Here is a 124,236-nt window from a genome sequence, read left to right as displayed (position 1 = left end):
ACATCTGACCTGTAGAACTGTGATAATAAATGGGCGTTAAGTTGCTGACTCTGTGGTAATGTGTTACACAGCAAGACAAATAATATAAGGGGATTACATAAAAGCATGATTACCAGGAGGAGGGGATCGTGGGGACCACCATCTACAGGAGCTCAGTCAAGATCCGCAGAACCACCCAGTTAACTCATAAAATCATGGGCCATAAGAATAAATGGTGATTGTCTAAGTTTAAGAGTGGTTTGTTATATAGCTAAAGCTAATTGTTAAACTTCTGAGGTGAGAGAATTATGGAACAAGTCCTCTGAAATGAAAAGCCCCATCCTAGTTCCAAAGATAGGGAAGAATAGAGAAAGAGCATGAGATCTGAAGTTGAGCCCACCACTTTATAATAACGAGTTACCATTTACTGAGTAGCTATCAGTACTGTGCGAGGAGCCCTATATTCAGTATGTCATTTAATCCATACAACTCTGAGAGGTTCGTATTTCTAAGACTCAGTGATTCTATGCTATATTTTCATTTTGTGGAGTCAGGTAACCTTGATTACATTCACCATTCTATTCTCAATCTTCTAGTCTATAAAATGAGTTTGATTATACTACTTAATTCACAAGATGATACTACTCTATAAGCATCATGCTGCTTTACTTACATCAGCTGATTATGATTGAATCTGTTTGGATCAGAACATGCCTAGTTTCTAAAGGGTCTCAGGTGAGTCTACTGTGTATGCATGATTGAGAACTAGGGACATATAAAACCCCATTAATTCTTGCAGAAATTCTCTAAGATAGGTTTTGTGTCCATTTTATAGTAAAGAAACATATGCCCGCAGATATTAACTAGCTTTCCCTGGTTAACACATCTTGTAAATGACACATTTCTCAAGCAGAAGAGACAACCACTCTCACCAAATCAAGGGAGATGCTGAACCTAAAAGACAGAAGATTCCTACTTAACAATCGAGCCTCTTTCATTGACTCTGTATCCTCCAACCCTCTGTGGCCACCTCAGTTCTTTTTGATCTCTTCACCAATTCTGAACTACATAAATAACTGGTGGTAGTAACACTCAGCCTTACCGTGTATTTGTACATATGTTTATCAAGGCTTCCCCATACATTTCCTAGTTCTCAAACCTGGTGACATGCAGGCAAATCATGGTAAGAGCCCTGGCTTGGGAGCCACATCCAGCTGAGTTGGCCTCCTGCATATACTTATCTCTGTGGCCTTGACTAGTTTTTATTTATTTATTTATTCCTTCCTTCCTTCCTTCATTCATTCATGCGGTACGCGAGCCTCTTACTGTTGTGGCCTCTCCCGTTGCGGAGCACAGGTTCCGGACACGCAGGCTCAGCAGCCATGGCTCACGGGCCCAGCCGCTCCGCGGCATGTGGGATCTTCGCGGACCGGGTCTCGAACCCGTGTCCCCTGCATCGGCAGGCGGACTCTCAACCACTGCGCCACCAGGGAAGCCCCCATTTTATTTTTTGAATCTCAGTTTTGTGAGCATGAAATAGGGGAAAAAAATAAAACCTGTACTTTAGAAACGTTATACTCAGTAAACATTATATTCAATAAATCTTACCTATTAGTACACCCACCCTAACCAAATGAAAACAGGTGGAAAGTAGAAGGTTGAATTAGACCTTTGAATTAGACACAAATACCCTAATATTTAGAGAATAGAAAAAATGAGTCAAAATCTAGCTAAGGCTGACACTTCCATCCCTCAGAACGTGTTTCCGGAAAGTTATTTACACATGAAACTCCAGCTTAACCACAGGAAATGTTGTACAGATCTTCTTCCACTTAGGGTTACCTCCTGATAAACCCACCGTTAGGTGAAACTATCATAAGGGGAAAACTCATTTAATACACCTAACCTAGCAAACACTGTAGCTCAGCTTAGCTTACCTGTAAGAGTACTTACTTTACCCTGCAGTTGGGCCAATTCATCTAACACAAAGCCTATTTTATACTAAAGTGTTGAATGTCTCATGCAATTTATTGAATACTGAAAGTGAAAAACAGAATGGTTGTATGGATACAGAGTGGTTCCACGTGTATTGGTTGTTTACCCTCCTGATCAAGTGGCTGACTGGGAGCTGGGGCTGGGTTTGCTGTCACAGCTCAGCATCTCCAGTGTACAGAATACCTACTGCATATTGCTAGCCCAGGAAAAGATCAAAAATCAAAATTAGAAGTATGGCTTCTACTGAATGCTTATTGCTTTCGCACCATCATAAAGCGGAAAAATCCTAAGTTGGAACCTTCCCAAGTCTTCTAAGTCCGGCTGTCCCTACTCTATTTTTCCCACTCTGCCTCAGGTCCTTGCCCTGTGACCCGGTCCCTACCCCAAGCTCTGCTCTTCCACTTATGGGAGGAGTTCCGGATTTCATTTTACAGCGGATGGGTTTACGAGGGGAGGGTAAATCAGAGAGGCTCCACCCATCACACTGGAGGCCTAGGGGTGGGCGCTCCCCGTTCCCCTCCCTCTCGGACCTGCAAGGAGGTGGGCTGGCCGCGAAGGGAGGGCCCTGTCCCCTGTCCCTTTAAGGAGGAGGGACGAGCACCGCTGAGAGAGCCTGCATTGCCCCGACCCGTCAGCGGCCTCACCACACAGCAGCTGCAGCCACAGCTCCGGTCGCCCCTCGCTTAGCAGAGTCCGCTCGGGCCCCAGGAAGCTAGTCGCCACCATGGTGAAGATCGTGACCGTTAAGACCAAGGCGTACCAAGACCAGAAGCCGGGCACGAGCGGGCTGCGGAAGCGGGTGAAGGTGTTTCAGAGCAGCGCCAACTATGCCGAGAATTTCATCCAGAGTATCATCTCCACCGTGGAGACGGCAAAGCGGCAGGAGGCCACCCTGGTGGTGGGCGGTGACGGCAGGTTCTACATGAAGGAGGCCATCCAGCTCATCGTCCGCATCGCCGCCGCCAACGGGGTAAGGGACGCGCCCGCTCCTCGGTCGCCCCCGTCGCCCGCCCGCCTTCTGCCTCACTCTTGCGGGGCCACTTCCGCGCGCGCCGCTTCAGTCTCCACCCCCACAATTCTCTGCGCTCGCTCTTCCTGGCCTAGCGGGCCGGGCAGAGGTGGCCCAGGGCCGGACAGTGGCCAAGGGCCGGACAGTGGCCACGGGGCACCGCAGAGCTGCTCTTCTGCCAGCTCCTCCCATCCCTCGTCTCCCCCCCGCCCCCGCGGGCGGGGAGGCACGAGGCGAAGGGCAGGGCTTGACCTTGGGAGGCCCGCCCCTCCGCCTCCAGCGCCTCCCTTCTCTCTCCTCCTCCCTCCCTCCCCTCCCCCCCGCCGCCGTCCAGGCCTCTGACCTTTACGTTAACCTTTTCTGCCGGTGAAGATGCAGTTACCGAGCAGAGTGCAGTCGCCTTAACCGGGAAAGGTTAGAGGTCGCCGCCTTGCTCAGAACCCCTTTGCATCCCGCCGGGTTGCCTGCTATTCTCGTCCGGGACTGGCGCTTCCCGCTGGCTGCGAGCTCAAGGCTTTGGGCACCCGCCCCGCTGGTGGTCAAGCGCTCAGTTCTGAGTAGGCGGTCGCAAAGTCCCTTTCCCCGTCCCCTAAGTTTGCTGGGACGGAGCTTCTGCCTTTGCCCTGGAGCGGCCTGGTTGCTGGGGGGGCAGGCTTTTGAAAACGGTAGTCTTTGCTCGGTGTTGCTACTGGATCTGTTCCACCGAGGGGGCTGGAGCTGAATTTCCATTAGAACAGAAACCACCTACCCAAGGGCGCTCTTGTGTAAGCAGTCGTGGCAGGCCAGGAAATTAACGCAATACCTTGGTTCTGCCACCACAGCTAAGGAACGTTAAATGAGTTAATGGGGCAGGTCCGCTTAGGTGAAACCTTGAAGTAGACTTTTCAGTCAACCTGGTACGTTTGCGAAAATGCGGCTTTATAAAATAGGTAAATTGGGGTAATTGTTTACTCTTATAAAAAAGTTTTCTAACGAGTTTTTTTTTAAGTTTTCTTTTTTCTTTCTATATTTAACATAAGATTTGACTTACACTCACCTCTTCTGGAACTCAGTAATATTTAGTAATATTTTTATCCATTTTAGCAGTACTTTATTTCTCTTATTAACATATTGAGTGCCATTTTGCCAAGCCCTGTGAAAAATGCTTCCCTGCAGTATCTCATTTATCCTTCTGTAGCCTTATGAGGTAGATGCTATTATGGGCATCTTCAAGATGCCAATTAGAAAACTGAAGCTTAGGCAGGTTCAACAGGAACTCTAATGGCAGCACTGAGAGTCTAGTACACACCTGCTAGTTCAAAGGACTTGAACAGTTTCTGGGAATGAAGAGACCCTGAGTCTAAAGATATATTTTCCAGCTGTCTCTCAAATCTAAACTGGGAACAATCTACATCTGCCTCTCTGGGTCAAACATTTATAAGCATCAGTGAGAGAAGATTGTCTGGATTTGTTTTCTTTATAATCCTGAGTTTTCAGACAACCTCACATTCCCTTGAAAGAAGAACAAAGAATGAACAAGACCTGTATCCCAGTACAGCTCTTGTTCATTTCCCTGTTATCACCTGTGTTGAATTTGCATTTCTTCAGCAAATACTGAGCCTATACTATGTCAGAGAAATGGGTGGAATAAAAAGATGATTTAGAAGCAAGATTTGTCCTTAAGGGGCCTACAGCATAGTGGGAATTTAAGGGGTCCAACTGGAAAACTGTCCATTTGAGAGTAGCGTGGGGTGAAAGAAAAGAATTGGTTAAGACTAAAAATATATGTTCTTAAAACCTCTTCACCCTTTTGCTTCTACCCTGTTGCTTTCCCCGCCTCCTTTTAGCCAATCTTTGTAAAGGTTGTGTGCATTCACCATCACAGATTTCTTAACTCCCGTTCACTCACCGCCTTACTGCAGTCTGGCTTCTGTTTATTCCACCACTCCACTGACGTTGCTCTTGCCAAGGTTACTGATGACTTTCTGGTTGCTAAATCCATTGCACACTGTTTAGGCCTTATCTTATCTGACCTGCCTGTTGCATTTGGCACTGCTGACTTCGTACTCATTAAAAATTCTCATTCCCTTGCCTTGGTCACTGTCTCCCGATTCTACTCACACTTTTTGAGAGTTCCTTCATGGACTGCTTACTCTACCCACATCCTAGCTATTCCCTAGGTTTCCATCCTCAGCTCTCTGATTTGATTCTCTCTCTCTCTCATCCCTCACCAGGGATTCAAATATGCTGCTCTCTCTCTTCTGGTGCAATCCAGATAGCATCTTCAGAAAGCGTTTCCCAGCAGCCCCTGTCTGCCACTCTTCTCCCTTAACTGACCTTTCCCCATAGATACCGCTAGAATAGATGAAATTGTCAGTTTACATGTGACACTCCCTCGTACCTAAGGCAATGCAGCATTCAATGAATCCTTGTTCTGTTGCCCTGAATTATGAAGTATATGGAAAATACTTCAAGTATATTCCAGCACTTAAAGCCAGCATATAGTTTATGACCCATACATTTATTCTCATTAAACATTTATTATGTGCTTACTTCTTATCAGTCATTGTACTTAGTACTTGGGATATAATACATTCCTGCCCTCAGTAAGTACATAGCCTAGAAGGGGAGGTAGACAGGAATAAGCAGACAGCACAGTGTGTTAGGTGTTGTGAGGGAGTTATGTGCCAGATGCTGAAGGGACAAGAGCATGGCAGGCTGTGCTTGGGCGCGGAAGGGGAAGCGAAAAAGTTTTCACAGAGGGGTGGTAGCAGGATTGAGGCTTACAGGATGAGTTGGAGTTTCTAAGATGGATTTGTTGGGGGAGGAGTTCTAGGCAGAAAGAATAAAAATCATAGGAGTTGGGGACAGTTCTCTTGGGCAAGTTATTCAATTTCTGATCCTTTTTCCCCCTTGTCTGTGAAGACAGGAAATGATAATATGTACGCAGTGAGGCTCTTGTGAGGATTAAATGAAACAACATATTTAAAAGTGCCTGGCAGCCCCTTTTCACCTGGAAACTGTTTGAATGACACTTGTAGGGAAACCTCAGGATGAGCCTGAGGGCAGGACTTTCTGTTATCAATGTTCTGCTAATATAGGGACACTAAGTTAATCATACCCAGCCTGAGGCACATATTAATGCCCACACCCCATAGATCTCAGCGTTGTCTCCTACCTTCCTCTTACCCTCAATGGCCCCAACCAAAATAGAGGGATACCTTGTGAGTCAGAACCCAATTGGGTACAAGTGACAAAAATTTAGATTAGCCCAAGCGAAAAAGGAGGGAATTTGGGATACCTTCCAAATGCTCATTTACTGCTTAAAGCTTTACCCAGACTGGAGAGGGGGAAGGGTAAGCTGGGACGAAGTGAGAGAATGGCATTGACATATATACACTACCAAATGTAAAACAGATAGCTAGTGGGAAGCAGCCGCATAGCACAGGGAGATCAGCTTTGTGACCACCTAGAGGGGTGGGATAGGGAGGGTGGGAGGGAGACACAAGAGGGAGGGGATATGGGGATATATGTATACATATAGCTGATTCACTTTGTTATAAAGCAGAAACTAACACAACAATGTAAAGCAATTATACTCCAATAAAGATGTTAAAAAAAAAAACCTTTACCCAGACTGAGAGTGTCCTCAGCCACTCCCTGCGGGAATCTAGTATTTGGAACACAGTCCTGGCATATCTGTGTTTGCTACTGTGTAACATCTCTTGCATTCCAGGAACAGAGGGGGCAATTCCCAGTCTCTTTTCCTGACTCTGTGAGTGTGGGCCAGGGACGCCTGAAATGTTTGCTGTAGTGAGAAAATAAAGCAGTATGTGTGGAAGTATCTTGTAAAATATAAAACATGAGGGGTTTTTAGTGTGGTTGCTTCCTGTAGAGCGTGAAACAATAGAGTTGGAGGATGGGGCTCTCTCCAACCAGCCTCTTCAACCTACTTCTTCAACATGCTCTACTCTCTCACATCTGGTTCCACCTGGAGCGTTCTTCTCGCCCCTTCACCTTCAGGTCTGGGTTTAGTTGGCACTTCTCTGCTCCCAATCCCTGAATCAGGTGCACCACTCTTCTGCTCTCGTAGCCTGTCTTGCTCACCTCCATAACAGCGCTGACTGCATCTTATAGTGGTTGTTGGGTTGCTTGTCTGTAACCCACCTGGCCTCCAACACAAACCTTCTTGACTGTAGGTCTCAAGTGGATGAAGCCTGGGCTTGTCTGTTCTCTGCTTTATCCCAGGAGACCATTCAGATGAACTGCGAGTTCATCTTGAGCTCCCGCCAGTGTTTGTGGTCCTCACGCTGGTTGGTTTGGCCCCAGAATGGCTACTCACCCTGCTGATTAAGCCCATGGGACTCACACAATGTAGTGACCATTTCAGCTCACTCTTTAGCAACACAGGTGTTTGTAAGCATATTAGAGCTCAGTATAAGAGACTAATATTTGGGCTTCCCTGGTGGCGCAGTGGATGAGAGTCCGCCTGTCGATTCAGGGGACACGGGTTCGTGCCCCGGTCCGGGAAGATCCCACGTGCCATGGAGCGGCTGGGCCCGTGAGCCATGGCCGCTGAGCCTGCGCATCCGGAGCCTGTGCTCCGCAACGGGAGAGGCCACAACAGTGAGAGGCCCGCGTACTGCAAAAAAAAAAAAAAAAAAAAAGACTAATATTTATTCAGAATCAAATCCTTACCCCCAGATCCTACCATGTGGTGACTCAGGAGGAAAGTTACCCCAAATCCTACCAGGTAGTGTGACCTGGAAGGAAAGTACTCCTTGGGCAGAATCATTCACACTCAACAGCAAGCAAAAACAGATTGATGTATCAGTTGCCAAAATGAGCCATATGGTATAATCTGTAGGAAAACAGGATCTCACCCTCCCTGTATGCCACTAACAGCAGTTTAAAAGGAAGAGGCCAAACTTAACCCTGGGAAGATTTTTATAATGTATGGATAGTCATATCAACCCTGGGGTGGTGGAAATTGATATTTCCCAATATCATTCTGGGGCCCTCTTGCAATCTCACATGACTCTTTTGTATATTAAAAGCTCTGAAAGTCCTACTTAACATTGCCCAATCCAGTTTTCCCAAGCTTTTAAGTAAGATATAACAATCCCTGAAACTTGCTTTGGGATATACTTATTTATGGAAACGATCAACTGGATGAAATATCAGAAGACCAGAGTCCTGATTCCAGCTCCACCATTTCTAGCAGGTTGGACAAGTCAACCAAGTCTTTCTGTACCACCACCTACCTGTCACGTTTCTTCTTTTCAGAAACACTCTGGGGCACTCATGAAGAGGAAAAAGGGAAGAAATTGTTTCCAGTACGAAAACGTAGTGTTCAAAGTGTTTCAGCCTCATTGGCCTGAGCTGATTGACATTCCTCACTGTATTTATTCAGGGCTTCATTCACCTTTTCTATCTTGTGCCTCAGGGACTCATCTGAGTGGTGACTGGGATAAGCATTGGGAAGGGAGACTTCCAACAGTTGAAGTTAAAAAAGCAACAAAACCCTGAGGCAAAGGCAGCCCCTTTTCACCCTTTCCAAACATCCCCCCCCACCCCTAGGGCTACCCCGTTTGTGGTCCATCCCGTTTGAGGACACCAGGTAAGAAAACTCTTCTCCAAATTCTCCCAACTGAAGGTAAGCCCTAGATTACTTGGCACACTCAGGAGCCATTTAAAATTTTTTTTTTATTTTTTAATTTGTGTGTGTGTGTGTGTGTGTGTGTGTGTGTTTTCACATCTTTATTGGAGTATAAATGCTTTACAATGTCGTGTTAGTTTCTGCTGTATAACAGAGTGAATCAGCTATATGCATACGTATATCCCCATATCTCCTCCCTCTCGCATCTCCCTCCCACCTTCCCTATCCCATCCCTTTAGGGGGTCACAAAGCACCGAGCTGATCTCCCTGTGTTATCCCTGTGCTATGCGGCTGCTTCCCACTAGCCATCCACTTTACATTTGGTAGTGTATATACGTCAGTGCTTCAGTAGCCATTTTTAAAAGGTGATTCCCCACTTTAACCACAGGTCCAATGGCCACAGAATGACTGGGTATGTCTGTGTCAAGTTCAAGGAAATTTAAGGGAGAATGAATGGATCATAGAAACTTGCCTGCTTAACTTTCTTAGAGGTGTAGCCCACTCAAATCATTCTTCTGAAAGCTTTTCTGAAGTCTGAAGGGGTCCAGAATACATCACTGTGGCATAAAAACTATTTCGAGCTGCAGGCCTTTGAGAATAGGCATTTTTCTGAACCCCTTTCTCTGCCTAAAAGCAGAGCCTCCTCAGTTGTCATAAATCCCGTCCCTGGGAGAGAGTTTCTGGAAACCAAGGAAAATTGACTCAGCACCACACCGAAACAGACATTATCACAAAATTATAATATCCCCTACCCATTCCTTTAAGGCCCCATTTATCTTCCCTAAAAGTCCTTTGTTTCTCCAACACTGATAACCACAGTGAAAGTTCTCACCTAGATGTAGTTTAGAAGCCTGAAAACATTAGCTTTTATTTTTTGGCCTCTATGCTTTGTCCCTCCCCTGATTTCTCTGTCACTGATGGTCACTTTAAGACAGTAGGAAAAGCTAGGCTGGGTAAGAAGACAGTATCCTTAATGGGTTATTTGCTGGTAGGCTAGTTCCCACTGTGTGGCAGAGAATCCCAGGAAAGATTTAAGCCTTTTCTGCTACACCTGCTGCTTCATGGGTAGCTGCTTTAGCGTAGGTATACAAATGATCTTCATCTCAACTCTGCAGTGTACAAATTACTGGACTTGGGCAACATGGTGTACAAGCCACAAAGAAAACTTTCCTTAGCAGAACCATCACCTCCATTTCTGCTTGCAGGATGCCTAGTCCTTGCCTGAGCTCCTCTCTGTATTGTGGCAAGAAGCAGCCAACAAACACTCCTGTTCTGAATTCTCCTAACCATTTGCCTAGAGCTACAGGTTTGGTTGGCCCGTGGTCTGCCTTCCAGGGTAGTGGTGGTAAAAATTTTGCCATGGCCATAAAAAGTATGCCAACGCTGCATACTTTAGATTCTGTTTTGGTACAGAACACCAAATTTTATCATTAGTTAAAACGTAGGTTTTGGCTGCTATAGCAGAGTTCTAAAATAAGTTACTTAAAATAAAAGTTCATAGTAATAGGTTCAAGAGTATTACCCTTTCTGTAATAGACTGGGTGTGGGCAGTCCAGGCCTAGGGTCGGGGCTCCACTGTGTCAGAGGATGCATGTTTTTCTTTTGTTGCTCAGCCTTCCCCAGTGAATTGCCCTTATCTGCATAGTCCAACGTGGCTGCCTACCACCATATGGTCATTCCAGCCAACAGGAAGGGGAGAAAGAGGGAGGAAGGCACACCTTTCTCAGAGGCTGCATGTAATCGATTTCACTCCTGTTCCATTGGCTGAAACTTAGGCTAAGGCCTCCTCAAGCAGCAAGGGAGGCTGGGAAATACAGGTATGCCTCATTTTATTGCACTTTGCTTTTTTGCACTTCACGGATACTGTATTTTTTGCAAATTGAAGATTTGTGGCAACTCTGTGACGAGTTTTTTTCCAGCAACATTTGCTCATTTCATGTCTTTGTGTCAAATTTTGGTAATTCTCGCAATATTTCCAACTTTTTCATCATTATTATATTTGTTATGTGATCAATGATCTTTGAAGTTGCTAGTGCAAAAAGATGATAACTCACTGAAGGCTCAGATGATGCTTAACATTTTATTTTACCAATAAAATATTTTAAAATTAAGGTATATACAAGTTTTTTAGACATGATGCTATTGTACACTAAACAGACTGCAGAATAATGTAAACATAACTTTTATATGCACTGAGAAGCCAAAAAATTCGTATGACTTGCTTTATTGTGATATTCACTTTATTGCAGTTGTCTGGAACTGCAATATCTCTGAGGTATGCCTATATCGATGTTATTCTGGGTACTATGTGTTAGGCTAAATATTGGGGGTGTCAGTCTAAATGAAGGGGAGTATTAATCTTGGGGAATACCCCACAGTCCTCATTATCATAAACATGCTTTCCAAATTTAGTGAAAACCACTCAGTCATTTTCAAGTGATAGATTTACAGAGGGAACATAAAGACCTAATTTTATATCGGTACCTAGATTTTTTTAAAAGACCTTGACTATCATTTATTCCAACTACAAGCTTAGAAAGGAACCTAGGCAACAATCATTCTCATTGTGGAGGACTTTTAAAATAAAACTATTTTATTGAGATATAATTCACACACCACACAATTTATCCATTTAAAGTGTACAACTCAGTATTTTTTAGTGTATTTACAGAGTTATGCAACCATCACCACAATCTGATTTTAAAATATTTCCATCACCCTAAAAGAAGCCCTGTGCATTAACAGTCAATCCTTCTTGCTCCCCTACACCTTCAGCCCTAAGCAGCCACTAACTCTACCTTAGGCCTCTATAAATTTGTATGGGTGCATTTTACACAGACTGAATGTCCAGTTTTGCTTGCCAGGCAGAAGAAATTATATTTGGCAGGCGAAGCCCTGGGAACGTGAGAAGCAAAGGCAAAGGGTCCGCCTCCAGAACAGGGATTAGTGTCCTGTGCTTCTGTGCACATTGTCCGAGCATTGGAGATACAGGATCAAAATAATGTCCTCATTCTCAAGGAGCCTCTAGTTGAAGGAGGTAGATTGACACAAAAACAGACAATCACCACTAAGTTTTATAAGTGCTAATACCTGAGGGAAAAGAGATGGCTGTGGACGCTCAGAGCCGGGATGCCTGCCCCAGCTTGTGGCGGGGGTTATGTGTGGGAGGGGGTAGTGTGTCCAACGAAGCCTTTCTGCAGGAGATGAGTCTATTTTTCTCAGCACACTCCTTGTCCAAAGCCAACCAGGCTGTCAAAAAAAGGAGGAGAAATTTCTCCAGGAGAATAGCTTCTTCATTTTCATGAGTGTAAGCAATCAGATTTCTTTTTTTTACAAACATATTTGAACTTATATATCCAAATTAGTATTGTACCCTGCCAAATCACCACTCTGGGAACCATACACTTATTCCAGTGATGCATCTAGTGCTCAAAGCATTTTGAAACTCCTCTACGGGAATTATTTTTCAGCTAGTCGGTTTATGGGTCACCTAGGGGAACCAGTCGCATTATTTTATAGTCATGCCTCGTTTTTCACCTAAAATGATGTAACAAGATTTGATTACCCACTTTATTCATTAGACATGGCTCCAACCAATTTTCTTCTCTTTCCAAAGTTCACATCTATTCTCAAAGGATGAAATTTGTTAAGACTGAAGACTTTCAAAGAAAGTACCACAGACGGTAAAAACAGCTGCCTGAAAAAGAGTTCCAGAAATGTTAGTGCAATGTCAGCATTGTTTGAATACATACGTTGCTACCCAGGGTGCTTGTTTTGAAGGAGATAATATTAATTTAGATGAAAATACTCTGGTATAACTGTTGAAAATGAGTTACATTTTATACTGTTCAAGCACACTGCCCTGTCGAGAAGGTCTTAGAAGACAGTTCATGCTGAGGGAGATTGTGGCATTCCGCTTTCCTTCTGCAGTTTACCGCAGTGGGCTGGGGATCCAGTTCTCGTCCATCCTGGTAAGCATCTCAACATGCTTTGGTGCGTTTAGAAATTGTACACAGTAGAAAGTTTTGTGAAAGCCCAAGTAGACAAAATGACCCTGACCTTGGAAGGCAGTACTATCAGCTCAAAGCCACAAAAACCAGAAACCTAGGTGTTAAGCCTGTGTCCACCTCAACTCTGAGAGATCATCCCATGATTGCAAAGAGGCCAGAAAATGGAGCTGCGTTGGCATAACTGGGTGGGGATGGGGAAAGATCTTTTGCTTTGGTAATAAAACTATTATGTTACGCTGCCCCATGGGGACTTTGAAAGAAATGCGTTCTGTGGAGCCAAATGAAATCCATTTAAAAATGAAGCAAAAGGGAAATAAGTGTAGGAAACTCAGATGGAATTGGGAGTGAGGTTGCCTCCTGTCACAAAAGACAGCTGCCTCTCTGGGTTGGGCCATGCAGTTGGCGCCAAGCCCTCTGAGGTCAAATTCACTAGAAACATGCTTATCACACAGTTCACCATAGCCTTTCACCGTGTAAGTAGATTTGGTGTAAAGAGAGTAAAAATATCTGCCTTAACGATTCATGTGAGAACAAAGTAAAATTTGTGAAGCACTCACCATAGTGCCTGACATTGGAAGTATGTAGCTAGCAAACAGAAGATTCTGATGATTCTAATGATTATTCCAAACTCTGAAGCCAGTGGAGGGGCAGAGGGGAAGGTCTTCTATGTCTGTCACCTCCACTGCCTACATGTCCTATCCTGTCTCTGTCCATACGTTGTCCCTTGAATTTGATCTGTGAGGCAGAGGTTCACAGTTGCTCTAAGTGTCAGTCACAAGGCCATTGATTTGAGGCCTTCACCTTACTGGAGTCATGAGCTAGCAGTGCATAGTTGAAGATGGGTATTTTGGGATGGATCTGTGGCATGGTTACCTGGCCCAGGCCACTGTCATGCTACAGATGGGAAGCTGCACGAAATGCGTGCAGGCATTACTGTGCACCTCCTGGACCACATGTATTTTCTCATTCAACAAGCATTGCTGAGCACTCTTTAAGTGCCAGGCACTGTGTGAGATAGTTGCAGGTACAAAGATAAATAAGACAAAATCTTCATTCTCATACCAGGATTCATGCTGGTAGAGGAGAATCCATAAGTAGTTACAAAAATATGGTGTGAATACTAGTGTATTAGTTTCCTGTTGCTGCTGTGATAAATGACTCCAAACTGGGTGGCTTAAAACTACAGAAATTTATTTTCTTACTGTTCTGGAGACGAGAAGTCTGAAATCAAGGTGTTGGCAGGGTTGCACTCCCTCTGAATCTCCAGGGGAGAAGTTCAGGGAATCAAAGGATCACAGAGTCCCTCAACCCCACCTTGAAGGGGAAGGGAAGAATGAGGATGTTTTCTCTGCCCAGACAAGGTGATTTTTGAGGCAAGTGCAGGATGATGAAGAGGAATCAGGGAGACCTTAGCTGAGAGTGAAGTGAGGGTGGAGGCAGGGCACAGTCGCTGCTTTAATGCATATACCTAATACCGTGGTTGTCCTATTTAAAACTATACTAATGGTAATAATTGACGAGAAGATTCCAGTGCTCCATAATCCACACTGCTTCTGTAGACTTCTGACATAATGTCAAACGGAAGACAGGCCACTTGGTGGCTCCTTGCATCTTACCAGATAACTTTAGTTCATAGTGATGGGTTGGAATTGAAGATTTTGGTTCAAATCTCAGTTGTACCATTTACTGTGCCATATCATGTATTCTGCTTAACTGATATAAATCTCAGTTTTCACACTTGTAAAATGGAATCGATTCTAGTATCTGCCCTATTGGAGAGTTTTATGAGAATTAATTTAAATAATGGGCATACAACGGTTTGGAGGACTCTAAGGTGCAGTCATTGGTGCAGAGAACTCCAGTCTTCGTCTCTGTCTTCACTGGCTTTCTTCCCTTGTGTCTGTCTCTGAATCTCCCTCTCTTTATAAAGACACCAGTGATTGGATTTATGGCCCATTCTAATCCAGTATGACCTCGTCTTAATTTGATCGCATCTGCAAAGACCCTTTTTCCAAATAAGGTCACATTCACAGGTATCTGGGGTTCAGAATTTAACATATCTTTTTTTTTTTTGGTGGGATGCTCAGTTCAACACACAACACCTGTGCTCTGTCTACCAAGTGCAGTGGGTTGTACAGGCATCAAAACTCATATACTTTGCACTTGCCCAATATCCCAATGAGAGTCACCTGGAATCTATTTCCTCTTAATTTTTTCCAAGTTCAAATGCACTTGATCATCCAAAGGAGCCATACAGCCTAAGCACCAGCTTTGGCGTTAAAACTGGCGTCGAAGCCTGCCTTCCAGTTTATTAGTTGTGAGGCTTTGAGCGAGTCATTTATTCCCTAAGCCTCAGTTTCCTCATCTGTAAAATGGGGATTGTGAGGATACCTATATCGCAGGGTTGTTATTAAATAAACCTGCCTGAGAACCTACATGTAATCCTGTGTACCATGATAAGCCCTTTACATGATCTCCTTTTATCCTGTCAACAACTCTTAAGAAGTTGGTATTTAGACCTCTGTTTTACTGATGAGGAAATAGAGGGTAAGTGATTTGCCCAAGATCACCAAGATACTAAAAATTATCAAGAGTAAGGATGCAAACCTAGATTTCCACTATGCTGAATTCCTCAAGGTAGACATTTTTAATAGAGTTATCTAGAGCTGTAGTCTAGGGGGTTCCCGAATCTTTTATGTTGTGGTGCAACTTTTGATTTTCCTAAAGCCTTGTTCTCACTTAAATCTTAAAACCCAGTGAGAGTGTCCTGCCTCTGCCCACTTGGGCTACTGTTTATCCCAGGAATTCCCATAAATGGTGTAGAGTGGGAAAATGACCACATCTCTTTAGATCGCTGTTTTAAAAGCTATTGCATATTGTGTATTTGCCACATAGTATACAATAAGAGGCAACACGGCATGATGGTTAAGAGGGTGGGCTCTGGAGCCAGATTCCCTGGGTTCAAAACCCATCTCCATAATTTCCCAGCTATTTGACCTCGGGCAGATGACATAACCAGTGTTCTTATACCTAAGATAGGGGCTGAGAATAATAGTATTGATCTCATAGGGTTGTTATAAAGATTAAGTGGGTTAATGCTTGTAAAGCTCTTGGAACACTGCCCAGCACATCGTCACCTACTGCAATTATCTCCTACTGTACAACAGCCTTTAAAGCAGTGTCGTTGTCCCTGTTTTACAAATAAGAAAAATGAGACCAGAAAGGCCATACACAGCCAGAAGCTGGCAAAGGCAGGATTCGGACCCAGGCCTGTCTGAAGTCCTCTGGTTAGAGCAGGGACTGTAGATTCCCCTTCCTCCACCTTTACCCTGGCCCATCGTAGGTGTTTAATCTATCCCACAGGCCGACCCAGAGCATTGATTCTCTCCTGCCTGGGCCACGTGCTTTAGAGATCAGGGGTTGTGTTAGAAGGATGGGATCAGTCCTTCTCAGTATCTCTATTTTGGTAGTTTATATAACATTTACTGAGTGGCTACTCTGCAGGCCGGCATTGTGATAAGCACTTTACACGCCTTTCCTCATTTGCTGTCAGAACCCTTAACGGAAGTTTTACTATCCCCATTTTACAGAAACTCAGACTCACAAAGACCCCATAGAAAAAGATGTCCCCTCTCTGTGGCCACCTTCATTCAGTTTCTTTACAGTTGGACATCCTAGTTTGGCCAGACCGTGCAATTGGAAAAATCCTTAGTGAGGAGACAGAATAATGTAACGTCTCTTCTTCTTAAAAGTCAAGAAAGCTGGCACGTTTTAATTATTTGACAGAGGGCCAATCACTGTCTGCCACAGAATTCCAAGGGACTTGATTCTCATTGTATTCCAGGTGAATGGTACCCCCGAGCGTTGTGTAATGCTGCTCCAGGCAGGTAGCCCACCCATTCTGAGGCTGTAGGAAATCTTGCTTGTGATTCCATTTTCTAACACAAGAGGGAAGCATACAGCTATGAATGATTTGAAATAAAGCAATTCTTTATAGATAGACCTCTTTTTACCAAAGGATTTTAATACATAGTTCCTGGTAATAGCCAGAATATGGGACAATATTCTGCTAACTCCAAATGAATGTTCTTCATGGATTTAAACAAAAAAAAAATTTAAGGATGCTCCAAAAAGGAAATAAGATAAAAATACATATAAAAATTTTATATGAACCATATTCATTGTTTTTTTAGGTCAGAATGATTGAATATTGGTGATTTCTTATTAAACAGGAGTCTTCTTGACGTGTGCATTTTGTATGAAAGTAATTCCTAAGCCTTGAGCATCTTCAAGTTGGAGAGACTGTTTTTAGATTTAACCACACAAGTTAAGAATGGTATTTGTGGAGTGGGGAATGCCTTCCAAAAATTTTCTCTCTCCTCTGAACACTCAGAGCACCCTTGCAAGCTCCCAGATTTTACTCCTTTAAAAATGATTTATTGACTTATTAATCTCTCCTTTTAGATCAGGAGTTTGACAACTTGAGTCTGTCATCTTCCCGTGGTGCACAGTGCCTGATGATCTGAATGGAAAAAGTCAGTTTACATAGTAACTGTTGGACATATGGGTGTAAGCAGAGGGCCAACAGACTGGCAGATGCTAAAGGATGTACACGCTCCCAGGCAGCGGTTTTGTTTGTTTTTAACTTCAAAATATGCTTCAGGAGTATTTTTTGAGCCTGGGATTCTGTACAACTCTAAGCAAACCATTTGGTCCTTGTAATTCTTCTGGCCTTGTACCTTTATAGCTTAATGTAGTTTCTCCTTTTCTTTAAAGGACACTTCCTAACTCTATTAAAACATATGTACTCATAGATAGCTATTAAACGCAGCTACATATTTTCAGATTGGTTCAGGGTAGTCATAAAAGCTAACTCTTATGTAGGACTCACAGGGCACTAGAACCAGCCAGTGCTAAGCTCTTTATACTTATTAACTCATTGTACCTTTATACAACAAACCTGTGCTGTAGGTACTATATCTTTCTTTTTTTAACTCTCTTTAAGAGATGCATTTTTTTAAAAATTGAGGTATAATCAACATATAACATTGTGTTAGTTTCAGGTGTACAAGCTAATGATTCTAGATTGCAATACTATGAAATGATCGCCGCAGTAAGTCTAAGGAGGTGCTATTATCAGTCCCCGTTTCAAAGATGAGAAAATGGGGGCGCCGAGAGGTTAAATACTTTGCCCAAGGTCTCCTTGCTGTTGGCTGAGGTTGCTCAAAGTGTGAAGGCAGGAGGTTTCTTTTCTTCCTCTTCTTGCCTGGATGGGACAGCAGGTGGAGCCTGCCTCAGAGCTGGCAAATGGGGGCCATGCACTGCAGAGCCCTGCTCAACACACTGAAGCGTGCAGGTGTGGCAAGTAATAGAAACCCAGTCTGACACACTGAGCCTCTAAGAGGACTGTATCGTAAGGCCAGCGGGTCTTCTGAAAGCCAAGGGCAGGGTGGGCACTTGGGCCTCACAAGAGCCTGAGGCAAGAGGAGCCCAGGCAGCTAGCCTCTGTCTCTCCTCTCTGTTTATCTCAGCACATCTGCTTCATCTTCCTCTCTCTGCTGACTCCATTGTCAGTGTAAGTTGGTGCGGGGTGTGTGTGTGTGTGTGTGTGTGTGGGTGTGTGTGTGTGTGAGAGAGAGAGAGAGAGAGAGAGAGATCTTAGCTATATACTCAAACTCCTATGAATATTTCAAGTTTATAAATCAAATGTTTATTTACTTTTTACAGCCTTTGTCTAACAAGCAAAACTTTGAAAATATTCCCATTGTTCTCATATAATCTAATAATGATGATAGCAGATACTTGTGTAGGGTACCTTATACCAGCAATGGTTTTAGAATTTTCTGTATATTACTTCATTCAGTCATGACTGCAACAATAAGTGAGATAGGGGGACTGTTGTTCTCCCCATTTTTACAGATGGGGCAATGGAAGCCCAAAGAGGTTAAGTAACTTGTCTGAGGTCACACAGCCAGTGACTGGCAGAACTGGGTTCCAACTCTTGTCAGTCTGGCCTTAGAATCCATTCCCTGAAATATTGCAGTAAACTCTCTGCATCTGATGATTTAAACATATAAGTATGGTACATTCAAAGTTTTCTTGAATGATCCAATAATGTTTATAACTTTTATAAAATTCTCTTACTTGAAATCATAAGTCAAAATAAGTTACTCACCTATATCTTATAAATTGGAATCACAGGACCGATCTATTAGATAAACCAATATCCCAGAGTCTCTTAATATACTTAAATATAGATTTTTCTCCCAAGCTTATTGCAAAAATATTAATACTATGATTTATTATCTCTCTACTACGAGTTTGATTTACTTCATGTCTACACTTAATTCTAAATCTTTTTATGTTAAGAAGTGCCCAATCCCCGACTTTAAACTATATCACAAAACTACAGTAATCAAGACAGTATGGTACTGGTACAAAAACAGAAATATAGATCAATGGTACAGGATAGAATACCCAGAGATAAACCCACACACATATGGTCACCTAATTTATGACAAGGGAGGCAAGAACATACAGTGGAGAAAGGACAGCCTCTTCAGTAAGTGGTGCTGGGAAAACTGGACAGCTACGTGTAAAAGAATGAAATTAGAATGGTACCTAACAACATACACAAAAATAAACTCCAAATGGATTAAAGAGCTAAATGTAAGACCAGACACTATAAAACTCTTAGAGGAAAACATAGGAAAAACACTCTGACATAAACTACAGCAATATCTTTTTTGACCCACCTCCTAGACAAAGGGAAATAAAAACAAAAATAAACAAATGGGACCTAATGAAACGTAAAAGCTTTTGCACAGCACAGGAAACCATAAACAAGAGAAAATGACAACCCTCAGAATGGGAGAAAATATTTGCAAATGAAACAACAGACAAAGGATTAATCTCCAAAATACACAAACAGCTCATGGAGCTCAATATCAAAAATACAAACAATCCAGTTAAAAAATGGGCAGAAGACCTAAATAGACATTTCACCAAGGAAGACATACAGGTAGCCAAGAGGCACCTGAAAATATGCTCACCATCACTAATTATTAGAGAAATGCAAATGAAAGCTACAATGAGGTATCACCTCCTGCCAGTCAGAATGGCTATTATCAAAAAATCTAGAAACAAAAAATGCTGGAAAGGGTGTGGTGAAAAGGGAACCCTCCTGCACTGTTGGTGGGAATGTAAATAGATACAACCACTATGGAAAACAGTATGGAGGTTCCTTAAAAAACTAAAAATAGAACTACCATATGACCCAGCAATCCCACTACTGGGCATATACCCTGAGAAAACCATAATTCAAAAAGAGACATGTACCACAACGTTCACTGAAGCTCTGTTTACAATAGCCAGGACATGGAACCAACCTAAATGTCCATCGACAGATGAATGGATAAAGATGTGGCACATATATACAATGGAATATTACTCAGCCATAAAAAGAAAGAAAATTGAGTTATTTGTAGTGAGGTGGGTGGACCTAGAGTCTGTCATACAGAGTGAAGTAAGTCAGAAAGAGAAAAACAAATGCCATATGCTAACACATATATGGAATCTAAAAAAAAAAATTGATACCGATGAACCTAGTTGCAGGGCAGGAATAAAGATGTAGACATAGAGAATGGACTTGAGGACCCGGGGTGGGAGGGGGAGGCTGGGGTGAAGTGAGAGTAGCATCGACATATGTACACTACCGATGTAAAATAGTTAGCTAGTGGGAAGCAGCCGCATAGCACAAGGAGATCAGCTTGATGCTTTGCCATGACCTAGAGGGGTGGGATAGGGAGGGTGGGAGGGAGGCTCTAGAGGGAGGGGATATGGGGACATATGTATGCATATGGCTGATTCACCTTGGTGTACAACAGAAACTAACACAGTATTGTGAAACAATTATACTCCAGTAAAGATCTGTTTTTTAAAAAAAATTCTTTTATCCCAAGCAATTAGGAGTTACCTTTCCAATGGAATTGGGGGTGACACTGACTGGGAATCTGGCTATGGAAGCACCCCAGTCCAGAATGCCAGTGCCACCAGGGGAGTCTCAAGTGGCTTGTGTTCAAAGACCACAATCCCCAGCTCTCATGTCTCACGAGTCTGCAACCCTTGCCCACTTGAGAAGATTCATCTAACCTATATTCTGCCTGAATCTCCTCTGAATTCTTTTCCAGTTCTTCCTATACATCAGGCCCCCAGCTCTTAGGGATGCCTGAGTGGTCCAGAGTTGGATCCTGCGTAATATTGTCTCATGTTCTCATGAATCATCTGGCTGCCAGTTACAAGTCTATAGATATTCTCATGACACGACATCCCTGCCCCACAGCGCCTGAGTTTACCTGTATTCCCAGTTCAAGAACTAACTGCATCTGACTGGCACACTTTTGAATCCTAATTCTAGATTCCTTGGAGAAAAAATATGAGTGATCCAGCTTTGGTCAGGTGTCCGCCGTTGGTGATCATGGCCTGCCATCAGGGTCCTGCAGTAGAAACTTGGCCCTAGGTATCCACTGTTGTGGGGTGGGGTAGGCGACAGTTCTCAGAGTGGAGAGAGAGTGAACTGAAGGGGTCAGAGGAAAGAGCTTGTTCGGGTAGTGTCTTCATATTGGAGGAAAATAACTTAAAAGGGCCCAAACTGGCCAAGACTCAAAGTTGAAGTCCTTTGTAAGAGGAGCAGCTTTTGACAGGATCACAGAGACCAGGATCCTCAGAGCCACCTCAACTGCAGAGGCAATCCTTTTTTGCAAGCCTTGATTCATCTTTTTCCAGTCTCTCCTCCAAGCTATTTGATGCACCACTGGCAGCCATTCAACTTTCCAAAAAATAGCAGTTTGTATTCCTCTGGCTTAAAAATTTCCATAGCTTTTGGTGTCTGCAGAATAAACTTTATTGTGATTCATGAGACTCTATAATCTTGCCCCAACTACTTTTCAGCCTTACGCCATCACTGCAACCTCTTGCGAGCCATGGCTCTGTCCATGCACCTCCAGGACGGCACCAAGGCCACCAGGCTGTGATGGCTCCTCCAAAAAGAACTTCTTAAGAACAAAAGTCCGTTCGCCTGTTTTTCCTATCCCTATCACCCCTCAGAATGTGAAAAAAATTCATATCTTTACATCATTTTCTAGTTCACAAAGGCTTTCACAGACATTCGGGGAAGTCATCGTCCCCCAAACCTTGTGAGGCAGGTATCATTATCCCATTTTAGAGATGAGGACATTAAGGATGGAAGGATGAGGGGCTGACATTTACTGATAATCTGCTGTATGCCAGACACAGGTACTAAGTGTTTTCACACCTGTTGCCTGATTCAGTTCTCAGAACAACCTTGACAGCTATCCCCATCTTACAGGCTCAAGTCAGTTAACTTGCTCGAGATTATACCTCCTCATACATTTTAGAGTGCAAGATATGAGCCCTGGGGCTTCCCTGGTGGCGCAGTGGTTGAGAGTCCGCCTGCCGATGCAGCGGACACGGGTTCGTGCCCCGGTCCGGGAGGATCCCACATGCCGTGGAGCGGCTGGGCCTGTGAGCCATGGCCGCTGGGCCTGCGTGTCCGGAGCCTGTGCTCCGCCACGGGAGAAGCCACAGCAGTGAGAGGCCCGCGTACCGCAAAAAAAAAAAAAAAAGATATGAGCCCTGGTTGTGTCTGGCTCCTGAACCTGTGGTTTCTGCATTATCCTGCAGTGCCTCTCCTGGGGCTGGCATTCACTACATGCCTACTTACTGTTGGTTGGAGTAATGAATGACTTTCCCAACTTTTGTTTCCTGTCACTGGGGTCAAACACGCCAAGCACTCAGGCAGGCACCTGCAGCTGTCACAAGCGCAGGGCTTTGGGCTGGGGGTCTAATGAGCCCTGCTGCTTTCAGCCCAGTTAGTAGCTTTCTTTCTAGTGCTTGTGCTGAGAGAAAGCGTTACCAGTTCTATCCACTATGCCCACACCTGTGGCATTTTCTAAAGAATAATTCTTGGTGTGAAGAGGCGAACCTTTTCAGGCCCTGGGTCCAGCCCTCCCACTGGCCCTGGGGCACAGCAGTTAGTAACCCAGTAAATATTTGTCAATGGCAAAAAACAAAGAAAGGTAGAATGAATAAAGGATTGGCAAGTCTTCAGTTTCTGCTGTGTTCTACTAGGAAGGCATCATTGCTGATCAGAGTGGGAGCTGGAGTCTTTGCGAGGCTGGGAGCGAAGGGGTTCATAACTCTGCCATTGTGAAATTGATTGGACCCAAGACCAGTATGAAAGTTCCTTGTCTGAAGGGAATAATCCTTAAATCCCCTGCATGGTTTAAATGTAATTTGTGTCATTGTGAAGGAGTACTGGCAAGGCAGGCGAATTCATTAGGCTAAATTGGGTTCGCTATGCTCGACAGTAACGTTTCCGAAGATGAAGTTCAACCTTTGCTGGAGAGCTCAGACAAATGAGTTTCTTAATAGCCAGCCCACTTAGTCTGAGCGTCTTCGGAAGCTTAATGTTTTTAATGCTTCTTCTTTTTTACCACACTTCACAGTCCATCTAACATTGCTGCTTCTGGTAATATTTTTATGTGGGGTTGAATTCTATAGTGTCCATAAAATTACGACCCAGGCCCATCTTTAGAACAGAAGCTTTTCTAGGGCAAGGATTATATCTTTTTGGTTTAGTTTTGCATGTTGACAAACACCATGCTGACACGTGTAGTTGGTGAAAACATTGCTCTTCATTTTGGGGAACAGAACGCTCTCCTTTGGAGCCTTAGATTTGATGTGCACTTAAATTGCTGGATATTCATTGGCACGTGCAGGGGCCATGAGAGATGAGGTCTTTTCCAGTCCATGCCTCGCCGTAAAGCTGGCTCACAGACAGTGAAGTAAAAAAGTGTATGTGCCCACACGGACATTCCCATCCAGGAAGGGGGCGCTGGGTTCACCTAGTGACCTGATTCCCCAGGTTTCACAGGTAGGACTTCCCGATGCTCAAACACTGCTGTCTATTTCCATTTGTGTTCAATAATGTTTTAAATATGAAGATGTTCCACTGGGGAGCTATATTGAAAAACCTTGGAAGTGAGAGGCCATCAAATAATGAACCCCAAGTGGCATATCAGCTATTTGGAGAGTGAGGAGTAGAAGACCACCAGCATTATTGTTTGCAATGATTCTTCTAAACTACTTTAGAATATATATTTTTTAACCTTTAAGAATCAGAATACTTACGTTTGGAATACTTTCTGTATCAGTCAGTTTTTAGGTGGTTAGAAACTGGTACTAGGCCTAGGAACAGGCCTAATCCTGGAGAAGTGTAGCTCTTACGACACTTTCAATGTGAAAAATATTTTTAGAAACAAATTTTAGTCCATATGAAAACACACTGCTAAGCTGAGGTGTTCTAGTATATGATGTGGCCACTGTCTTTAAAAAAAACAAACAAGCATTTGCCATCCTTTGAAATAACACCTGTTGGATCTTATGCTGCAAACAAACCCATTTTGATGCTTGTGGGGTTTTTTTGTGTTGAACATCTATCGATTTTGAATTTTCATAGTTATGCCTTGATTCTTCATCATTTCTCATTTTACGAAATTGATTTGCATTGACCATAAACTGTAAATAAAATAAGTGAATGTGTGGGAAAAGCCCCCAACAAAACATTACTCTTCTAGTTCTGGCTTCAGAAAGAGCTTCGAGAGAGAGTGGTCGATCACCAGCAGAGAACATGCTGGAAAGTGTGGGCAGAGAAGCTTTAGTGGGGATATTGGAGCCCCTTTTCAACGAAGTGTCCCTGAATCTATGCTGGGCTTTCAAGACCTTGTTAAGGACACTACCAATTACATGGTTGGTTGCTCTGTTATTCCCAATGAAAAGACTGTTGAGTTGATATTTCATGAATGCGGATCTATTATTAAATATGTCAAGACACATAGACTGGCATAATTTGCAAGCCTATCTAAAACCAGAGAAAAATGGCCACGGAACTTAATAAATATGAATTAAAAAAATGCATTTGTAGTAAGTTGAAAAACATTGGGTGTGTAAACTACTGTTCATAAAGGAAGCTTACTTCCTAAGAGTTTTGGTTTTAAACTTGAAATAAGAGGGAGAAATAAGCTATAAAAAGCAATTGTCTTTTGGCTGACTGGTTTTCAGCTTAATAGACGTGTCTTGTGAATTGTTATAATGTTATGTCTCGAGGTCCTCTTTTCAGGTGGGCCAGCCCTGTTTGCCATTTGAAGGAGACTAGGCTTCCTTGGTAGCGGCCTGCTTTCTGCTCATGAGCCCGTTAGCTCTCCTGGTCCAGTATGTGTAGCCCCTGGAGCACAGAGACATTCTTGCCTCACAGAGGGCAGTCTGCTGCTCTCAGGGCCTGTCTGCTTTTGGAACTGGCTTGACAAATCATTAGAAAAATACTCAGATTTTGTTTCTCAAGAGATTACTACTTTTCCCTTGAAAACCTGACTTTTATGTGCACATCAAACTCCCCAGACACGTGGCCTCACTAGTCTTGATTTACTTTTTAAGCCTTGTTAACAAGTTTACCAAAACCTTGACAGTGGAGCTTCGTAATTGACACCTTTTGCTGAGCCAGATAAAGAACGCAACATGTATGTACCGAAATAGATTATTAATAAAATCTCAGGGATCAAATGGGATGAGGTAGAACGTTTTTAAACATCTTAGGTTCTTCAAATGCAAAGGACTTAAACTGCTTCACTAAAAATGTTTTCTTAAAAGTCAAGTCTACTTAAAACTGAGAATATGAATATACACATTTTAATCTTATGTTCATATTATTTTTCCAAATAATAACTTGATCAAGCCTCATGCATTCAGAAAAACTTACTTCCCTCTCCCCCTACCACACACACACTATTCTGCTTATGTTTTCAAGGATGTGGTGCATCTTCATCCCTACTTTTCTATAAGTTCAAGGGAATGACCAAGCTGTTGGTCATTCAGGCCATATTTGTGAATCTATTCTTCTAGAACTGAATACTTTTTTGTTAAATCTTTGGTGGCCAGTGAATAAATCTGTTCTGTTAGATGCTTTTTTTCCTTCTAACTGGGATTGCATGTGGGAAGTAAAAAGAAATCACTTGAGTATCAAATACTTAAGTATCAAAAATGACAGTGATGAAAGGAAACCAGAGGTAACTGAGATCCTTCACTTCCATTTTAAGATTGACCTTTAACTTGTGAGATGGCCTGGAACAACTTTAGCTGCAGATGGCCTTCTCAGTGATGACTGCCCAGAGAGGCTCTGTTTTAAGGGGTGTCGGTAGCAGAGAGCCTGGTGGGAGCCACACCAGGGTGTCTTGTTAATGATCCTGCCTCTTAGGACTGCACTTGCTCCGTCTTTGTCTGGCTCCGAGAGTGGAGTCTGGAGGCCACCTGGTGTTTGTAACTGAAGTCTGCTGCATGCAACACCCTCTGGACCCATCTCCACCCTAACAGGGAAACGAGGCAAAAATAATTGAAGGGTATTTGGCTTGGTTATGTGGGCAGACTGTCCTCATCAAAACAACTTTGAAGATCTGTGGATGTGGGTGGGTGTTTGGTCCGTAACTTTTTCACACGGGGTGACGACAACAGGAATTAACTCTGCTTCGTCATTGAGAGTGATCTTCCAGGCAAGACCTCTATTTTAGTTACTCGGCCAACACTGTTGCAGCTTCAGTTTGGACAGACTATTTGGGGGACCCTTGGCTGCTTTCTGGGCACCCTCGCTGAGCCAACTGGTGGAAGTGAAAGATGAGTGATCCTGATGAATGGATTTCCGGGAAATACAGAAAAATGGAAGAAGGTCCTCTCCCTCTGTTGACTTTTGCTACAGCTCCCTACTACGACCAGAAACCAGGAACTAGTGGATTACGGAAGAAAACCTATTATTTCGAGGCAAAGCCATGCTATCTGGAGAATTTCATCCAGAGTGTATTCTTTTCCATAGACCTAAAAGATCGCCAGGGATCCTCACTGGTGGTTGGTGGAGATGGGCGGTATTTTAATAAATCAGCAATAGAGACAATAGTGCAGATGGCAGCTGCCAATGGGGTTGGTATACGATAAGTATTGCTATGCTTCTGGCTCTCCACATAACCTCTTAATTTTGCAGAAATATACACAAGTACAAAGATTTGTATATTGCAAACACCTCAATGCTACTAGCATCCAATTAAGTTTCATTGTGACTTCAGAGATTGTATATTGTGATATTACCCCTGAAATTACATGAGTCACATTGGGATATGGGAATGTAAGCTTAATTTCTTATGTTGTGCTCTGTGCCTGTTGCTTGAAAAAGTACCTGTTGCTTTTAGACATTCAAAGCGTACCCCAGGCTTAAGCTGTCTTATCTACATTCAACTAGTTTTGAGGGACACTCTGTCCTGTGTATGAGGCTCTAATGAGCAGCGGAGAGAAGAAGATTTTGTTTTCTTTCAATGGCTTCCTTGTTGAAGTTCAGTCACTTGTCAAACAGGAAAACAAAAGCCAGGGCACGCTGTTATTTGTGGATCCCGGTAGTTGTGCAGAAATGCTAGGAGGGAATTGGAAAATGTTAGGTGTGAGCTTTCCAAGAGGACCTGTTACAGGGGAACCCACTTATAATGACCTTGAACACAAAGAAGCCCTGTGTGTGGTGAATTTGTGCAGCAGGGTAGAGATAATAACTCCTGTAAGACTATAATATATGGAGGCTCTGCTAAAGCTCTGCATCGTGAAAAACTGTGTTGCCTGAATTAACCAAATCAGAAGGAATCTTGCACCAGGAAGCATTGATCTTGATAATCTAACAATTTGCACAGCCTTACTGATTTACAGGAAGGCAGGCATCAGGACATCGGTGTTTTTGCTCTGCAAATTCCTCTGTGGGACCAAAAATATATTTTTAGATTTTAGATTACACTTAGCAATAATTTGGAGCACACAGTCCTTCAGTACTTATAAATTTTAAAAATCTGTTTTATTTCCTTTCTGGAAGCAATTCTGATTCTGAGAACATAAAAATTTAGCATTGTAGCCAAATGTGTTGGGCATTCATTTTCAGTCTGTTTTAACAACACACTAAGAAGGTGTGATTACAAAAGCCAAATTAAAAAAAAAGCATACGTTGTCAAATTTAGAAGAGTTTGTAGATCCTACTGTTTATGTGAGGTTTCCTTTATACCCAGTTTCAGAATGTGAATGCCTCTCATGTAAAATTTGCTGATAAAGTACTCAAATATGAAATTATGACACATACACATTTTTAAGATAAAATGTGACATGCTGTCAATTTGAGGAGAGCTGCAAAGGGAACGAACGGCATTAAGATGCTTTTAATCTCTTGGGGGAGAACGAATGGAACATTATTTCTCCGAATATATCTAGATTGTTGAGTGGATCTGGTACACTGTCCCCTTTGCTGTGATATATTGGGCTTCATTTCATTTTTGTGCAAAGCAGAAGGATGTGGAAGATGTGGTAGGAATGTGTAATTCAGGCAGACGCTATAGACTTTCTCAGATTTACCATCTGAAGGTTTGCTAAATAATGCAATTAAGTGATAATACTTGACTAAATATGGTAACTGCCTATTTGGTAGAGCTGTGACAGCCCCAGCAATATTTTCAAGTCTTTCCAAGGACATTCCTCATTAAAAATAATGTTGCATTTAAACGTCACACTACCCAGCTGACTTACATAAAACGTTTAGTGGACCCATAAAGCACTTTCATCTGATAAAACCTATCAAATCCTATATAGTTTGATTTCTTTTTCTAGCGTATCCTAAATTCTGACTATTTTAACATCCCTTTGATTGTGGGCAGAACTTGAGGGAGGCAATCTAAAGGAAAGAAAATTTATTGCCACAGATTTTGGTAGAAGTCAATGTTCCTTCCTCAGCTTTGTCAATACCCACTCCACCCATGAGCCGATTCTAGGAGAGCTTCTCAGCCTAGTGAGCTACATGGAAATCATTTCATTTCTCCCCTTTAGTACAGTTTTATCTGGTACATTTACAGATAATGGAATACACTCTGCCTTTGTTTTTATTTGCACAGAGCTGTCTGCATTTACAGGCAATTTTAATGTACAAAATAAAACATTGGTGGGGCCCCGTTTATAGTACGGGTATGTCATTCAGTACCCCGAGCTTTAAACCTAGAGATAATTTTAGAAATGAGAATAGAACCTGTGTGTATGACTAGCAGAGCAAAGAAAATGGAACTTGTTTTTTTGTTTGTTTTTGTGTGAAACATAAAACACCAGGCCCTATTTTCAATTAAAAGGAATATTTTAAAGTTTGCTCCCTGTCATGGTTAACTGTCAAATGTGGGGTTGGGGGGAGAGTGAGGTATCCAGCTTGGCAGCAGGACATGAGTCTTACGGAAGGGAGTAGAGGGCCAGGAGGAAGGGCAGGAAAGGCTGCTTGGTGAAGGACTCTCAGTGTGGCATGAAGGGGTATCTCTAAGTTGGTAGACACTTGGGACCCAGGGAAGGGTTTTTTTTTTTAATTTTCTTTTTTGTGGTAGAGTATACCTAACAAAATTTGCTGTTTTAACCATTTTTAAGTGTACAATTCATTGGTATTCCTTACCTTCACAATGTTCTGCAACCATCACCACTATCTAGTTCCAGAACCTTTTCATCATCTCATCCAAAACTCTGTACCCACGAAACAAGAAGTCCCCATTCTCTTCTCCCCCCAGCCCCTGGCAACTTTGGTTTTACTTTCTGTGAATTTGCCTGTTCTGTGTCCTTCATATAAGTGGAACCATACAATACTTGTCCTTTTGTGTCTGGCTTATTTTACTTAGTATGTTTTCAAGGTACATCCATATTGTAGCATGTATCAGATTTCCTTCCTTTCTGAGGCTGAATAGTATTCCATTGTATGTGTATGCCACATTTTGTTTATCCATTCATCTTTTAATGGACATTTGGGTTGTTTCCACTTTTGGCTATTGTGTATAATGCTGCTGTGAACATGGGTGTGCAAATATCTGTTTGAGTCCCTGCTTTCTTTTTGTGTCTGTACCTAGAAGTGGAATTTCTGGATTGTATGGTACAGGGAAGGTTTTTGAGTAGGGGAGGGACACAGTTAGAACTATGGTTTAGAAAGATGAACTAAGTGGGCCTGAGTAGGTCAGATAGATTCAGCCAGGGTAGGGCAAGGGAGGTACAGGTGGGAGAGAGGCAGGGGAGGTTGAGTCAGGAGCTGTTACAATGCTCCAGACATCCTTAAGGGGAGGAAGATAATAGAGTAATTTCTCCCCAATATCAGGTTGAGGATTAATATTGCTGAGGATAATTCGTGGAAAAGAGTCTGCTCTGGAAGGGAATATTTTGGCCAGCTGTACCTATTCTTGGGCTCAGGAGAAGGAACCTACCGTGGACTTCCCTTGCTTCTCTTGACTTTCTCTCTTACTCTTACCTTCTGGTATAGTCCTCTCAGTCTTGGACCATTCCTGACAGCAGATTTCACCGTAAGGAATGGTAGAATTAAGGGGTGACTTGGGTGGCATAGCTTAATATTCATTTATCAGTTTCCCCTTCCACATTAAGAACATACAGAATCCAAGTAAAAGTCAGCGTGCTTGACGGGGAAACACTGTTTCCAGATAACTCCACCAGCCACTCTGGCTAATTAAACTGCCATCTGTAAGCTCCTCTCATTGAAATTATGGAACTGCTCAGCCATAGGCTTTTATTTTCATCAGAACCACACCCGGAAACTGCTGGAAGGGTGAGATGTTACCATTACCACTGTATTGAGTCAGGGAGCTACCACTTCCTGAGGGAGGCAGAACGTAAGAAATATATTAGGATAACAGAAATTGCTCAGAGAGAGACACATGAGAGCCAAGTTGTGCCTGCAATGAAGTGTCTGCCTCCTGAGAGGTGGGTGGTAGTGGAGAGGGTTAATTAGGCAGTCGAGCCGTTAGTGACCTGCGGGAAGGTGGCAAAGCTAACAGTCCCAGAAAAACTTCCCCAGGGAATCCAGGTATCTCATTGGCATTTTCAACATTAGAAATGCATCTTCCACCATCAAGTCATTTCTTCAACCATGTTTATCTTGGGTGGGGCAAGAAGAAATAACAACTGGACAACTTAAAAACATCCTCGTCCCTTCCTTCTTTCAGAGGGGAGAATGGAGGAAGGGCACAAACTCCTTGTTTTTTAAATCTTTTCATGTAGCAGTCACATCTTCTCTAGTCAGAGGAACGGACAGAACTTCTTCCTTCTTTTCCAACTTGCGTCGTGTTGAAACAGATATAAATTACTCTCATTTTAGCAAAGGAGCTGTGCTGATGCCATCTGTGAGAGATATGGGAAGGTGAGTTAAGAACGCAACAGAAGTACCACCTGTAGCTCTTTCATGTAGGTGTTCTGGCTGGTTTACCCAGTAACACTCCCAGCATTCCCTGCCTTAGGCCCAGGAGGTAGCTCAGGTACACCCTAACATGGGTAGGTGTGTCCTGCTTTGAGGAACCCCCAAGTCCAAGCTTGACTGGAAACATAAATTTATGAGATACATTTTGTAACATTTCTTCATGTAAAGTTTGCCCCTTTTACTTTGTCAGATATTTTAGTTTACAGAAGCCTTGTGTTTGGGTTAGAATTCCTTTAACTAGTTAAATTTATATTCTTTTTCCCAATGTGGATTGAAAGTTTGATTATAGTGGATAAAAATGTGGGTTTTCTCACAAATTTTTAATGTATCCAAATTATGAACCTAGTCTGGAAAGGCTGTGTTTTGTTTTCTTGCCAAAGCCTTACAGCGTCCCTGGATCATACACTACAAAGTCCCAAAAAGCTATCTGAAGGAATGGCTTTGTTCAGCAATGCTGATTCTACTTCAGTATTAATATTACTCAACAACAGCAATAAAATACTCTACTTCGATATAATAATACTATTAATCCAAGCTGTTAGATGTTCATTAAAGGACATCTTTTCTTGTCCAGTAGAATACTTCTCTGTCCATCTGGCTGTTCTGGCATTTCTGTGCAGTAGCTCTGGATTTATTAACGTTAAAGTGTGTGTTCTGGATTTCTTCTCCTAGATTGGTCGCCTGGTTATTGGACAGAATGGAATCCTCTCCACCCCTGCTGTATCCTGCATCATTAGAAAGATCAAAGCCATTGGTGGGATCATTCTGACAGCCAGCCACAACCCAGGAGGACCCAATGGAGATTTTGGAATCAAATTCAATATTTCCAACGGAGGTGAGTTTGCTGCCATTTTGAGTATAGCCAATTTTATGTTCTGTAGGATACACTGATAACCAAGGCCTTGGGAGGTCAGGGTTCCCGTTCTGATCCTTAGCAAGGGAGCTTTTTGTTTCCTTTTGGTGAAAATGAGATGCTTCTCATTTTGCTGTACCTGAGTATGAGGAGCCGTGCATGAATGATCATTAACATAATATTTCCTTTTAGAAAATTCCGACACTTTGCTGCTTGAATGGTGGCATGGCAGATGTGCTAGTAAGGAGGAGTTGATGAGCTTTGTGTCCTTTGTATTTCCATGTCAACTGTACAAAATGACCCACTGTTTGCTGTTTGATTTCCAGGTCCTGCCCCGGAAGCAATAACTGATAAAATTTTCCAAATCAGCAAGACAATCGAAGACTATGCAATTTGTCCTGACCTGCATGTAGACCTTGGGGTTCTGGGAAAGCAGCAGTTTGACCTGGAAAACAAGTTCAAACCCTTCACAGGCATGTTTACTCTTCTCCTCTGTTGCCCACTCCTAGTTCCAACTTGAGGGATTTGCCTTTCAAGGTTTTAATAACATGGGTCTTTATCTTTGGAAAGATTGTGGTCACCAAGCTTTGCATGCATGAATTAGCAGGTCTGGAAGTCTAGAGACCTGGGCTCTTTGGGCCCTGCTGGGGATCAGCTGTGTGACCTTGGGTGAGTTGTTTCCAAATCTCTCGGCTTCAGTTTCCATACCTATAAAACGAACAGCCTTGAGGAGAAGACCTGTAAGATCATGTTCATAGCTATCTTTTATTGAGCTTTTATTATGTGCCAGGCTCTTTACATGCATTATCTCATTTTATTCTTACAGTAGTCCTGTGAGGGCAGCACTGTCAGTATTCACTTTTTCCAGATGAGGAAACAAAGGCTGAGAGAGCTTAAGTAACAGGCTCCAGGTCACATAGTCAGTGAGTGATAAGCCAGGATTCAGACACAGGTGTGAATGATTCCAAAGCCTGGGCTTTGATTTCCTTTTCAGTAAAATCAACTTAGACCATTTTGGGGGCTACATTGAAACTCCCTGTGTAGCAGCTGTGGTAAACATTTTGTTGTTGAATGCCAAGTTTTGACAATAATTGATGGAATAAATGTTTATAAAATTATTCATATTAATAAACGAGGATGAGATGGGTTAGCAATGTGACTTGCATTTCAACTTTGCTCTAACATGTATTCTTTCCTCTGGGCTGCAAGTTTATGGGAGGCATTTTTTTGTTTGAACCTACCCATAAGGAGCTGACAGTTGCATCCCAACAAAGAGGAAGGGGTGCTTTGGTACATTCTGAAGACATTCTTAGGGTTTAGAAAACACCAGTAGAGAATTTCTTAAACACTTCATGTTTTGAAAATGTTCAGACCCGTGAAAATTCAACAAGAACAATACTTAGTTCTTACATTTGTTTTATTCCTTTAGCAGTGCATGTGAAAAGTGATTCATTAAAAATTATTTTCTCTGGGGCTTCCCTGGTGGCGCAGTGGTTGAGAGTCCGCCTGCCGATGCAGGGGACACGGGTTCGTGCCCCGGTCCGGGAGGATCCCACATGCCGCGGAGCGGCTGGGCCCGTGAGCCATGGCCGCTGAGCCTGCGCGTCCGGAGCCTGTGCTCCGCAACGGGAGAGGCCACAACAGTGAGAGGCCTGCGTACCGCAAAAAAAAAAATAAAAAAAATTTATTTTCTCTGCTTTTTACTAATATGTCTTGATGGCAAGGGGCCTGGAAAAAGTAAAATAAAGTAAGGTGTTACATTTTCTGTTATTTTTTGACACCACAATACACTTCTCATGGAGACTGATTGGGAATCAACGTGGCAGCAGAACAGAGTTTAGCATCAGGCAAAACTCTGTCAAAATTCCCCTCTGTGCCCCATCCCAGGGGTGTGGGCAAGTTACTTAATCTTTCAGAACTTGAACTTGCTCATCTATAAAATAGAACTGATAACATTTACCTCTCAGGAAATTTGTTAGCATCGAATAAGAGATCACGTAACGCGGCCCTGGCACATTGGAGCTGCTCCGTAAATGTCCTTTTTTTTTTTTCCTATTTCATTAATTTCTGCTTTTATTTATTTATTTATGCAGTACGCGGGCCTCTCACTGTTGTGGCCTCTCCCGTTGCGGAGCACAGGCTCCGGACGCGCAGGCTCAGGGGCCATGGCCCACGGGCCCAGCCGCTCCGCGGCATGTGGGATCCTCCCGGACCGGGGCACGAACCCATGTCCCCTGCATCGGCAGGCGGACTCTCAACCACTGCGCCACCAGGGAAGCCCCCGTAAATGTCCTTTTAAAATAGCAATTGCACGTTTACAGCAATATGAGCATTTCAGAGGAGAATATTTCTAAATGTATTTAGTTCCTCCATCTTTAATGTTGCTTGTTCTCACAGTGGAAATTGTGGATTCGGTGGAAGCTTATGCTACGATGCTGAGAAGCATCTTTGATTTCAATGCACTGAAAGAACTGCTTTCTGGTCCAAACCGACTAAAGATCCGTATAGACGCCATGCATGGAGGTATGGAGCCATTTGTTTTCTGTTCCCTTCCCTCAAAGACATGAAGCAGCTCTCGACTTTGTGTATTATGATGCTTTAATAAACCTTTTCTTAAGACTCTCTCTGTTGGACGGTTTTTAAGCAGTTACGTTGCAGAAATTTCAGAGTAATATTCACGCAGATAAAAATCTAATTGTATGCAGGAAAGATTCCTAATGGTAAGGTAGTGTGAAGGCCAGCGTTTCCACATTAAGCATCAGGTTTTGAGTAACAGGCAACTATTTTTGTGTACTCTCCCTCCCCCTCAGAAGATGCCTTACATTCTTCTTAAATGCCCCTATCTATTTCCGAGCTGGCCTGTGGTTTGCTAGATACGATAAACGTGCTTCTGACCCCACACCCCACTTGCCTGCTCCCACATAAGCCTTTACTTAGAAGATGACCAGAGCAGGCTGAGGATTCAATTCAGGAAAAACAGGATGTATGTCTCTCCCTCTTCTTCCTCTGTGGGTTGTGTGGCCAGGTCAGTAGAGAGAGCAGCTGTCACCGAACCAGAACCATGAGGTTCTCTTGCATGTAGGGAATTCCTGAGCCCTTGAGTTTATTTGTTTTGTAATAATTTACAATTTTAGACTCTTTGAGTCACAGGGATTTTCCCTGGCGTTGGAATCCATCTGCCTTCCTGGTTGTGGAAGACTTTCTGCCTGTGCTTGAACCCTTTCCATGATGCTGTCAGGGCCTTCTGTTACACTGCAAAACCACAGTTAGAAAACTTCTCCTGGTGGGCTGAAATCTTCTGTCTCTGGAACTTCTCCCACTGGGTCCTAACTTGCCTCGGGAGTCCCATAGAATGAGTCTCCTTCTTGATTCAGACAAAGGCTATTCTGACTTTTCAAAGCATTCAACAGACATGTATTGAGTAGCTACTCCATGTATGCTTGGGGGTAGGCAGGGGTTCAGTAGAGACTCTCTTCAAAGAGCTCTGCGATGCTGGGAGAGATGAGGTAGGTAAGAAACCGACCATTGCCAGGCCAGCAAAATGAGGGTTAGGTAGAATTTCAAGTATTCTCCTTGGGGTGTGGAAGAAGGCATAGTTTGACCAAAGGTATCAAGAAAGGTTTCCTGGAAAAAGTGGCAACCAACTCATCTTTTATGAAAGAAAGACGTAGGGTGGTGGAGAGTCAAGTGATGGTCATTCCCAGCTGAGGCAGTTGGCTGTAGCAAATGCATGAAAGCTTAAAGATAGAAGTCACGTTAGGGGAATGAGCAGAAGCCTGGGCTGGCTTGAGGACGGAGCCTGTGATGAGGTATTTGCTGGTCGCTGCTGGTCATGAAGCTGACCTCTTTCTCCAGGCCTTTAAGTTGTTCCTCGAAAGCCTCAGTTGCTATACCCCTCACAGCCCTGGCTGCCTCGGCCTCATTCTGTGGTGTGTCAGTAGCCTCCTTAACGGGAGGCCCCTAATGGGAGACACGTATTCTATACTGTTCTGACCTCTGTCGCATATATTGGTGTCGGTACCTTCCTTGGTGAAAAAACATTCTCAGCATTTTAGAGATGAACATTCTTGATCGTTACACTAAGTATCACTGTAAAGTACGTGACTGGTTTTTCCTGTTGTTCATTGTTACTGTTTTTTGTTTGTTTGTCTGTATTCTTTTGATCAGTTTTTCGGATAGCTTGATAGAGGAGAAGGATTAGGGCTCTGAATCCTAGCTCCCACTCCTACTATCTGTGTAAGTCTGGGCAAATAGCTTCCTCTCAGAACCTCAGTTTTCTTATCTATAAATTGGAGGAAATAATCGTAATACAGAATTTATAAAATGTGTGCTGGTACTGTTCTCAGTGCCTCATATCTATTAACTCATTTAATTCTCACATCAACTATTATTATCCTCATTTTGCAGGTGGGGTAGGCGGAGGCACAGCAAAGAGATTACATAGCTTTCCCCAAATGGCACAGCCAATAATTGGCAGAGCTGAGATTTGAACCCAGACACTCTGATTCCAGAGTCCAGGTTCTTAAGCACTATGCTGTACCACCTCATGGGCCTTTTTTGAAGGACTGAGTGAGAAAACAGTTGAGAAGCACCTGGCACAGGTGTGTAGCAGGGCCTTCATAATGGTTCGCTCCCTTCCCTTCCCCCACTCTTTCCTTCAACAAATGGCCTCACCCTTTCCAACCTAATCTCTCAATATTCCTGTTTGTAGGACTTTCTACTCCAGACTTATCTCCCCACAAGCCCTTGAATACAGTTTGCATGTTCTCTTTGCCATTCTCCCTAGAACACCGCCACCTTATGTAGTAAGTCCTCGCCTCCTGCAGTAAGTTTTATTTTCTGGTTCTTTATTTCACGCTCTGCATAGTTGTGGGACCGTACGTGAAGAAGATCCTCTGTGAAGAGCTCGGAGCCCCCGCAAACTCAGCAGTTAACTGTGTTCCCCTGGAGGACTTCGGAGGCCACCACCCTGACCCCAACCTCACCTATGCCGCTGACCTGGTGGAGACTATGAAGACAGGAGAGCATGATTTCGGGGCTGCCTTTGATGGAGATGGGGTGGGTACGAGTGTTTTTAAGTGAACTCTGATGCAGGGCAGGCCTGATCCTAAAGACGGGGGAAAAAGCAGACTGCTTCTCCCAGGCCCTGTGGGCCTAGGAGTGCCAGTCAACCTCCTTCATTGCACCTGGAGTCAGGGCTCAGTTATTAGAAGACCCTCTTGAACAGAAGGAGTCCTTGAAATGGAACCCATGTGTTTAATGTCTGCTAAGAGGGGCAGGGTAATTGGGGCCTGGTTATGATGTCATGACTGGTGCTTCATGAGCTAGTTGGGTTCTAGGTACCTGTCCTGAGGTAGGTTTTTGCTCTAAACGAGCAGCTAGCTACTTAATCGCTGGCAAGGGTCTTGGCCTTATAATATACCCACCTGTTCATTCACATTAGCTGAAAGATGAAACTATAATGAGAGAATTAGCATTTTATTCTTTAGCTACAATTAATATTTTAAATGAACACGCACTTTTATTTACATTGGTGAGTACATGACAGACGAGGAGGGAAACTGTCTTAGGTTTGTATACTTGATATCTCAGAGATAGTAAACACTACACATATTTACTTAGTCGAAAATATATTTTGGTGGTTGCTATTATTCTTTAACATCATCTAGAATTCATTGTTTCCTAAAAATAGATATTCCAATATCAAAATTTGGAGAAATTAGAAGGGTCCCTAGCAGACATCATTTGCAATGCATCTTTCTGTGGCAGTGCATGATGGGAGTTTTTCCCTCCATACTCTCAGTTACTTGAGTACTTCCGGTATGTCAGGCACCAGGAGAGCAGTGAGGTGGCAGCATGTTCTGTTGGGTCCTGCACCACATGGAGGGCCCAAGATTTAGAAGCCTTTCCTTGAGGGGATCTGCTTTGTTCCTTGAAGGATGCCTGGTAGACCTACCAGACTCTAAAGAGCCCATATTTCCTCTCATTGTGATCTCTCCTCTCTTTTGGGAGAGAAGAGAGGTGATTAGTTCCAGAGTTTGGAAAAGGTCAGGGAGGTTACAGTCAGCTGGCCTCTGGAGGGAGAACAGAGGATTCGGCCCAGAAGGAGTTTGTGCCTGCACTTTAATTTAAAACAGTTTTAGCTCTTCGGCACGGAGGTGCCACTGGCCCAGTGGTACTGTGCAGATCCGTTAGGAATAAAATCCAGTGTTTAGAAGCCAGTATGAATAAATGTATCATAGTTTTAAATTTTGTAAAACCTCCATGTAAGATAGTTTGGTTTCTTCAGCACTTTGATTAAAAGATCTTCCTTTGAATTCCCCTTCTCCCAAAGGATCGAAACATGATTCTGGGCAAGCATGGGTTCTTTGTGAACCCTTCAGACTCTGTGGCTGTCATTGCTGCCAACATCTTCAGCATTCCATATTTCCAGCAAACCGGGGTCCGCGGCTTTGCACGCAGCATGCCCACCAGTGGTGCCCTGGACCGGTACGTCTCTCCATTCCCTTGGCTCCCGCCAGGCCCTTCACAATGCTGGGAACATCCTTCTTCCCTTTTCAGCTAGGGCGTCTGATGCATAGTATGTGCTATGGAAGTGTTTATTTTATGAAGGAATGGAGGAACTTTTTTCTGGATTGGTTGTCTCCCCTCTGTGCTCCCTTAGCACCCTGCATTTCTTCCATCCTGGCACTTATCACACTGTGTCCTGATAGCCTGTGTACTTGACTATCTGCCCTGTTAGACTAGAAACTTCTACAGAGAAAAGAATGTCTTATTCACTGTCCTAAACTCTTCCTGATCATGGTGTGCCTCACACACACACACACACACACACACACACACACACACACACATCATTTTTAAAAATGAATGATTGAATGTTAATGAATAAATGAATGGATAGCACTTCGTTGTAGTCAAGACATCATTCTAGAGACTCACTTTCCCTTAGCAGTGTACACAGAGTTTGGATGAAAGAGCAGTTTGATGTAAGATCAGTGTTTCAGCAGAACTTTCAAAAAACATCCCTCATCCAGCCCCCATCAGATGCCCATACACACACAAGCATAGTAAATGTTCATTTGTCCAAAATCTGAGTAAACGTAAAGCTAGAATAGTTAAAAAAAAAGTGCATTCAGTTTTTGAGAAAGGCGGTACCAGTGACAGTAAACAGTTGATATCTCTGACTTGCTTATTTATTGATTGATTGTATTTCATCTCACTTGCAAAGGCTTTAGGGTAGCTTACGGGATCACATCTAAAACATCTGAAAAATATAAGTTATAAATGAGGACCAACCAGGGAGAGTATTAACTAGACCATGTTAGGTGTCCAATAAATGTTTCCTGAATGAATAGATGAAGAACAAGTGAATGAATAAAAGGTCGAGGCCAGGGAGGAAAGCAGAATGTATGTATCTAGGCGCTTACAATCATAATTAATATTAATTGAACATTACCTTATGCTAGACACTAGATATGTTTTAAGTCATTTAATTCTCAGACCGACCCCATGAAGTAAATGCTATATTTAACTCCTCTTTACAGGTGGGAAAACAAAAGAACAAAGAAATTAACTAATTTGCCCAAGGTCACCCAGCTAGTCAATGATGGAGCAGAATTTGAACCCAGAACCTTTGCTCCCAACCACTGAGCTATACAGTAGTTTTGTATTTCGTGTGTGTGTGTGTGTGTGTGTGTGTGTGTGTGTGTGTGTGTGTGTGTGTGTGTTATAGAACTAGTGCTGACTTCAGCTAACAAAGTAGTGGCTAATATTCATATAGTAGTTTGTAGTTGACACAGCGCCTTTTTACATTCACCATCTCAATTGATCCTCATAGCAGTCCTTATTTTAAAGAGGAGGAAACCAAAAGAGTAGTTAGCAGTCTTGCCCGGGACCCCACAGCTACATCAGAGCTAGAATTAGAACCTGGTACTTCTGCCTTCACATCCTCCATCCGAAGTCGTGAGCTGGTGTGTGGCCACGCTATTGTACATTAGACTGATCAGGTCCTGAAATACCTTCTGTGTAATCCAAAACAGTTTAATTCCAAGTTCTGAAAAAATTGATAATCCACATATAGAATCACAATGGAAAATACCTCATTACCCAGAAAAAAGTTCATTGTACTTTCACAGGTTTCAAAATCGTAGATCTAATTTTCCTCAAATAAGAATTGAAATATGATATTGTGTTGCTAGTGATAAGACAAGCATTTTGGAAAGCAAATCTCACTAAAAGAGTAACTGAATTGTAGGTAACTTTTCCTGTTCAAAGGGCAAGGGTTTAAAAAAACAGTCCCTCAAAGGTTTCAAATAGGCTAAGGATAATATAGGGAGAGGTAAAAGATATATTGGAGGGGACAGGGGACCATGCATCAGTGTGGGTGCAGCTGGTGCACACGGGAGACTGCACTGGGCACTGTCCTTGGGGGGCCTTCCAGGGAAATGAAAGGAGCACTGACTGGGCAGCTGGATAGCAGGCATTGGTCATCCTGGCCGTGTGACCTCGGGCTGATCACATAACATTCTGGGTCCTGTTTCCTTCTCAGTAAAATACTGACCTCCCAGACCCAATATTCTATGTCTCTGTGACTATAGGTGCATCAAAACATCACTCTTTTATTCACTATGGAATGGTTATAAATATTGTCTGTATCCAAAACATGTGGGTTTAAATGGCCCCCCAAACAGCCTTGCCCATTTTGCCACTGTTGCTTCTTCTAAAATGTTAAACTCGGTGACCTGAATTAATTCTTTCTTCGTCCCCTTTTCCCCCCTCCGCTGACTCCACATATAATAGCACATTGTGTGCAAGTTTTCTCATATGATTTTTCACCAATCTTAGAATTATGTGTACCTCTGAGGAATACTAAACGGGACCCTTGATACAATAATGGTTGCTGTTTTCCATCCCTCACATGGCTATGCTAGCAGTCCTGCTGTGATGTAACTTTGATTTCATGCCTTTGAAGGGTGGCTAATGCTACAAAGATCACTTTGTATGAAACCCCAACTGGCTGGAAGTTTTTTGGGAATCTGATGGATGCAAGCAGACTGTCCCTTTGTGGGGAGGAGAGCTTCGGGACCGGTAAGTGTGCAGTCCTGAGCCACCGATTTCTTTCCTGTAAATGCTATTTGCAGTGAAAGAAAGCTTAGACTGCTAAAGGCAGCACTGAAATAGCAACAGTAGCTGATGTGTCCTAAATCAAGATACAGCTTATTTATAACAACCCTGATGGAGTGTACACATTTGAAAAGCAATGAGCACGTTCTGCCAGGGAGGGCTAATTTTACTTTCAGAGGATCATATCTACTGAGGCAGGAAGTTTGATCCTTGAGTCTGTGGGGATTAAACAGTGATAAACACATTTTTCTTCCCTCGGTGGTCAAGGAAACCTTTGTAAATGTTTTCATTTCTAAGAAGAAATATGGTGGAGTGAGTCAGTTTCTTGTTTTTATTTAAGAGAAGGTTTCACCACAGCATTATATCTTCCTCTTTAATAGGCACACATTTTCCTTAGCAACAGGTTGTGATTTATTAAGGTTAAGTGGAGGGAGACCATTAGGGTGGAACTAAGTTGCTAGGTGATCAAGAAGTTGACGACAAGGATCTATATGTAAATTGTGGTATGATGAAAGAGTAGAACATGGTACGCTTTGGGAGATGTCCCAAGACCCCTAGATCCCACTTTCTATGCTCTCTCTCCTCTTCTATGTCTGTCCAATATCGACCTGAATTCCCACCTCCATGACCTTTCCTGTAACCCATCCTACATCAGTCTCTTTCTTTTCTAAACATTCATTCAGGCGTGTGGCCCTTTCCCTCGCGTTGTCTCCAGCAGCCAGGTTACAAGGTGGCCCTACTTCCTCTCCTCCTATTTCCTCTACCCAATATTTTGAAGTAAAAGGACCAGTCTTCTGGGTCCTTCAGTACTATTCTTCCATCCTTTAGCAAAGAAAAGGTCAAAATCTAGCATTCTATCAGCCTTGCCATTAAGTTGCAAGTCATGCTAGTTAAACAGAATAGAATGCTGATTTCTTTTCCTACAAGTCCTAGGGCAGGGTGGGTAGAATGGGCTGGTAAATTTGAGACACCCATTGACAAAACTCTAAGCAGTTTAATATTCTTGAGGGAGTGGCAATACTTCTTGGTAATGAATTGGCTTGATGGAATCGGAGAGTATTAAGAAAGATGGATGAGTCTGGGGGGTTGAACAATGTCTACAAAAAAGGCTACATGATTTCCCAAGGTTCTAGGTCTTTGGTAAGAGGTAACAAGTCTACTGCTTAGTCCTTTCCTACCTCATAAAGTATGGATGGTGCCATGTTACTCCATGGGATACTAGATGAATACCCAATGGACCTATGAGGTGGTCTTCTCCCATGAAATCTCCTCAGTGTTATCCAGTGCAGACTTGGTGTCAATAATTCTTCCCTATGGATGAAGCTGTCTTTGAAGGCAGGCACCGTGTCTAAACCTTTGGTTTCCTGACCCCATGTACCTATTTCAGTGCTGAGCCTAGCGAAAAGAGAAAAGTCTAGAACAGGTCTTTCCAGGGTGTTTGGATGGGTGGAAAGATACTAGTTCCATGAAAGAGTTCTGAGTTCAATACAGATTGGGAAACTTGGAATATACCTTTCTGTCTTGGATAGTCATGATGATGTTATCATTTGAAGATTCCAAAACATTCTGCTATAAGGAATCCTGTTTGTACAGTTTTACCTAAGCATAGTTAACTGCGATATCTCTTTTTTGTGGTATATCTAGTAACGTATTGCCCCACAGACCCATGTGGGTAGCATTGGTCAAGGTGGGTCAGAGTCTTAGCTGCTCCTGCCTCGCATGACAGGCCTTCAAGATGCCAGAGGGCAGTTCTCTTCTCTGGCCACCCATCCCTAGTCCTCCAGTCATCCCCCACTTCACGTTGGTTATATACCCAGCATGAGTTTCTTGATGCTTCCCTGTTCACCAATGCCCTTTGAAGAAGATCGTGTCTAGAACTGAGCCCAAATCCTCCACGATTGACCTGACAAGTAAAGAGTAGATGGAATGACTATTTCTAGAAAACTGGACCCTGTAGTTTTCTTGATGTAACTTTCATTTATGTTAGCTTTTAGGACATTTCGTAATACTGTTTAGCCCATGTAATGTTGTAGATAATTAAACCCCCTTAAGCTTTTACTTAGGAACATTGGCCAAGAAAAGTCCCCATGTTACGTTTGTGGAACTGATTTCTTTGAATCCAAGTATTAGATTTTAAATTACTTCTTGTTAAAGCTTGTTCGTATTTGTTTACTTATTAACCCACTCATCAAATACTAAGTACCAACCATGGTTTTATCTTCCCTTTGATATCTTTTATATCAAAAGAGAGAATTCATCATAAGAACAATCCACAAACTCATTCTCTCTCTCTCTGAAAAAAAGACAATTGTTCTGCAATATTTCTGAGATAAGCATTTTAAAAACCAGGCTGCATAGCCATGGGTCTCCACTGCTAAGTGAGTGCAGCTGAACTTACTTAACTGAACTTCTGATCTCCTTATTTATAGAGGAGTTAATTTCCACCTACTATGTCCCTTGTTGGCAGATGCTTCCAGCGGTTCCTTTACAGAGCTTCTCTGTAAAGGAGAAGTGATTCTACAAGCTTTGAAATATTTAAATTCTGTAGCTTAATTGAGTACAGGGTCATTTATGTGTGTATTTTTCTAGGCAGAAGCAGAGGCAATTTCTCAGGAAAGCCTTCCTAACCTCCCAGAGTGGGTCCAATCCCCTTATTATTGGACTTCATGGCACCGCATACTTCTTCCTTGCACGTATTACAGCTGTAACTTTACAATTATTTACGATTACTTGAATAACGTCTGTTGGTTCCACTAGATTGTAAGCTCCATGAGGACAGGAGTCACATCTGTCTTGTTCTCCGTCATATCCCCAGAGCCTCCCATAAATCCCAAAGTGGACCAGGTGCTCAGCAAACACTTGTTGAATGAATGGGAGAACACGCTCTTTACTTGGCATCCTCCATTCAGACCAACAGAATCCTGCTGTTGGAAAGGAAAGAACTTTAAACGTTATCCGACATAATTTTCTGTGTGTTGCTGGAGTCATAAATAACCAGTCAGTGCTCTTCTGCTTAAACACCCACCTCCGTGGAGAATGCCCACCTCACCTCTGGCTGCAGTCTGGGACTCTTGTGGGAACTCAGCATCATTCCCTCTCCATAGTCCAGAGCTGAGGACCCAAGGTCTTTGTGAGACGAGATGACCTTTCATGAAAGAAAAGGAGAAGTTTACTGGCAAAGAGGTGCATAGGAGTCAGACTTCAGAACTGGCTCACCAAATAAAACAAACCACTAGCATTTAAAAGCACAAGCCATAATATGACTCTTACCAGGTATACGTTAGTCTGTTCCTGGTGGAGAAACAGCAACTGTCTAACATGATTACTGTAGCCACCAAGGCTATGATGCTTCCTCAGACATCAGCATTACAAATGCCAGGGATAAAGGTGTTTTTTTTTTTTTTTTTTTTTTTTTTGCGGTACGCGGGCCTCTCACTGCTGCGGCCTCTCCCGTTGCAGAGCACAGGCTCCGGACGTGCAGGCTCAACGGTCATGGCTCACGGGCCCAGCCGCTCTGTGGCATGTGGGATCTTCCCGGACCAGGGCACGAACCTGTGTCCCCTGCATCGGCAGGCGGACCGCCAACCACTGCACCACCAGGGAAGCCCGATAAAGGTGTTTTTGTTAGGGCACCAGAACTAGACAGGGTGAACCTGCTGTTTTCGGTTGATCTCATGGAGCAGTTATTTGCCCCCTAACTGTGGATGCTGATGCAGGTGTTCATGCACAAGGGTGGAGGGAAACCTTGAATTCTTGGGAAACTGGGAAGGAAATAGAAAGTGAAGTCACTGATTAGAATAGAATGTCACTGCTTTTTAAACTCTTCCTTGGGAAAAGTGGGGGGTCCTGGGAAAGAGGGATAGGAAACCAGGTTGAGGATTAACTTGGTATCATGTGGAAATATGCCAGTAAATTCCGATCTGGTTGGGTCCAAAGGTTAGCAATATTTTTCCCCCATCCCATCTTGAAAAGGTCCTAGTGATGATATATTATATAGGAGTGATATCTTGAAGAAGTACAGCATTCATGCTTTGCAGATTTCTTTTAATTTTAATTTCTTATGAAAAGTCCTTCACATTTATACTTCTTTTCATCAACTCATTCCTCAAATGTTTATTGAGCTTTGACTGTAACCCAGATACTGAATTAGGTTCTGGGAACACAGTGTTAAGCATAACCTCCCTGTGGAGGACTCCGTGGAGGCCACATTTGGGGAAGGAAATCGGACCCCGGCCAGGCTCTTACAAGTGTAATAGAAAGTGATAGAAACTGAAGTACAGGATGCTCTGGGAACTGTATAGTCAGGGCGCCTAACCTGGTTCTGTGGTGTAGGGGATTAGATGTCCTATCTACTTCTCTGCCTGCCCTGATTTGCATACCTACTGAGTACATTTTCCTGTAGGTAAAGCCCCCGCAGGAAGGTTAGAGCATCCCGTCTCTGGAAATTTCCCAGGCAGAACACCCCAGTAGAACTAGGCTGATACCCTAATTATAACTAACTCAGTTAAACTGTTACCTGCATGTCTGTCTGCCTCATCTGTACATCTGTGCTCTTCTGTGAGGGCAGGGAACGTATCTTATTCATCTTAGTATTTTCTCGTATACTTGGAACATGGTAGGCACTGATTCAAATTTGTTGAGTATCAAATGGAGTTTGGGTTAAGACACGTTTCCTGCCTGTCAGGCGCTTACCAATTTCCTCCAAAGGAAACAAAGTTCCAGGGGCAGTCATGAAGCAGCGCAGGATGAATTGATAAATGGAAAGTTTGGGGGTTGCTGAGGAGGAGCCCCCTTGAAGGCCGGCGTGGTCTGGAAAAGGCTTCCTGAGGAGCTTATCTGCCCTTTCACAGGGAAGTCATTTGTGCAGTGGAAGCCAAAGAGGACAGCACTGTGGACAGAGCAGGTCTGCTGGACCTCCCAGCCAGTCAGCTGAGGTCTGGGCATTCTCTGGGCAAACCTGTATTGAGAGCTGACTGCACACCAGGCATGAGCTGGGGATACAATTCTTGGCATAGGTTGGGGTAAGAGCAGAAAGGGTGTGATAGAATAGGGGTAAGGACAGAGGGTAACAAGTAAGGCATCCTAGATAAGGAGGAAGTTGAAAGTAGTTGCAGGAGATGTTGGCCAGGCTAATAGGTATATGTGGGGTGGACATTTCCAGGCATGTTTAGGAGATTGAAGGAGAGAAAGAGAGAGAGGCAGAGAGACAGAGGCAGACAGATGGATGCTAGGGTTTTCAGAGAACTCTGTGGAGCTCTTTTTCTGCTGCCGTGGTCCATCCACAGGCCTTGGCCTGAAAGAGGCAGGAGCCCAGGCACTCCTGAGATGCTCATACTGGTAAATGAAACCTAATCCCCAAACTATTGGCTCTTGGCTCCCTGAACAAAGGTTGACATTTTTCTTGGCTGAGACCAGCGTGTGCCCTGACTGAGCAGTTTATACATGTCACAAGGTGCTGATTAAGTCAAAGTCAAGTGACAGGTGTTTGGAGATGCTGAAAGGGCAGAATCCCCATAGGCTTAGTTGGTCCCTGACCTGGACTAAGTATGAGAAGACCTGAGGCAAAACTCCTGTCAGCTGGGATCAGTGGTGCTTGCTGATAATTTTCCCTTTCCTTACACTTCAGTGGGATTGGCTTTTTTTTTTTTAATTAAAAAAATGATACCTGTAATTCACATTCATAACTGGAAAAAATTAGATAAGGAAGAAGAGAAAAGCACTGTAATCACACTGCCCAGAAAAAAAGAACATATTGGGTTATATTCCATTTTCTTTCCCATTATGTAGAGTTATGTAGAGTTTTTTATTTTATTTTATTTTTATTTTTTTATCAAGCACCATACCTTCTGAAATTTCTATTCTACCTAATTCAGATTTCTCTGATTCTATATTCTTTTTTTTTTTTTTTTTTTTTTTTTTTTTTTTTTGCGGTACGCGGGCCTCTCACTGCTGTGGCCTCTCCCGTTGCGGAGCACAGGCTCCGGACGCGCAGGCTCAGCGGCCATGGCTCACGGGCCCAGCCGCTCCGCGGCATGTGGGATCCTCCCGGACTGGGGCACGAACCTGTGTCCCCTGCATCGGCAGGCGGACTCTCAACCACTGCGCCACCAGGGAAGCCCCGCTTTTTTTTTTTTACATCTTATTGGAGTATAATTGCTTTACAACGGTGTGCCAGTTTCTGTTTCACAACAAAGTGGATCAGTTATACATACACATATGTCCCCATATCCCCTCCCTCTTGCGTCTCCCCCCCCACCCCCATCCCACCCCTCTAGGTGGTCACAAAGCACCGAGCTGATCTCCCTGTGCTATGCGGCTGCTCCCCACTAGCTATCCATTCCACACTTGGTAGTGTATACATGTCCATGCCACCCTCCCGCCCTGTCACAGCTTACCCTTCCCCCTCCCCATATCCCCAAGTCCATTCCCCAGTAGGTCCGTGTCTCCATTCCCATCCTACCTCCAGGTTCTTCATGACATTGTTTTCTTTTTTTCTTAAATTCCATATATATGTGTTAGCATATTTGTCTTTCTCTTTCTGACTTACTTCACTCTGTATGACAGACTCTAGGTCCATCCACCTCATTACAAATAGCTCAATTTCATTTCTTTTTATGGCTGAGTAATATTCCATTGTATATATGTGCCACATCTTCTTTATCCATTCATCCAATGATGGACACTTAGGTTGTTTCCATGTCCGGGCCATTGTAAATAGAGCTGCAATGAACATTTTGGTACATGACTCTTTTTGAATTATGGTTTTCTCAGGGTATATGCCCAGTAGTGGGATTGCTGGGTCATATGGTAGTTCTATTTGTAGTTTTTTAAGGAACCTCCATACTGTTCTCCACAGTGGCTATACCAATTCACATTCCCACCAGCAGTGCAAGAGTGTTCCCTTTTCTCCACACCCTCTCCAGCATTTATTGTTTCTAGATTTTTTGATGATGGCCATTCTGACTGGTGTGAGATGATATCTCATTGTAGTTTTGATTTGTATTTCTCTAATGATTAATGATGTTGAGCATTCTTTCATGTGTTTGTTGGCAGTCTGTATATCTTCTTTGGAGAAATGTCTATTTAGGTCTTCTGCCCATTTTTGGATTGGGTTGTTTGTCTTTTTGTTATTGAGCTGCAAGGGACATTATTTTTGAAAGCTTAATGAGGTAGTAGAAAATGTTAATTTTCCCTAAAAGTTTTTTTATTTTCCCTTATTAATAATGGTATCTTGCATTTATATTGTACTTAACAATTTATAAACTATTTCCACTCTCTATCGCAGTAAAGTCTTAAAATTGTGTGAGAAAGGGGGCATCATCCCCATTTTACAGTTGAAGAAACTGAGGCTTGGAAAAGTTAAGTAACTTGTCCAAATTCAAGCAGCTTATAAGTAAGTTTCAGATTCAGCTTTTCTGACTCTTAAGCATAAAACATTTTCCATTGAACAACAACTGCCACAACTGCAAAAACAACAGTAGCTTGAGAAACACATACACACACCATTGCCTTTTTTCACTACTAACTTGTCATCATTCATTAGAACCCTAAAGAAAATGAAACTTACCCAGACTTCCTGAGTATTAGTCAGAGTTACCTAGAGTTTTGATACATCCAAGGTGATTAGTGAAATTAATGAGAATTTTCAGAGACTGGGGATTGTGTAAATGGAATAGAATATTTATTTATATTATCCAAGGCAGATGATTTGTTTATAATATTAGGTGTGTGATTTAGTTATCTCCAAGTAACTTAGTCAGAGTTGGGTGAGATTTTTAGATTTTATTGTCATTTCTACATAAAGGAAATAGCCAGTTCATTACTTAGAATAGGAAAAGCAAAAAGGAACACTGCCCCCTATGCTTGCAGTCTAGCCACCTCCCTTCCGCCTCTCTGCACCCCACCCCCAAGAAAAAAGAAAAGAAAAAGGAAGGAAGGACAGGAAAAAAAAACCAAACCTAGGGGTTCACAGATGAATAATTCCAAGCTGTACACTTCTGTCATGAATTCTCAGTATACTGGGGAAGCTGCTAGGACCTTACTGCTCAGGGTAAACTATTGCCAAAACATATCATCATTTGCAAAAGCTGTAGGAGCCAGAGAGCTAACTTTCTGTTCCTTGAAATAGCACTAAAGGCAAATAAAAGTCCACAGCTAATAAAATTAGGTTAACATTTCTTCAATTTGTTATATAAAGTGCTAAAAGTATTGCCTGATATTTCTAGTTTGTCAGCATCCAGGTTTTGAGAACTGCTGTTTCTAAAAGTAGTGTCTTACTGAAGAGGGACTCTTTTGGGGGAAAAAGTTGTATATTTTTATGAACCAAAAAGAGAAAGAGAAGATGTTGGAGTAGAATATTAATTGATTAATTCATTTATGAACTCCTTCACAATTAGTTATTTAATATATTCCATGTACTATGCTAGCCACCAGACTAAGTTACAAAGATATAAGAGATGCCTCCAAGACATACCTGGATAGTGGGGTAAAAGGCTCATAAATAGATGGCCGAGGCTCAAGGAGTATGGCACCGCACCACATGTTTTGAGCAGTTGCTGTACGAGAAGAACAAGTAGCTCATCACTGTCCAGGGAAGCTGGGAGCTAGACTCAGATAGGAGAGGATATTTGAGCTGGGTCAAAAAGGATGAAGAGAGGAAGGAAACAAACTTACCTCATGCCTCATCGCCAGCATTGTGCTAGACACTCTCACAGTTGTAAGGAGAATAAGACCCAGTGGGAAGTCAAGAAGGACAGAGAGGTACATAAAAAAGTTCAAGGCATGATAACATGCAAAACATTATTGGAGGGATTGTATCGAGTCCTATTCAGAAATCAGAAAGTAAAGCTCAATATCGTCCGCTCCTTTTAGAATAAGGACGTTAAAGGCAAAAAAATGAGAGTTCTGTTCCCCATCAGGCTCTTGGGAAAGGGTCTCCATGCATATAAGCACATCCAAAGGAGCCAATTTGTTATTTTTGATAAAGAGTTTAGCAAGGACCTTAGCAGGAGACAGATGTGGCAGAGTTTATTTAACCAAACCTCTTTTGGTTAAAGAAAGATATCCTAGGATTGGAGGAGGATCCAGGAGGATCCACAAGTAGGTCCATTTTTAAGCCTTTCATACTTTTTGCCAAATTGCTCTCTGGAAGGACTGTACCCCTCCCAGCAGCAGCATGTTGGAATCCCATTTCCCTTATGCCTCCCCTGATGCTAGGTGTTCTCATTTTTAAATCTATGGCCATTTGTCAAACAAGCAGCAGTTTCTTATTGTGATTTTAACTTTAATTTGTCTTCTTAAAAATACAGCTTTTTATTATGTAAATTGGATACCTATATTTATTCTTCGATGAATTGCCTATTTATATCCTTGGCCTGTTTTTCTATCAAGATTTTACTTTTTTCTTATTAATATATAAGAACTTTTTCTATATTGAGTGTTTTAAGTATCTACTGTATAATGCAAATGTGTATTTTTTTTTTTTAAGTTTACCAATGGCCTTTTAATTTTTTTTTTTTTTTTTTTGTGGTACGCGGGCGTCTCACTGCTATGGCCTCTCCTGTTGCGGAGCACAGGCTCCGGACGCGCAGGCCCAGCGGCCACAGCTCACGGGCCCAGCCGCTCCGTGGCACGCGGGATCCCCCCCGGACCGGGGCATGAGCCCGTGTCCCCTGCATCGGCAGGCGGACCCCCAACCACTGCACCACCAGGGAAGCCCTAGCCTTTTAATCTATAGTAGTTTTGCTGATAGAAATGCTAATTTTTAAGTAGAAAAATACATAGATTTTTTTCTTTATGAATTCTGAATTTATATGTATTTGCCATCTCTAAGATTTAAAAAATATATATATATCTTCTAATATTTAAAGGTTTTCAGTTTTTATATTTGAATGTATAATTCATCTGGAATTCTTTTTGTATGGTGTTTTATAGGGAAAAAACCTGATTTTTTCCCAACTGTTTAGCTAGTTAGACAAATACTACTTAAAAAGTAATCCAGGGGCTTCCCTGGTGGCGCAGTGGTTGAGAGTCCGCCTGCCGATGCAGGGGACACGGGTTCGTGCCCCAGTCCGGGAAGATCCCACATGCCGCGGAGCAGCTGGGCCCGTGAGCCATGGCCGCTGAGCCTGCGCATCCGGAGCCTGTGTTCCACAACGGGAGAGGCCACAACAGTAAGAGGCCCGCGTACTGCAAAAAAAAAAAAAAAAAAAAAGTAATCCATTCTTTCCTACAGCCTTAAAGTGACACCTTTATCATTTATTCAAGTCTCATGTGTGTTTGGGTCTATTTCTGGGTGCTCTCCTTTGTTCCGTTAAGCTACCAGACTATTTTAGTTATTAAAAATTCACAGTGGTCATGTTCTTCTGTTTTTTCCACTCACATTCATACTTCATAATTGATACATCAAGTTCCACCAAATTATTCTGCTGACATTTTTATTGGCATTTGCCTTAAATTTCTAAAATTACTTTGGGAAGCATCACCTTCTTTTCAGTAGTATGTGGCTTTATTCAATACGTGGTTTCTTCCATGTATTCAAGTTCCTCAGTAAAGTTTTATGACTTTTTTGGTTGGGTCATATACTGTTGAGGAGTTCATTCCCAAATATTTTGGAGAAATCACGTTTCTCACAGCTGCATGCTGTCCCCCAACCAGGTTCTGACCACATCCGTGAGAAAGACGGACTCTGGGCTGTCCTTGCTTGGCTCTCCATCCTAGCCACCCGCAAACAGAGTGTGGAGGACATCCTCAAAGATCACTGGCAAAAGTATGGCCGGAATTTCTTCACCAGGTAAGCCACAGCCTGGCTGGGTACAGAGGTAGCATGGGGAAGTGGATAGTGAGAATTCTCGTGTGTACAAATTTTTTACTTCCTGTCTTAAGTGATAATAAAACCTCAGTTCCTTCAGCCTCTATCAATTGAGGATTTTTAATATAATTCAGTCAGGGTCGAGATGAAGTCAACTTTTATGTTAGTCGTAAAGAACGAGGCTTAAAACTTTTAGTTAACATATTCAAAAGAATGAATGTTTTGTCAGCCTTTTAAATGTACCTATCAGGTGGACATGATAATAACATTGGATTTGGATTCAGAAGAACGGATTAGAATTTTATTTCTGCCCCCTAGTAGATTGGGAAGTCATTTAACCTCTTTCTGTACTCAGTTTTCTCATTTGTAGAAATGGAAATAACAGTCTAGCTATTGAGTGGATTAAATGAAATATGAGTCTGAAAGTGTTCTATAAACTCTGGGACACTGAAAGTATGGAAACTTTTTCTGAAATTATGGAAACAATTATACTTAGTCTAAATCAACTTTTCTGACTCATTAAAATAGGTCCCCCAAAGGCTGTGTAGTTATCAATACTTCATTCATTGATTCAATATATATTGACTGTGTACCTACTTTCTGCCAAGCACTGGGGATTCATCAGTGGACAAAATACTTAGACTAGTTAGTAAGTCTTCTTTACCATACATACTTCTATGGTTTTTTTTGTTTGTTTTTTGTTTTTTTGCGGTACGCTGGCCTCTCACTGTTGTGGCTTCTCCCGTTGTGGAGCACAGGCTCCGGACGCGCAGGCCCTGTGGCCATGGCTCACGGGCCCAGCCGCTCCGCGGCATGTGGGATCTTCCCGGACCGGGGCACGAACCCGTGTCCCCTGCATCGGTAGGCGGACTCTCAACCACTGTGCCACCAGGGAAGCCCCGTACTTCTATTTTTAAGAAGCGTTAACATTTTTTTCCAGTTGTACTTTTCACTAATTTCAATTTGCCTTTCCCACAGTAAGTGTAAAAATCTAATAATTTTTTTCCTGAACCTCACTATTCTAATTATGGAAAATAAATATGAGGAAAAGCATATTAAATACATTATTTATGTAAGAAATACAAAGGTATTATTTCTCTGAGCCTCAGTTGCCTTCTCTATAAAATAGGTGAGTTAGACTAGAGAGTTTTTAAAATATGTCACAGAGGGCTTCCCTGGTGGCGCAGTGGTTGAGAGTCTGCCTGCCGATGCAGGAGACACGGGTTCGTGCCTCGGTCCGGGAAGATCCCACATGCCGCGGAAAGACTAGGCCCGTGAGCCATGGCCGCTGCGTGTCCCGCAACGGGAGAGGCCACAACAGTGAGAGGCCTGCGTACCACAAAAAAAAAAAAAAAAAAAAAAAAAAAAAAAAATATGTCACAGATTTAATGGTCCATGATCTTTGGATAGTCAGGAAAAGAATTCAGCCTTCAGGAACTTGGCCTCCTTAATCAGAATATTTCTTTTGACTTTGGACAAGTATATTGCTATCTTTCTCCCTCAGGTTATTTTTTGTGGAAGGTATAAGTAGTAACTGCCATGTGGTACCACACAGTAGCCCTGGTAACCAACGCAAGAATCTCTACTTTCTAAGAACCAGAAAAATCTGGTAATTTAGAACAGCAGTCATGAACTCTCTAGAGCCTAAAGGATCATGAAGGCAGGACCATATCTGTTTTTGTAATCCATGGTATCACCAAACACTAATTCATAGTGACATTGTGTAAATATGCTTTGAATAGATAAATGAATGAGTTAACAAATGAAAAGTAACCAGAATGGAATAAGGTTAGGAGGGTTTGTTCAGAGAGGGTCACTCTTGAATCAGTTAGGAGTCTCCATCTAAAAACTATCTTAACACATTTTTATTCATTTGAAATAACTGCTCACCAAGTATTACAAATAAAGTCCTCAGAAACTGAATTTATGGTTAGTTAAGACTCCATTATACCCTCCATTTATTTAACAAAAGTGCTTTTTGCATGCATTGTTTCACATCAGCTTCAAAAACAGTTATTGATAAGGCAGCTGAGGTTCTAAGACGTGAAGCAGCTTTCCCATAGTTGCACAGTTAGTAACCAATAAAGGCTGGGTTCATAGCTCATTCTGATTCCAAAGCCCAGATTCTTTCCATTATACCCTTCTGTGCCTAGGATTTATAGAACATTTCCCTCAAACACCCAAAGGTCACAGATGTAAAGCACAAACACCTGGTTGTAATTTTTTGCTGTTTATCATTTTAACTGGGGGAAAGAGCTGACTTCAGGATTAAGGGGACTGCTGTCCTTGATTCATAGAATCCTGGAGCCAGAATAGTTGGCCTTAATTCCCTGGTATTTCTCATGTCTCAGAGGTGTCTGCTTGCACATATCATATTTGTTTCACTACTGCAAATAAATATAGACTCTGCTATCTTGAGCCGCTAAAAAAGAACCCTCTCAAGAGGGTGTGTGCCACTAGGACAAGAAAAGCCACCTGTAAGAGTCTTTAACCTCATAAGAAAGAAGCCAAGAACAATTCTTGGAGGAAAAGTAACAGTCATAGAATTTCATTTGTGATGGACTTTTTTTTCTTGGCCCTTTTGCATCCACACCAGGCCTCCTCTGTCAGGGTGAACGCTGTGGACCGGAATCCACTCTCACTGAGAGGAGGGAGGCATTTCAGGTGTAAAGAGTTAGGGCTTAAAAAAAAAAAGAGTTAGGGCTTGGCTCCTTCATTTGGTCAATGAAGAATTGGCCTTGGGCTTCCCTGGTGGCGCAGTGGTTGGGAGTCCACCTGCCGATGCAGGGGACACGGGTTCGTGCCCCGGTCCGGGAGGATCCTGCATGCCGCGGAGCGGCTGCGCCCGTGGGCCATGGCCGCTGGGCCTGCGCATCTGGAGCCTGTTGCAACGCAACGGGAGAGGCCGCAGTAGTGAGAGGCCCGCGTACCGGGGAAAAAAAAAAAAAAGAATTGGCCTTACTTGAGGAAGCTCCTGTGGAGACTGGAACTCTCCTTATCCAAAATCTCAGCAGCCTCAGGCAGGTCCCAGACTGGGAGCCTTCCCGGCATTTATCCCATAGAAGCTCCAGCAGTTTGGAAGAGCAGTGCCTGGAAGAGCAGTCACGTGTGCATTTATGCAGATAACGTTGCTTTTGTTTCTACATCCTCAGGATGTGGTGATTAAATGTTAGATAATCTCTCTCAAAAGCCTTTGAAGCTTCTAAGAGCTTTATTCTGTAGAAGAGCCAAGATGGGAGTTTTCTGCTTATTCAGAAGCTCCTAACCCTTTCCTGAAACCCTCCAAACGCTTCTTTTCATCCCTCGTCTGCTCCATCCCCAGAGAATGACACGCTCATATTTTTGCCAGCTTCTTCTGAAGTTAGATGGTTTGGGGGAGGGCCAAACAAATGCTGTAGAAAGTGGTGATATAAGTTGGTGTGATCTGAAGTCAGCCCGCAGGCCTCAACTTTGTGATTTCTTCCAGGTATGATTACGAGGAGGTGGAAGCCGAGGGCGCAAACAAAATGATGAAGGACTTGGAGGCCCTGATCTCTGATCGCTCCTTCGTGGGGAAACAGTTCCCAGTAGGAGATAAAGTTTACACTGTGGTGAAAATTGATAACTTTGAATACAATGATCCGGTGGATGGAAGTGTTTCAAGAAATCAGGTAGGAACAGACGTATGTGCGATGTGGGAGAGAAGCCTCGGAGCTTCGTCTCTGAAATCTCGAGAAAAAAGAAAAAGGCTTCTTGGTCATTTGTCCTTTGCTGCCCTGTTTTCTCAAGTGGCTTTCTGCTGAGTCACACATGATTTGCACAGGTACTTGTAGGGAAAATGGTTTTTGCCCTGATTCTACGTACACCCCTATGCCCTCATTCTGGGATTCTTAGTGTAGGCTCCAGAAAGACTTTTTACATTCTCCAGAATTCTATGCAAGAGGTCATGTTGAATGTGTGTGCAGAAAAGAGCCCTAGAATCTTAAAAAGATGGAGAACTGCTGCCTTAGACCTCAACCTCCTTCTTCTCTCTCAAGAGCTTGTAGCAGAATGCCGGCGTGGCATGAGAGTAGCCTCTTCATAGACATTTCTGTGATATGTTCTGATTTCTAAAAAAGAAGAAAAAAACAGACAAGCCATTTACAGACTTAGAAACATTCCCTGTTATTACCTGTAGCACGTGACTCGCAGCTGACCCTAACACAGCAGCGCGTAGGAGGACATCACAGTTGAGACCCTGGACTGTGTCTGGATATGGACAGAACTGTTAGCGTTTCCCTCACTGGGCACCAGGCACCCAGGGTGCAGGCTGGGTCAGCCCTTCTCACTAACACCCGGGCTCAGGCTCCTCTCTCCTCTGGTTCTGTTGTTGTTGTCACAGAATGGACTCATAACTTAGAAACAAAGATAATAAAGAGGGAGGTAATATTATGCTATAGCTGTCCCGTTAGCTTTTTTTCTGATCCAGACCCAGATTTTTGGCTGGGTCCTTCTCAAGGCATCCAGCAGGCTTTGAAGGAGTTGGGCTGCAGGACTTATTTAAAGTCTCTCTCTGGAGAGCAGGTAGTGGACGAGTGGATGGAGCATGGCCACAGTGACCCTCAGTGCCTGGAGTCTCCCTTTGTCAAAATTCTGGCCCCGTGGCTTTTCTTCCTTATGCTTTTTCACCATCTGTGAGAACTTTGGGTCTAGTATGGATGATCGTAAATGATGTCTGAGATAATTAGAAAAAGAGAGGCCTGGGATTGAGGAGAGGGTGGGTGTAGGAAAGGGGAGGGTGGGGTCCGGGGGGCGCAGAGCAGAGCAGAAGATTTTGTGGTGAGGCTTCAGAGAGAGAACAGACCCTTAGGCAACGTAAACCCCGACTCTGCGCCGCATCCGGCATGTACCAGGAGAGAGGGGGGATGCTGAGGTATGCATGGGAGGGGCGTCGGCGTGAGCACGGGCCCTGTGCTCTGTGCTCAGAGGAAGAAGTCAGCAGCTCCACGTTTTATAATCAGAAAGTCTGAGCATTTAGATGGAAGACCGGGGAGGGGGGAAAATCTTCTGAAGTAGATATAGCATCTGCAGTCAAGTGAAAAAAATTTAAGAGGCTTCAAGTTGAAAGTTGTGGGAGAAGGAGGCCAACCCTGGTATGTGTCTAGAAAGCAGGAAATGGTAAACGGGTATTAACTGTATCCTCCCCATGTTGACTAAGTGGGAATGCACTCTGTGTATTTCATCTGCTGTCTTCAGTGCTGAGTGGCATGATTAAACCCTGGACTGGGTCTGGTGACAGATAGTAGATGAGAGGTAGTACCTTTCCTTTTGGTAGGCCATCAGCTTTAGGCAAAGTTCTTTTTATGGAAGAATTGACAGCCTCATCAAGACTGAAGGGTCTTCAGATAACTGTCTTGCTCAGTCTTCTTACCTCAAGAGTCCCCAGCCTTTTTTCCCTGAATCAGGATTATTGAGGACAAGAGATGCGGCCAGAGAGGGAAGGGGGAGGGCAGGAGATAGAGGGGCGGGGCTTGGCATTGCACCCACAAGGGCCCTGCTTTGAGTCATCAGGCATTGGTGGAGACTGACCGCTGGATCTGGCTCAATAGGTCGGAATAGCTGGCCTCTGCCATTTGGGGCACATGGCCCCCTGTTCTACTCTGAGGCTCTCCATCCGTGTTTTGCAAAGAGTTCTTCCTCTGTTTCACCTGAAACCTCCTCTGCTCTGGTTTCAGCCCCTTCTGTCCGTGTTTCCCTCCTGATTTGGAAATCGGATTTCCGTATCTAGCAGCTTATTTATTTATTAACTTATTTATTAGGCTTCAAACTGGAATGGTTAGTCCATAAATCACAGGGAAGCGGGATGGAGAGGGCAGGGCTTGTGTCAGCCAGCCTCCCCAGGATCCTGTCTCCCGCCTGACCCTGGGGATGTTTCTCCCCCATGAGCCCAACCCCCATTGGCTGGATGCAGTGACAGGCTGACCGAGGGCAGACTCACGGGGCTCAACTGTGGCCGTTTCTCAAGGATCTAATCCTCCAACTGATCAAGTACGGATGAAATTAGATCTCCAAAGAGACCCCTCATAATTTGTCAGCCTTCAATCTTTCTTCCAGCATGTGAGGAAACAAGAAACTCTGTTACCTTTCCCAGGGCTTGCGGCTCATTTTTGCAGACGGTTCTCGCATCATCTTCCGACTGAGCGGCACCGGGAGTGCAGGCGCCACCGTTCGACTGTACGTCGACAGCTATGAGAAGGACATCGCCAAGATCTACCAGGACCCCCAGGTAATGCCCAGGCCCTGCGCCCCGGCTAGTTCTTTCTGTTGGAGGGAAGGGTAGTGGCTCCATTGCGCCTGTCATCACAACCCGTTTCTCAAATGATCAGACAGGTGGGCTCACTTTCCTCCACGTCTTCTTCAGTGCATCAGAAAGCAATTAATAGCTAACAATTATCTGAGCATTTTCTATTCGCCAAGCTCTGTTCTAAACCCATTACCCAAATGGATATACTCATTTCATTCTCAAATCTGTTATTCTTATCTATTAATACCCCTTCTACAGATAAGGAGGCTCAGAAAGGTTAAATAATAGTTAATAGGTTCACACGCCTGGTTAAGTGGCAGATTCAAGAGAACTAATCTTTCAGATCAGCCCCTGATCTGGTATTCTGGTCTGTCACTGATTATTTGCCACTTTGCTTGGTCTCATCACCTGCCCTGGCAGAACATACACTGGCTCTAGATTTGGTCAGGGCTGGGGGTAGGCAGGGAGAGACTGTTTCGTGGCCCAGAAAGAAAGGTCTTTATGGGAGAGTCTTGGGACTTGCAACCTGTATTTTGGGGTCCCAGCCCCACCCAGAGTGTCTCCAGAGGTATGTTAGAGTGAGGAGGGGCCCTGGGAGCCAGAGGTGGAACAGAGAACTTGGAGGACAGCCACCCAAATGGGGAAGCAGGGACGCACAGGGGGGAGTTTCCCCACGGGTGTTCCTTGTTTTGGAAACTGCTCCCCAACCGGAGCTCCAGAGCCAAAACCAGTTTAGGAAGTGCTGGGGTACGTTAGCCCCGTCTTAGCAGCTCACAACACACACCTCGCCTTAAAGCTCGGAGCAGACTTGCAGTACGTATGCCAGTTCGCCATGTCTATTCTCCCACAAAGCCTTTTTCCTTCTGACACCTAATTAGAATCCTGTGAAACTCATTTGGAAACCCCTGGCATAGTGATTTTGATCTCTCTAACCCATTTTGGAGTTAGATCTTGTTTTAAATTCAGTTCCTTTATAACTGTGTGTCCCTGGGTAAGTCTTTTCAATGTTCTGAGCTTTGGTTTCTTTGTCTGTAAAATGGCAGAATGCTACTTACCTCACAGAGTTGTCACCGGGATTTAAGGAGATAATGAAGGCAAAATTCTGAACACTGCCTGACATATGGAACTAGCTTTTGAGGAAAAGTGGCTCTTACAACTGTTTTTATTACAAAAAGAGAGAAATGAAAGGGTGCTTCAAGTTTACAGTTTTTCCAGTGGCCAGGCATTAGCTCCAGTTATCGCCAGATTGCTGTGGTGTTGAGACATCCCTAAAACTAAAATCAAAGGCGATGGTGTCCACATTGTAGATCCACAGAATAATAGCACAAGAGCAAAAGAGGAAGGAAGTTGTGTTTCTCTGTCTTAATACCTGACACATGGTAAATACAAAGAATGAGTGAGAGTTGTTTCGTCTGAACCATAGTCCTCAGGAAGTGGGAGGGCCCTGAAGGATGCAAGGTGCCCACATGCCCAGGTGTACCACCGTTCTATCTGGGGACGTGCCTTTCCCCTGGGCCTCAGCCTCAGCACTTCATTGGGACTGTTGGAGCCCCAAGGGGGATGGCAAGTGGTATGTCAGTGCGTGCAGTGGTTCTCCAACTTTCTTCCAGGTGTAATGAGTTGGTAGAGATTTAGACGAGGGAAAGCAACAGTGGTCAATAGAAAATGTACTACTCTTGGCTCTGCCCTTGAATCACTTGGCTAAATCACTTCACTTCTTTGGGTATCAGTTTCCTCATCTATAAAATGGGCAGTTCAACTAGATACATAGTTTTCTTTTTTTAATATTAAAATATTTATTTATTCAAGCAACAGCAGAATTCTTTTTTTCCCTTAAGTGAGAGGTAGATGGGAGGGTGGTGTATTTTGAAAAGAGTTCTTTGGGTAGAGTGTGGGAAACAAATAGGAGGATGCAGAAGCGGACGTGGAAGCACAGTTGTTCCAGGTAAGAGGGAGGACTTGGTTTAGCGAGAGCTGTGGCACTGGGATGGAGAGAACTGGGTGACAATGGGAGAGAGGTAGAAGATAAGTCACTTAGGCTGCTGGTGGGTTGGACAACAGGAATATGAGGGAGGAAGGTATCAAGAATGACTCCTAGTCATTCATTTGCTTTATGTACTAGATCATTGACTGAAATAGGGAATGCTGGCACTGGGTTTTTTTGTGAAGAAAGAACATGTCTTTGTTTTTAGACTTACAGAGTTTGAGGAGCCTTTGGGTTATTGGAGTAGCAGTCAGACATGGGTCTGGAGCTCGAGGCCTACTCAGGGCTGGAGCTATGGATCCGTGTCTAGAGAAAGGGATGGCAAACGTTTTTCTCTTTGTGTCTCCCTCAGGTCATGTTGGCCCCCCTTATTTCTATTGCCCTGAAGTTGTCCCATCTCCAGGAAAGGACAGGACGCACTGCACCCACTGTTATCACCTAAGAAGACGGGCCAGATGCGGTACATCCCTCCACCCCAGGCCCTCCGAGTCATCTGATTGAAGAGCATGAACAGAAACAAAGTGTATTCACCCAGGCTTTTTAGGATTCGGTTTTTCCACTAACCAGTCATTGACAAATGGTACAATTCCAAGGCATTGCCCATTGATATGCCCGTAGGAGCCATGCGGGAAAGAGAATAAAAGGGACCCACGGGCTTATACTACCGTCAGTTCCTTTTTGTGTCCTCGTGCACCACTGGTGTGTGGGTGTTTGTCTCCTTAGCACCAGGTCCTGTTTACACTACAGTGGAAGATGGAGGTTGAGCATCAGCTCATGAGGCTAATTTCCATCCTTAGGATCCACCTGTGAAATGACAGTGCAAGTTCCTTTCTCCTTTGTGAGCCTTTCCCCCCATTTACTGTTTACATATAATCCAGCAAAATGCAGTTTCTGGTGCCTTCTCTCCAATCAGTTCTTTCCTCAGAGTGAGACGTGCTTGTCTACAGAGTTCTGCCTTGTTCTGCAGCGTAGTCCCATTCACACAAATATTTTGGGATATTAAAGCAAAATAAGCTACTATTTCTATCTGTCTTTTTTCTTTCCTACAAAACGCTCTTTTGATTTCAGAAAGAAACCAGATTTTTTTAGAGGGGGTGGGTGGTATTGTATTTTGTTTGGATGTCCTAGCTAGAAAAAAAATGTTCTCTGTGCTTGATTTAAAATTAGACTCAAGAACTATAATTTCAAATCTTAGCAGGGTCAGCTGGGCCCTGGCTCCTTCTGAGGTGGATAAATTAACCTCGACATGGTTAACTTGGAACAAGGAAAAGGAAGATAGTTTTCAGGAGATCTGAAATAGCAAAGCACCGTCTTGTGCCTTGCGGTGCTGAGATGCCACCCTGCCTGTTGAGGGGACAGAAACAGAACTCTCGGAATCTGAGAGCAGGATTTCTGGCATTTGGCTGGAAATCTTGAGCCCGTTGGCATCTTATTCATCTTAGACTATATTCAGTCCATGAGCGTAACTTAGTAGTTAAAAGCATAGTCCTGGGAGCCAACAGACCTGAGTTTGAATACCACTTGAGACCTTGAGTGATCTTGGAATGTCATTCTCCTTATCTTTAAAATGGGCTTGAAAAATAGCTCTAACTTTGTAGGGTCATTGAGAATATAAAGCAAGTAAGTCTGTGAAAAGCCATGGGCACAGTATCTCATTCATGGTAGGTTATCAGATAAATGGGAACTAGGATTATGTTTACAATATTGTTTCTAGATTTTAAAGAATCAGAAAAACAAAAACTATAAAACAAATATTTGAAATGCATCTTATGGTTTGGAAGGCACTTCCCATAGTCACCTGCCGTATGGACTGTTCCAGAGAGACAGCCCAGCTCTGCACCCCTCCCCGACCCAGGGTGGAATCCCCATTCCAGGTGGCAGGGTCTTTATCTGGGGTGCGATTTCCAGTGTTGCCATTTAACCGGGGAGTCCAGCCCAGCAAACCGAACTGAGCTTTGACAATGATGAGGTGAAGATGAATACTTGCTGAACATTAATCCTATGCCAGGCGCTGTGCTGAGTGCCTTCCATATACTCTGTAAATGCTCCCAATAACTATGAGGTAAGTACTCTGAATAGCCCCGCTTTAGAGATGAGGTTCAGCTCATCATCAAAGCTCGCACCACGGGAGGGTGGTGGCAGGTGCCCCGGCAGGGCAGCCCTAGTCCTGCATGGTTTACCAATGCTTTGTATTGCCTCTAGTACTAACTGGCTACTTCTCAACTACTTCTAACAGGTGGAAGAAAGGCGTGCAAATGCCCCTGTATTTTGGTGATTAAAGGGTGATGCCTTGGGTGCCAGAAACTCTATTAATTTTGGCATTGTTGTCCAACCCCTACCCTGGGGATATGGATACCTGGGTGTATCAGTCAGCCAGGAAACACGTATTGACCACCTTAAGTGTGAGATGCCTTGGGAAGGAAAGGATGTGAAACACACTTGCTGCCCTCCAGCTGCCTGTGAGACTAGCTAGAAGAATGGAGTCCCACACAAATAGAAGGCTGTGTAGGACTCATAGACATAGAGAACAGACTTGTGGTTGCCAAGGAGGAGCGGGGGAGGGAGAGGGATGGACTGGGAGCTTGGAGTTGGTAGATGCAAACTATTACATTTAGAATGGCTAAACCACAAGGTCCTACTGTATAGCCCAGGGAACTATATTCAATACCCTGGGATAAACCATAATGGAAAAGAATATTAAAAAAAGAATATATAGATGTGTATATCTGAGACACTTTGCTGTACAGCAGAGATTGGCAGAGCACTGTAAATCAACTATACTTCAATAAAAAAAAAAAAGAAAGAAAGGCTGTGTAGGATAAGTGCCTTAGGAGTTGTATAGGCAACACATGCTGTTAGAATCCAAATTTTCCAAGCACCTCTTCTGTTTCAGAAGATGGTTTCCAGTAACCCTCCAAGCAAGACATTCTTGTGCCCGTTTTAGAGCTGAGGCAACTGAAACTCAACAGAAGCTTAAGTAATTTGCCCCAGGTTTTCAGCTACCATGTGGTAGAAGTGGAATTTTGACCCTGAATCTCACTCATTTTCCATGACCCTTTGCTGCACCCCCCATCTGTTGAATCAGCTGCACACAGTTCTGGGTCTATGGCCCCTGGAGCGGCTTCAAGAATTTCCTCCTCAAACCTGATCATAACTGAGCTGCTTTCCCTGATCCACTTGGCTATAGGTTTGGGAGCTGTTAGCTCAAAGGAGGAAGAGGGAGGTGTCTGGGGCCGTGGAGCAGTGGGATGGGCTAGGGTATGGGCTGCCCTTCCTCCCACTGTGGCCTCTAGAGAGACACCCCAACACGTGCCCCCAGGCGTGCAGGGAGACGGAACCCTGAGACGCCGGAACCCTGAGACGCCGGCCAGCAGCGCACAGGCAAGCTTCCCTGCCTTCCAGGATTGATGTGGTCCGTGAGTCAGGCCTGTTTTCTTTAGGGTGTGGTGAGGACTACAGCGAGATAATTGGGTTTCAACTGTCTGGGCCCCAACTCTGAAATTTCAACTTTTCCCCTCCCTCTTGACATTCAGCTCTGATTTCAGAGAAGGAGGTTCCTGTTCAGGGATGTTCCTCAGGCCCAGGGAATGGCGGGGCTTCCAGGGGGTGGGCCCTGCCTCATGGAGAATGACAGCAAAGGCCGAGCTCACTGCAGTGCCCGGGAGGCCAGCTCTGGGGCCTGGGTCCTTCTGCCCCCTCTGCCTCAGAGCTCATCCCACGCTGCTTCTGCTGCATTTCCTGTTTACTCATCGGACAGAAAGTGGCCTTACTGTGTTAGAATCTTCCAGAAAACATAATATGTAAAAGACACACCCTTCATCTTTCTATGTTCTGAACCCCCAGCAAAAGGAGTTGGAAATGAGTAGCAGCTCACGCACAGAATCATTGCATCCCACCTGGGTTACAGCAGAGGCCTCCTCACGGCCCCTGGCCTTCATTCTTGTCCCCTCTCATCCGCTATTCTCATCACTGGCTAAGTGCTCTTTCCAACACTGACTCTTTCAAGTGCTCTTTCTCCAATGCCTTATGTAGCCTACAAGACCCATGCAAACTTGCCTGCCGCTTCCCATCCCACCCCCCCGCTCCTCTTCTACCTTCTGCTTTATGTTGGATGCTTCAGCCACGTGAAACCACCTGCAGTTCTCTGGAAATACCGTGCTCCCTTGTCTCCAGGCCTTCGGACCTGCTTGCATCACCCTTCTCCTCCGCCCCACCCTCCCCCATATTCCCCAACTCCTACTCCTTCCTCAGGCCTCAGAAGCTTCTGAGCTTCCAATCTCTGGCTTGGGAGCTTTTTCTAGTGTTCCCGTAGCAGCATCCTCTTCACAGCACTTATTGCACTCTACCTGTTTATTTTCCATTTCTCCTACTGCCCTGGAACTCCCAGAAGGCAGGGGCTGCCTTTTTCACCAATGTTTACCCAGGGTCTAGCCTCATGCCTGCCACATCGTAAAAGTTCAATAAACGTTTTTTTTAAAGAGTGCATCTCACACTGGTCAGAATGGCCATCATCAAAAAACCTACAAACAATAAATGCTGGAGAGGGTGTGGAGAAAAGGGAACCCTCCTGCACTGTTGGTGGGAATGTAAATTGATACAACTACTATGGAGAACAGTATGGAGGTTCGTTAAAAAACTAAAAATAGAACTACCATACGACCTAGCAATCCCACTACTGGGCATATACCCTGAGAAAACCATAATTCAAAAAGAGTCATGTACCAAAATGTTCATGGCAGCTCTATTTACAATAGCCAGGACATGGAAGCAACCTAGGTGTCCATCAACAGATGAATGGATAAAGAAGATGTGGCACATATACACAATGGAATATTAGCCATAAAAAGCAACGAAATTGAGTTATTTGTAGTGAGGTGGATGGACCTAGAGTCTGTCATACAGAGTGAAGTAAGAGAAAAACAAATACCGTATGCTAACACATATATATGGAATCTAAGAAAAAAAAATGTCATGAAGAACCTAGGGGCAAGACAGGAATAAAAACACAGACCTACTAGAGAATAGACTTGAGGATATGGGGAGGGGGAAGGGTAAGCTGGGACGAAGTGAGAGAGTGGCATGGACATATATACACTACGAAACGTAAAATAGATAGCTAGTGGGAAGCAGCCGCATAGCACAGGGAGATCAGCTTGGTGGTTTGTGACCACCTAGAGGGATGGGATAGGGAGGGTGGAAGGGAGGGAGACGCAAGAGGGAAGAGATATGGGAACATATGTATAACTGATTCACTTTGTTATACAGCAGAAACTAACACACCATTGTAAAGCAATTATACTCCAATAAAAATGTTAAAAAAAAAGAGTGAATGAAATGTTTGTTGCATGGCAGAGTGTTTCCTTATGCCGTGACCTCCCCAACCTGTGAGGTATGATTAGCTTCATTTTACAGGTGACCAGTGAGTTGACCAACTTTTGCAGCTAGTGACTGGCTAGCCAAGAACTCTTTCCTAAAGCTTTAGAGGCTGAAGGGGAGAAGCACCCAGGACAGAGGGTCGGGGTGCGGGGGGATGCTGGCAGGAGATGGGAGATATGTATCATGGTCACTTTGAATAAAACTAGATTTACATGTTAAAAAGTATTTTATCTCCCATTGCTACAAAAGTTAATTGGGGGTATAGCTGGAGGAGGGTTCTACCAACTTAGCCTGAATCCAAAAGGAGTTATTTTTCTTTAAGGAATAGACTCAACAGAGGCAGGCCCAAGCCCCAAAGCCCCACCTCAAGCAGGTTCTCGGAAGGGCAGTCATGATGGGACTAGGTGGGCAGGCTGGCCTGGGCCTCGCACTGGAAGGGCACACAGCATGTACTTCTGGGAGGCTGAGAGGCCTTCTCCATTCTTATCAGAGGCAAGAAGCAGTCCCACAAACTTGGCGTGTCATTATCTAAGAGAAGTGAGGTCACCGCCAGCAAGAGTATGTCTCATGTCTGCTTGTCATGTGGGAATTTTTGAGGGCTTTGGTTTGGTTTTTACCAAATGTGAAAGTTCTACCTAGATCCATTAAGTTGGATTTGTGGAAGTGGGGTAATAACTATTTTCCCGAAGGCACGTCTTTCGTGATTCAGAGTGCCACTCTCCAGTCGACGGAAAGGCTAGTCAAGAGTAGCAATCATTTGCTCTTCAGGACGGTGTTGTTTCATAAACACTCTGTCTCATAAAAGCACTCTAGTGCCCACTGTGATCTCTGACCCAGACTGGGACCACAGTGAGCGTTTATGGGATAATGATGTTTACCACCATCACTCCTGCCCTGCAGTGAAAGAATGTCCTGACTTCCAGAGAAAGGGGATGATGTTCACCCCAGCTGCTCTTCCCCAGCCTCCCTTTCCAGTTTTATCTCCAATCACAATCCAACTTCTCCACCCTCCACCCTCACAGTTCCCCAAATATCTCATACTTTTCCACACTGGTCTGACTTTGCATGTGCTGTTACATCTGTTGGAAAAATTTTCCCTATTATGCTAATGTCATACTGTCTGCTCCACCCAATTCCCCTTCTAAGGGAAACTAGCTTCTGCTGGGGAGGAGGATATGGCCATGACTTGAATATGATCCACCTTCAGATTTCCTGGCCACAGCTGATTAGACCAGGGGTGAGCACCTGACTCAAGGGCAGCCAATCCACTGGCCTGTCAACAACTTATCACTTCTGACCTACGGCTTGGTTCCAAAAGATAAGCTGGAATGATCAGTCTCTCTCTTGGGAATCTGAGGTAAGACAAGAACAAATTTGCTCAATCTACCTAGCCAGGAGTAAGACAGACCCTCTCCTTCAGATGAACACAACGCTTCATACTCCTTACAATAGTCTCTGAAGGAGAAAAATGATGTCTTGCATTGTATCCACAGGGTCTAGTTCAATGTCTGGCCGACTGTAGGGGCTCAGTAAATGTGTAGTGAGTCCATAAACTCAGATGGGCAAGAAAAATTCACATTTCTTATTATCTCAAGGCAACTTAAATCTGGCCGTGACCCCCATTCCACTAGGCTGTCAGGATTTTATTTTTTTAATTGGACACTTTATGTTACTCATGTAATGCTCACAGCAATGGAAGATTTTTATTCCCATTTTCTACATGAAAAAGCAAAGGTGCAGAATGTTTAGGTAACTTGCTCGAGGTCACAGTGCTAACAAGTGACAGGTCTCAGATAAAACACAGTCAAGTCCTCACTCTTAATCAGATTTCATCTTTTAAAAAAAAATTTTATTGACGTATATTTCATTTACAATGTTGTGTTAACTTCTGCTATATAGCAAAGTGATTCAGTTATACACATATATACATTATTTTTCATATTCTTTTCCATTATGGTCTATCACAGGATATTGAATATAGTTCCCTGTGCTCTACAGTAGGACCTTGTTGTATATCCATCCTGTATATAATAGTTTGCATCATATTTCATCTTAGCCAATGTTGCTACTCACCAATGAATGAACGAATAAGATGCTCTGACCTACAACTCCTTTCCACCATTAGTTGGTCCCTCTTTTTTTCATGTTTCTTCAGCATTTATTTCATTCATATTTAATTTATTCACATCCTTTGCAGAGAAATTCCCGTAGTGTAATAATCAGAGCTAACAGTGTAAATATCAGAGCTAGTGAGTACTTGCCTTATGCCAGGTACCGTTCCAGGGAATGTGGAGAAAAAGTTGATTAAATATGGCTGAAAATTATTTGTCTTGAAATATTAATTCAAGTTGCTGTTAGTTCAAGAAGGGATTCTTTTTTAATGCCCAGATGCTTTCCTCTTGAAAATTTGAACTTTAGAGTAAAAAGTTTCGGATCCTTGAGTCAAGCCCTTGTTTGCTTTCCTTTGGAAAAGCTTAAGTCATGGAATGGTATAGGTTCCAAATACTCTGGAAGTTTTCTGCAGATCATGTGATGTGTGATGTGACAAAACCCAAGCAGTATGTTTATAAAAGTTTATTTTTTATTTAATTAATTTTTTAATGGATCTTACTCTTGTCTGGTTGGCAATTTGGAATTATTGTGTGATCTTATAAATTAAAATAACACTGGTAAAGTCAGCGTGGTGACTGAGCTGTTTTCCCCAGTATTCCACCAGATGGTGATTATTATCCCCATTTTACTGATGAGTAAACTGAGACCCAGAGACGTTGTATAACTTGTCCAAGGTCCAGTAGCTATAAGTAGCAAGCAGTTAGACTCTAGAGCCCTTTAAAAAATTGTTCTAACTCACATACATGAAATTCTCCCTTTTAAAGTGTACATTGGTTTCTGTGTATTCACAAGGTTGTGCAGGTTGTGTAACCATCGCCACTATTCAATTCTAAAACATCTTCTTTGCCCCTAAAAAAACTGGTACCCACTAGAGCCACTCCCAATTCTCCCCTCCCTTCAGCCCCTGGCAACCACAAATCTACTTTCTGTTTCTATGGATTTGCCCCATCTGGACATTTCATATACATGGAATTGTATAATATATGGCCTTTTGTGTCTGTAGAGCTCTTATTTTAACACAAAGCAAATGCCCCTAAACTATGAATTCCTCCAGTGTGAAGACTTTCTGTTCATTTTTGTCTTCACAATGCCCTGAATCCACTGTGATGATTAAATGAATGACTGAATGTGCAAATGAATTATGAAATAAATATATGTAGACACTAAATAAGCTCAGAGTCTGACGTTTGCTGAGTGCCCACTATGGACCTGGCAGGGTGCTAAGTGCTTTGCAAAAGTGACCTCACTTCACCTTCATAACACCCCCACGAGATGATTACTGTAACATGCCCATTTTACAGATGGAAGACAAGGAGGTTAAAAAACTTGCTGCAAGTCCAAGACAGTGGGTGGTGGAGCCAGACTGCACTCGTGTCCTCGGTCTCTGAGTCTGCACTTCTAAATTGTATGCAAAGGAAAGTCCTTTAGAGATAGGGTCTAACCTCCTCTGTCTGCAGCAAGAAAATGGAGATCTATAATGCATTTACAGCAAGTCCCCTACATACAAACCTTCAAGTTGTGAACTTTCAAAGATGTGAACTTGTGTTCGCGTGTCCAATCACATAAGCTGTAAGTGAAATTGCAGCTTGCCCTCTGTCTCCTATCGCTGACGATCCTTCAGCTCTACCATCTCCCACCTCCTCTCCCTCCTCCAGTCAGTAACGCTTCTTGCCTGTTCACTCGATGCCAGCCCCTGGATGCTGGCTGTTGTACTGTACTACTGTACTTTTCAAGGTACTGCACTGTAAGATTAAAAATGTTTGTTCTTTGTGTTTTTTTTTGTTTTTTATGTATTATTTGTGTGAAAAGTATTATAAACCTATTACAGTACAGTACTATATAGTCGATTGTGTTAGTTGGGTACCTAGGCTAACTTTGTTGGACTTAAGAACAAATTGCACTTACAAACGGACTCTCAGAACAGAATTCGTTCGTATGTAGGGCACCTAACATTCCTTGAGCCCATGCTATGTGCCAGCCACCACATTACGTTGGAGACCACGTGCTAGTCAAGAACAAAGGTAATTAAACCAACAACAGCAATTCCCTGCAACGGGCACTAGGTAGAGGTATATGTGCACGGAGAGCTGCGGGAATGGTGGGTCCAAGGTGCCTGCGCGGGTGCACATCCCAGGGCCTGGGCCAGTTTCTACCCAGTGCTGTTAGCAAAGCACATCCCCATGCATGAGCTCATGGGGCCCATTGTCACCCTCCTCCACACCTTGAGGGCTGCCTTGAGGGTTGGATGTGCTTATTCTCCTGGCCTGTCAGGGCTGTCAAGGCCCTTGTCTCTCAGGACAGCAGGTGAGTGGGCCTTTCCTCCTCACTGCGGGGCTGCAGGACAGGGTGCAGCTGGCAGCCCACTCCCTTAGTGTTTCTGGCCTGCTGGTGGCTTTTCTCTTCTCACAAAGACTGCTGTGTTGGATCTGTTTTGAGTCAGATAGTTATTTGATTTCCACCTCAGAACTCTGTGCCAATGTTCTGTGTTGCCAGCCTCACTGCCACAGGCCATGGTGTGGGAAGGAATTCAGGTTCTGGAGCACTGTCTGGGCACTCCTCAGTCGGGGGGCGGAGTCAGGAGAGACGCCCACACCCACCATCTGACTCGGGCCTGGTCAGCAAGAGGGCAAAGGGGCTCTGTGTCAGGAGGAGCCCAGGCCACACCACCTCCACGAGATGCCACAGACTGGGATGAAGACCAACCCAGAGCCTGTCCTGGTTCATTTCTCCTTTTCTCCTGTTCCCTCTGTCTTTGTCCAGCAAGCAGGGTCAGAACAAACTGAGAGGGGCATAGTGCACATGGGGTCATGCCAGTGTGTAAGATCTCAAAGCCAGGCTGGGCCTAAGAGGTGAAGAAAAACTGTCACTGGGGGGCAGTCAGGGGCTTCATAACTAAAGGAAACCCCAGACTAAGTTGAGAAGAAGACAGAAGTTCCAAGCCAGAGAAATGATGCAAAGATCAGGGCTATAGTGGGTTCAGTTCAGCCATAGGAAGGAAGAGGAATCATGAGGACAGACACTAGGAAGGTTAGAAGCAGATTGGGAAGGGGTCAGGATGCTCCAGTGGCCACTGGCCAGCTAACGGCCCATGTGGTCATCACAGGGGAAAAAAGATGGCTGAAAACCTCAGCATGGGATGGTGAGCACATGTTCAGTGGAATTTCTCCGGGTGCATCCTAGATTGAGGGTCTCTAGAGAAATTTGTGTTTGTTTCTTCCAGGTACCCCGCTGGGTTTGACTTGTTTGGAATCCCTTTAAAGTTGAAGATTTCAGGACCATGCCAGCAGAATAAATTTCAACCCCAAACCCATGAGAAGACTCATATCTATACACTCTCAAAGGGAATGGCTTTTTTCCTACCCAGAGGCCAGGCCAAGATGCAAATACTTTCTTATTCTTTCTCCTTGATGGTGGGTGCATTTTTTCCCCTGGTTCATTATTTCACCATTCACTGAAATTCCCAGCTTTATGTGAGGTATGGGCAGGAGTAGGAAGGTTCTCAGATCTAATGCCCATCTCATTTAGGAGAGAGACCCTCTCTCCTTTCCCCATGTGGCTGTTAAAACATAAGTCTCTTGGTTATCTAAGACTGGAAGAACTTCCAAGGGAAAGCAGATTCAGGTACTCACTTAACACTTATTTTTCAGTTTCCTCCTTGTCATTGCCCCCAAGAGGATTTCTCATACTTTCCTGCAAGTACTACTGTGCATTTAAAAGGATCTTTGCTATGATTTATTGAGCATTTCTAGATAATTTCTAGGTAGCTGGGAGGTGTTTCAGTTGGCCTAGAATCTGAAGTCCCTTCTGCTTCTACCCTTTTCCTTCCATTCCAGTCTTACAATAGCCAGTGTGATCTTTCAAAAAAATACACCTTATCTTGTTTTTCACTTGCATACAAACTTTCAGTCGCATAGCTTTTTGTTAATTATGATTTTGTTTTGCCAATGTTTTTGTATATCCCACATTTTTTCCCATTTCCCTTCTATAATCAGCACCACTTTTCTTTGGGGGAAATCTCCTCCCATATTCCATATGGCCCTACGTCTGTCAGTCATGGTGCCTCCCCTTTTCCTTTATTCACCCTCCACCCTCATTCTAGCTACAGTGGTAGGAACATGGCCCAGGTTAGGCTGATCATTATACTGCCTCCCTATGGACATAGTGATTGGTCCAGTGAGTCTAATGGTTCCAGCATGTGACCAAAGCTGAGCCAGTTAGAGTCTTTCCCCGATTTTTCTTTTCAAAATGGAGATAGAGGGGTAACTTTCTCTTCCTTTTGGATTATAGGTTGTAAAGATATAGGCCTGGAATATCAGCCTATTTTCCTACCAGATGGACAGAATATGTCAGTGCAAGAGAAAATTAGAACTAATAACAAACGCAGAAACAAGCAAAGATAACTAATTCATTGAAAAGGAAGTCTTGATGATACTATCTGAACTCCTGGATTCAGCCATACCTGAAGCTTTAATGCCAGATTTTCCAATTATATGAACCAATAAATTGCCTTTTCAACTTAAACTAGTTTGCATTAGGTCTTGTCATGTGTAACAAAAAGAGACTTGACCGATAAAGGGCCAAATCCTTCACATGGCATTCCAAGGCCCTGTGTGACCTGTTTGCTGCCTATTTCCGCAGCCTCACCTCACACCACTCTTTTGCTCTCCCTTGATGGCCCGTCAATACAGAGCTTCTTTTAGTTCTTCAAATGCACCAGGCTCCTTCCTGTATCAGGGCCTTCACACATGTTGTTCTCCTAAATCACTTTGCTTTGCTAATTCCTACACATCCTTCAGGTGTCTGCACATAGAGCATGTCCTTAGGGAAGGCTTTCCTGACTGACTGACCAGGCCAGGGTCCTCCTCTCCCTTTCCACATTATGTACTCCTACAGCATCCTGTGCTTTTCCTTCTAAACAATTGTCACAGTAATAATGCACAAATTCCTTGTTTACAATAAGACAATTCCTTGTTTATAGCCCATCCTTTCCATGGGACTAGAAAATTCATGAAGTTAGGAACCATATGCCTGGATCATCATTGTGCATTCAATGCCTAGCACAGTGTTTGGCACAAAATAGGTACCCCGTAAATATTTGTTGAATGAAAAAAAGTGAAATGAATAGGTCAATGTTTGACTTGGAAGCCCATACTCTCCATCTCTGTGGGTTTTGTTAACTAATAAATAAACACTGGCAGTCCAGATTCATAATGTGATCACTGAAGGCTCCCTGGGGGAAGCAGAGAAACTAACATGTAATTTAGTCAGGTATTCATTCTGAGCTAGATTTCTGCCTGGCCAGACCAGAGGGACCTTGTTCCCAGGAGAGGGCAGTGTTGTACAGTCTTTGGCTCCTCAAGCCTCCCAAACACTTCTCTGAGGCCCTGGGAGCTACTGGGCTTGGCCTTGACACCCAGTGCCCCAGAAGCCAAAGTTCATGGCCCTTTCAAAGAGCTGCATGTTCAAAGCAGCTCAGTAGCAGAGCCTTTGTTTCAGAGCCTGGCTGTCCCCCAATCCAAGATAAACAATCCTGATTGATCGACTGATTGCTCTGGTTTGGTTCCTCTGTTCAAGAACTCCATCTTTCTCAGGGTGGCCCAAAGGCTTCCCTTATGCTCTACAATCTCCCAGGAGAGAAGACTTCAAGTCACAGAGTTGGTACCTCCTGAGGCTGTGGAAGATTCTCCCTATTCATAATTTCTCTCAAATCCAGAGGCTGCTACTGAGGGTGCAAAATAGCCCAACTACCAATGTAGACCCACAGGTGGACAGTCCTCTGCTCAGATCCTGGCTCTGTCACTCACTGGATGACCCAGGATAGACGCCTTACCTCCTCCCAATGAGAGAATAGTAGTATCTCCTTCTCAGGCTTGTGCTGGTGATGGAGCCAGCTGTATGGAGACTGCCCTGCCTGGAGCACAGTAGGTGCTGAGTGAACATCGGTTCCCTTCCTTGTCCCCCTCCCACCACCCTGGGGCAACCATGTGCACAGGGAGAAAAGGTAAGAAGTCCTCCTCAGCAGGTTTTTACTGGCAAAGGCCTAAAAACAACAACCTTCTTCACTTCCCCGAAGCACCTACCTATCCCCAGTGTGACTATGAAGCCAGGTTAAAAAGTTCCCGTGGACACTGGAACACACCCCAGTCAGATAACCCATGTCACTGGTCTCATCCACGTGAGCCTTGCTTCTGCCACTCCCCACTGTGGGGAACCAGGTGTTCCCTGGAATCCTGAGAGCTACCCTGACCCAAAGGCCCTGGCTCCTTTTCAGTTCATTTCTTTCATGGTGGAGTGGCTGGGCCATAGCGCTGGAAGTATTTTGGCTCTGAGGCTGGAGCCCTTATCTCTGTGCTGTGTGAGTGCCATTCCTGCCATGTCAGAACCCATTAGCGGCCACTCTGCTGAGGCTTTTGAAGGAGTAATCGGTTTGTAGAGGGAAGGGGCCGTGCCAAAGCCAGGCCAGATGGAGTAAGTAATGAAGGCCCCAGATTAATCTCACTTGTCTCTTTTTTTCCAATATGAAGGCTCAGCCCAAGAGCTTGGCAGTCTCAAGACAAATTATACTTGTCAGCTTCAAAGCACAAGTTCCCTTCCAAGTCAGAATGTTTGCTCTTTCTCTCTCTCTCTCTCCCTGTCTCCTTCTCCCTCTCTCTTAAAATAAAAAAACTGGAGTAAAAAATGGGGTGCAAATGAAATGTTGTGACACTTTTGCCTCATTGTAATAATAAGAGCCTCCACTGGGCATTTACTATGTACTAGGCAACATACCACGTCCTCTACTTGCATTCAACTCATTTATTTCTCACCATAAGCCTCCAAAATAGGGTTATGGTGGACAGTCCTCTGCTCAGATCCTGGCTCTGTCACTTACTGGGTGACCCATGATAAACGCCTCACCTTCTCTCTATAAGAGAATACTAATATCTCCTTCTCAGGCTTGTGCTGGTGATGGAGCCAGCAGTGTGGAGTATCCCCATTTTACAGATTAAGAAACCAAGGTTTAGAAAGGATGACTGACTTAAAGTCATACGGTTAGTAAATTGTGGAGCAAGGACACAAACTGAGGTTTGTGTTATTCCAACCATTACACTTTACACACTCTTTTGTCTTAAGAGCTGCTAATCTCTCTGGTGTAAGTCTTTACCTGAAGGGAGAGTTCAGCTCTGAAGCCAAGAACACAGTTTCCTGTTCTTTCTTATTGTTAAAAAACTCTCCCTGGAGTCTTGGGCAGAAAGCAGAAAGCAAGGGGTAAGGATTGGGTTCCCAGAGAAGCATTTCCTGAGGTATACTTTATAAAATCCTAGTCTTTGACGTATATGGGAACACATATCCTGTGGTCAAATAATGTGGGAACCACTACTTATATCAGTCTCCAAGAGTCACAAGGCATGTGAGCAGGCAAGAAGTCCTGAAAGTAAGGGAACCTGTAGAACTTTGCTATGCTCACTCTTTCCCCAAAGAATTTGGCCCAGTTATGTTTTTCAAGGCACACCTAGAAAGAAGACATACAGATGACCAAAAAGTACATGAAAAGATGCTCAACATCACTAATTATTAGAGAAATGCAAATCAAAACTACAATGAGGTATCACCTCATACCAGTCAGAATGGCCATCATCAAAAAAATCTGTTTACAAACAATAAATGCTGGAGAGGGTGTGGCGAAAAGGGAATCCTCCTACACTGTTGGTGGGAACATAAATTGGTACAGCCTCTACGGAGAATAGTATGGAGTTTCCTTAAAAAACTAAATATAGAACTACCATATCATCTAGCAATCCCACTCCTGGGCATATATCTGGAGAAAACCATAATTTGAAAAGATACATGCACCCCAATGTTCATTGCAGCACTATTTACAGTAGCCAGGACAGGGAAGTAACCTAAGTGTCCATTGACAGATGAATGAATAAAGAAGATGTAGTACATATATACAATGGAATGTTACTCAGCCATAAAAATAGAATGAAATAATGCCATTTGCAGCAACATGGATGGACCTAGAGACTGTCATACTGAGTGAAGTTAAGTCAGACAGAGAAAGACAAATATCATATGATATAATTTATATGGGGAATCTAAAAAAATGGTAGTCAAGAACTTATATATAAAACAGAAATAGAGTGACGGATGTAGAAAACAAACGTATGGTTACCAGCGGGGAGGGGGCAGGAGGGATAAATTGGGAGATTGGGGTTGACATATACACTCTACCGTATGTAAAATAGGTAGCTAATAAAGACACTGTATAGCACAGAGAACTCTCCTCAATGCTCTGTAATGACCTATGTGGGAATAGAAGGTAGAAAGTGTGGATCTATGTATATGTATAACTGACTCACTTTACTGTAGACCTGAAACTAACACAAGATTGTAAATCAACTACACTCCAATAAAAATTAAAGAAAAAAAGGGCACACCTAGAAACATCCATGGAACTGAGTCCTCAGAAACTCTTCTGCTCCAGAGCCCTGCTACTGAAAGTACTGTGCTCAGACCAGCAGAGCCGCATCACCTGTGAGCTCGCTGGAAATGCCGAATCTCAGGCCATACGCCACTGAATCCTCTGGTGACTTCACAGCATTAACCCCCGGGAAGCCCTGCTCTAGGTTAGAGTACGGCCAAACTACTGTCACTAGACCAGGAAGCTCACTGAGTAGACAGACCTCATTCGGCCACCCCAGTTTTGAAAGATGGCAACACGAGTGCTATTTGAAAGACCAAATTAGAAAGAAAGCCCAATTTCTTCTTTGTCCCATCAGTCCCAGCCCCCCAACTAAACATAAATAGGACATGGAGTAAGAATGCCATATTTAACTAGGGCCCTGGCCCACCAATAAGATTCTGGTAATTCCTCATTAGGAAGGATTAACTCTATGAATGATCGTTTTCTCCTTCTTTTCATCCATGCTGCCTCAGAACCAAGATCCTATCATTTTGCTTAAAAATTTCTAGACGTTTGAGCAGAGCCATATCTGGCAGCCCCACCATCTGCCACATTCACAGCCCTGCCCAAGTGAAGGGATTCTCCCCATAGCCTCCGAGGAAGGCACAGTCCTACGTGCTCTAGGGACATACGGTGTGATCGTCCTACATCTCTGTTGGACGAGGGGCCACTGGACCACAGATGGGCACTTGGCTTAAGGGAAGCCAACCTATATGCTGTCCAGCAAACTGTGTGCCCTGGGGCAGAATGCGAACTATAGGAGGCAGTGAAAAGAGCAATGGGTCCCAAAGCTGAAAGGTTCTAATACAGACAGGAGCCAGAGAGGACAGGGACAGGCTAAGCGTAAGCCAACGCTATGAGAGAGCAGAAACGGTGAGGAAGCAGGGGCTCTGAGGTGGAGAAAAGATACAGCGGAAGGTGGGAACAAGGGTGAGAGAGTAGAGCAGATGCGTGCAGAGCTGCGGCCTGCTCCAGGCAGAGCAGCAGGCAGTGAACCACACCTTGTGTTGGTTTCCTGTGGCTGCTATAACAAATGACTACAAACTTGGCAGTTTAAAACAACAGAGATTTATTCTCTCATAGTCCTGGAGGGCAGAAATCTGGAATAAAGATGCCTGACGGTTGTGTTCTCTCTTGAGGCTCTGGGGGAGAATCCTTCCTTGCCTCTCCTATCTTCCGGTGGCTGCACCACTCCAATCTCTGTCTCTGTGGTTATATTGCCTTCTCTTCTGTGTCAAATATCCTTCCGGTTCTCTCTTATAAAGATACTTGTAATTGCATTTTGGACCTACTTGGGCGACCCCGAGTAATCTCCCCATCTTGAGATCCTTAGTTTACTCATATCTGCAAAGTCCTTTTGCCAAATAAGGTAACTGCTATGAACTGCTTTTGTGTGGGCGAAAGGGGGACCCATTCCAACGTTGATGCCTCAACTCTCAATGTGACTATATTTGGAGATTGGGCTTTTAGGAGGCAATTAAGATTAAATGAGGTCATAAGGGTGGGGTCCTAATCAATAGGACTGGTGGCCTCATAAGAAGAAGAGAAATCTCTCTCTCTCTCCACGTGCACACGCTGAGAAAAGCCCACGAGAGAACACAGAGAGAAGGCGTCATCTGCAAGCTGGCTTGGAAGAAGACAGCTCTGACCAGGAATCAAATTGACCAGCACCTTGATCTTGAACTCCACAGCCTCCAGAAATGTAGCAAATACATTTCTACTGTTTAAGCCAGCCAGTGTATGGTATTTTGTAATGGCAGCCTGAGCTGACTAATGGTAACAGTTACAGGTTACAGACCTGATGTCTCTGGGGGTCATTATCCAGCCCACCGCATACCTCAAGCCCAGGGTCCTAGCCTTGGGTCTACAATGGCTTTCTGATGTCTGACTGTGCTGGATCCTGGGGTCAGCTCTTCTTATTTTATTCTAGTGTTTCGATTTGGGGCTCACTTGGAGCAAGTGCCTGTTCTTTGTGATCTAAGAGGCCAGTTGACCCAGAAGACTCACACATCTACTTAAATGATGTATTATGAGAAGCCAGCAGTCCTAAATCTCCCCTCTTCTGTAAAGTAAAATCCCAGTATTTCATTCCTCTGTGATATACAGTGCCCTCAGCCTATATTTTTCTTTTAAAATGATCAGACGCCTGGGAAAGATAACAGATTAACCCTATATTTGCCAGAGTCCAGTCAGGAAATAGACCTCAATAGAGTGGGTTTAATTTAGGGAATTTGTTACAGAGGTGTCGAAAGGGCTGAAAGGACAACCAGAGGAAGGTGAGGTGACCCAGAAATGAATGAGTTTAGGAGGAGGAGATGTATTACCAGAGACTAGGACCAGAGTTGCCTGGTGGGAGCTGGAACCTTGGGGGGAGGGCTGTGTGAGGGGCCCCGTGGCCTGGGTCATCAGGTAAGAGTCCACAGCAGGGGTTGCTTGACAAGAGCTGAGACCACCAAGAGAAGGGTGCTTAGTGGGAAGTGGAACCACAGAGATGTGACCACTGTTAAAGATGCTGCCTGGAGCTGAGAGAAAGGGAGTGAAACACCCTGGCTTCTTCCCAACCCAAGCCCTCCATCGCCCACTAGTGCCTCCGCTGAACCTGGCCAGAATCCTTCGGACAAAGGAGCTTAAGGATCATTGACAAGGATGGTCATGAGATTCAGGGTAGAGCAGGAGAAGGGTGGGGATGGATCAGAGAGCCAGCAGGCAAGTGACTGGCACAAAGCCCTAGATACCCACGTGGGTGAGGGCACCAGCTCTTTTCTTCCTTGAGAACGGGCTGCAGCAGGGAACAAAGGGAATCTGGTGGGGAGAGGATGAGGCCACTCATGGAGCAGAGAAGAACCACGTGAAGACTGGAGAGCCTATACCCCAGCACTGCCTGACTTTCACTCTGACCTTTGCATGCTTCCGGCATATCCAGCTGTTGTACTGCCAGAAGCCCCTGCAGGCCCTGCTGGGAACAGACCAGGATCCATTCAGACCTCCTCCCCTGCCTTATATAGACACCCACCCCCCATCACTTGTTCACTCTTCCTGCCTTTCTGACCCCCTTGGTTCCAGATACCCCAGCTCCTGACACCCACTTCAGGCCACTCTCGTTAGGGAGCTTGAGGATATGCCTCTGTGGGTTTGGTTCCAGGCCCTCTCCTGGACCCGCTTGAACATCTTCCACTACTCATTTCCCCACAGGCTGATGCAGAGGTGCTGCCAAAAGGAGCATCACAATGGCTGATTCTAAAACCGTTTTTTTGGGAAATCTTAAGTCTTGGTCTTACGTGGGGACCTAGGCATCCTAATGATCTTAACTGGCAGGGTAAAGTACCGAGCAATTATTGAGTGGCTGCCGTATGCTCCTTGCTGTATTTGGGATCCTGTGAAATGCACGCAGGCCATGGAACACCAGCATATCCCTTTTTTTCTAGATAATCCTTTCTCAAAGTTCACTGAGAAATTAACTCCCTTCCTTCCCTCCTTCTTTCCTCCTTTCCTTCCTTCCTCTTATATATCATCAAATATTTATGTGCCAATTGGGATGCAATGGTGAGCAAGGAGGGACGTGGTCTCTGTCCTTAAGGAAGCTCCGTTTGCTGAGGGAGAAAGAAGGGCAATTATAGTTCAATGAAGAAGGCCTGGGGCAGGGGGAGAAGAAAGGCATGGAGGGAGGAGTGACGTCACCATGATGTTGACATAGGTCGATCCTGACCTCGCTCCCCCTCACAAGAATAAGTAACGTCTGTTCAAGAACAAGACACCACCAAGAGGATCCTAGAGCATGGGGTGAGGCTGAAGCACCCCCCTGCACCTCAGAGACCAAGACAGACCGCGTTTGAAGGTAAAAGAAGCCCGTACGCGTTGGCCGCGTTGCCCCTCCCCCAGCACGCGGAGAGCTCTCCCATGAGCCTCCAGGTCCCCCAGTGGGAAAAGAGAACCCAGGGGGCAGCCAGCCCTCCCAGCGCTGTGGGTCACTTTGCGGGAGCCCCTACTCTGATCTTGCACCATGGAGACTGCAGGGGAGACTGCGGGGCTCAGTCACTGCCTGCATCCTCTGCTCTGAGTAAATCCCCTCGTGCCTCCGCACTGCGGTCACACTCTGGTTGCAACGACCGCAGCCCATGGGGTCCAGGTGGATAGATGCGATTTCTTTCCCATTCGCAACCCACTGATTTTCCATTAAGTAAACAACAGCTGTGTTCAGATTTCAAAATGACTCTACCTCTGAAGTCTCTGTGCTGTTGAACTATCTTCTAGATTTTAGGAGCTTGGCTCCCAATTCTGGTCTCTGGTCTGTCATGTGTTTGTTTAGAAACTCTAATTAGCATTCTTCAGACTAGACTACTTCTGTCTCCCTGAAAATGCTTTTAATAAATAATAAGTCTTGCTTGTTAGGTAGGCTCCTGGCCACAAAAAGCCCCAGGTTAATCAACCCCATGGTATTTACTTATTTTGAAAGTTTCTTTACCTTTTATTGAATGCCAGGTATTGTGTTAAGAGCTTTACATGGACTGGTTCATTTACCCCTTTGAAGAATGCTATAAGGTATTATTCTTATTATATAGTTGAAGAAACCAAGGCCCAGAGAAGTTAAGAAACTTTCCCAAAGTCACACAGCTAGGAAATAGTGAAATACAAATTGAAATCAAGTTAGGAAATACAAATTGAAATCTTAACTACCTTAACTACCTTTGACCTTAACTCTCTTAATTCTTAAGGCAGGTGAACCCCTCCTGGTAATATGTTTACAGGCTCTCTGAGCTGACCCATTTGAGAGACAACAGTGGTTTTCAAATTGAAATCTTGATATGAGTGTTAAAAATCATTCCTATTTCTGTATTCATGTTTTATAAGTGACTATCATGTCTTATATGTAGTGGCATCCATCCATCCATTCCTTCTCCTGCCCATCTGCCCACTCTTCCATCCATTCCTTCCTTCAACCATTCACCTTCCAACCTACCTATTCATCCACTCATCCACCTACCCACCTACTCGTCCACTTACCCCTCCATCTGTCCACCCACCCATCTGTCCATTCCTCCATCCACCCATGAATCCATCCATCCATCCATCCATCCTACAGCTTTCCATGTAACAGACTCTATTCCAGGTGCTGAACACCCCATGACACATCACCTTCATATTATTTCCCACACTCAAAGCGACTTCCCTCTTCCTCTCTGCCCATCCAAATCCTCCCCTGCTCTAATACCCAATTCAAATCCTTCATCTCCCTTAAAGACTTCTCTCACTATGTTCATCCAAATGAACTCAGTCTAACTCTGGATGGAATGTCACATTAAAGAACACAAGGCTTAGAATGTGACAGACATGGGCTCAAATCCCAGCTCTGCCCTCTCCATAACTATGTAACCAAATTGTTCTTCTTTGAGCCTCTGCCTTCCTCATTTGTGAAATGGAAATCATGGTAATGAGAATAGTAATAATGATAATATCTACCTCCTAAGGTGGTTGGATGATTAACTGAGAAACTGAATTTAAATTATATAGTAGGTAGTAGGTGCTTAATAGAAGTTATTTCTTCTCCTCTCCGCATTGCCCCTCCCTCTCCCAAAATTGGACCAATGGTCTGTACTATAGCCATCAGATTCATGCTGTTAAGTTTAATTAATTTAATTAAATTCTAATTAAATTAATTTGATTAAATTCTAACTGATTTAATTAGTTTAAAATTAATTGTTTAATTCACGTTAATCGTTTCCTTGGTAAGAAGCCTATAAATTCCTTCAATGCATAGACCACACCTTGGACATCTTTAGCATCCTTTCCCTCCATGGGGTTTCATATGGTGCTAGGGGCATAGTAGATGCTCCATAAATAACTGTCAGGCCAAACTGAGTTAGTGTTTCACCCACTTCTCTCAGCTGTCAAGAAAAAAAAAAAGAGTCAGGAACACTCAGGAAGTCCTCAAGAACCTGCCGCAGGCTGGGGCTCCCGTGTGCCTACTTGCTCTGAAGCCCCAGCAAGACTGTTCACATCCTGGGGTTCTCTCCATCACTGTGACTTCCAGATTGTTCTGGCAGCAGGATAGCTCCCACCCAGGGTCTGGGGAAGGGGTATGGACAGGGGTGGAGAGGAAAGCAGCCGCAGAAGCCATGTCCTAAGTCGCAGTGACATGCAGTAGAGCTCACCTTAGCTTCTGGCCGTGGAGCCTGCAAACTTTTGCCAATTAGGGTCTCTTAACGCCAAGAAGTAAGGGCAGCAAAAGGAAATCAGTGCAGACTGAGCACTGTGGAGGTGGACGGAGGTGAATGAAGGCGCAGGCCAGGCAGCGGCCAGCCAGGACGCTCATCTATACGGGGCACTGGGACGTCACTAGACAAAATTGGCAAAATATAAATTGGTCCTGTTCCCCTTGAGGGAGATGACATCTGTCATTGGGAATGAAAAACGCTCCTGGCTAGCCCTGGCCAATCTCTGTTGAGTTTTTGTGAAACTCACAATGGTCGCGCTCTGATGAAATTCTGAAAACCATACAAGGAAGGCATGGTTAGTGCTCTTTCCTGGGAACTTATGACTCATTTTATCATCTAAATTTAAAAATCCTCTGAAGTGCCTCCTTAAGAAGTCTACTTCAGGAAGTCAGCAAAGAAAACTGAAGACAGAATCAGAATTCTGAAAGGTAGGAAATTTTGTCAGATTTTCCTGAACATTGATTCTGCTTCAGCCAGTAGACAAGAACTAGTAATTAAGTTGTTTCTGTAAATAGTATTTATTCATAGGAAATCGGTGTTTATTCATAACATTTTTCCATAGGAAATTGCAACCTTCACTTAATAACTATTGAATAAATAATCAGAGAAGAGTGATTTGAAGGCACAGCAAGTGACTGCTGCCTGAGTGTGTCCCCGAGGGCAGGATGTGAGCTTTGCGTACAGCTGACCCTGATTGGGGTTTCCTCAAAGGCTGACTCCAAGACTGGGAAAGTGTAGACAGTTTATTTAGGAGGTGCCCAGCACCAGCAGGGGGTTGTGGAGGTGAGGCAGAGAAGAAAAGAAAGCAAAGGGGGAACGTGTTTTCAATCACCTTACCATTGTGGGAAACTGGAGCCTGACCCCACTGGGGACTCTGGGAGCCAATGTAGAATACCTGCCTTTGACAGGAGCCCAGGAGCTGGAGTATTTATATACCAACTGCCAGAATTCACCAGAGTCCTGCCCCTCTGGAGTATGGATTCTAGGACTTGTCGGTCCTGCCTTGTAGCAGGCAGAGCCATTTTCCTCCACTGAAAAACAAAAGAACAGAAAAACAAAGAAAAGTCCCTAAGGCAAAGAGGTGCACATGTTGTCTGTGGGCCAGCTCACCCCGAGATGGGAAAGCCTTTGAGTATTGGTTTTTCTCTCTCTCTCTCTTCTTTTGTTTTTTAACTGTTACAGATGAACCCCAAAATAGGGTGTTTTCTGGTTTCAAATAAAAGTCACCCCTACCTGGAAAAAAAATGTGGGTACCAGCAGCATCTGTTACCCTAAGGTATTGCCAGGCCCCAGGCAGTGCCTGGCCACAGCTGACGCTCAGTGTTTTCCCACTAAATTGATGAATCCAAGCTGCACCCCCATTTTAGCAAGGCCACAGCGAAGGCTGAAGAGGTAACCCGCTGGTGCAGCAGGCAACAGTAGGGCACCCAGGTGCGGCAACTTCTCCACACCTCAGGCGTTCGGATATAACCGTAGGACGACTTCGACTGGAGGACTTGGCCCTCCACCGGGCTGGGGATGAAGAGAGGACTTGAAAATTCTAAAACCAGCTCAAGCTGGAGAGGCAGAATAATACCTGGGGCCAAAACGCTTCCCACGGAGCTCTAGGAAATGCTGCCAGACCAATGCTGTGCTGCATCTTAGACCCGGAATTACAAGGAGTTCTCTGATTTAGGAACCAGACTGTTTGGGGGGGTGGGCAATGTTTTATCAAATCAGAGTTGGATGATGAAAGAGGTGAGGTTGTGGCAGGGCCGGGAGAAGCCAGGGGGTTGGGAAGGAGGCCTCAAAGCTCGGGTGGCCCTGAGGAAAGCTTCCAGCTCACCATGCTGACATATGGTGACAGCTGAGCATGCTGGTTAGCTTATCCGGATTCCAAACCTAGTTTCGTCGTCTACTAGCCGTTGACTTTGGACAATTGCTGGACCCTCAGCCTAGTTCTCTCACGTACGTGTAGAGTTAATCCCCATCTCGTGGTTCTGTGAGAATGACATGAGAGAACACGGGCAAGTGACTACCCGCCTGCAGGTAATGGTGCTGAATACACTGTCAGGCTCTCTTCAGGGTCCCCAGCAGCTAGCCGAGTAACTGGCACAGAGCAGGTGCATGAGGAATAATGTTAACTGAAATCATTTGCATTCTCCCTGTGTCTGCTAATTCATCACCTTTCCCCCTTGTATCCGAGGCTTGTCGGAGTTTACTTCCAACGTCCTGAGAGTGTGAAACTTGAATTGAAAAAATTCTGCTAGAACTTAAGTTGGGGACAGATTTACTGATCTTACCTTGTGCCAGGCACTGCGGTAAGCACTTTCTGTGGATAATTTTATTCAATCCTGTACAAGTATTCCATTGAACCACGTGGAGTTGTCATTTCCGTTAAGTCAAAATGGTTAAATATGGACAATTTCACGTGCCTGTGTCCTATACATGCGTTAGGTGTTATGACTGTTATTCTCGTTGTACAGATGAAAAATCTGAGACTTGGCAGGGTAAGTAACTTAACCACGGTCTCAAAGACCTGTGCTTCTCAAACTGTATTGTGCAAACAATCACTGGGGACCTTGTTAAAGTGCAGATTCTGACTCGGTCTGAGAGTCTGCATTCTCCAAGTTCCCAGGTGATTCCTGCTGGTCTGTGGACCGCAGACTTTGAGTCGTAAGGACAAATTAATAGCTGACTTGAGTTTACGTGATCCCTACAGGACCCCTAGAGCTGAGGTGGGGATCAGGTAAGGAGACTACCAGACAAGCATCTTACACTATATTAAACTTTATAAAGGAACTTTCCTTGCATTCAACGTTATTTACTGCCCACTATGCATTGAGCAGCGGCTAGGCACCCATTTTGACAACTAGAAAAGGACTCCCCTCTCCTTTTCTTCACCTTCCCTCCCTCCCTCCCTCCCTCCCTCCCTTCCTTCCTTCCTTCCTTCCTTCCCTCCTTCCTTCTCTCTCTTTTGTCTTCGCTTTTCCCTTTGATTTCTATTGTATTAGTTAAATTTTTTCCAGATGCAAGTGATAGAAACTGACTCTGGTTTCACTGAGTCAAAAAGGATTTGATTGGAAGACTATGTGGGCTCATGGAATTTCCAGAAAGTCTGGAGGACCACGCTTGGAAGAGAGGCTAGAACTGAGACAGCTCCAGAGGTCCAAGAAGTCAGCCCCTGAGCCCCACTGTCTAGAGGGACCTGTGGCTGAGACACAGCCTCCTGATGTAGACATGGCCACCCCAGCCATAGATGCCCTTCTGCCAACCAGCATAACTGCTATTATAAAAGAATTTTAATGACTTGCCATTTTCCCACCGTCCCTACAGGAGTCCAAGTGCAGGGCAAGAATGTTCAACTGGCTGATCTTGGGTTCCATGCCAGGACCATGGCTGCCAGGAGACCAGGCAGAGACAGGGCCCTACCCCTCCCAGGCTGCTCCCAGCAGGCATTCCCCTAACAGAAAGGGGAACTGACACTGGATAGCCCAACCTGCAGATGTTCACCGCAGCTATGCAGGGCTAGTCTCCTTTACTCTCCCTTCTAGAAAAGGGAAAACACCTAAGCTGCCCTGTAATTACTGAGAACCTCAAGACAAAAGTGAGAAGTACAGCCTGTGAGTGGAGAGCCTAATGACCACAATTCAAACAATACCAGGCTTTTGTCTGCTCAGCTATAGGAGAAGGGAAGAAAGGAAATAAGTTTTTATTCTGTTTTTTAGAATCTGCTGGTGAAAGTTCTGAAGCCCTTGTTGTTGACTAAATGATCCTGTAAACCCAGTGTGGCTCTCTGTAGTTCACCATGAGCTGAGGGGCTTGTAGAAAATGTCTTTCCTCCCTCCCTCTTTCCCATCGTCTCAGGCATTCATTATTAAGCATACCTGTTTTTAATGAACTTTTATTGAGTACCTACTATGTCTCAAAACCTGTGCTAAGTGCAGAGGAAACAAAGATGAACAAAACAGAATTCCTCAGGAGCAGCCCTGAGAGAATGAGGTTGTAGGGTATGGGTATGAAAAAAATGAAAGTGTTAATTGTACAGTTAGTCCTGGAGGGCTCTGAGAATTGGGAAAAGCTTTTTATTTATTTATTATTTAGGTAAGTGTAACATGTCTACCTCTGGCTGGCAGATTTATTATTGAAAACAAAACATTCTTAGCTTTAAAGGCATGGGGGTGTTTTCAAGGCAAGAAGCTTCCAGCCCTAACCCAACAGAGCAAGTCACCCTCCATTTGTCACCAGTAGGGGGCAGCAACACAATGGATTAAAGCTGGAGTTTAGAGGAGGAAGGAGGAAGCCTACAGAAAACATGTAACCTCCTCATATAGGAGCTGGGAAAATAAAGTCTGGGAGTAAAAAAAAAAAAATCTACATTTTTTTTTTTTGTAGAAAGCTGTTTCAAAACTTTACAGTCTGTTCTCAGGGAGTAGGTCCTTAGGTCAGTGAGAGAAGAAATTCACATAATCAGGTCCAGTATAAAATCAATGAGATTTAGGTTATATTACAAGCGTCTGGGGGACTAAAAAATCTAACAAAAATAGTCCTCAGTGTTAAGATATAATGTGTCTTTATGGACCAGTTGATCAGAAGTATTTATAGTGGTGGTTCTAGGGACAAGAGTGGCATTCAAAGAAGGCAACCTGCCTTCAAGAGAAATATAAATTTCAATATTTTTAAAATTGAGCACATGACAATAAGCTTAACATTTTTATTTTTATTTTATTTTATTTGCGGTATGGGGGCCTCTCACTGCTGTGGCCTCTCCTGTTGCGGAGCACAGGCTCTGGACGCGCAGGCTCAGCGGCCATGGCTCACGGGCCCAGCCGCTCCGCGGCATGTGGGATCCTCCCGGATCGGGGCACGAACCTGCGTCCCCTGCATCAGCAGGCGGACTCTCAACCACTGTGCCACCAGGGAAGCCCAAGCTTAACCTTTTTGTTCTGGGATCTACTTTATAAGGTTTGAAAAGTAGATGGAATCTGTAGTCACTGCTTCTGTAATAACTGTGGGCTACTGGCTTCCACAAACCTCTCCATACTTGAGAAAATACAACATGACTTCCATCGTTGGGTTGTCTTACCGATCAATCAGTTACTCAGTCATAAACACCCATGAATTAGTGGCACTTTGTTGGGGTCCTGAGGGATACTGAGATCTCAAAGGCATATTCTCTGTCCGGAAGGCACTTGCAATCCAGTTAGAGAAGTAAAACACGGGAACAAGCATGCTGTTTAGTAGCAATGGAGAGAGCCAGATGGGTGATTTGGATGGACAGTCGGGGCAACAGAGGACTCTCCAGCACAGGGGGTGAAGTGTGGGTTTCCGGTCAGCTGGTACCCCGGCTCTGCCTTTGCTGGGGTGACCCGAAGCAAGTCCTCACCTCACTGGGAAGCCAGTGGGACTCCAGAGACAGGATGCTGGGTTCGGTTCTGGAACCAGCCCCTCATCTCTGTGCGAACTTGGACAAGTTCAGCTTTCTGAGCCTCACTTTTCTCATCAGTCAAGTGAAATTATAGTAACGGTGCCACGTAATGGGGTTGTGGTGTGGATAATCTAGGTAATCCATGAAACGTATTTAGTCGACTGTCCGGTGTACTATTAGCTTTTAGTATATTGCTGGTGCCTCTTTCCTTTTCTGAAAATGAGGGATAACAATGACACGTATTTCACAGGGCTGTTGTGAGGATTAAGTATAGTAGAGGTTGTAAATTACCCAGCACAGTTCTTGGCACATAAGAAGTATTCAAGAACTACTACAAGTGTAAGAGAAGATCGCTTTATGCCAGGGTAGTCAGAGGAGGCTTCCCGGAGGAAAAGAGCCTTGAAGGATGGATACTCTTTGGAAAGAACACAGGATGGGGCGTTCAGGCAGGGCCACCGACATATAAGCAAGGAGTGGAGGTGGAAATATGAAAGGTGTGCTCAGTAGGAGGTAGAGTTCCTGAATGGAGCACCTGATCAAATCAGAAACTTAGGCCACTAGACTCAAGGAGAGCCACACTACAGCAGCCCAAACTGACTGGCCCCTGAGACAAAGCCCTTCAGCAAGCCACTTCCCTCCCTGGGCCTCAGCTTCTGGGCTGGTTGGGTTGGACAGGAACGATTCCCCATCAGGGATTCTTCCAGTGCTAATGTTCTCTAAGTCCAAGTTTGTTCCACAGTGAATTCTAATAAATATGTGAGCATACATGTTTACACAACTCCAGAGGACGTTGACATTCACGTGCAGTGTCTCAGTGCTTACCCAGGAAAAAAGTTTCCTTCAAGTTCTTCATTCATTCTTCCATTTCTCCTTTCAACTAATGTCCATCAGATGTTTACTGAGCACCTAGTATGGGCAAAACACTGTTCTAGATGTCAGGGCTTTCTATCTAAAACCAAGATCTGACCACGTCACAGCCTCACTGCTTTCAGTGACTTCCCGTTGCCAAGTGCAAACTCCAGGCCACATACACCATGTACTTGCCCACCTGCATGCTTCTGTTCACGCAGTTTCCCTCTCTGGATTATCCCTCCTCATGGTCCAGATGCTTTGAAATGTCCCTTCCTCTCTGAAGCTGCCACCAAACTTACCTTGGTTCCCTTCCCTGCCTTACGCCGGCATAATGCTCTCCTCTCTGTGCTCACACAGCACTTTGCACCAGCTCTGTTACTGCGCCTGTTGCTTTTTAATTTTAGTACATTGTTTACATGGCTTTCTCTCCTGCTAGATTTTTAATTTAATGCGGCAGGAACAGTGTTTTATTCATCTTGGTAACCTCAGAATCTAGCCTACCGCTTGACACGTGAGAGATGATTAAACATTTGATTAATTCACTTGTTGAAACATTGGAAGTGGATGAGAATGGTGAGATGAATTATAATGACAATGATAGTAACTATGTTGTATATTTCTTACACGCTGAACGCTGAGCCTAGAGTTTTACATCCTTCTGTGCTCTGTTTAGTTTTAATCCTCACAATGCCCTGTGAGGTGAGGGGCACAGCGTCTCTGGAGTCAGAGAGGCCAGGGTTTGAATTCTGGCTCTCTGAGTGCCTGTACACTCCTGTACTTTGTGTTCTGCATGAGGGGCTTGCCTAGGGGGCAAGTGCGGCCAGCTGCTCCTTCCACTTGCCAAAACACGCACTCTGGAATGGGGCTGCATCTGACTTCTCCAAAAGTAAATAAAAGGCATCCTGCAGGCAAGCACTAGCCTCGTCTGTCTCCACCCCTTGCCGGTGGTGGCCTGGCACAAGTTCCTTACCTATGCTTTTTGCCTAGACTTTCTCATCTGTAGAATGGGGCTATAGCACCACCAACCTCAGAGGGCTCTTGTTAGGGTGAGGTGGGATAACGTATGTGATATGCGTGGCACTTGTCTGACTCTTGTATTCAATATATGTTATTGTTATTATTATTAAGTAGCCTTATGTGTCAAACAAGAGAATTTCAAGAAAAAAGAGTTGGCAGACAGCAGAACATGGGGGCCTTCGTCCATTTAGGGGCATCAGAAGGAACTAGGAGGGAGGAGGGCTGCAAACATTAAGCAAGAGTGAGTTAGAGGAGAAGTTGAGCAAGTGTCAAGTGCTTCTGAGAAATTAAGCTGGAAGAGGCTGAGAAGAATCCCCTGGACCTGACAGTTAGAGGTCAACAGCGATCTTTGAATGAAAAGTATCAGGATAGCAGTGGGAGAGGAAACTAGGTTTCTGTGGGTTAAGGAATCAATGAGTGATAAGGTAGAAATAGTAACTGGCTTATTCATCAGGAATTAGGTACTAAAGGGTCAGAGACAAATAGGTTGGTTGCTTTAGGGAGATGCAGGATGGATAAGCAGCTCGCTTTCACAGACTTTATTTCAGGAGATAGGCACCCCCTTCAAAGGGCCAGATCAATGGAGCTCTCAGGAAATGTGGACCCTCTGCCCCCACCTAAATCTGTTTGGAAAATCTGACAGTCTCTCCAGACTCCTGGGATGACGAGGAGGATGACTTGCCTCAAGTACCCAGCTTCTAGATGGGACTCTTTTTCATTTAAGGAAAGAGGAGAGTTCAATGTATTTTTTTTGTTTTAGGCAGAGGACAATCAACAGAATGCAGGTGCAAAACAGATGGGGGATGTGATCAAGCACCTGGTGGATGGATTCACCCTGGGGGGTGGTGGGGATGGACAAAGAAAGGCTGAAGACACACAGACGAGTCAGGGATATAGCAGAAGGAAGTTGGACTCTCTGGATGGTTTGTCTTTCTTGGAACAGAAAGTGGCAATGCCTGCCAAGAGCGCGATGAGTAAAAGGTGAAGGGCTGTGCATTAGTCAGGATGGGTCGAGTGCTGCGACAAACAAGCCCTGAGTTTTAGTGGCTTCACGCAATGAACGTGTATTTCTCTTCCCATTAAATCCAGTCAGCATGGGGTTCAGAGAGGCCTCTGTTGTGTGCAGTGATCAGGGACTCAGTCTCCATACATTTTATGGCTCCTCGAGGATCTCAGAGTCTTTTTCTGGATCGTCTGCTCTACTGGCAAACACAGGAAAAGAGAAAGAAAGACTGTGGAGGATTGTGTAGGAGACTTTAAAGGCCACACCTGGAAGTGTTGCACAGCACTTTTGCTAGTGTTCCACTGGCCAAACCTCAGTCCCGTGGCTACTCCTAACCACAAAGGAGGCTGGGAAATATCATCAAAGCACGTGTAGCATCCTGTCCTGACTGCATGCCCAGTGCCTGACAGTGTCAGAGTAGAGTGGGTGCTCAGTAAGCATCATTGAATAAATGCGTAGATGAACGTTATCTTCTTTCTCCTCATGACTATTCTATCTGGGCAGAGACCTAGTGTCCTAGATATGAGCGAAAGGCTGGGCTCGGTCCTGTGATGCTGCCGTGCTGCAGGGATCCATTAATACTCTCTGCACCTGTATGCTGGCTACCTGGAGTTAGGTGAACCTGGCAGAGTGATGCTGACTTGCTTTCAGGGAGATAAAGATCAAGGTGTTTCTTCCAAAGCCTGCTGCTATAACAAGTTGAGCTAATCAGCCAGAAAAACATATTAATCAAGCCCTGAGCTACAATTTCCAATCCAAATATGAACTACCCAGCCCATGGTTTTGCTAGCCAGATCCTACCTGAACTAGCCAGTCCCAAGATGAATAGACAAGTCACTGAGATAACCATCCTCCAGTTAAGCTAACTAGTTCCTTTTCAAACGAATTGGTCACAAGTTATCACTGATTCAACTGTGTCCTAGAGAAAATGTTTAAAGCCCAGGACTGGGATTAGTCTTCTCCATGACCTTTATAATGGCCCTTTTAATGGATAACACAAGCTCTAGAAAGGGAAGGAAAGCTGGTGATGTGAGTCATAACTTCCCCAAAGGGCAAGTAAAGGACTCCTTATAGGGCTGGTAAAGCTCACCTGCAAGTGGAGCGTGACACGGAGCTGCACAGGGCAGGGAATGCAAGGGATTTTTTTTTTTTTTTTAAAGGCTTCAAATGCTGGGTTTTTGTTTTTGTTTTTGTTTTTAAATTTTTGGCTGTGTTGGGTCTTCCTTTCTGTACGAGGGCTTTATCTAATTGTGGCAAGCGGGGGCCACTCTTCATCGCAGTGCGCGGGCCTCTCACTATTGCAGCCTCTCTTGTTGCAGAGCACAGGCTCCAGACGTGCAGGCTCAGTAGTTGTGGCTCACGGGCTCTAGAGCACAGGCTCAGTAGTTGTGGCACATGGGCCCAGTTGCTCCGCGGCATGTGGGATCCTCCCAGACCAGGGCTCGAACCCGTGTCCCCTGCAGTAGCAGGCAGATTCTCAACCACTGTGCCGCCAGGGATACTTTTATAAACAACTCCAGAGATGTCAACAATGTGGGACTGGTGCATAGATTCCCCTATTTGCAGATGAGATTTCATGAGCAAGGGTGCCCTCGAATGAGAGTCAATGCCAGCAAGCCCAAGAAGGAAGAAGGAAGCAGAAGCAGATGGTTATGAGACAAGTCAGTGTTTCAGACTTGGGGAGACACGGAGGTCATTACCAACATCTCTGACTCAGCCAGCCTGGCCCGGGGCCGCAGAGGTGGGTCTGGGTGGCTGGGTGCCGGGTCACGCGAAGGGCGGTAGGGTGCCCAGTGCCAGAGGCCCTGCCCAGACTGAAACACGAGGGCCCCAATGGCGAGGAGATGGGCATCTTCTTGAAAGGGCCAGATCAGTGGAGCCCTTGGGGATCATGGACTCTTCTTCCCCACTGGAATCCCAAATCTGTCTGGAGAATCTGGTTATTTCTCCAGACTCCTGAGATGACAGGAAGGATGACTAGTCTCAACTACCCAACTCAACAGGACCTCATTGAGCTGCTCATGATAAAGTAACTCATTATAAAACAACAGTCGTGGTGTCACCGAAAGATGCCGGTCTTTGGGTCAGTGAGTTCTTTTTTTTTGTTTTTAATTGATTTTTATCGGAGTATAGTTGCTTTACAATGTTGTGTTAGTTTCTACTGTACAGCAAAGTGAATCAGCTATACATATACGTATATCCCCTCTTTTTTTGGATTTCCTTCCCATTTAGGTCACCACAGAACACTGAGTAGAGTTCCCTGAGCTATACAGTACGTTCTCATTATTTTATCCGTAGTATCAATAGTGTATATATGTCAATCCCAACCTCCCAATTCATCCCACCCACTACCCCGTTCCCCCCTTGGTGGTCAGTGAGTTCTAATGCTTCCAGTTACCTCTTAATAGCAATGTGGCATTGGGCAGTTTATTCAGCCTCTCTGGACCCCAGTTTCCTTTTCTATAAAACAGTAATTCTATTTTTCAGGTTAGCGAGGATTTAATGTGATTGTGCATGAAAAGAGCCTAACCCGCTGCCTAGAAAACACGAGGTGCTTAATAATATTCCCTCCCTTCTCTCCAAGCCCTACTCAGTGCTCTCTGGGCCAGGCTTAAGCCTTGTCACAGTGCAGCCCTGGACCAGCCCATCGTATCCTTCCTACAGTGTCCACCCTGACTGGCCTGCCCTGGCCCACGCGGGCCCGCTCATGGCTCCAGCCCACGGGCTAGCGGTTCCAGCGGCTCCCAGGCTGCGATCAAGATCCAGACTGCACATACTTATATTTCTCTGATTCTTGGAAAATAGTAGGCAAGAGTCTGGTAGGCAAGGGCTCAAGGCTGAGAACCTCTGTCAGACCTCACATGACAAACCACAGTCTGCCTCATGAATAAGGGCAGCAGTGGCTGGGCTGCCCAGGCCCTCATGTCTGTGTCTAACAATGTCCACACTAATGTCCAGTTCTGCAGGTGAAATTTTCTAAAACACAGTGGCTTGACCTAAAGGAGGGCTGAAAGTCAGGCACATTTAAGCCATGTAATTCACATGAGCTGAGCTGGTGTAAATGGGAACATGTTCATGGGCAACCAGAGGTCATATGCATTCTTTTTTTTTTTTAATAAATTTATTTATTTATTTTTGGCTGCATTGGGTCTCCGTTGCTATGTGCGGGCTTTCTCTAGTTGCGGCAAGAGGGGGCTACTCTTCGATACGGTGCGTGGGCTTCTCATTGTGGTGGCTTCTCTTGTCACAGAGCATGGGCTCTAGGCTTGTGGGCTTCTGTAGTTGTGGCACGAGGGCTCAGTAGTTGTGGCTCGTAGGCTCTAGAGTGCAGGTTCAGTAGCTGTGGCTCACAGGCTTAGTTGCTCCACAGCATGTGGGATCTTCCCAGACCACGGCTCGAACCCGTGTCCCCTGCATTGGCAGGTGGATTCTTCACCACGGCACCACCAGGGAAGGCCTCGAGTGCATTCTTGAGTCAGGTTGGGATGGTGTTTACTGTGGTCCAGGGAGCCCTTTGCACACGCTCGACTCCAGGCTAGTGCTTAGTACACAGGAGCATCTCTGGATCACATTTCCTGGCACCTCCAGGGATGCTTACACACACTAAATTTGGGGAACCCCATCCTTCCTCCTTGATCCTGTCTCCTGTCCCTCTCCACTCTTTCACTGTGCTCCAGTCACCCTACTCTTCCTACTTGAACACTCCAAGCTTTACCACCTGGAGCCTTGTTACCACTCTTCCTCCTGCCTGGGACTCTCTTCCCTTACCTCCTCCAAGACTCACCATATCAGAGAGCCTCTTACTGACCACCCTTTAGAAAAAGGTGACCCACTCCCATCATCCTCTGTTTCCTTATCATGATAATTTTTCTCCTTAGAACTTAGCATCAGACCTATTACTTATGTTTTATTTATCACGTCTGCTCCCCACTGAAATGCAAGCTCCATGAAGACAGGATTTCATTCTGTTCACTGCTGTCTTTTCAGTTCCTAGAATAGCCAGGCCCCTGGTAGGCCTTTAATAAATACTTGATGGAGAGATATTGGACGTGACCTTTAATTTGGTCTGTTGTCCGTATAGTGAATTAGGTAAAATGATATCGTTAGTCACACTATACAGATTAGGAGACTGAAGTTCAGAGAGGTTAAGTGACTTGCCCAAGGTCACCAGCTAGTTGGAGGCAAGGTCAGGACCAGAACCCAGATACCCTGCGTCTCAAGCTGAGGCACATGCTGAGAGCCACATGTGTCTCCTTAACTCTTCAGCCCATTTCCTAAAGCAGGGCATGTTGTCTTGTCTTAAAGACCACCCCTGAACGGAGCACTGCCTCTATTTAAGCTTGACTGAGTTTTTTCATGGACTGGTCAGAAACTGGAATCTAGAGATTATAGGCAGAGACTAGGGTTTTTTTAGTAAAAACCACTTTTCAGTTCACCCAGCCTCTACTTGGAACTCTGTTTATTCCAGGTCTAATGGAGAAAATATAAGCACTAAAAAGCAAATTAAAAATAAATGATAAGTGAGTTAGAAACTGCCCAGGGCTGTCAGGAACTTATGTGCCATGCTATGTGGGTTTTGAGTAAACATTTGCTTTGCAAGCCAAGAAGCACTATGTATTTACTGAGGCCATCTCCGGCCGAGGGCACATATGCTGCTTCTGGGATTTGGAAGTTTCTCCAGAGAAGTGTACACACAGGCCTAAGTACCATGGTGATCTGAGAAGAGGAGGCAACTTGACATCGGGGGACCTGGGTTCTCATCTGAGGTCTGCCCCTCTCTTGTTTGGTAAATTCGGGCCACGTGGTACCCTTTCTGGACCCTTTTGCCCTTAGCAGAATCCTATGACTTCAAGAGGAAATATCAGTAGTTTTCTGCTCAGCAAATTACTGAGATGACAGAGAGGGAGTGGGGGAGGGAGGGGGAGAGAGAGTTCTGTGTACTTTAGCTGTCTCTGTCTTCTGTTTTTTCCACTGAGTCAACTTTTTCTTCATTTTTTCCCCAGCACAAGCATCTCTCTTCCCAAGAGCTTGCAACCAGTGCCAGAACCTTCTGTGGGATTCTGCTTTGCTCTTGAACAAGAGCTAGTACCTGTGCCCAGGTCCGTCTGGCTTGTAGTAAGTGGTTGGCTATGCAGGGAGGTGGGACGGGGGCTGCGTAGCTCCTCTGTCTGAAAGCATTACTTGTCCAATCCCACAAGGGGAAAGACGTTCATTGCACATCTGCACACATTCAGAGCCTATTTATTGACCTTCTGCCACTGGGACACGCTAGGGAACAAAGCCCACAAAGCTTCAGGTCTGGTGATGGAGAGATGGTTGAAGAACCAGGCACATCTCATGCTCCCGTGACACAGCTACAGGGAGCTGTATCCATAGGAGGGCTAATTAACTCAGACCTGTCTTGAGGGGGAAGATTCTAGCAAACCTTCCCAAAGTAAATGACATGTAAACCAAGATGTGAAACTGGGAGAGTAGAAGTTATTCAGGCAAGGGTGAGGAGGGAGGAAGTGTCTGAGGCTGAGAGTATAAATGTGTGTAAATGCAGAGGCCAGAGTGGGGGGCCGTGGGTGTTGGGATTGTTTCTAAATAAGGCAGGAAGCCCAGGAGCTGGAGTAGAGAGTGAGGGGGAGGGGCAGGAGATGAGGTCTGAGAGGAAAGGGGATGGGGGAGGTCTTGCCTAGAGCTCTGTGAGCCTCTGCAAAGAGTTCGGATTTTGTGCCCAGGGCAGTGGGGGAGGGGGTAGGGTTCTGGAGTTGGGTAGCATGAAGTTCCGATTTGCATTTTGGAACGCTCACTCCAACTGCAGTGTGGAGCCCCCTCGGGAGGGAGGCAAGGCGGGAGCACCAGACACTGGGCGACCAAGTAAGAACAGTAAGAATGCAGAAGAAATCTCTTGCCTCCAAGAGCAGGTCCAGGCTTTGGAATTCCTAGAACAAGTTTTGACTCCTGTCTTTTCTCAGACCCCTGTGGTTCCTTTTCTCCATGCACCACAGCATTCTACAATTTAATTCTAATTAATTCTGGGACTTCTGTCACATTAGAGCAGTGGAATCTAACCCTTTCGAGCAAGAGGACCCTTTGTTAACATAAAAGACCTCACCCGCATGGCACAGTCGTTTTGCTCTTAGTATCTGTTCGTTGAGAAAATACCTAAAGAACAAAGCCTCTGTAGATGCCTGCACACTTGAAAATTATGCCTACATATATGTGGGAGCCAGTATTTAGCCAGCCTATTGACATGGCTGCTATAACAGATGAACCTCTAGAACCATCGGAAAGAAGCCTGCATCCCCCCAAGGGGTTGGGAACCGCTGTCCTGGAACATGTGTGTTAAGAAGCCACATAGCCATCTGTCCCCAGAGCGCAGTGCACGGCTGCCTTCTCCGTAAACCGTGGGGCGCATAAACTCAGCTGGTTCTAATTGCACAGGGCATGCCGTATTGTTGCCCGATGTAATGTCAATTTTTATTTATTTGTGTTTGTGAAAAGCAGGGCTGATTAGACCACTTAAAACTACACAGGCTAGTTAGAGCCAGGCTGGCGTTAGTGATTTCAGCTGCCCTCTCTACAGTCCTCGTTGCTCCCAGCTCGTGGCCTCCCTCTGAGAATGTAAACTTGGGGCCTTGTGCTATCATGATTTCTATTTCGCCCTGACTCTTATAAACTACCATATAAAAAGCAGCCGCTGAAGATTTTTTTTTTTTTCAATTTCATTTTGAGGCTTGGAAAATCACAAAATAAAAATAGCCCTGAGAGTGGAAAGTTTGGGGGAGTTTGTTTAGCTTTCTTTGAAATGCACTTTGTGAAGGAATAAGTAAGTCATAAGATCCCTCTTTGTGGAGTGCTTTACGGTCTACATCATTTTTTCACATTCCTTTTTTCCTATTTGATCCTTATGGAGACCCTGTGAGGTGTGGATTATAAATGTCTCCACTTTGCAAGTGAGACAGAAGGTCCAGGAGATTAAAAGATGGGCCTGGCCCAAGATTACATGACCGGGTAATGGCAGAGTCAGGCCAGGTAGGTCCTCACTCCAAATGCTGGCCTTCCCCTGCCCTTCTTGGTCTCTCCAAGAGTCCCCTCACTTAGGCCCAGCTCCTGTCTTCCTCCTTCTTCATGTCCATTCTCATGAAGAAAGGGTGTCCAGGCCGTGTCTGGACAAGCACAGGCTCCTGGCTGGTCACCAAGTATCTCCCTCCCCAAGGGACTCAGTATAATATCTACTTATAGACCTGTCTGAGTCTCCTCACAGGCTGCCAGCTTCTTGAGTGCAGGGCCTTTGCCTTGGTCATCTCTGTGTCCTTAGGGTCCAGAACAGGGTCCAGTGGACAGTAGATGCTCTGTAAATGTCTTCCAAAGTGAAACATCATTGAATAAGAAAGTTCAACCATCCTTCTATTTCATTCCATTTCTCTCCTGACGATGAATCGGCCATTAGAAGACTGATTAAAGTCTTCAAGTTATTACTTGGCTCCACATTTCCTAAACTGTGTTTTGAGGGGTGTTCTGAGACACATCAAAAGATATTCCAAAAAATTAAAACTTCCATGGTCATACAAATTTGGAAAATACTGATTCAATAGGGTCAACAGTTTTTTGATTGAAAATTTTCTCCAAGCACAGATTCTCTTCCAGGTCTGGTTCCCTTCAAGCTCTCCCCATCTGTATGAGTTTTAGGCATACCTCTCCATTCTCATGATTGTTTAATGAATAACTTTTAAACACACACATCTGCCCTCATACACAGAACTATTTTCCCAAATGGTCCATAGCTTTCGGGGCTGCTTCTCTTACGGTGTCATCAGTACTCAGCAAAGGGAGAATCTTCCTTCTAATTTTCCCTGCATCCTACCCACCACCAGGCCACAGACCTCCTGATGGCTGAAAAACTCCCTTTCCTCTAGTTCCTTCCTTTTAGCCTAAAAAGCGCTAACATCTTTTTTCATTTAAGGAACTCCTTCCTTGACTATACCATGTCCTCACGTTGTGGCTCCATTGTTCTTTCTCTTTGACTTGAAACTTTTGTGAACAGTTGCTTTCATCCAGGGTCACCCCCACACCCCTTCCTGAGGGCAGTCAGCCTCCAATGAGTGGTGAATGTATAGGAATCAAGCCAGCCTCCTTGCCTAGATTCAGGATTATCCTTCAAGTCTGTCCAAGCTCCAGTGGTCCACCTGGGATTAGCTGAGAACTGCTGTGAGTGCTTCAATACCTTACCTTCTCCTTCTGTTCAATTCTGTTCCTTCATGTCCTTCAAGGTGTTTATTCTGAGAATATTCTCCAAAAAGTTTCCAATATGCAAATGTTCATCCCCAAATCTGCTTCCCGGGAAATCTGACCTGCAGTAGTTGGTTCCTGGAGTGTCCAAGAATGCAGATGTTAATATAAAATTTCTGAGCTGGCTGCACGCAGTAAGAATGTTATCACTGGTGGTGGATGGAACACAGACGATTCTTGGCACAAGGTAGCAGTGAAATGGCTAAAATTTTCACTGTGGTAAACTGGGAAGGTGTACAAGTGTATTTCCATAGAGTGGTGGGTCAGATGTTTGAGTAATATGGAGGAAATGCTCTATAAGGAAGATGGAATTGGATGAGTATGGCAGGGAGCAATTGATGCTCCAGAGAAAGATAATGAAAGACTGAGGGTAAATATTCAGCAGCTTATGTGGAGACTCCCATCACCTGAACTCTGGAACAGAAAGAGCTCAGCTGACCCAGCATTTAAGCATAAGAGTAACAGAGATTCTAAACTCAGGCAGGGTTAGTCTACCAATGTTGAGCCCTGATTGGAAAGGAAGGGGACCCTGAGATGTGGCAGAAGGACATCTGTGTTGACGTACTTGAATATCTTGAGTCTCCAGATTGCTCTGAATTTTCTGGGTCTGCAGCAGTAGCCTACCACTCCCCGTTAAAGGCTAGTGTTTCCCCCTCATTTGAAGACAATGCAGAGGCCTTTGCCTTGTGAGCTAACACATGACACCCCTATTTGCCCTCCTTTTAGCCACCAGAAAAATAGAGGATTAAATCACAACATATTCCAGCTAGGGAAGTGCCAGGCCTGGTAAAGGAAGAAAGGAACTATAACCCAGAGGAACTGCAGGACAGAGCCAGCATGTACCAGCAGAAGCGAGAGTGTGTATAGACCTAGATTCTGAGAGTGTTGAACCAAGATGGGGTACAGACCATAAAACTGGATAAGGAAAGGTTTAAAGATATGGCAGCACTCTCCCTGACTAGGACCCTGGGAGACAGTGCTAACACACTTTCAGGATGACTCTTAAATGCTTGGAGAATGCTTATAGCCCACAGTCAGTGAAGTTGAAATACCATAGTTGCTATGGAAGATGTTGGAAGAGGAGATAAAATGGCTTAGAGAAGTGTGCAAACTAAGGTTGGGAAATCCACGAGAAGACTATGTTGCACAGGTGGGCCTAAAAGACACACCACTTGCCAAAGCAATAAGGAACACACTGACCAGAGGAGGATCAGCATCACCAAGAAGCTCAGTGATGGCTGTTCCCTATAGACCAGAGCTCATGGTAGGAGAATTGGGATACTAATAACAATGGAGATGACATGATCCCCAAAACAGAGGTGAGATTTCAGCATTTAATTGTCAAAATCATAGTAGTTGTAATTATCTTAATGAGCGCCGAGACAGAAGAGTGAGACTGATCTGAAGAAAGCTATGGAGGTGATATGCTGTCCCCAGTAGGCTGGGGATACATGGATCTGGAAACCAAGGGGTTTATGTAGGAGTAGCCTCCTTGCCATCATTCCCAATTATCCACTTGGGGAATTTGTGCTTCATCCCCACGACTCTGGGCTCTACATAGGTTTATTTACAGAAAGGGAAATGCTTCTGGAAAGAATTTCATTAACTTTTCAGCTACCTCTTGCTCTCTCATCCCTTCAGGCTCCTGGAAGGGGTAATTGATTCTGATTAGCAGGAAGAGGTAGAGCTGATGTTACACGGGGCAGGGAAGAATATGTTTGGCACCCAGGCGATTTATTTGAGTGTTTCTTGGTACTTCTTCACCTAATTTTGATGGTAAATAGATAAGTGCAAAAGTCATTGCCTGAGAAGGCCAGGGTGACCAAGAGTTCAGATCCTTCAGAGATGAGAGCCTGGGTCACCCCTCCAGGTAAGCTGTTTAAACCTTCAGAGGCACTAGCTGAGGATGAGGGGTCTGGAGAGTAGAGGAAGGAGATGATGAGTATCTGCTTTGTCCTGCAGCAGTCAGTGCAGTAGTTTATACCATTAACCTTATTTTTAAGTTTTTCCAGAAAAAGTGTCCAGTAAATTCCTGAAAGATACGCTTCTAGGACATATTCCAACAAGTAGATCTGAATATCATGAGGGGTGGACTGTAGTGGATGCTCTGGTGTTCCAGCCCAATTCTGTTTCCTACCCCCATCAGGACCAGCTACTAAGAGTGTTGGCAATTGACAAGGTACAGCTGAAGAGAGTTGCCTTGCCCAATGTCACACACCTCTCTTGAGGGCCGCCTCAGTCCAATGAGTCATTGCTGTGAAATTGTAAAGGCTCAGCTACATTGGCCCAGTTTGAGACAATGCTTCTGATTCTGGCCATCTAAGTGCCAGAGTCCCCCACAGGATGGGCTGATGATGCTGTTTTTGTGACTACATCACAACCCAATTTCATCCTGTTCCAATCCTATTCCTTTACTTTACGGACCTTGATCCTGAGAACTCTCTTCAAAAAGCTTTCTGCATGCCAATCTTTTACTCAGAGTCTATTTTCCAGAGAATAAGGCATACAACAGAAACCAATTCTCAGATCCAAAATAACAACAAATTACACACACACACACACACACACATACACACACAAATACAAATAATGGCAAACTCCAGAAAATCAAAAAAGGTATTTGGAGGTGGGATGAAAGAGAAGATAAGTTGGAAAGAAAAGATAAGACTTTTCTCAAAGGATCAGCAATGTGTCTGATGGCTGACTTCTCTAGAGAAAAAAAATATATATATTTTACTATATTATCTCAGTTTTTATGCGGAGTCTCCTTGGGTTGCCATAACAAAGTAACACAGACTGGGCAACTTAAACAACAGAAAATTTTTTTCTCAGTTCTGGAGACAGGAAGTCTAAGATCAGGGAGCAAGCATGGTTGGGTTCTGGTGAGGGCTCTCTCCCTGGCTTGCTGACAGCCACCTTCTGGCCATGTCTTCACATGGCAGAGAGAAAGGATGAGCACTCTGGTGTCTCTTCTTCTTCTTCTTTTTCTTTTTTAAATTGGAGTAGAGTTGATTTACAATGTTGTGTTAATTTCTGCTGTACAGCAAAGTGATTCAGTTATACATATATTCATATATACATTCTTTTCCTTTCTTTTTAAAAAATTTTTATTGAAAAAAATTTTTATTGGATTATAGTTGATTTACAATGTGTTAGTTTCAGGTGTACAGCAAAGTGAATCAGTTATACATATATGTATATCAACTCTTTTTTCGTTTTTTCCCATACAGGCCATTACAGAGTATTGAGTATACATTCTTTTTCATATCTGTTTCCATTATGGTTTATCACAGGATACTGAATATAGTTCCCTGTGCTATACAGTAGGACCTTGTTGTTTATCCATTCTATATATAATAGATTGCATCTGCTAATCCCAAACTCCCAATCCACCCCCTCCCCTACTCCTCTCCCCCTTGGCAACCACAAGCCTGTTCTCTATGTCTGTGAGTCTGTTTCTGTTTTGTAGATAGGCTCATTTGTGTCATATTTTAGATTCTACATACAAGTGATATCATATGGTATTTGTCTTTCTCTTTGACTTACTTAACTTAGTATGATCATCTCTGGGTCCCTCCATGTTGCTGCAAATGGCATTATTTCATTCTTTTTTATGGCTGAGTAGTATTCCATTGTATATATGTGCCACATCTTCTTTATCCATTCATCTGTCAATGGACATTTTGGTTGCTTCAGTGTCTTGGCTATTGTGACTAGTGCTGCTATGAACATAAGGGTGCATGGATCTTTTCAAATTACAGTTTTCTCTGGATATATACCCAAGAATGGGATTGCAGGGTCGTATGCCAACTCTATTTTTAGTTTTGTGAGGAACCTCCATACTGTTTTCCAGAGTGACTGCACCAACTTACATTCCCACCAACAGTGAAGGAGGGTTCTCTTTTCTCCACACCCTCTCCAGCATTTGTCATTTGTAGACTTTTTAATGTTGGCCATTCTGACCGGTGTGAAATGCTAGCTCATTGTAGTTTGTTTTGCATTTCTCTAGAGAAAATATGGAAGCCAGAAAATGGTGAATTGATATCTTCAATGTGCTGAAATAAAATAACCCACAATTCCATACCCAGGAAAACTACCCATCAAGAATAAGGGTAAAATACAGAAATTTGCAGAAAAACAAAAACTGAGAATGTTTACTAAGGAAAATTAGTAAGGAATTGAGGAAAATGATGAAATGTTCAAGGAGATATGGTGAGTGGGGATTTTGGTAAATTTGTAGACGAAACTAAGAAAACTAAAATAATGATAATATCTAGTGTCGGGGCAAAAAGCCAAGAACTGAAATATGGACAAAAATAGTACATGAGTTTGGAGGAGGAGGTGATCTGATTTAAGGCATTCTAAGGTCACGGTATTTTCTGAGAAAAAAGTGAAAATGCTATTTATACTTTGTTGAAAAGAATAGACTTGGAGCATTTAATTTCCAAACAAGTACAGGGAGAAGTAGGATGAGGAAGAGGAAAAATGCAGTCAGTTCAAAGAAGGTAATAAGAGTGGGTGTAAAACAGTAAAGACAGTAAGAATAGAAAAGAGAAATAGAAGTAAGAGGGCAGGGGCTTCCCTGGTGGTGCAGTGGTTGAGAGTCCGCCTGCCGATGCAGGGGACGTGGGTTCGTGCCCTGGTCCGTTAAGATCCCACATGCCGCGGAGCGGCTGGGCCCGTGAGTCATGGCCGCTGAGCCTGCGCGTCCGGAGCCTGTGCTCTGCAACGGGAGAGGCCACAACAGTGAGAGGCCCGCGTACCGCAAACAAACAAAACAAAACAAAACAAAACAAAAAAACAAATAAGAGGGCAGAAATAATCCAAATCAATCAGTGATCACAATATATGTAAATGGATAAAACTCTCCTGTTAAAACACAAAGATTCTTAGGCTATATAGAAACCAATTTAACTATATGATTTCTATGGGATGTTCAACTATAATGTATGAATACAGAAAATTTTAAAGTCAAAGCCTAGAAAAAATAAAGCAGGAAAATATTAACCTAAAAAAGCAGCTACAGTTAAATCAATGCAAAACAAAATAGAGTTCAAGGGGAAAAGCTTTAAGAAAAATAAAGAGAATCACTGCATCACGCTAAGAGGTTCAATTTATCAGGAAGGTAACAGTATAAAACATATTCACCTAATAGCATAGCTTCAAAATTATATATTATATATATTGTTAGATCTACAAAGAATTATTAACAGATCCTTCACTATTTTAATACAGCTTTCTCAGTTATTGATAGATCAAGCAGAAAACAACATTGGCAAAGATATTTAAGATTTGAATAGCACAATTTTAAAACTTCTAGGAAATTATACTGGTTTACATCACCCTCCCTCCCTGCAGTTTTCTCCTTTACTCCACATATACTCCCATTACTCTTCCTCTGGATCTTTGCATTTGTTCATTTCAGGGAAGCTCTTGATTCATTGTTCTGTGCCTCAGTTTGTTATTTGCCTCTGATTTGAGGCTCTACTCATACCCTCATTTGGCTTCTTAAGCAGGTTCTCTCTTCTAGTGTCTGAGCTGGGAAAGGCCCCTGGTGGGCAGGACCAGACTTTGACCACTTGCCTTCCTCATATTACAAAGTGAGTTGGGGAGGCTAGGTTCAGACACCAAATAAATGTTGGCACATGTTGGGTAAGGGCTCATAAATGTATGTAGAATGAAAACATTAAATATTAGCTTATTTGAAGTGTTTTCTTCCAGCAGCCTTTACCTCTAGACCAAAGTACATAGTCAAATCAGATCCTAATTCCTAAATGCAGAGAGCTTTATCAACCTTCACTCTCCCAGCCCTGCATCCCTACACATTCCACTTTCTTCTATATTTAGTCCATATTTCCTACCACTTTGTGCCAATTGCAGGATGAAAGTCTGAGAATGATTTCTCCAGTAAGGCTTTTGACAGGAACAGCAGTGGCAGACAGAAACCACCCATAATATCTACCACAAATGCTGGGCTCTCCCAGCTGAAAGCCTTCTTAGAAAATGAGAATTCATCTGGCAACAAATAACAAGGGCTACAAAGAAGATTCTATTCTTCAATCCAGTAATTCTACTTCTGGGAATTTACTCCAGGGAAATCCCTTAAGGGGGGAAAAAGTCATCTGTGTAAAGATGTTCATAGCAATCCAATTCATAAGAAAAGAAAACTAGAAACCATCCCCACTACCACCATTGGGGAAATGGCAGAGCAAATTGTGGCACATTATCACAATAGAATAGCTATTTCAAATGACAAATATACACACTAGGCCAATTCTTAGAAATGGACTTCTGAAGCAACGTTCAGTGAGAGGCAGCAGACTGGAAAATATTTATTGTCTGTAGCATGTAAGACCCTCCAAATCCAGAAAGGTGATAGGATCACCTGGTTCTGAGGATGAGGAAACTGAGGCTCAAGGGGTGGGTGAAACTGAGTCAAGGGGTTTACTGTCCTTCCTAGAGAGGACCTGGAATTCGAGCCTGGGTCTCTCTGATTCCAAAGTCCATGTCCTCCTGTAAATGCAGCTCCCAGCTGTGCCTAATTTTCTGGCAAAGATATAAAGGAAACATAGAGCTCCAAGGAGACTAGAGTTTATTTTTAATTATCTTATTAATGAAAAATTGTGTAAATTTAAGTTAGAAGAAAACAAAGGACTAAAATGAGATCTGTCCCACGAAGACCAGGTCTGAACATTAGGATCCTTGTAGAGTAGAAGCCCATACTATTTATCTCTCCATGACGTATCCAAATCACCTGGGGGCTTGTCCAGCCCACACATGCCCTCTTCTCTCTGCCCCCAACCCTGCATTTCAACTCTATGTCTATGCCATAGTGAGCTACTGCTCCCAGTGGAAGCATGAATATTTATTTTTTATTTGTTTGGAGCAAAACAGACAGACTAAAAATCACTGGTTAAAGCATTGCCTTCCAAAGGTTCCTGTGAAACCCCAGGAGCCTGTGTCTCAGATGGGAGGAATAAGCATTTTCACCCATGCAGGTGACATTGTATTAAACGAAGGGTACATTGGTGTTTGTGTGGATTTGGGAGTAAGGATGATTTGGGTTCAAGTCTTGACCCAGCTATAATTGTAAGTAAGACCTATTTTACACACACACACACACACACACACACACACACACACGCACACACACACTGCCTTGGCTTGTCCTTAGAAACTCTTAGAACTGCATGTTTATCTTGCTCTTTACTAAAGTTGAATTTTGTAACCAAGGAAATGTCCTGGTTCTTGGGCTAAAGATGTCTCAGCAAAAGATAAGGATTAGAAATACTTTTTTCCTAAAGGTCTTTTGTTTCTTGGCTGCTATAGATTAAGTATTTCTTCTGTCCCCTCAGGATTCATGTGTTGAAACCTGATCCCCAACGTGATGGTATTTGGAGGTAGGGTCTTTGAGAGGCAGTTAGGTGATAATGGCAGAGCTCTCCTGAATGGGATTAGTGTCCTTATAAAAGAGACTCCAGAGAGCTCCTTCAGCCGTATGAAGACTTAGTGAGAAGACAGCCATCTATGAACCAAGAAGTGGGCTCTCACCAGACACTGAATCTGCCAGCACCATGATCCTGGAAGTCCCATCCTCTAGAACTCTGAGAAATAAAATTCTGTTGTTATAAGCTACCCAGTCTTTGGTACTTATTACTGCAGCCGGAACAAACTAAGACATTGGCTGATGCTTGTGGTTTTACTCCTTGTCCTCCCCTAGCGTACCTGTCAATTAAAGCTGCAATGACAGGGCTTCCCTGGTGGCGCAGTGGTTGAGAGTCCGCCTGCCAATGCAGGAGACGCGGGTTCGTTCCCCGGTCCGGGAAGATCCCACATGCCGCGGAGCGGCTGGGCCCGTGAGCCATGGCTGCTGAGCCTGCGTGTCCGGGGCCTGTGCTCCGCAACGGGAGAGGCCACAACAGTGAGAGGCCCGCGTACTGTAAAAAAAAAAAAGCTGCAATGACAGCAGTCCTTTGGACTCTTCCTAAGGGCCACCCTGCTGCTGCAGTTGAGCTGGATGACTTCACCACCTCCTTAAATGTTCCTGATTGGAGAAGCAGTTGGATCACATGCATGAACTGACCAATGAACAAAAGGCAAGGGACCATTTTGAAGTAGCAACCTCCTGGTCCTAAAGAAACTGTAAAAGCAAGCCAGGCAGAGAAATGGTAGAGGTCTCCAAGCTCAAGGGCAATAGACCTAGAAGACATCTTGCCATCAGAGTACCAGCTTCTGAATTGCCTTTCTTGGGTGCTGTTCAGAGCCAGGGGCTATTTCTTTAATGGCTTTGGGGTAGCAAGATGAGGTGGTGGGAGAAGACAAGGGACATGGGTTTGTGAGAGCCTTGCAATCAGCTGATCTACCTGCCCTGCTTGCTTCCTGCTGCCATGACCATGTCCTTTGAGTTAAAAATATCAATAATAGTTTTCTTTTTATTAAGTGGCAGATGGCTGGGAGTTTTTACTTTGCTACTGCAAACACGTAGGAAGGAAACAATAGCTGTAAGGCTAAGGAGCAGACGGAAGAGCTCAGATATTAAAGTCAGGAACTTGGTTACAGGGCAGGAATTAGAAGATGAGGCTGTGATGTACAGACCTCTCAGAGCCACCAGCTGATACAATGACTTACTCTCAGTATACGTCATCTCTCTGATCCTGAGGTTCCTTATCTGTACAATGGGGCTCATTCCCCTATGTTGCAGAGTTGTATAAAGGTTAGAGAGAATGTATCTAACATGCCTGGCTAGCAGTAGCCACTAAATGAATGAGAGTTACTTCCATCGTTGACATACATTAGTCTGTTGGATTCCCTTCCTCTCCTTTTTGCTTCCCAAGCTGAACTGGCTGTGAATCAATGGGAAAGCAGTCAGGACAAGTGTCACCATCCATGGTGGTTAATGTTATGTATCAAGGTGACTGGGCCAGGGATGCCCAGACACTTGGTCAGACATTATTCTGGCTGTGTCTGTAAGACTGTTTCTGGATGAAGATTAACATCTGCTTTTTTTTTTTTTAACTTTTTATTTTATATTGGAGTACAGTTGATTAACAATGTTGTGTTAGTTTCAGGTGTACAACAAACCAGTAGACTGAGTAAAGCAGATGCCCTCCCTGATGTGGTTGGGCCTCATCCAATCAACTGAAGACCTAAATAGAACAAAACTGACTGGGTAAGAGGGAATGCCTGCTGTTTGACGGGCTTGAACTGGGACATCAGTCTTTTCCTTCCTTTGGACTCAAACTGAAAAATCACTCTTCTTGGGTCTCAGACCTGCAGGCTTTCAGACTGGAATTTATACCATTATCTCTCCTGATTCTCAGGCCTTTGGACTTGGACTAGAACCACATCATGGGCAATCCTGCGTCTCAGACTTTTTTTTTTTAGTTTTAATTAATTTATTTATTTATTTTTGCAGTACACGGGCCTTTCATTGCTGTGGCCTCTCCCATTGCGGAGCACAGGCTCCGGACGCGCAGGCTCAGCGGCCATGGCTCACGGGCCCAGCCGCTCCACGGCATGTGGGATCCTCCTGGACCGGGGCACGAACCCGTGTCCCCTGCATCGGCAGGCGGACTCTCAACCACTGCGCCACCAGGGAAGCCCAGTCTCAGACTTCTTGATTGCCGACCTTGGGACTTCTCAGCCTCCATAACTGTGTGAGCCAATTCCTTAGCATTAATAAACAAATAAACAAACAAACACGTATCTGGTTCTGTTTCTCTGCAGAATCCTGACTAATACACCACTTAAGGCTCTGATTTAGAGGACTGGCCGAGGGGAGGACCTGCAGAGCCAGGGGAGGCCTTCCACACCAGGAAAGAGGAGCCTGCATCACAAGCCAAGAGGAAGCACGATAAGGAGGGAAGGGAAACTTTGCCCCTTGCCTTGTTCGCCCGCTTTAACTACTAGAGACAGCCTGACCTAGGCTGGCTCCTGTGAGTGTTCTAGGAGCGGCTCCTGTTGGGCTGAGCCCAGAGTGACCTTAACATAGGAACAAGCAGAAGGCAGTGTTCCACCCTATGTGTGCCCTGAGCACTTTGTACGTAGTAGAACTCTAGCCATCACAGCATCCCATCATGTTTTAATAACACGCCTGTCTCACTGGTCTGTGAGCTCTGTGCGGAGAGGGATTGATTCAGATTCATTCCAATTCCCTCAGGGCCCAGCTTGGGACCTGGCACCATGCTTGGTTCATGGCAGACACTTTCATACTTTGAAATTGTAGATTAGTCTTTGGGTGATGGAAACACTTTATTCTTTCCCTCTTTCCTGTACATTTGCCTCATCTATTTCTCAGATGTAAAGGAATTTGAAGCAAACAGGCTTTTTGGGATCAGGTTGGGCTAGGCCGTGTTGCAGTAACAACCCACTCTCAGATCTCAGTGACTTAACACAAGTTAATTTCTGACTCATGCAAAGTCCCCTGTGGTTCTGGGCAGCTCTTCAGAGCAGCTGCTCTCCATCCAGCGGCTCGGCAATCCCAGACTCCTGTGATTTGGTGTCTCCATAACCTCAGCCCCCAGGCAGGGCAGGGGCTCGTGGAGAACACACACCCTCTCAGCCGTGCTTCAGCCCAGATATGCTAGCGTCACTTTCCCTCAGAGCCCTGGGGCTAGATCTACTCCCACGGCCACACGTAACCACATGGTTATTGGGATGAGTGGTCTTCTGTGTGCCCAGGAAGGAGGGGCGAACTGGATATTGGTGGGTACTAACCATACCTACCAAGCTGAAATATAGGACAGCTCAAATTAAAAGTGGGAAAACTACCAAAATTTGTTGTTCTTGTTATGATACATATATTCATTTATTTATTCATTCAACAATTATTTATTGAGCACCTCCTAGGTGTTAAGCATGGTTCTAGGTACTGGGGCACAGCAGTGAGTAAAACAAAGTCTCTGACATTATGAGCTTACATTCTAATGGAGAGAGACATACAAATCGGTATATACACTCTCAGAGGGTTATATGTGCTATGAAGGAAAATAAAAGAGAGTAAAAGGCTAGAGAGAGATAGAGGAAGTTGCTGTTTGGGATACGGTGGTAGAGGACGTCTACCCCCAAGCCCCAGGGTATTTCCCTCATCTCTTTACCATAAGCTCTCCCCCAGGGTACTTCAAGGCCCTCCCCCATAAAACTTCCTAAGCAGAAAAGTCCTTTGGGAATACAAGTGATGGTTATGCATCAGGAGAAGGATGGGGACACTCCAGTTCATCACTTAGGACATCTTCCTTGGGGTAAGGGTGGGCAGGGGTGTCCTTCACAAGGGTATTTTATTGAGGGATTTCTTCTTTTGTTTTGTTATATGTGTAATGTTCTTAAAGTCCAAAATATTTCCTTATTGCGTCCGCTGTAGTGTTTGTCAGCTCTGTCTGGCTGAGAGAGGCTCAAGGCTTAGTTCAGATTCTCTCCTAGACATTTTAGAAATACTCCTTTTGTTTCTGGTTTCAAGATATTTGCATCAAGTTTCAGTCTTGCGGCCACTCGCTGTGTTCTGGTGGCAATGACCTGGGAAGTGATCCGTTCATAGAGCACCTACTGAATGTGTCCTGTGAGCCAGGAGCTGTGCTAGACCCGGGAAGCAGAGAGCAGTGAGACAGGCCTCAGCCCAAGGAGCTCAGTCTAGTGAAAGCCACACCTCTGGCCAAGGGCCCTTCTTGTCCTCAGAAAGGCTGGTTAACCTATATGTACCTTATTGATTTATTGCCTACCTGAGAGGTAGAGTGAACTATGTTCTACAACAACCCAAAGCCTAGCACTCATCTGCCATATTTAGTTAGCCTAATGCTAGATGCTGTAACAAGTGAACCCCCAAATGTATGATGGACCAACAGAACAGAAGTTCATTTCTTGCTCACATCCAGCCCAAATGTGAGATTCTGTTTACCCAACTGCTCTTCTCCCAGCAGGGATGTCTGCAGTGTCTGTGGTGAGACCCTCTGTTTTCTACCAGTGGATGGGAAAAGTGGGAATAAAGAAGGCATAACCACTTCTTAAACACACTGCCCCAAAGTGACATACACGACTTCTGTTCTCATCCCATTGGTGATGACAGATTCCACAGCCACATCGAGATGCAAGGACAAAGGGAGGCCTTGGCCTGGCAATCATTTCCTAGCAACATGGCTCGGCTATGGAAGGGGAACACCATGCTTTGCTGGACAACTAGCTGTCTTAGTTATTTCCGCCTTCCATGGGTAGGTAAAAAATCTGTAATGACCTGCCCATTGATTTGCCTGTCTCACCCTTTTTTCTCTGCTTGCTTTGCTCCTGTGTTTTACTCCAGGATCTTATAATTCCCTTTCTAGTATGATGGAATTAAAAGAGCTGTGAACTGGATGTCAGATGATCTGGGTTCTAGAATTACAAACACTATCTCACAGGCTCATCTTGAGCAAGTCATCTTCCCACCGTGTGCTTCCCTTTATCCTTAAAATAAAGATACTAGTACATACCATACAGGGGTGTTAGGAAGATTAAATGTGATTCACATCCAAAGTGCCTAGCACAGCACTTGACAAATAAGAGGAAACTACGCATATTTATGTATAATTGAGTGAATGATGAAAGACATTTTTATCAGCCATTTTCCTGCTAGCTTCCACTGGTTCCTGTGGCCATGTTTCTTGATATTATTCAGGTATGTGGTGGTGCAGATGGGTGGGAGGGGAACTGGAGTTTGCCCAGCTACTCAGTAAAGTCACCGAAGGCAGGGACTGTGTGTGAACTCCCTCATGGACATGCCTCCCCTCCCCCTAGGGTGTGTCTCTGGAGGGGATGCCTAGTAAGTCGATGCTGGGTGAGTGAGTTTTGTTGAATTACAGAGGCGTGATTACACTATTGCCTCCAAGGGGCTAAATGCTAGGGTGACCACAGTTATGGCCATAGACCAGGGCTGGGGTTGCCCAGCCTCTAAAACTCAAATTAGTTTTGTTCTTCTGTTTTCAAGGCGTGAGGCAACATTTCCAAGGTGGGAAAGTCAACATTGGTCCTTTCCTTACTGAACATGTGAGAGGACCCTTCTGTTCACCAGGTAGATGGCTTTTGGCCTCCAGGCTGACTTTGGAAGCCAAATTGCCCACTCGAGTATTCAAAGCAATGAGTCTTTCTGGCAAACCATAAGCAACTGGTGCTGGGCTTGAGTTAGACATTGGAAGACTTGGTTTCAAGTCCTGAATGTTCCATTCACTAACTGAACAGGACTGAGCGACAGAGTGGAAAGGGAATGAGCTTCACAGTTCACTAGCTCTGGCTTCCAGTTTGGGTTTGGCAGGGAGGTTTTAGGCACCTTATTCCACTCTCTGAGCCTCAGTTTCCTCATCTGCAAAATGGAGACCATAATCCTGTCACCTTCCTTTCCTGTCTCCTTTCCTTACAGGGTTGTTGAGAGACAGATTAGTATTGCATAAAGGTTGAATAATTAGGCTCTGGTGGCAGACGCCCTGGGCTCCCTGGACAAGTTATAATCTTTCCATATCTCAATTTCCCAATAGGGACAATAGTACTTCCTACCCTATATGCTTACTGTGAGGATTAACTGGGTTAATTTATGTGAAGTGCTTAGAAGGGTGCCTGGCACAAAATAAGCAGTCCACTGCAATACGTAATAATAGCTATCACATTATTATTATTATTACTATTACCAAGAGAATTAAATGAATGTAGAGTCGTTTGATAACTCTAAAGCCACAAATCTTAGGTTTTATTTCTAAAGCAATAGGCCTTCTCCTGTCCCCACCCAGATCTATTTTCTGGTCTCTTTGGAACTGTGGGAAATTCCTCAGCATCAAGGGGGCACTTGCTTGATTTTTATGCTTCCGGTTCCTGTGGCCGAGAGCTGGTGGGCTTCTTCCCCATCAGAGCCTGTGCTCTGGTGTTTTTGCCCTGCTGTGTTTGGAGTACGCGTTCCCTTCAGCGCAGCTCCTAATTGTACTAACCAAAGCATTTCCTACCATGATTTTACACTGTCCATGGGGTGGGAGGGAACTGGCCCCAGGCCAGCACCACGGAGGAGAAATTGGGGTACCAGGACCTCTCTTAGCGTGAGCTGGCTTCTGATGCTCCGCCCTGGGAGGCAGGGTGGGACATGAGGTCAGTGGAGGAGAGACCACACGCTAGGAGGCTGAGAGCGTGGGGCTCGTGGTCTGACCAACCCGCGTTTGAATCTCGGCTTTCCCTTTCCGTAGTGGTACTACTTGACTTGACCTATTTGAGCCTCGGTGTGTTCATCTATAAACGGGAATATAATACCTACTCCCTAAAGTGGTGGTGAGCATTGGATGTGATCGTTCAGTGTCTGGCACATAGCAAGCATTCAGAAACTGTGAACTAAAGCCAGAGGGCTAGGGGTCAGCAAAACTGGCTCTGGAAGAAACATCTGCTACAAAGCTTCTGCGAGGCATTGGGCAAGTCGGGTCATTTCTCTGGGCCTTAATTTTCTTCATCTGTAAACTGGGTGTGGTGGCTTTATACCATGTCAATTTAGCTACGCTGGAATCATTTTTCCCAGAATTCCCTTCCCTGTGTGGATCTCATTTCGAGTTGGCTGCAAGACAAATCTGTGCTAGATTTGGAAGGTGGCAGCGAAGCAGGAACTATTTTTATGCTATAACAGGCGCTGTGGCAACACACACACACACACACACACACACACGCACTCTCACACCGTTGCTGATCTGTAGCTCGGCTCATTGGTGTGGCGCTGCACCTGGACCTTCAGCTCCTATTACATCCTCCTGTAGCCCTTTCAAGTCCTGGGTCAGAGTGTGTGCAGTTGCACGTAAAGGGCACGACTTCTCCTGTAGGTCGTCTGTGACATTGAGGTTGGAGGTGATGGGAGATGGACACAGGCTCTGGTTCATGTTCATGGGGTCCCTATTCTCCATGGGGATTCTAGCACGTCCTTGCTCTCCATCACTTCATGTCCAGCTTTCCCTCCCAACTTCCAGTATCAACTGTAGGCACAACACCTGACACAGACCCTTCTCCATGAGCTTACCCATGGCAGAAGGTCTAATTTCTATGGTAAACCCCTTATTCTATATCAAACCATAGTGATTCCACTTGTCCAATCAAATCATGATGCAGTGGGGAAAGTAGCAGCAACCTCACAAGGCTGCTTTAAGGATCAAATGAGATAACGGACAAGCAATTTCTCTGAATATTATAATGTGTGTTATGGATGTGTGCACCTTTTCAAAAAATCACATGTGGATAAATGTTTTACTAAAACTCCCAGGCGTAATTCTTTTCTTTTTTTAATATATACTTTTAAAATTTATTTACGTATTTATTTTTGGCTGTGTTGGGTCTTCGTTGCTGCGCGTGGGCTTTCTCTAGTTGCGGCGAGCGGGGGCTACTCTTCGTTGCAGCGCACAGGCTTCTCATTGCGGTGGCTTCTCTTGTTGTGGCTCACAGGCTCTAGGTGCACAGGCTCAGTAGCTGTGGCGCAGGGGCTTAGTTGCTCCGCGGCATGTGGGACCTTTCCGGACCAAGGCTCGAACCCGTGACCCCTGCATTGGCAGGTGGATTCTTAACCACTACGCCATCAGGGAAGTCCCCCAAATGTAATTCTTCAAAATAGTTCTTAAAGCAGAACTCCTGGGCTCCCCAACACCTGCTGCACTGTCTTCTTTGCAGATGCTCGGGCCCAAATCTTGGATCCTCCTGGACATCATGTTCTCCTACATGTCCTTTCTATGTCCAGCACCAAGTCACTACTTACCACCTCCATCACTAACTCCCTGGTCCAACCCACCAGGCCCCTCGTCAGGGTTAAGGTCTCCTTGCTGGCCCCCCCACTTCCACTCTGGCCCTGAAATGATCCAGTTGGAACCTGAGTTCGATCACAGCCTCCTTTGCTCACACAGGTCCTGTCTCTCACGGCTTCTCTGAGCTCATTGCCCCTACTCACTCTGTTCTAGCCACTGGCTTCCTCATCACTCGTCAGATGTGCCGAGTGTGGGCCAGTTCTGCAAACAGGACAAAGTGTTTCAGAGAGAAGGAACCAGACTGGAATGATGGCTATCGGGTGTTACTGTTGGCTTAGACACATCTGGGGACGTCGCTTGCCACCCGTGCACAAGTATTTACTAGTAAGCTCTATGACCACAGACCAAAGCTGGATGACATTGTGGAAAGTGCTTTTCACCAGGAATTAAACACAAATTGAGGTTACTGTTAGATTTCCAGTTAACAATGACAACTCCGATTTTAATGATTACAATCCACAATAAGATCTCACGTCTCTGTGGATACCCAGGGTTTTAAAAGTGCTTTCATGTCCTTTATTTTAGTTAGTCCTCACAACAGCTCTAGCAGTTGGGTGTTACCCTCCCCCCCCAACTCTTTTTACAGGTAGGAAAACTGAGGCTCAGCCTCGCCCAGAGTCAAAGAGCCAGTAGTGGACAAGGTTCAATCTCAAAGGCAGATTTGCTGGTATTCTTCTCTTTGTGCTACAATTCAGAGGTACTTCTAGGGCCAACCTGATACATAAGTAGGGTCAGATGGAGTGAAAAAAAAGTTGTGTTTTTTCCCACTGCCATCATCTACAATTCAAAATATGCCCACTATGCCCAAACTTTCCAAAATTTTACACTTACTTTTAATGCAGATATCCCTGAGATTTGCGTGAAGAGTACCTCCGCAGAGAAAATGGCATTTTTTTTTTGTGGGAATTAGGAAGGGAGAGAACAGAGGAGTACTGGGAAGCACTTTGTTCAGGTAATTGAACAAGTATATTATTATCCTCATTTTATGAATCAGCAGTATGACTCAAAGTGTTCAAAGTAGCTGCTGGCAGGGAGCAAATCCATCATATCACGTTTGCCTTGTAAATGAGGGATGTTGGATGCAAATATTGCTAAATTCTCTTCTAACGTGTGCCTAACTTGCTGAACCTTTGCAGTGAAGTTGTGATGAGGGGCCTCCAAAAAAGTTTGAGTGTGGTACACTCATTTTTTAAAGAAAAATGAGAAAAGGTGCACATGTCTCAGCATTGCGAGCATGCCCTATAAAAGCAAACAAGTGTTTCCAAAAGCACACGATTTTCTGTCACTCAGGCAGGAACCCTGATTACATTGCTGGGCCATTTGTCATGACCCTGGAAGTGCAGTGTTCCTGGTATTTGGAGCCAATAATTCCTGAGTTTGTATTGTGGTTCTGATGCTTACCATTTATTCTAATAAGCATTGCCTTTTATTGGACACTGATGTCAGGTGTTGTGCTTTACCTGCATTATGTCCCTTAACTAACCACCCCCAATAACCCCATTAGGGAGGTTGTGTTTATCTCCATTTTATGTATGAAGAAACTGAGACTTGAGATAACAAAGCTGCTATAGCTGCCATGTGGAAGAGCTGGGATTCAGATAGTCTCCTGCACTCTAAAATCCATGTTCTTTGCGATATGGCAGTTTAAAGCAGAGGGGGAAAGGCACAAGCCCAGGCGATTGCCTTGATTGAGTTTAAGAGACAACAGGCAAAGCCTGCTTGACTCCAAAAGGTTACTTAGTACTATGGGATACAGCCTCCTTCACAGGTTGTTTTGGGATTAAAGCAACCTGTATAAAGGCTCCACCATAATGCCTGGCACATAGTAGGTATGAGTGAATGGCACAGGAGGTAGTGTAGGATGACGCTTAGGAATCCTGTTCTAGTCCAAATCCCACCTCCTCCACTTAATAACTATGTGACCTTGGGCACGTCACATAACCTCTCTAAGCCCCAATTTCCTCGTGTATAAAATGGGGATAACAACTAACTTGTTCCAAGGATTAATTGAGATGATCCTCATAAAGGACCTAGCATGGCATAAAGGACCTGGCTCATTGTCATCATCAAGAAATGTTGACTGTTACTATTACTATGGTTATTTTTTCAGTCCTCATGTGTGCTGCTTTCACTCCAAGAGCAAGGATGGTGATGGGAGTTGTGGTGAGTAAGGAATGGGGAAGGAGGTGAAACCCCCATTTCCTCAGGGCCCCTCACATTCAGTAAGCCCATCTGTATAGCGAGGAGGCCTCCCAGAAGTCAGCTGGATCCGCCACTTCCCCATTTTCTATCGGCTCATGTTCTCTCACGTGGTTTGGGTGAAGAAGCTGATGAACAGTGAGGAGAGCAGCTCAGGGCCCTGAAGTGGGTTGGGGGGAGGAGGGAGGAGAGTTCTGGGTGCCTGCAGGTGGCGAAGACTGAGGCCCCCACGCTGCTTGTTGGATCCCAAGAAGGTTGGTGGCTTCTATAATTACATTCCAGTGTGGGTGGCCAGGGGGCTTAGAGGGAGTGAAGCTCCAGGCTGACCATAACAAAAGGCCAGAGTGACCAGTTGGGGGCTGCCATCTTGTTTCTTCTAGCGGCCCGAGGGGCGGAACAAACTGTCTAGAGATTTTGTGCTCTTTCCTTGGGACAAAGAGATCAAGGCCCCAGGTCAGCAGAGGTGAGAAGGTGCAGGAGGTGTGGAGTGGAAGGTCCTCCTCTCAGGGAGGACAATTCTCCTTCCCTGTCAAGGGCCCAGATGTGACAGGGCGGATAGGTCTGCCTAGAGGTAAGTGACCACCAGTGCTCTTGGAGCACCTAAGACAGCCCCCTCCCCTGGGCACAAATGAACGAGAAACAACTAGACTATGGACCCTGAGTTACTTCCCACACAGAGTAAATGCCAAGATACTCCCAGGACATCACCTCAGACTTCAGGAATGGAGTTTAATTTTGGCGGGTTTTATGTTGCCTTTTTCTTTTCTGTTGCTAGAAATATAAGCCGTCTGTATTATTCAGTGAAAACAAGGGAAAAGATGGTGTTTACCGCGATGACGACAATGGAAAAGAACAGCGTTCGACACATAGAAGTAGTTGCTCAATAAATATTTGTTGAATGGATGAATAAAGCTCATACAGAGGGAAAAAGAACTTGCAGGGGGAAAAAAAAACCCTGGAAACTGTTATTGGTTGGTGATAGGATTAGTGGTGATTTTTATATTTTCTTAATCCTCTACAGTTTTATATTGTGGTAATGAGAATATTATAATAACAGGTAATTATGACCAAAAGGAAATCAGAGCAAAACTAAGGGGTCATTTTCTATGAAGCAGAAGGCGGCTTGTAGAATCAGCAGTTCAGCTGTGGGAACCAAGTCCTGCTGAGGAGGGATACTTTTTTTTTTTTTTCCGGTACGCGGGCCTCTCACTGTTGTGGCCTCTCCCGTTGCGGAGCACAGGCTCCGGACGCGCAGGCTCAGCGGCCATGGCTCACGGGCCCAGCCGCTCCGCGGCATGTGGGATCTTCCCGGACTGGGACACGAACCCGCGTCGCCTGCATCGGCAGGCGGACTCTCAACCACTGCGCCACCAGGGAAGCCCGAGGGATACATTTTTACATCTATTTCACCTCTGCTCTTTCTCCTCAAGAAGTACGAAATCTCTCCCTACTCCAAGTGAATGCATGCCAATCCCCTTCTCCCCCAAATTAATTAACACCCAGTCTAAAATCCTGCCAGGGTTCCAGAGGCAAGATTTTGTAGTCATTAAGACATGAGGCTTTAGAGGAGACAAATGATTTGAGTGCCTTAAATTCTACTGTTAATTCTTTAAAAAAAAACAAACAAACTCATGGTATGTAGTTTTTCAAAAAGCATTTTCTCCTGATTTTAACACTGGGTTGAGAACTATATAAAATTTGCAGTAAACTGTTAGCCCGCTGTGAACTGTCACAGTCCACAGGACACAGATTGACTGTTGTCCAGCCAGGGCTCGATTAGATTTGGGGAAATCCTCTCCCAGGCCTCCCTGTTCTTTTATGAGGAATTGGTCCTAAAATATTTACCCATTATCTTCTAACCCCATAGTCCTCTAGGCTAAAATAAAGCCTGCCAAAGGAGATACGGCAGTTTTAGGATTAGGCCGGAAGAGACTGGCTCCTGTGCTATCGGGTGACAAGATTCAGAGACCAGATGGGATTGTCCTCTTCATCTCCTAAGACCTGGTCACAAAGGAGATATGATCGCTCTGGCTGACATAGGCACACCACGAGCACAGAGGCATTTATAAAATAACTCTACCACTTTTCCTTAAACTACCTGGAAACCCTCTTAGTCACAGGGCCAGGTTGAAGTATTTGAACTTCGGGGTAAGGACTAGGTCTGAGAATTCCTAATATAGGAGATTCCTGGAATGCATTCTCCATGCCAGGGAATTCCCATTCCATCCTTATTGGGCAGTTGCCAAAGGGATCTGAGTTCTATTCCTGGCTCTGCCATTGACTTATTGGGTGACATTCCTCAAGCTGCTTTGCTTCTTTGGACCTCTGTTTCTTCAGCTGTAAAATGGGAACAATAATCCTCACCTCATAAGTTTGTTGTGCCGATGAAATCAGATACGGTAGATGAGAGCATCTGACTGGTAGAGGAGGTCCAATGATTTTAACTCCCTTTTTTCTTTCTCTACAAAAAATCAGGACAGTGCCTAGTGTACTCAAGGTTGTCAACAGCTGCAGCAACCTATGCTGAGTCCCTCCGTATACACCACCTGAGTCAGAGCTTTAAATTAATGCCAGGTGACCTCCGGGTCGGCTCTAACAGTTCAGGAGCTCTGAGTCAAGCTTCGTCAAGGAATTATTGCAGGAGCACTTTGGGAAGGACTCGTGCTGCTCTGGGTGATGGGGGGCTACACCCCGGTGCTTGGAAGTTGGTGGCGGTGGTTGCATTTCGTTGTTAGTTTGTTTGATTTAAAATATCCACATCCTGTCCCACAGCTGGGGCATAAAATCAAGCTTTAGTTGTGGGATTTTTGTTTACCTTATTCACTAGCTGGGCTGGTCAGGAGTTTAACCGAGGTCAGTGATTTTATGTTGCTTGGATTCTGCAAAGAGACTCCAGCAGTTTTCTGGCTACTAAATCTGCTGGTATAAAAAAAGGAACTAAAAAAATAATGGTTGACCTACACAGTCTAATTGCTTTTAGGGCACATTCATTTTTGTTTTGCTTAAAAAATTACAACAAACTTTTAAATGTTTATATGTTTTCATTTTGCCCAGGCAGCTTTGGCAATGGGGAGGTTTGGTAGAAAAAGAAATCATTAAAGAAATAAATGTGGCAGCTCTCACAGCTGCAAATCATTGATTCAGCTCCACTTAGAAAGAGGGAAGGAAAAAGGGAAGAGAAAAAGAAAAAGAGCGATTAGACTTCTTGCCAGAGGATGACTCCCTGTCAGTTCCCATAAAGTCTTCCTCACGTCCTTTCTCTCGTAACATTTCAGAGGTCTGGAAAGTATTTGATTTGTAAAGGGTGAGAGTAGACAAAATAGAGCTTCCCAAAAACATTTTTTAAAATTTAATAAGACTGGATGCTATTTCCGTGGTAAACATAATACATGTTCATTAAAGAAAAATGAGAAAATATTGCAAAGAAGAAAGGGAAAGAATTCCTGGCTGTCCAAACACAACTATTACTGACATTTTCACATCCCTCTAGCATATGTTTCTTCATTTGTTTCTCATAGATATAATGATGGGGTGTGTATGCTTTTGCACTCTTTCACTTAACAGATAATAGCATTTATGGAAGCCTTGCTCTGTGCCAGGTACTGTCTGCCACTGCTCAGTATCTCTAAGCCAGCCTGACATTCTCACGTGTCCATCATCGCCATCAGCTACATAAACGTGGTTAAGTTCCTGTCTGTCTCTTTGGCATCACAGTGCGTGAAAACAGCTGGATGAAGTTTCACTCAGTTTGAAGGTGAGGATGGTCTTCATTTGAGGATGGTCTTACTTCAAATATGAGCTACAGGACATAAAATTTCCACCATAGGACACCTCGGGTGGAGGGGGGTGGGGCTCAGCTTTTTTGTTTCTACCCGGAGGGAGTACTGTGACACTTCATTTCGAAGATTTCACTGAGTCAAGTTTAGACATTTACATTTTAAGAATCTTTCCATGATTTTATGGATGGGCTCAATGTATTTCAAAATAGTCACAGTTTTTCCCCTGTGCATACAAGTACATATAAGAAATTATACCTGACCTAATGCCCTCTAAAGGCATTAATTCACTGTCAGGAAGAATTTTTGTAAAAGAGAACTTTAAAAGAATCTAGCACAGCAGTCAGAACGGGATAGATGTTTGAAATCCAACGAGGAGAGATGCAATGAGACGTCTCATGGCAGTTGTCCAAGGGCATCTGGGGCAGATGTCCAACCCGGGGATGTTGAAACACCTATGTTGATAGGTGCTCATCCTTCAGAGCAATGAAACTGAGGTACAAAGAGAAGTACATGTGATGCCAATTGGGAGAGACAGGTCATTGGGTTAAGCTGCTATGGATATAAAACCAACAGTGGTTTCAAATATGAAGCTTAACCCTCAGTTGCCTGTGGGCGGATACTCTAAGATAGAGCAATGAGGCTGCCTCTCACTTGGCAACTCTACATTACGGATGATTCAGGGTGAGAGACGAAGATGTGTTCCTATATATCCCAATCCATAGGACAACAAGTGTGTGTATGAAAACATTTTTTTTTACCAAGTTGAAAATTATTAAAGACCTGTTTGAATTATTACAACTCTAAACATTAATTTTCAAATAGCTTCTATTAAACAATGACGCTCCTGATCAGTGTCATATAATACAGCTTGAAATGATAATAAGGGCTACAGTTGTTAAGTTAAAACCCTCCCTGATACTCAGAAATATGCTAGATGGCATGCTTAGTACCGCATGCTTCATTTCAAATCATCTCTACTATAATCATTGTTATCATGAGATAGATATCATTATTATCCCTATTTTCTAGATCTGGGTCAGGGCTAGGGTGAGGCAAGTCCATTTCCCAGAGTACAAAGTTAAGGAGGCACTCTCAGGCTCCTTAAATTTTGCCAAGCCTACAAGTGAGTGCCTCACTTGCCTCCCCTTAGTCCTGATGCTTTTATAGATGAAGGAACTGAGGCTCTAAGAGGTTAATTGGCTAAGGTCCTCATCTAATAAGGGGCAGAGTGAGAAACTGAGCCTGGTCTGATCAGCCCCAGGTGATTTCAGTTCTTCATGTACTGAGTAGTGACTGGATATCTTCTATAATGGGCACTATGGAAATACAACATCTACTCTTAAGGAACGGACAGACAAAGGGGGGGAAGGGAAACAGATGGATGTGTAAGAAGATGACTTGTGTATTATCTTAACAGTGGATCTCAATTGACATCCTTTTAGGGAATGAACATTCTTTGTTTACAAAAATGTCTTAATAAATTAGTGAGGATAGGATGAAACTTTGTGTGTTGGCAGAAAAATAAAGACCAAATAAAGCGGTTAAACTGTTCATGGAAAAATGAGAGAAGGAGGGGAGAGAGAGAGAGGGAGAGGAAGAATAAGAAGTTGGAGGCGGAGGGAAGAGGAGGGGAGGGATGAGAGGATCCAATGAGCTGATGTGAAGTTGGGGATTATGTAAGAAGAAATGGCACTAAAATTTGTCTGGTAAAGAGGTTACTAAACCATAGTTTAAGAATAGAAATGCCACCGCCTCCATCTCTCCTGTCCCCCCCCCTGCCCGCCTGGATTCAAGTTGTCATCTGTATCACAAACCCTTGTTATAAGGAGGGGCACAGGACCACCACTATCCCATGTTGTACATTTTCGTAAATTAGTAAATGGAACCTCTTATTGGTGGATGTTGAACGTGAGCAGGGCACAGGCTGGTTTTCAGACCTCCCTGCCCCTATAGTTTGATGCCCTTCAGCAGAGCACAATCTATATAGCCCTACGTGATGGCCTTGGTCACACCTGGGTCAACATTGTAGACTAGAAGCAGCAGGTGTAGAACCAGGAGCTGCAGATGGGGGACAAGGGAAATATAGATCCCCTGGGAATTCACAAAAGCCATAGGAAAGGCTTTGGACTTCCACACGTCGTAGAATTGGAATTCAATGGGCCTTTTCCAGCTCTGGGGGACTAGGATCTGGATTGCCTGTATAGACACACAGCTACACTGTAATATAGTGAGTGTGCTGGTGGAAGTAGGTACAAAGTGCTGTGGAGTCCAACAACTAAGCCTGCTTGGGGGAGCTGGGGAGGCTTCCTGGAGGAGGTGACATTTAAGATGCTATCAAAGGCTGAGGTTGGTTAGAAGAGAGATGAGGAAGAGACATTTCATGGGAGAGGGCATTGTGTATTAGGAGCATGGAGAGGAGTTCAGTTTGGTTGCTGCAAGGCTTGTGTACAGGGAAGTGGCATGGCATGGGGATGGAGGAAAGCCACAGCTGAAGTTTTAAGGGTCTTAAGTGCAAGGTTTTGACTATCCTGTAGGGGCCGGGGAACCACTGAAAAATGGCTAAGTTATTCGCAAGCTTTCTCTGGCATTGAGGAAGAGGATGGAGCAGGGAGGAAACATTTGCCAGGTTCCAGGTGACTCAGGATGAGATCAGAACTAGGTAAGAGCAGTAGCAATGGGGGAGACTGTGCTGCTATGAGCAGATGTCTGTTAATTAGGGTTGCCAGGACTTGGTAGGTGGACTTATAAGGGATGAGTCACAGCTGAACAAAAATTTCTAGTTTGGTCATCAAAGCATCTACAAACAACAAATGCTGGAGAGGGTGTGGAGAAAAGGGAACCCTCTTGCACTGTTGGTGGGAATGTGAATTGGTTCAGCCACTATGGAGAACAGTATGGAGGTTCTTTAAAAAACTAAAGATAGAACTACCATATGACCCAGCCATCCCACTCCTGGGCACATACCCTGAGAAAACCATGATTCAAAAAGACACATGCAAAAAAAAAAAAAAAAAAAAAAAAAAAGACACATGCACCCCAATGTTCATTGCAGCACTATTTACAATAACCAGGAGATGGAAGCAACCTAAATGTCCATCAACAGAGGAATGGATGAAGAAGATGATGGAATATTACTCAGCCATAAAAAGGAACGAAATTGTGCCATTTGCAGAGACATGGATGGACCTAGAGACTGTCATACAGAGTGAAGTGAGTCAGAAAGAGAAAACAAATATCATATAATATTGCTTATATGTGGAATCTAGAAAAATGGTACAGATGAACTTATTTGCAAAGAGACACAGATGTAGAGAGCAGACGTATGGCTACCAAGGGGGAAAGGGGAGAGGTGGGATGAATTGGGAGATTGGGACTGACATATATACACTACTATGTATGAAGTAGATAACTAATGAAAACCTATTGTGCAGCACAGGAAACTTTACTCAATGATCTGTGGTGACCTAAATGGGAAGGAAATCCAAAAAAGAGGGGATATAATATGTATATGTATAGCTGATTCACTTTACTGTACAGCAGAAACTAACAACACTGTAAAGCAACTATACTCCAATAAAAATTAATTTAAAAAAATTTCTAGTTTGGGCAACTAGGCCCATTATTGCTTTCCAGTCCTCAAACCAGAATGTGCATTGCTGTATTTTGAGGGCCTCACCCCCATACCTTGTCTTGAGGACAAAAAAGAAGTTGTTTCTCCCAGGCCCAGGTTCAAAGAAGTGAGGGCACCAG

At 44.3% G+C, this 124,236-nt stretch overlaps 1 protein-coding gene across 3 annotated transcripts; it reads left to right on the top strand.

The window, feature by feature from the left end:
• Positions 1-2,571: 2,571 nt before the first annotated feature.
• Positions 2,572-61,053, top strand: PGM1 (phosphoglucomutase 1). Of its 3 annotated transcripts, XM_060139860.1 has the most exons (12): positions 26,161-26,674; positions 30,900-30,941; positions 31,671-31,833; positions 32,178-32,324; positions 34,249-34,374; positions 36,719-36,909; positions 38,186-38,340; positions 40,826-40,941; positions 51,634-51,769; positions 55,254-55,437; positions 57,897-58,031; positions 60,386-61,053. In XM_060139860.1, exons 1-12 carry the CDS (start codon positions 26,375-26,377, stop codon positions 60,473-60,475), a joined length of 1,785 nt encoding a protein of 594 aa, XP_059995843.1. In that variant the 5' UTR covers positions 26,161-26,374; the 3' UTR covers positions 60,476-61,053. The 3 variants fall into 3 exon arrangements, with proteins under 3 accessions (XP_059995845.1, XP_059995843.1, XP_059995844.1); XM_060139862.1 differs by lacking the exons at positions 26,161-26,674; positions 30,900-30,941 and adding an exon at positions 2,572-2,944; XM_060139861.1 differs by lacking the exon at positions 30,900-30,941 and having other exon boundaries at positions 26,164-26,674.
• The last annotated feature ends 63,183 nt before the right edge of the window (positions 61,054-124,236 follow it).

The sequence above is a fragment of the Lagenorhynchus albirostris genome, chromosome 2 (assembly GCF_949774975.1).
Source record: "Lagenorhynchus albirostris chromosome 2, mLagAlb1.1, whole genome shotgun sequence".
NCBI lineage: Eukaryota > Metazoa > Chordata > Mammalia > Artiodactyla > Delphinidae > Lagenorhynchus > Lagenorhynchus albirostris.
The sequence above is the reverse complement of the archived record's forward strand: the minus strand, read 5'-3'. Positions and strand labels throughout refer to the sequence as shown.

Bases quoted from the DNA above. Each gene is read 5' to 3' on its own strand.
- PGM1 (XM_060139860.1), top strand. From the start codon at position 26,375: ATGAGTGATCCTGATGAATGGATTTCCGGGAAATACAGAAAAATGGAA. The intron at 30,942-31,670 runs GTGAGTTAAGAA...TTCTTCTCCTAG, and splicing joins TCTGTGAGAGATATGGGAAG to ATTGGTCGCCTGGTTATTGG. The intron at 58,032-60,385 runs GTAATGCCCAGG...TGTCTCCCTCAG, and splicing joins AGATCTACCAGGACCCCCAG to GTCATGTTGGCCCCCCTTAT.